This window comes from Drosophila novamexicana, unplaced genomic scaffold (assembly GCF_003285875.2).
Source record: "Drosophila novamexicana strain 15010-1031.04,08,12 unplaced genomic scaffold, DnovRS2.1 tig00000870-arrow-arrow-pilon, whole genome shotgun sequence".
NCBI lineage: Eukaryota > Metazoa > Arthropoda > Insecta > Diptera > Drosophilidae > Drosophila > Drosophila novamexicana.
The window spans coordinates 1729764-1834820 of record NW_020824830.1 but is presented as its reverse complement, the minus strand read 5'-3'; the positions used below and the strand labels follow the sequence as shown (position 1 = coordinate 1834820).

The window sequence follows — 105057 nt, the reverse complement described above, 5'->3', positions numbered from 1 at the left end:
GCTCTTGTCTTTTGCTTTGATCTGCGATGCTTCTGGCAGGGCCCCGAGGCGGTCGCTGCAATGTGAAGCAAATTGAAAATTGATTTCGCCTTGCCTGGGTAGCACCCAGCAGTCAGCAAGCGGCAGGCGGCAGGCGAAATCCAACGTAAGACAAAGTAAGCACGCCAAGTTCGTTGCCTAAGTCTTTCGTTTCGATGACTCAAAATGCGCGCCATGAAATTCCCACATAAATAGCGCGCATTGTCAAATTAAAAATGTCTAATGAGCTGTTGCTCGCCGGGCCAGGGCCGGGGCCGGCAGCCAAGCAGACAGCAATGCAAAGGAGCAGAAAAATGCATTAGACGCAGGCAGCCAAGAGCTCCGTTCTCGGTTTATAGTAGTATTTTACGTATCCCCCTTGGCCGGCACACAAGCAGCGTCCAAGTCAACGGCGGCGGCAAAACGTATCGTGTTACAAATCACGGCGGGATGTGCGGGCGGGCGGGCGATCGGTCGGTCGGTCGTGCGGTCTGGCAGTCGGACGGGCGAAACAGCGAACAGCGAAACGGCGGCGGCAGCCAACACACAACAAAACAAGTTTCGAGTGGAAATGCGTGTAGCGTGCAGCGTGCGAAACACGGCAGAACATGAACATGGAAGCCTGATGCTGATGCTGATGCTCTTGTCGCAAATGTTGCGTCTAAAAATAGTCTGTCGAGAGGATTGAGAGGAGCGACACGGCTGCGGCCGTTTAGCCCAACATGAAAAATGGCAACACTTTTGCGCTCATAAAAACTATTTATACGCCAGTCCAGAACTACGCAACCGATCATGGCCCAAATGCATCAGCCAACTAATATGCCCGAGCACATGCACAACGCCAGCGTCAGGGCAAGGCGCATGCGCGTGAGATCTCCACGCAAGATCATCAGTCGACAGGCAACAGGCAGCAGGCAGCAGCCAGCAGGACCCGAACGAAGTCCACACACAGAGCCCAGTTTCGAGCACAGGCACAGGCACAGTCCAGTTTGAGGCCGGGACCACACAAACACAGGCACGCGTTCGCTGACAGAATAAAAATTGTTGCGCTTGTGTTTAACGCGCGAACGCGGCGATATCGCGCAGCAGCAGCAGCAGCAGCGGCAGCCGCAGCGTACCTTGTTTCCAAACTGGCTCCCTGGACCTCATCGTCTGCGGCTCAGAGAGAGGGCTCAGGTTAAAGTGGCAGCCAGGCACCGTTGTCAGTTGGCAGTTGGTGGTGGCGGTGTCGGTGGCGGGGGTATCGGCGCGATGGTATGGGGCATTGTCGGCTTGCTTAGCTATCACTGAACGATTATCGTGCATTTTAAAATTCTTACGAGTTTCTGCTGTTGTTGCTCAGCCTTTGCCTTTTTATATTGCCCTTTTCACTTGGCTTGTGTATGTGTGTGTGGTTGCTCTTTGTGTGTGCAGTTTGCTGTTGTTGTTGTTGTTGTTGCTATTGGTGTTGCTGTTGTTGGGCAGATTGGAATCACGCATGGGAACCACAAGCGCCTTGGCTTTTGTCTGCTCGTCGTCGATGCTTTCGTTTTAAGTCTGCAAACAGAGGACTCTGCACAATAAAACACACACACAGCCTTTAAACACACTTTTATTAATCAGTATTACATGCACATATACATATATATATGTGTGTGTGTGTGTGTATATTTCTATATACTTAAATATTGTATTCATCAATTTGTTAATTGCATAGCATATACATAAATAGTACTCATATCAACAGACTCGTTTTTCTGTCATATTAATTTGCTTTCCTTTGCGGCCTTTAAACAGTTTCTCATTCGATATTTGCAAATAGTTGTTAACTAAATTACTACACAAATTTGTTAATATTGCTATTTTCATAATTAATATGTTAATACTCGTACAATCGTTATCAAGTTTAGTTAGTTCTTATTATATGCAATTGATTTGGTTTGCCTCGAAATTCAGTCGAGTCTATTGCTTGCGATAGCTGCTGTCGAAATACATTTACACACAAATATTGATTCTGTCTCTCTATATATCTATATATTAGTATATTCTTTAGTTAATAACTCTGCTTAACTACAACATGTGCCTGAGTGGGCAAATTATTGCGCGGTATGTATTGGCCTCTAAGCTAAGTACAATATAAAACTGTTGCCCCAATAAAATTGATTTTTTAATGCCTAGACCAGAACATAAATTTGATCGGAAGTAGCGTTAAGTGCGTTTTGACGGCATTGTTGCTCGCAAAATGGTATCAAGTTTTAATTTGAGCGATCTATGACCATGACCTCGGGGCGTTAGATAACTACAGGTGGTTATTGCGACCGGCGCAATCGGAAATCAATGTACGGAGATTTGATATTTTCACAACTTTGCTTAGCCGGGACACAAACCACAACAATGCCTTGTGCTTAAGTTTTCGTAGTATCACGAGCCGAAACATTGTAATCAAGAATTGGGTAAAAATTAAAAACCAAATGTTTTTAAATATTGTAAGTGTGTATTTGTGTTTGTTTGTGGAGAGAGTTATGCATCTGCAACATAGGTATTTTCATAGATATTCTATATATTTCTTATATAAATTAGAGCCTATGTAAAAGTTCGCTTCTGTAGAGCTGTCTAAATTGTTTCAATAGTTCAGCATTTTGTATAAAAATTGCTAGTAAATGTTTGTTTAGTTGCCATTTTTTTTTTTTTTTTGCTTTTAACTTTAGTTTCACACATTATTATAAAAAAAAATCATTTGCTTGTTTCCATTTGTTGCTTTGTATTGTGGGCTGGTTTGCATAAAATTGCTTTACATACATAAGTTTTATATATTTAGTTGAGTTTGCTTTAATTACTGTTAACGGGATTTCCACATTTAAAAATTCCTAATCGGTGTTCAACGTTTGGTTTGGTGTGTTAGGACTCTGCCTCTCTACCTCTCTCTGTAGAGCATAAACCGTTAGTTACAGTTTCATTAGCATATTTATATAATTTGTTAAACGTATTAACTATGAAACAACTAGTAGCAAACACTTCATTATTGTACTAATTCTACGTAATTGCCATTCCAAATTTTGACCTTTCCACATTGTCGGTGTTTCTGATAGAACTCTTAAGCTAACTATAAATACATTTGATACTTTAGACAAATATATATATATATCTATTTTTTTTTATTCATTTCTTAATATATTCCTTTTATTTGGCGTACATGAATATTTCATTTTTTTTCTTTCTTTTTCTTTTGTTTGCCTGGCGAACGACCAATGTATGTGTGTGTGTGTTTGTGTGTTTCATTTGTTGCTTTTGTTTCTAAATGGAGCTGGAGCATTTTTTGTTGTTGTTGTTGTTGTTTATTATTATTGTTGTACATCAAGTTTTAGTTTAGTTGGTAATCATTCATTAACTGCTGATTCTGGCGAGAGCTTGCATAAATGTATATTTATATATTTTTGTTCATTATTAAGTTTTTTTTGTTTTGTTTTCTTTATTTTTTTTGTTTTTATATATTTTTGGATCACATATTCAAGTAGTTTCAAAATCACATAAAGATCACTCTTACAGTAGCGTATACAAAATACATACGTTTTCCATACATTGTGTGTATATATGTCTCAGTTAATTAGTTATCTGATTTGTATTGAGTTGTCATGAAATGGTTTCGTTTGTCGTAGCTGAGATGTGTGTTTTAAATTGCTTTGCTAGTAATACGATGTTTGTGCTTGTAGATAAGATTAATGTTTATTGCTATAAATACGTTGTGCCCAATTATTCAGAGTTAGAGGGTATATCGCAAGAGCTTCAGTATAAGCATTCAAATTTAGCACTCAACAGCTCCATTATAAAACCATTTTTTTTTTGTATTTTTTTTTATTCATGTGTGTTTAATGTTCTTTCAATTGCTTTAACTTGTCTTTCCATTTTGTATTGTTATTGTTTCTATTTTGGTTTTGTGTAGAACAGTAATAATATTAAAGCATTTAATCGCAACACACATTAACATGCACATTTAATCATTGTATAGTTGATACATTAATTTTTGGCTACTACATACACACAAAAGCCTTTGCGCTGCTTAGCTAGTTAGCTATCAAATATATTTTCATATCCTTTAATATAAGTATACCTATATGTTATGATTTCATTTTGGGTTTCTATCTGTTTTATTTTCAATAAATGCCTAAGTTTCTGCATGTGAATTTCATATTTAAATAGTTTACTTTTATGCCCTAAGTGATCAACATGTTTGCCATTAGTTTTATAACTAATAATACGTTAGAGTTCATTATATTTTATATAGATGCTCAACTTTGTTATAAGCTACAATACATACAATACAATACATTAACTTTTTGCTTTTGTGAAAAATATTTTGAAGACGGTTTTATATTAGCTTCGGTTAACATTCATCATAGACTGTATTCGCTGTCTTGAGTTACGTTTATTGTTTAATCTTTTACATCACACGCTTCAATTTTTTGTTGTAAATATTGTGTATTTAATAATCTTGTACCATCTTAACATTGGCCATTAATATACATTTTTGACTTCGATATATCGTTTATCTGACCTTTGACCGCATTTTCATTGGAAGCTTTATATTAAATTTAAAAGTTTAAAAAAAAATTAGAAAAAACGTACTTAAAGCACTAAAGAAATCACATAGTAACCTAGTAGCGTATAAAAGTGAAATACATCAAATACAAATTATTTAAAAAGTTTTTAGTCGGTTCTCTTAGTGTGTAAGTGAAATCATTTATGTAACTATAGTTAAATAGATGCAAAATTGGTTTATAATTATCTGGCTAATATGCAGACATACGAAAATTAAAAGTATAGTATAGGCTGAGAAATTGTACAAACTGACCAATGTCGCAGCACTACGAATAGATATTGCAGTTTCTACAATTTTCAATATTTTGTACGCCCATGAAAAATTTGCATTCAATTGGGTCTTTCCTTCATCAAAGACGCTAAAACGTGAACCTTGCCTAGAAATCTCTTAATTACAAAATCTTGATTTCTTTATATTTCATTTAAACATACCTAAAAAATACATATATTTGTAGTTAGACAATTGGTTTATAAAAATCACTGGTGGTTTTCATTTGTTGTTAGTCAATTTGATTTTTTCTTTAAATGTTTTATAGAAGCGGCAAAAATGATCGTCATAAAATATATGAACGTGTACAGGTATTTCATATAAATGTAAATGATTTTATTTGTTTAATTAATACTAGTGAATAGTGACTGCAAGTGTAGCAAATTATGAATACAGAAATAATAAAAAAAATAAAGACAATAATATTGCAAATTCGTTTCATACAAAATAAAATGTCATGGACATACGAGAAACTTTGAAACTGTTATGTATACGAATTGTATATATAAACTAAAATTAACACAAAATTAAAAAAATGAAATGAAAATAAACCAAAAAATAAATATATATAAAGAAAATTTCCTGTAGCGTAATTTAGACGAGTAATAAATTTCAAATGCATAGCTGCTTGCTAAACGAATTACATATTTTGTGCCTAGTAATTGCTAATATCCAAGATAATTAATTTGCATATAGAGTAATATAAATAATATAAGTATATATGTAAGCTCTGTCATATGCCAGGCGTGGCATATTTGCTAGACGTTTAACATTTTGCTTACAATTAAAGTTGAGTTTCTATCGCCCATTGTCACTGTGAACACGCTCTGTACCAATTAGGCACAGGGGGGGCTCATCCAAAGTTCTGGAGCGCTTAAAACATATTCTATGTGTGTGTTGTGATTACCGGCACCTGACAATAGGGGCACTCGGTAACCGAACCGGCGCATGTATTGCAAATGGACAGATGATTGCAGGGCTCCAAAGTAACGGTTCGATTGTTCTCTTCGCATTTCATGCACTTCTTGGCGTTTTCCAAGTATAATACTTTGTCTACTTCCTCCAAATCGGTGCGCAGTTTAGACTAAAAATTTGTTTGTTTTACGAAAATCTTAATATGTATTTAATATACAATGGAGAATACCTACTTGTAATTGCTTTAGTTTTTGTATGGATAAATCGCGCAACTCTCCTGGTAAATTGAGTTGTATTTGCACTAGATCGTGACGGTCCTTCCATTCCAAGGCTTCCTGTTTGGCCTTATCGCGATGCAGTTCGGCTATTTTTATCTTGCACATAAGCTCCTCAAGTCGTACGGACAGTTTTTGAATCTGCGCATTCTTCGTGAGCAACTCATTGGTCATACGACCCAAATCGGTGTTGTTTTGCGATTGCAGCGATTGTAAGCTGAACGCATTCTTAGCCGTATTCAAAGTGTTCTCAAATAGATTGTTACCCACGGAGCTGCTGTTGATGTCATCACGTATGGTGTTCAGTTCGGATATTCTAACTGATGGGCTTATCGACAAACCATCGCCGAAGCCAGGCGATATAATGCGTGACGGAAAGAACATGCTATTACTATCGTTTTGCGTAGCAGCCGATAGGGAATTGCTCAGCTTATTGGAGGCGCCATACACATTGAATAGATTGGCATGATTTGTCGGGCTATATGTGAGCGAGCTGCTGGGAATGTTGACGGCAAAGCCACCTGAATTGAAGTCTATATGGGAGAAGAGTTGATAATTGAAATTAGCATGGATCCGTTGTTTAACGTTTATACAATGACTCACCGTTAATAGAGTTACTTAGTGTCGTATTAGGAATGTTAATTGGCGCCGAGGAACGTGTTAATAAACTAGTGTTAACCAGACTTGCCGATAGCGAGTTCTCGCGTGGATCTTCCAATGTACAGGCTGCTTGAAATAATTTTAAGAACAAATTCGTTAGTTTCGTTTCAGTTAGGTTAGATGGGATTTTGCTTTTGTTTTTGTATTCTGTTTTTTTCTTTTTGCGCTATCATTTTGTCCACAACCATCGTTGAAAACAATGAAAAGATCTGTGTAAATATATTACTCACGATGGCTGTCCAGTGGTAGTGAGATATTTAAGATTTTGCTGGAATTAGTTGTATTTTCCAAAGCATCTACAAACATTTTGTTGGTTGTATTATTACCATCAATATTTAATAACTACGAAAAAGAGAGACGAAGAAACAAATGAGAGCGGCACAAACTTCTCAATGACTTGCATATTGATGCGGTTAGCTGGATTAGCTCGTGATCGAGTGGGGTTAGAGATTGTTAGCGAAGTGCTGGGCGCGCATACACACACACCAACACACACACAGAATATTTAGAAGTGATTTGGTGTTGCATTTGATAATACGTACATTATTGCTCAGCTGGAGCAGTCCTGTAGACAGTTTGCCATTGGCGACCTCATCCTGCATCTTCATACCGGACAAACCATTCGAAATGATTTCGCTTAAGGCAATTTCTTGATCGCGCTTTTTCTGCTCGTTGACAAGATAAGCTTGAGGAGGGAACAATGGACAAGCAGCAAAGCGGATTTTGATTGATGCATTGATTTCATATCATTTCAAGGAGTTTACACAAATTCGATTATTGTGTGAGAGTGAGTAAAAGACAAACAAACAATTAAACGATATCAACCAAAGTATGTACTTAACATATGAACCTAATCTAAACTATAAATATCTGATACAACCGCCCCGCTATGGTTGTGGAGAACAGCGCTTGGGTCCCAAGGACTATATATGTAGATACTTGTGGGCCATGCCAGGACTACTTACGTTCCACATGCGCAAAGGCGCAGAAGACGCTGCGAGGGCAGTAGCCAGCCTGTTGCACATCGTTGCATTTTGTGGACTTGTAGATTTCCGGATGAAACTGTTGCTCGGTCCGTGTGTGACAATACTGGCAATTGTCACCGGCCTCACAGTTACCCGGTTCGCCCCACTCCTCGCCGTGCTTGACATTGGGACATGGTGTGGACCTACAAAGGCAATAATTAATGTTAACATATATGTGTAACTAGAAATAGTGAGCGCAACTTGCCTGTATTTGTACTTTCTGGGCGAGCGACGTTTATCCTTGCTGTTATGGTACTGTGGACAGGCATAGCCCTGGCGACACAAACGGGGCGGACGCTTGCATGGCTCGGTTTTGTAGTTGGCCAGCACATAGTTGGTGTCCTGCCACTTGGGATCCTCGTTCATTAGGTTTCGCTCCTTATCGAGCGCATTTTGTGCATTGGTTCCGTCCAACGATATATCCGAATTCTGCAGTGTCTCCAGCTCTTTGATATCATACACCGGTGGCCGCTGGTCCTGCATGCCGTGCGCAAAGGCGCAGTGAAGTCCATTCTTCACACAATATCCCCGGCTGTCCGTATCGTGCACACACATGCATGTCTTGTAGTAGCGTAAATGATACCGACGCTCGGTGTCGCCGGCTGTTCGGTGTAGGAAGGGGCATCTGTGCGAGAGTGAAAGTGGGTGAAAAAAAAAAATGGAAAGAGCAATGTCAAGTGACGCAGAAAAGGACCTAAACGCGTGCTAAAAATAGCAAGGCAGCAGCTCATTCCCAACCTACAGTTAAAGCAGCAGTAAAACCTGGGGCAAACCACATACATACATGCATGCACAGTAACACATACACACACACACACACACGCGCGTACACACATTTCAAGTCTAGGTCAGAATTGTTGTTGTTTGTTATTGCAGAAAATGGAATTGCGTATTATTTTGTTGTCGCTCTCCTTCATGCACAGCCGTTCGTTGCTCAAAGCTTTGAGGGAAAGCTTTGCTCAATAACTGTACATTTTCAAAGTGCCACTGCTGCTGCTGTTGTTACTACGACGACGACGCCGGGGGAAAACCAAAATAAACTGAAGGAAATACGCGCAAAAGCGAAACGCAATAAAAACAATGACGCACACACTTGTAGCAGTTATAAATGCTGCTGCGCATTTGAGAGTGTGTGCGAGAGCAACAACCCTCAGTTAGGCAAACGCCGATTAGAATTTCCGAGCTCGAACAGCTTTATCGCTTAAATCACTTTCACTTTTGCATTTTGTGGGTGGCTGGCGGCGGTGACCTCGTTGTAGGGTGCGCCTAGCTTACCCACACGCACACATAGGAACTTTCATATAAGCAAACGCAATCAATTTCACTTTTAGCTAGTTGACGTTATTTTGCCACTCCGCAGGCCCGCGAAAAGTTTTTGTTTGTAAACACGAAGCCAAGAGATACACACACATTGCAAAGAAAATTGAGCGCAAAGAGGAAACGAAAAAATACTACGTCGTTGTTTGTTCGCGTTGGCGTCTTGACATCACACACAGCGACACGACACAATTTGCCTAGGATGGATACTCACTCATCGCCTTCGGGACAGATTCCAGTTGTTTCATCATATTTGGTGCAATAATTATCAGCGCTGTAATTAAATGTGCCATCGCGTTTACGTACTGGCCGTCGACGACGCTGATTTTGAAAATGCCAATTGAAGCAAACGAAGGGGCGATGCTGGTTGCATTTGTGCTGCAGGAACGACTGGCACTGCTCCACGCGGAACTCCTTCAGGTAGCTGATCAAGCAAAGAGTTTCAGTTAGCCAAAAACATACTAATTGCACTTTAAACTCTGTTTATTTACGTATAATGACTGGTTTTTTCTTGGTGTGAAGACAGTAGTAGTTTGCTCGCATCGTTCGCCATCTTGAACTGAAGCACCAAATCAGTGAGACCGCATACCAATAAGCGCGTAAATGCTCGTTTTGAAGAAGAGCATTTATCGCTGTTATCGATAGTCAACGATTAGTCTGCACGTGTGGTCGATATGTATAAGACTTTCATAAAACCTATTTGTTTCGTTACAACCACCGTGTTAGCCAGGGGGGTCCTGTTTAACAATGGCTGCAGCGCTGCCAGTGCGCGAGACTCCGCCTAATAAACACAGCGACTGTCTTTCCTATCTGCAGGTAAGCTCGCCGGCTGCTTTAATTACTTATTTTTGCCTAATTACTGTCTGCAATCAACTATTCACAGTCGTTGGGGGATGCGTTGCCCAAGGAGGTGGCCGACCAGCTAGCTGCCCAAATTATTGAGGAGGCAAACAAGCCGGACACGGGCAGCATCAATCAGGCCGCTCTGAATGTCACCTTTCGCGTCTACTATCACATCGTGCACAAATACGAACTGCCGGATGAACACTTTGCAGATCTGCCCCAGCGGCTGTGCTGTGAGCAGCCGCAGGCTTTTCTAATGCTGCAGGCTGTGCTGCTGACCGACCACTGGTCGCGACTGGATGCACAGCTAATTGAGGCCAAGTGCATGGATGCCCTCATTGCTGCACTGCAGCATAACAGCAGCAGCAGCCTGGTTCATCAATTGAAGGCTACCAATCTGCTGGTGAAGAAGTTTCCCAAGCTGGAATTGCTCACGCTGCAGCTGGAGCACTTCTACCACTGCCTGCAGCGCCAGAGCCAGGTGGGCTCGCGGGAGGAGACACTCACGCTCTTCAATCACTGCTGCAAACAGCAACAACGCGCCTTCTGCTACTTCCGCCTCATTGTTGGGTTCTGGCCATGGACGAATCGCAACAAGTACTATCTGCTGAGCGGCATACTCAACTCCCATGGTCTGCCAGAGCTGCTGGCTGCGAGCGGTCAAAGCGAGGCAGAGTTTTTTGCTGGGCTGCGTTTGAGCCTGAGCTACAAGGGTCTGCGTGCGGCCAGTCAGTATCCGGTGAAGAGCCTGAGCAGCCAGCGCTCACCCGCTCTGCTCGCGCTAGCTGTGGAGCTGCTGGTGAATGGCAGCGTAGCTGAAATCCAAAACTTCCACTCGCAGTGGTTCCTGCGCATACAGCAACGCGATGCGCTGTTCCAGCTGCTGCAGGCTAAGCCGGAGATTGTCGAGTTCTTGGCCAGCTCGGAGGCGGCACGTTCGGCCAGTGAGCAGCAGCGTCTAATACTCATATTCAGCATGTTCGCCAAGGAGATCTATGTGGCATCCAAGCTGCACTTCTTTAAGATTAGCACAGAACTGTTGACCAACTGCAGCGCCTTTGAAACGGATTCCCAGCTGTTGATCTTTAAGTTTCTGGTCGACAATCTGTCCAATTTTGCTGTAGAGGATTGCCTAGAGTTCTTCTACAGCTTCATGCAGCGTCATCGCGGCGTTGAAAGCTCCGAGTTTCGCAACACAATGCTGGGCAAAATGCCCAATATTATCAACCACACGGCCAAGCACTTTAATAAGGTTCTAAAAGTGGATGGCGGCGCGGGCAGCGATGCACTGGCTCACGATATTAAGCGATTCTTCCGCCAGCTACAGGAGCTGCTCGAGCAAGACATGCTCTGCGATGTTTATCAGCCCAAAATATTCGCGCTGAAAATGCTCGAGATTTTGCACAAGTCTCTATACAGCGCTCAGGTCACCAAGAATGCAAAAATGTGCAGTATCCAACAAAACCAGCAGCTGGGCTCCTTTCTCCTGGACCATGGTGTCTTTCAGCCCAGCACCGTGTCACAGTTGTTGTTCAAGTCTCTCAACGATCCCCAAGGCTTCGACGATGCGCTGGAGCTGACGGTTTCACTGCTCCTCCAACTGGGCCATGTTGACACCCAGCAATGCAACGAGCGCTGCTTAACGCTCTGCACCAGCTCCGATGTGGATGAGTGTGCTCTGGTCTCGCTCTACGCGCAGCTGATGGTGCGCAGCTGTCCCGATCCACAGCTGACCAAAGCACTCTACGATCAATGCCTGCAGCAATTGACGAGCAAATTCGACGCATTCCAGCACGATCCACTGCAGACCACAAAGTGTGCTGGCGGTCATCTATTTGGCCACATTCGCGTCCTGGACGAGCTGATCAGCGGCGGTAGTCGTAGACCCGAAGCAGCTGTCGTTGAACTATTGCCGCTGCTCGAACGTATACTCAATGTAATTCTGAAGTTTCTTAATCTGGCCAATGCCCGGCGCGAGGGAGCGGACGCAACAGCCGCCAGTTTTCAGGATATGGACGAGAGCTTGCAGCTGTTGGTCAGTGAGAGCGTCTACGAGGCGCTTGAGGATGCCGAAGCCTGTCGCAAGTATTTGCTCATGAGTTTCTGGCTGACATTAAAGGTACCTAAATTTAACAAGCCGTGCGCCGCCTTGACTAATCCTCTGATTTTTTTTTTTAGGCTAGTTGTGACCTGGCCACCAGCTTGGGATCAGCGCTGCTCCGCTCAACCAAAAGCGCGCCTGACTACGCAGCTCTGCAGCGCTGCTTGGACATTAATATGGCTGTGCTGACTCGCTGCCGGCACAAGGGCGCCATAGAGGCCGCTGGGCTGAGCATTGGCAAGCTAACGCGCGCTATTACCAGCACCCTAGCTGGCGAGGATCAGGGCTTTCAGTTGCTGCACGATTGCCTGGAGCGGCAGCTGCTTTCCGAGTGCCGCCAGGTGAGCACCACGCGGCGCGGTGCGGGTTTCGCTATCATGTTTCTGCATGTGCTCAAAAATGACGATCCGCGCCAGCGTTTGCTGCTGCATCGCGCCGTGCAGCGCATACTGCAGCGCCTAAATGGAGCCACCAACAGCGACGCATCCAACAGCAGCAGCAACCACGATCGCTGGGAGGCCTTGGCGCTGCATTACCTGTGCGTGCTGGTGCGCGACACGGAGCTGCGACCGGCCATGTGCAAGTACTACGACGAGATCATGCTGGTGGCCATAGCGCACATCGACAACACCGAGTGGACCATTTCGAATGCCGCGCTGCAGTTGTTCGGTGCCACGCTCGGCAAGCTGGTCGGCCAGCGGCAGGCGACGGAGTTTGAAACCAAGCTCGCCTGGGAGCCGAGTGAAATGAACTACGAGGAACTGGCATGTCTGCTGCCGAAGGCCTGTGAGCACATGCTACGCTGCTGCAATACCGACAAGGTCACCTCTTCGATTATACTGTTTCTGGGCTTCCTCTCCAAGGTGGAGCATCTGTGCACCACCGGCCAGCCGCAGCAGTCGACTCGGCTGCTGCAACGCTTCCGTCGTCTCAGCTGGCGTTTGCTGCGGCACAAATGCGAGCAGGTGCGTCTGCTGGCTGCCACCTGCTTTGTGCGCGCCCACGATTTCCGGCGCGATCTGCCGGCGGTGCTGCTGGCCAGCGCCAAAATGGCTGCGCAGCTGCAAGAGGACAACTTCTACGAAGGTCTGCTGTACACCCTGCAAGCGGGCGTGCTCAAGCTGCAGCACGAGGCGCGACACGTGTGGACAGTGGCCAGGCTGCAGCAATATCAGCAGCAGCTGCTGACAGCTCTGGGTGCTAGCGAGCAAATGGCTCGCTTCAAGACTTACACGCTGAATGTACTGCTGCAGTTGCTGCAGCTCTTGGGCGCCGCAGAGCAGGCAGACGTAGTGCGTCAGCTGCTGGACGGGCGCGGCAGACACGCACTAAGCTAAATTTATGTATTTGGGTTGTGCTTATCTAGCTGTAGCATTTATCTAATCTTTAAGCATAAGCCAAAAAGTCAATGTTAGTCTAGAATTCTCGTAACGCTCGCTTTTACAACTAAATGACGCATTTACTAATTGAAAGCATTTTACCAAAAGAAAGAGAGAAAAACAAAAACAGGATTCAGAAATCTTAACAAAATGGCTTTCAACTGAAGCCCTCGCCCGTTTCCTGCTCCATGGCCTGCTGCTGTTGCTGCTGTTTCTCCTGCGTCTCCTGGGCCATTTGCTGCAGCGTACGGCTGAGAATGTTGCGCAAAATGTGCGGCTTGCAATGCTCCTCCAGCCACGGTATGACGCCGGCGGTCAGCTGCTTGAAGTTGTCCATGGGTATGTTCTGGAATGTCTCAAACATTTCGTCCAGTATTGCCTGAAACTGTGAAACGAGAGTCAATTGGCATCAATACAACATATGTCGATTCTGGGGAGTGCTGACCACTTGAAATTTGGCCTCGTCTGTGAGGCGCGCCTCCTCGGGCCCCGGATTGGCCTGCTGATGTTGCAGCATAGTCTCGTAGCCGTTCTGTATGATACGCAGCGCCGTCACCTCTTTCTGCAGTGCCGCACTCTCGTCCTCCTGCCTGATTTTCTGCTGATTCAGATAGCCAATGTACTCGATAGACTTTTGCAGTATCAGCGCTTTGCTCAGTTTGTAACCGGACGAGTCGTTCGGCTGACAGCGCGGCACCAGCTCCTGCAGACTGTCGTAGCCCTTCTTGATCGCATCCCGACGCTTCTGCTCTGCCTGCGTGTGCGCCGAGCGCCTGCGCTCCTTGTAGCTCAGCGTCGAGCTCGCGTTTATGGCGCCAGAGTGTCGCGCATCGCCGCTATCGTCGTCATCATCTGTTCGGGGGTAAACAGACAGAGACAGGTCGGGTGGTGTAATAAAACGCTGCTCGCTGATAATGGATACCAGGAACAGCAACAGCAACAGCGACAGCAACAATAACAATGGCAAGGGAAACTCAATGCCAGCATTATCAGCTGTTCGTCACGCTGCGAACGCGAAAACAAACAAACAAATTTGCAACCGCGAGCAATTTACCAGAATTGTGTGCCGACGAGTTGGGTGTGTGGGTGCTGCCTGCGCTGCTGCAGCGGGAATAGTGTTTGCCGCCCTGTTCTTGATCTTGCTCCATATTGTAGGCCTCCTCTTTGCTGATCTGGTTGTCACTCATTATCAACTGCGTTGTCACAAAAACAAGAGCATTTCAGTTGGCTGGTTCCGCAATTAGAACTAGTTCACAGTGTGGCGGCCGGTCGATAGGCATTATTTTGGTATTTCTGACGGAGCGTATAGCAAATATACTGCAAGTAGTGACAAGTGGCCTCAATTTATGTTTTGAGCTGAATTGATGTTAGATTTAAATGATTTTAGTTTGTAAGAAATGCAAATTTACAAGTTGTTTGGCATTTGATGTGCTTAAGAGTTTGTTAAGCGACGGTGACTGCATAGCAGCATACATCGCGCATATCTGATACCCGGTTTAGATATTTGTTTGTTTTGCAGCCCTGGTTTACTGCACCGGTGCGATGACTTTTAGATTTTCGTGTTGAACTTTGCCGTCGTGTCGCTTTTAGTTTTTCTTGGCCCGTGCTGCCATTTACTATAGATTATATTGTTTAATTAGTGGAAAGGGCGGGTCCAACACATACGTACGTAGCCATGGGTCTGCTGAAGGCGTTGCGTGTGAGGATCATGAATTTCATGATTTTCTTTCTAATTATCATTTTGCTGCCGGGTCTGCCCCCACGCACCACTTTCCCCTATAAAGATTTCACGTAAGTTAAATGCAACGATTGAATTGCTTCCAATAACCAATTCTATATAGCGTTGCCCCGCCCAAAGAACTTAAGGGCGCCCTTGAGTCCAACTTTCACCTGGAGGGCGCCGAGCGTTTGCTGGAGAACCGCGTCTACGGCCCAGAGTGCCTGATTGCGCGCAACAATGAGATCTACACTGGCCTACATGGCGGTGAGGTCATCAAGTTAACCTCGAACCACGTCACGCATGTGGCCAAGTTCGGCCAGCCCTGCGGTAAGTCTTATGCCTTGCATTGGCAGAACTTCTTAAAAACTATAGCTTCTTGCAGCGGAAGTCTATGAGGAGGCGCAGTGTGGTCGTCCGCTGGGCATGGCATTCGACACACAGGGAAATAATCTGATCGTTGCCGACGCCTACTATGGACTGTGGCAAGTTGACCTGACCACGAACCAAAAGAAACTATTGGTGTCGCCGGCTCAAGAGTTGCCTGGCAAGAGCATTAACCGCCGTGCCAAGACTTTCAATTCTGTGGCCGTCAGCAAAGAGGGCGAGATCTACTGGACCGACTCCTCTTCAGACTTTACCATACAAGATTTGGTCTTTGCCTCGTTCGCTAATCCGTCTGGACGGTGAGTTCATTTGACTATTTCAACGGATGGCTGCCGTCGAAACCGGTTTCTGACCTAACGGCTCTCTATCAAATGTTTTCTCTTTTTTGTAGTCTATTCAAATACAATCGGGCCAAGAATGTGAGCGTGGTTCTGCTGGACGAGCTGTTCTTTGCCAACGGCGTTGCGTTGAGCCCAAACGAAGACTTCATCGTGGTCGCCGAGACGGGCGCTATGCGTCTGACAAAGTATCACTTGAAGGGCGCCAAGGCTGGCGAGAGCGAGGTCTTTGTAGAGGGCTTGCCCGGCTTGCCCGATAATTTGACGCCCGACGCCGAGGGTATATGGGTGCCTATAGTGTCTAGTGCCGATAGCGAGCATCCCAACAGCTTCTCGCTCTTCTCACGCTTCCCCAGCATACGTCTGTTCCTGGCCCGTATGCTAGCGCTCTTTGAGCTGCCTTTCCGCTACATTAATAGCGTGTATCCCAACAAATTCTCGCAGCGCTTTGTTCACTTTGTGGGACATGGTGAGATGGCCATGCTGCTGGCGCCCAAGCGCACCACTGTGGTTCGCGTGGACTGGAATGGCAATATTGTCGGCTCGCTGCATGGCTTCGATAAGTCCGTTGTGGGCGTTTCACATGTGCTGGAATTCCAAGATTACTTGTATCTAGGCTCGCCCTTCAATCAATATTTGGCACGCGTCAAGTCTCCAAAGGCGGCCAAGCAGCCCACCGTTAAAGTGCGCAATGTGCGCGTCGAGGGTGAGGGTCTGGAGGCCTCCGTTGGTGCACCGCCACCTGCAACCACTGCCAAGCCCAAGGCAGCACCAAAACCCAGCACCACCACCACGACTACGACCACCACACAGAAGCCACAGACTACCACTACCAAGAAACCAACGACGACAACTACAACAACTACGACAACTGCCAAGCCAAAGACCACCGCGGCTAAGCCAACCACAACAACAACAACAACTACAACAACAACGACGCCCAAGCCGGCAACAAAGAAACCAACCACCACAACAAAAACAACAACAACAACAACCACCACTGCAAAGCCGGAAACAACAAACACAAAGCGCAAAGTGCCAAAGCAGCCGGCGCCTATTAAGGAAGAGATTCCCGGGGACACCAAGCTACCGCAAACGGAAAAGCTTAAGGTGATCAATAAGCAGGGCGCCCACGTGGAGCTCTAAGAGCGGCTGCACTGTCTTGAGTTCTCCTTTTTGCGGCAGTTAGTTCTCTTGCCTTTCTCGCAAATCGCCGAAAAAAAAATCGAAAGTCTCATGCCCAAACACTCAGGCCAAGGCCAGTTAATAATTTAGTTTGAAACTAGTTAGTTAAATTTTAACTAGCTGCAAGCGTTAACTGAAAAATCTGTTTGTTTAATGCAGCTATTTATATGTCGCACAACCTGCATATAATTGAGTTTTGCTATAATCAATCGTTTTCAATTACGAAACATTCCCAATTGTTAAAAACATTTGCATTCCAGTTAAATTCACATTACTTGACGACAACAAGTACGCTCACTATTTAAAGAATACCCGAAATTGTTAAGCAATTAATAGACACTTAATTCTAATATGAAAATACTTTTCTTTTTGTACTGATCTTTTCTGTATTTTTTCACTTAAAGAGTAAAGTGTTTTCTAAAAACGACTTAAATATTAATTATGTATATGTATATTATTAAATTAAGCATAAATAGTGAGTAGTGAGAGTGTGTGCGGGCTGCTGAGCTCTGAACGGTGTCTAGCACTTTGGCCGACTTGGAGGTTCCTTGGGTTCCGTCCAGCTCCAGTCCGTGTAGTGCACACAACGTCCGAGCTCCTCGGAATACAGTTGGGATTTCGGGCAGCGTTGCAGGCGGGCGCGCGTGCCCTGCTTATCGCACATCCAGTAAGCCGTGGGATCCCAGAAATTGCGGAACATGCGATTCACTTCCTCCAGACCCTGGCAGCCGGGCTCGCCATTGTGCTCATGGTATTTGTACTTTTGTATGGGTAAGTGTGCAGTGGCCATATTATATATATATATATTAAGTTTTTTCTAAGATTAAAAATCGAAGTTTACATTAGTAGAAAATAATTTTAATATTGAAATGTAAAAATATTTCACTGCCTGGGTGCCACATTTTCGCGTGCATTAAATTTAGAAAGTCTCTGTGCTTACCTCTAAATAGGATTTGTTGCCTCGGAAAATATATTGCTTTCTATTTGAATGCTTGTGCCGAGTGAGACGTTTGCCGCTTCACAATTAGTGCGATTCTGACTATTCATACCGAATTATTTCCCATTTAAATACTTTTCGTATGAGCGACAAGCGTTGAGCGGGGCGACGCGAGGCCGGTTTGCATTTGTAATAATGTCTGTCTGATGGGGCCGATCGACGCGCTGCAATCATCGTCTCGTCGGGGGCCAAAACGACTTACTTTTATCTACAAAACTAACAAAATGCCTACGTTCGCTCGTTGCGTACGTCCGCCCCCTCCCCCCTCCCCACTCCCCACGAACGATCGGCGTGTCGGTCGAGCGGACGGATTGGTCATACGTTCGCTGGGACTGTGTCACGCTATGTTCCCGTGTTCGGGGAATACGCCAAAGCGAGAGTTTGCATGCTGACATAATAGGCACAGACATTGGTGAAAAAGCAGCGTATTATTAAGCGTATTCGACGCCGTGATACCCTGTATAAAGTAGAATCTCATGTGCTGCGCACCCAACAAATATTTACGGTGGTTCGATTCTTTGTTCGAATCAGCGCCTCGTCTCAGGGTTCGAATTTCAATAGATCTTCGGTTTATTCCATTTATTATAAATTTATTATGCTATATTTTAATTGATTCGGATTATTTTTTTTATTTTTTTGCTCTTTGTACAACGAACCCGGTTTAAAGTTCGGTTCATTGCAAATAAAATATATAAGTTCCGGGTTCAAATCCAGAGTTTTGCGAGTATGTGGACCGAAGATATGCCCAAGGCGAACTGCGCAAAATGTCGGAACAACTTGTTGATTCGAGGGTATGCAGAGTGGAAAATACCTATCGTGTGTAGGCGAGCTGTTCGAGCTGTTGAATATCATCATATATTCTATATATCATTGCTATTGCAGTTGATAATCCAGACGTGATCTATTTTATCCAATATCGGATACAGGGTATAAGAAATCGCCGCTTGGCAACGAGCTGTGCCGAAGAAAAGTGAGCGCAAAGGTCGTTGGCAGCGTGCGATTTCAATTTGTAAATTCAACTTTGAGTTGCGTAATTAAACAGCAGACGCAAACCATTTGAGTCCAGCGCGTCATATTTATAAAATGTAACCGGGCGACTAATTAATTCAACTGAGATCACGCTTGAAAATTAAAGCGTCGGGCCCCTCTTTTTTTTGTCAGTACTTTTCCCCCCCGACCAGCTTTGACGCATACAAAACTGACTTATCAGCGCAAAGGTCTCGGCATGTACTTGAAATTTCTGAGACTTTCATTGATTGAACGCCGGCAAACAAATCTCCGCACGTGATCGGCAAGTGGGAGGCGGAATAAGTCGGCCGATTGCGTGCATACTATATGATAATTATATACGGATCGCACACGCGGGCAGCAGCTGGCTGTGGCCCGGGCTCACGTGGCCTACGTGAAAGACTCATTGACTCTGATAATATGGTGTGTTATAATCTAGGCATGAAGTTAGCTGATTAGCGAAATAAGCTCGTGTTGTTTATCTCAAGCAATGCGAGACTTTTGGTTTGTTAAGAAAACAATAAACAAACTACAAAAGGTTGAAATTTATTTTTACGAATTTATTTTTACGTACTTTTCTTTAAGCAGAGCTAGGCATTTTCTCTTATTTCAGATTTTGTGTAATTCCAATTATTACGAGCATGCTGAGTATTTGGTAGAATGAATATTTTGTTAGACTTCCTGCCTTTTCAATAAATCAAACAAATTGGCCAAGCTGCCTGAACTTTGCATACGTTTCCAACTGATAACAGCTAGCACGCTTTTTATACCCTGAACCCATTCAAAATGGGTATAAGGGTATATTGTATTTGTGCGAAAGCCAAATGTATGTAACAGGCAGAAGGAAGCATCTCCGACCCCATAAAGTATATATGTATATTCTTGATCAGCGCCAATAGCCGAATCGATCTAGCCATGTCCGTCTGTCTGTCCGTCCGTCCGTCCGTCCGTATGTATGAACGCATGGATCTCATCACCTATAAGAGCTAGAGACTTGAAATTTTAAATGTAGGTGCTCCTAGTTCCCGCGCAGATCGAGTTTGTTTCCGATAATCGATAACTTACTCCGTTTCCAAGCAATCGATAACAATCGATGTCGATATCCTGTAAATAATAAGAGCGAGAGTCACCAAACTTGACATATAGCTTTTAAAATAGAATATATATATGCATTTGATGTTGGAAGAAGAGGGTTCAGGGTATCCCCTAGTCGGGAGCTCCCGACTAGAAGCTCTTACTTGTTTTTAAATATATTTATACATACTTAATGGAAAAATATTGTAATTTAAAAGACCCACTTGAAAACGGGCCACACTTTATAGGGTATGCCGGGTTAGCTTTACGTTTAACCTGTATAATGCTTACTTATAAATCTTGAAGCGTAATAACGCAAAAATTACGTCAGTTGCGATGTGTGGGATTCCACGAAGGCGTTAAAAGAGTGTATTGATGAATTTCTTCAGTAGAAATCGACGCTTGCAATGATGACGAGGCGAACAATGAATTGCTCCGTTGCGTGCTGGGTATTAATTATGCTTTAGGGCTGCAACAAAAGAGCGACTCCTGCCAATATCCACTTGGCTGGGCGGTCGCGTGTTTTCAGATTGAGGGTCCAGACGTAGGTGTTGCCACGCGACCTGCAAGTGTAAGAGAGCTCAAGTAACAAGTAAATGGCAGGGGTAAATCTAGCTGGGAGCAGTTCAATTGTCACCCACCTGGTCTTGTACAGTGGACACTCATAGACGCGCTGTAGCTCCTGTTTCTCCTGCACAATGGACTTGATATAGATCACTGGCATGGCGCAGAGCAGCTCCTTGGGATGCAGCGCCACAATGGAGTTTAGCTGACAGTCCCAGCTGGCGCCGTCCAGATAAAGCTCGTGCACATAAGCGCCTTCAACAGGTGGCAAGCTAAAAGCAGGAGAGTGTGGATAAATATGAACGGTTGGGTTCAACCGATCTAGTTACGTGACATCATCCTTTTGCTTTTTGGTCACGTCACAGCTGATCAGCATGCGATCCAAGGGTAGATCATGCTTTCGGGCGCTCTCCTGCATGATGGCCGTGAGAAAGCTTTGCGGATTGAACAGGCCACCCAGCCAGATGGCGCAGGGCAGCTTGAAGTCATTTAGCCAACCGGCCAGCTCCTTGATGCGATGCAGCAGATCAGCGAACCAGCCCTGCAGGCCCAGCATGCTGGGGTACGCCAGCTGGGCCCAGGCCGTCGGCACATGATCATAGAAAATGGCATAGTCCAGACGCTCCATTTCCTGTGTGATGGTCAGCTCGCCCTTCAGGCCGAGCATAAGTTCGCGCAGGGAGCGTTTGATCTCGCGAATAAGCGCATTCATACGCTCGCATTCCTGCAGCGCAACGACCACAAAGGGCGTCTTGCGCTCCACGCGATTGAGCAGCGCCTGTAGATTGAACTCGTCCTGCAGCTTGTCGAGGAAATCGTCAATCATGATTTTGACCAGCTCTTCGCGCGGTGCACCGCAGTGTGTGCTCAGCTCCGATTCGCGCGGCTGCAGCTCAAAAATGGTGCGCAACAGCTGCTCCGAGGCGCTTGTAAGGAACCCGATTTCAGCATTCGGATGCAGTCCATAGAGCAGAGGCGACTCTTCGGGCAGCATCTCAGTGATGTAGTCATGATAGCCCTCAAATTCTAGATTGGGCGGTGCTGGAAAGCCGGGGCATAGCTCGAAGTCACCATCGATGAGATCCTGCTGCAGCAGCTCCTCCAAAAACGTCTGGCACAGCCGTCTGTCCCAGTCATCGGTTATGTGGCCACCGTACATAATTTCGCCAAAGAGATAGCGCAGATCCTCCCACGGTATGCGATTGCTGCCCTCCAGATAGTTGTGCAGCACGCTGGCCGAGATGGTCAGGTCGCCAATGTTAAACGGATACACCTTGTTCCAGCCCTGAGGTCCAAACTTGCGGCGCTCGCCGGCCACTGCATGAAAGTAGCAGAGGGCAAAGAGTATGGACTTAAACTCGGCTTCTTGAGTGCACGTTTCCAGCGTATCCTGCGAGAAATTATCCCAGGCCTTGTGCAGATTGGCGGCCATGCCCGCGGGCGGTTCATTAACCACCTTCAGTGAGGACTCCAAAATGCCCTGTGGTATGACATGGTACTGCGGATCAGGAGCAGGCTCGGCGCTAATAAACAGACGGAAATCGGAATCACCTTGAGACTCCGACTGCAGCACTATACGCTCGATAAGCTTTTCCAGCGTGGGCAACCAATTCACCACCAGATGAATATTTTGGAGTATGACCCACTGCTGGCCCGAGGCCAAGGCCTGCTCGATGGCTTCTTCGGCCAGCAGCTCCTGTCCCTGCCCCAGTGAGATATTGATCAGAGTTCCGGCATCCGCATGGAAACCTTGTTGCTGCCCATGTCGCTCCACATCGCGTATGGGGTCCACGCCAGGTGAGAGTATAAAGAAGGCGGGCGTGGCCGCGTTTAGCTCCTTGAAGATAGCCACAAAGGGCGGGGTCTGCACTTCGGCATAGGCGCGACCCATTGTCTGCTCCACAAATTGAGCCATGGCATAGGTCATGCGATCGGGCCGCAGAGCTCTCACAATGCAAAGCTTCTGCAGTGGAGAGCGATGCTTCCATTCGCCTGGGAACTGCTCCCGCTCAGGCGCATCGCTGGCCATGAACTTGCGCCAGCGTTTCGTGTAGTTCTCCATGTCCTTGTCGATGCCATAAAAATGCTCTACGAGCGCCAGCGACTTGATGCCGCCCCAGGCGCTGCGCCCCACAAAGTCCAATGGGGACAGCGTGTTGGGATCGTGCGGATAGCGCAGCAGAAAATCGGTCTCATCCTTGGCCACCTGCTCGGCGGCAATCATGATGCGCAGCGTCAGGTGCGAGGTGAATGTCAGCTTGTCCGCCTCAAAGAGACCGCGCAGGGTATAGCGATAGGTTTGCAGGGTTATCGAGTCCACCAAATGGAGCACGCGCTTCTCGTAGCTCTTTGAGTCGGGCGCCACGGCAATGGCCTGGCGAAAGACATTCATAAAGGACTTCAAGGAGAACTTGTATATGGGATTGATGCGATTGAGATCCGTGAGTACAAAGTATAAAATCGCAGCCCGCTTGGCCGCGGCACGATATATGTTTCTCGTTTCGTCAATTTGCAACGTGGTTAGGTGAGCCTCCCGTACCTTGGATTCAATTTCATCGACAGTGCGCTTGGTGTTCTCCAAATTGAGGACCAGCGCATGATCATCGAGCACATTCTCGCTGGCCGAGGCCAGTCTGGCCAGCAGTTCATCCTCGAGTGCCTTTAGCGAGATTTTGAACATGTTCTGCTGGATGGTGACATCGGTTTTCATTTGCTCCAAGTCCGGCCGCTCAATTTTCACCACTTCCGCCAGCAGCTGCTCCTCGAGGCCGTCCGGTGTCACCGTGAAGTTAATTAGCGTCGTCTGCGCCTGCATTTCCGGCTTGTAGTGCGGATTGGCCAGCTTGGTGTGCAGTATGAGACGGAAATTCGGATTGAACTCCATTTCCTTTTCGCCAATTCGCAGATAACGGCCCTTTTTGATCAGCGCGCGACTCAGCAGCGGCTCCAGCACGGTGTCCATGGTCTCTTCGATTTGCTCAATGAGCACCGTGTCGCCACGTGAGATGGACTTCTCCAGTGCCTCTAGAAAGCCGCGCTGCGTGAGACGCAACACCACCAGAGCGGCTCCAAAGCGGCTCTTGATCCACTTAATGCCCTGACTGGATTGTAATTATTAGCTACTCATTAAATGCCACTGCTGAGCTTATATAGCCCATGTTTTTATGTTTAAATCAGTATCACATTAATAGATTTCTTTTGTTTTTCTTATTCTAGTAAGCAACTAACTCCTTCAAATAGCCTTTAATTTCATTGCCATCCATTTATGTCAACATGTTATTATGTTATTTTTATATGTACATTTGCATCAAAGCCCCAACAATTTCATTGACATCTACATAAATATGGCTTGGTATTGGTAAAGGGCTAACAACAGTTTTTTTTTGAATTCTTGCTTGCGAATTTGCTTCTGACAGCTTATGAAAAATATTCTTTTTAAAGAAAGGATGGGGACACTTCCAGTTATTGGAGCGTCCGGTTATGAGAATGTTTTTTGTATAGAAATAATGTTGGAAACGGGCATCTACATACGTCTACATAGACATATCTTTGAGACAAACAAAGCTTTTTAGTTATATAGCCCATAAATAACAATGGCATCCTGGCCTAAAGTCTAGATTTATGTTTCTTTTTTCTATGCATACCTATAAAAACTTATTATAAAAGGAAATATTACAATATTGCGAACCAGACTATAGGGCATCTAAAAGTCGGTCGTCTGCGACTCGCAACTTTCGCTCTCTGTGCTACATTACTTTTAATCCCAAAATTATGGTACTCACAGCTGTGGATCAATCATCAGAGGCCAGCGCGTTGAGTGCTGCAGTATTGTTGCATTCTCTGTGGACATGCCGTCCATGGGCAGACCCTCGTTATTCCAGGTGGCAATTTGTGCATCGTCCGAGAGCAGCGCCAGCGGGTCGACTCCCTGAGTGTACGGTATCTGGGGCTGTCGTGGCACAGACAAAGTGAGCACAGTTAAGCCAAGCACTTAGACACCAGCAAGCACTTACGTCCATTTTGCAAAAGCTCGGCAGCCACATCTTGTGCTGCAGCTCCTCGCGATAGCGGCGCGTAAAGCAGCCCACGTACGACAGGAACGAGGAAATTAACAGTATATCTCCGGGTAGGGTGCCAATCTTTGCCTGTAAACTTTTGAATGGAATAGTAGAATACGAATAACGTGAAAGTTGACCTGCTAAACGGTGGGGCATTAATCCATCCCTTAGCGACTTTAAATTGTGCTTCAAGTATAAATTACAAGTGCAGCAGGAAACTGAAGGCTGCTCGTCGAGCATCCATTGCATTTGAATAGACGGGAAATTGGAAAAATAATAACATTGAAGAGGGTTTAATGCGAGGGCGGATCAATAAGTCTACCCATTGATAGACTATGATAGGTTCGAAAAGTTACCTAGATATTGGATACAGCATAACACGAATAAACTCGTTTTCCCTCAGGGATTACAGCATAAAAAAAGGTGGGAAATAAATATTTTCGTGTTTACCTTTTAAAAGTCAAATAAAAAGAAATATTTGCTGAAAATTTAATGCGTTTTCCAGTGACCTAAATACTTCATTTATTATTTCATTTTCATTTTATTTCATTATTTAAAACAAATATTAATTGTAAATAAACATAAGAAGTTGGAGCTTAAGCAAAGTTTAACAGACTATAAAACGGCTAAACTATTTTTTGTGCCAATAAAGTAATATACATGTTAAAGACTTTTTAATCAACCCTCGTAAGTCCTTGCCATGACTTGGATGTAACTTTAGCGACTTAAGCAGAACAAGAGAACAAGAACAATATCGGCATTAGGAGCATCATCATCTGCATCCCTATCAATTTCTGCGCTGTCCTTAAAAATTGATTCGTGTTCTCGTGTACAAGTGGCCCTACAAATTCCTATTAGAAATTGCTGCATGCCAGCTATTATTAAAATACTTAAACTGCACCATAATTGATGCAGGGAAAGAGTGGCCCGACTGCAAGTAGGGCATCGTACTTAATGCGCTCATTCTATGTTGTACAAGTAATCGTAACATTTTGCATAAGATTATTGCCCTAAAGTTTAAATGATTTATGTTTAGTTCTTATACAAACATAATGGTTCAAATGTGAGTTTCTAATAGTCCTTGGTAGTCATTTATATATATATATATATATATATATAACTGCAACTGTGTGTCGACCTGCATTTGTGTACTATATGTGCGAATTGTGAAATTAAAATAATTGTTTTTAAGGAAATATTCCATTCAGAATTTGATAAAATACCTGTCAAGTGCCATAAGAGCATTCTCATTCAAAACAGAAAATATATTTCAAAAGCAGCTTTGCAATGCCAGCAACAACTATTGCCAACACCAATACACAGACACATGCGCGTTTGTGTGTGTGTGTGTGTGTGTGTACATGCATATGTATGCACATGCATTGGAGAATATTTAATGCTATAGTCAAATAGAAATTTATATGCAAGTCATAACGGTTTACGCACTGACACATAGACACGCACACACACACACACACACACACAAACACACACAGACACGCACACACAAATACAGCTGCAACCGCACAATTTGTAGTTTTTACTACAGCTCTGCCCTTACTGTTGTTGTTGTTGTTGTTGCTGCGCAAATTATATTTTCATAAATATTTGAATGTGCTCAGAGCAATAAGGTTTTCAATTTTGACATTTGGGCATGGAATCCTCTGCCAGTATTTGACTGAGGCGGTTGCTCCTTTGCCAGTGCATTGTACGCATACTCTGTATGGATCACAGCTAGTTTGAATAGCAGCCTCACAAGTACACAGACACGCACACACACACACACACACACACACACACACACACTTGGGAACAAGTTCATTCAGACAGCTGTACGAAACACACCTGCCTGTTAGATTCGAGCGGCAACAACATTTTTCATAATTCAATACCCTTTGCACATATGTACATATGTATTCATGAATGTGCCCTCTGGCGAGTCAGGTGCTGACGTTGTCGAATTGTGCGGCCGATTAAATACCCATGTGTGCACGTGTGTGAATTTTGCAGTTATTTAGATGCAAAAAAAGCCCCCGCTACCATATTTCACTAGACAGGCTTGGCCTTTGTGGATATTCTTTTGCCTTGCATGCGCAATCAATTGAATTTCATGGCAAATCTGCAAATAGTCATTGCCAATGGCCAGCTAAAGGTGTCGAGAGCACATTTTGTGCACTGCCCGAATATTGCAGTTGACATTTATGTGAATTTGATTAAGTTTTACAATTGCACATAAATATATGTATGTGGGCTACGAACAACTACACGAATGTATAAGCATTTTCACATAAAGCTTTACCCTAAAAAATCATTCAAGTTTCTCCTATTTCTATAATCATCAAAACCCATATGATTTATAAGCCATACGATTTTACCGAAGGCGAACAAAAAACTTGGCTTACTATTATTATAATTGGAGTAATAAATAAGGGATTTAATTAAAGTGCAAGGACTTTATTTGATCAAATATTGTTCGCACACAATATTTATTAAACTATTTTAGTTAGTTTCATGTTATTGATATCGAATTTAGGCAAACGGTAAAAATATGTTTTGCAGCGAATTAATATTTTAATTCGTCTTATTTGGCGCTGGAATCAATCAGTATCTTCTGATCTCTACCAAGCGAATGAACCTATAAGATATAGGAATTAACATAGAGGGATATTGGGATATGGGATATTTACAATGAAGGGAAAGAAGGACATAGCCAAATACTGTGAAGTATTTAAATGATAAAATTACAATATGGTTTATTAGTCGTATATCTGAAAAGTTCATACATCTTTGGCATTCCGAACAAAACTGTGCTTTCTCTCATAGAGTATCTAAAGTATATAGTTGTTGTTTTATATTCCATATAAAATTGCTTTATACGATATCAGGCTACAGCAGGAGTAAATATTTCGTATCTCGACTGTAATAGTCCATTTCTTATGTTTTTTTGTTTATTCTCTTTTTAATATATTTTATCTATAAGCTATATTTGTTGATATTAATCCCATTTTCTTTTAAAGAGTAATCGAATGATTTTAATGTCTGTAGCAGAGCGAGTTCTGGCCAATTTAACGTACGCCGTGCTTTAAGTGTCTTTTTGGGGTGTATCCCATTACCGGGGGTAAGTGTTGAAAGTGCCCAGCTCAGAGGAGTCGCCTCTTATTTACTGTCGACAGAATAAACGGCGGGCAGTTCATTGCCTGCGACAGTGTGCAATTTGTACAATTGGTGGCCTTTGGAGGCGGGTGATGGTAGTTGGGGGTGGGGAGTGGGGTTGTGACGACTTGCAGTGGGCCAAATGAGCGCAAGTAAATACAATGTACGGGCTTTTGTTGCTGCGGTGGGCCGCAAGTGTGCGAAATGCCGGTGGAGTTCGTTCAACTGAGGTCCAGAGCGAATGGTTGGAGGGGTGCGGAAAAGCAATTAAAGCGATTGCGGACACACACAAAATGTAAATTAAATTTAATAATTGATGGCGCATAAACGCGAGGCTACCGCTCTCTTACTCACCTTTGCACCGACTCTCGCCAGCGGACATTCTCGTTGGCCAGTCCGTTGACTAGCCTATGCGCCAGATCGATGGTAAAGGACGTCTTGTCCGCCTCCCGTTGGCACTTTTGCTTTTCGGCCACCGCATGCTCAAACTCAGCCTGGATCTCGGCCAGCTTGTCCTCCAAATTGTTTATTTTCGACTTGAGATACTGTAGTCGTTCACGTGCCTCGAACAATTCCTGCTGGGCATCCTGCACGGCTTGCTGCTTGGGGCCAACAATGAGGAAGACCTGATGATACCGATGCAGATTGATGACCCAGGCGCAAAGGCCTGCAGCTGCCACCGACTTTTGGACGACTTTGTCTGGATTGAACTCGGGATCCTATAAAAATGAGATGTGTTTTTTAAAACTGTTGGACCTCACTTGTAATCAACGCACGGCCAATACTTTTTGCGAACTCCACCCCTCCTTGTTAAAGGTGGGAGTCATAGATAGGCAAAGTTTAAGATGCAAATTTATATCCAAGAATCTTTTTAAAAATTAATTTGAAGGCGTGCTTCCTTCTTTTCCCAAAGTTAAACTCTCTTAAATGGAATGTGTGAATATTTAAGGACTAGAAAAGGGCTTTCCCAGGAGGTTGGAAAGTGTTTGGCTTGGGAGATAAGTAAGATTTTGGGAGATAAGTAAAGTTCTTTGGTCAATAAGCCGTCTGCTGTCATCAATACCATACATTTTTTTTTTAGGTTTTGCCAATTATGAAATTATCTATTTCTTTCTCCAACGACCGCAAAAGTAGAGCTAGACAGACTGCGTAAGACATATGCACTCACCTTGAGATATTCCTGCAGCGTCTCAATAATGTTTGGATGAATGTTGTCCTTGTTATAGTTGAGCAAATCGTTGAGAAACTGATCCACACGCACCATCATCAGCTTTGCTGTCTTCCAGCTGCGATCGCGCGGTATCTTACCATTCGTGGCCAGTAGAACCATCACAGCAGCGCATACGTTGACCACGGCCTTGGGCGGCGATCCAAAGGACTTTAGCTCGGTTAGGTTATTTTTGTTAAGGGTGTTGAGCGCTGCCTGGGCAGCAACCAGAGCTGGTTCGGCCTGTCGCAAATCCTGCTCGCAGAGCTTGGTCTTGATCGAAACATCCTCCTCTATGATGCGTACACGTTTCTCCTCCTCGGAGGCTGTAAAGCGTTCACGCTTCACCTTCTCGCTCTCGGCACTTACAATGACGATCAGCTTGTCGGCAGCCGCATTTTTTGCTGCCAGTTGGACTTCTTGTATTGCCAGTTGATGCTGTGTACCGCATAAAAGAAAAGTTCTTTCTAACTCAAACTGAAACTTTAAAACTTTGTTGGCCAACGAAATTAATTAAAGCTCTGGCACGCTGGCCCAATATTGACACGGTGCAACTTTATCGCAGAAATTGTGGCAGCTCCAACATAAACACATGTGCACACACTCTACACAGCCACGCCTTATTATGTAATGAGTGTTCTGAACACGCACATGAAAACTGAGGCTGACGTCTGTGCTTCAATACAAACGAGTTCCATTAAATTCAATTAGTTTAAATAGCATTACGCGTCCTTTTTTTTGTTCGACTGTTTCAGAACTTTTTGTTTAGCGCTCAAAAGTATGCTACAAAGTAAATTCGATTGCCGCGGCGCCATTTCCAGCATTGCGTATACGCTGCGTAACCGGAAACGGCTTCTGCAATTCAAAGAGTGCCATCATCGACACTCTTGCCATCACCGTCATTGGGGTCTACTCTACCTGGCTACCACCACCAGCACTTTGCACTCTGCGGCGAATGGGCAGCAGATTTGCTGTAACAACAATTCAATTAAGCGCACTAATTGAATGCCAGGCGCGACGCGACGCGACGGTTCGAATATCGCAGCGCCAATGAAAAAAATCGGACCTGCAACTGAATGGAAGCCGTCCACTGTCACATACACTTCTTATACATATGTATGTTGGTATGCATGATGCAGTGCCAGGGCGAAAAAAAAGAGTACGAGAGCATAAAACGAGTTTGTCAACTTGTTTTCATTACTGCATTATTTCCTTTTAAGCCATAATTTATTGAATTGAATTAGTTTACTTTTAAAGCATTTGGTTAAGCTTTTTGGCTGTTTTAAAACTTTGCCTTGAGGTTCGATGGGACAATTTCATATTTATTTGCAGCACTTTTCGACATTTTTTAATGCATATAAGTATCAAACAAGTTTGAAAAAAAATAACAGCAAAATCAGAAAACTTTGGTGTCACTAACCTAGTGTTGCACAAGGCATAGAATTTAATAAAAACTTATAAGATGTAAAAAATAACTAGTATTTTATGCCTAAGCTAAAAGAGATCGAACCTTCAAATATTACAAACATATTAAAAGGCCTAAAGAATTGCGTTGGTTAATTTCACAGCATAAACAAAAGGAAATCATTTATTTTTCTATCTGAATTGTTTTCAGATTTGAATATCTCCTTAGAGTTTGCTCACCTAGTCTTAAATATTATAACGTTTAATTTTTTTAAAGTTTTTTTTGTATTAACTACTCACTTTTAGGGTGTCCACTTGACGCGCGCATTCGGCCAACTTGGCCATGCCGCTCTGTAGCCGGGCAATGCGCTGGGCGAACTCCCCGTTTTTGTCAACCAAAAGCTTGCGGTACAAAAAAATGTATTCCAGAAATGTTTTTGGTGTCGTGTAGTTGTAGCGTTTTTCATTCTGTAGATAAATTTTCGATATCTGATTCACCGTACCATGTACGTAGGCCATAAAGTAGCCAATGGGCGGTATGAGTTCGGGCTGTAAATGAACGCCGGTCACCATTTCACAAAGTAAAGAGTTGTAAATTGTATATTGCGTAAAACACAGCCGTATATAAATAAAGTGGGCGCATCGTACAAACCTCTAATATGTCACTGATTTCGGTGAGAAACTTTTGGGATACCGATTCCAATGCGCTCCTGGGCCACTCGTGAAACCAGTTAATGGCAGTGCGGCTAATAATAGCCGGGAATTTTCTGGCACGTATACGTAGCGTTTGTCCAACAGGGGAGAAACAGAGCACGATTTTGAGAAGACGTCGCACCTTCTCTACAAAATAGCGCCAGCAATTCTCTTTAGTATCCAGTGCGCCGCTCTGCTTCACCTCATTGCGTATGCCATTTATGATTGTATCCAGTTGATCATCACTAAAGAGCTCGGGTATCTCGCCAGAGGCGAGCATATCATTGATCAGCATCAGTATGGACTCATCGGGCAGCTGAGCATCGGATATGAGAAACACAGAAGCCACATTCTTGAGTCCCACCTTCATGTACAAACTTGCGATCTCATCTCTCATATCGAGCAGCCCAAAGCCGCGTTTGATTTGAATTTGCGACACACTCAGTGAAGAAATGAACGCGGCCAAGCGTGCCAGGGTCTGTTTGCCGGAGCCGCCGACTCCAATGAGCAAAGCATTTCCACGTGGACTCTCCAGGATACGATTAATCCTGCGAATGAGACGTAGAAATAATATAAAACTGGAAATGAGATTCTTTTGTGCTTAATTTGAATCCAATGGATACATCATCATTATCATAATGTGCTCTTAAAGTGAATTGTTTTATTTACCGACATATGTGTATCATGGCATCCTCGAACAATACCAGATTCATGTATCCCACAATATCGTTATAGCTGGCCTGCGCCTCCAGCAGCAGTTGGTAGAGTGAATCCCAGCTCTTGAGTGGCATGTACTTCTGGTCTACCAGAGATTGCGCGAAATGGCTGTATATCAATGGCTCGGCAAAGACAAAGTCCTCGTCAAAGTCTTCGAAATCCTTTTTGAATATATCCCGTATGGAGGACTTAAACGATTTAATGTCATACTGATCGACCAGTCGGTCGTGGTACACTCGATATGCCTCATGTACATAGAGTCTCATCAGCTCGGCTGGTTTGCTGCAAACTGTGCCGCTGTAGCTGCTGGCAGCTCCGCCCGCTGAGACTGGAGCACCGACACTGTTCATCACGCCCTGGTAGATGTTGGTCAGGTCACGCAAATTGAATATGTAGTGAAACTTAATGGCCGTCGGCAGGAAGGCATATTCGACGCGACGATGCAGAGCGATTCCCACCTGCACCAGGAGATTGCCAATGGAACGGATCTCCTTGCTGAAGCCCTGCGCCGGCTGTTCCAGGTGGTTGTTCAAGATCGTACTGTATATATAGTGGAGAGTATCCTCGCTGGGTGGTGCCACTGAGAACACACAAAAGTGACGTTGCAGGCGCGGATCGATGGTGAACGAGCCGGCGGTTGGATTCATGCAAGCCGCGAATTGACAATGACGAATGTCCTTCAGCTGAAGCTTCTGACGATCGTACCTAAATGTAAATGTAACAATGGTGCATTAATCCTGGTGAATTGCCACTCACCATTGCTTATAGTCCATAAACTGGCGCATGATGGTGTGCGGTTGCACTGTGCCATAGGAATCTACTTCGGGCATGTTCAGGTCATTCACAAAGTAGATGAGACGTCGCTTCGGTCCGCTGGGCGCAAAGCAGCGGCCAGATTTTTTCTCCAATGGTCGGTCGAGCATTTTCTGAAATATCTCTGATGTCGTATAGAAGTTGAAGTGTGTCGCCTGCACAGTGGTTAGCAACGGTGTTGAGCTGGATGATTTCCGACGCACGCTGACGTTGCCAACTCCACCACCACCGCCACCGACACCACCACCGGCACCACCACCGCCGCCACCAGCGGCACCACCATTTACTACCGTCTGTTGCTGGCTGCCGCTGACAGCTGTCACTGCAATTTCAAGCAGCTCCTGTGCGCTGGCATATTTGCTGAAGAGCTCACGGAAGATGGCACCCTTGCCGCAGCCAGAGCTGCCGACCAGCATGCAGGCGAGATTGCGGTCGATAAGCAGCTTGAGGAAGTAGCCGAGACGTGTGGTCTCTGCAGTTGAAATGAGCACGTTCTGTGTGTAACCAAAGGCTTTGTTCGGATGATTAGTTCACTTCCAACTAGGTCAAGCACGCACCTGCAGCGGCTGCTCTGCATCGATTTGACAGTCGAGTTGCTCCTGAGCGGCCAGCTCAGACCAGCGTTGGAATTTCAATGTTTGCACATTAAGCTGATAGTCAAATACGGTGCCCTGACTGGGCAGTTTCACGTCCTTGAACTCGCTCGTCCACCACTTGTGAAACTCGCGATGCCAGTCTATAATTGAGTCCTGATACAGGGCCGAACCGAAGCTCCACATGGTAACATACACAAAGATCGTCTCTAAGGCCAGCTCAGCGGACTCATGTGAGAGTTCGCCATGGTGTAGGCTGTGCGAATTGATGCCGAGATGCTTACCGGTGCTGCGTGCCGTCTCATCCTCGACTTGGTCGCTGTCCAACAGACATTCGAGCAGGTGACACGTCATTTGTATCATGGCCATGTTGGCGATGGGCGTGATGCGACGGAAATTGTGCTGTCGTTGCATCAGACTGGGAAAATACTTCTCAAAGAGCGTGGTGAGTATGCCCCGCTCGATCATGTTGACACGCGTTTCCAACCAGGAGGAGACGAAGCTAATATCCAAGCGTGAAATATTAATAGAAAGTAGCAGAAAATTGGCTCGCATAAGACTTACGGCGACCAGCCCAGATCCTGTGGGTTTATGTACAAGATGCCCGCCCTGGATACCGTGGCGGGTGTGGCCGCCCTAAGATGGCCCACCTCGAAGAGCAGACGCATCTCACGCTTTAAAGAAATGCGCTCGTTGCTGGCCAGCGTTAAGATCTTATTATCGTCCATCAGAGTGTTGAGACTCTCAATCCACATGGGATCGATGTCTCCATCGAGAACAATCCACTTGGGATTGCCCGGCGGCATATTGGCTTGCTCTCGCATTATGGACGAAAAGAGGCCGTCCTTCCACTCTCGCGTCGTTGGATTTACAATGCCGAACAACTCATCGTTGGACAGCGCTTTGGGATTCAGAACATGACAGACTGGTTTCAGCTTCTGTATGCGATACGTTTCGCGCAGAGTTTGCCAAATCTTCGTTTTGCCCGTTCCTGCATCGCCCACAATGAAAACCGAGTGGCGGACATCCAGCAGCTCCTGCAGCTGCACCACCTTCATGAGAAAGCCCTCCTCGGGCTGCAGCTTAATTTCGTTAACCGCACGTCTGATGGTCTTCTCAAACTCGAAGACACGCTTGCGCGGCACATCGAGGGCGGGAAAGAGGTCTCCTATCAGGCCCATAAATATGGGCACATCCTCGGTTACTATCTTGGGTATGTTGAAATCACGCAGAGCACGCATTAACACCTGATCCTCTGGACGGCTGTGGTCATCGCGTTTTAATGTGCCGGCAACAACCAGCACCGATTTGATGGCACGCAGGCCCCAGTCGTAGTGATCCTGCTTGGACAGCAGCTCCTTGCACAGCGTGTACAGTGTGATAAATTTGCGTGCCAGCAGACGTGCATCCTGGAAGCCCTCGGCCATTAACATAATCTCACAAATCAAAGCAAAGTCCGGCACAATCATGGCGCATGGGCGAAACAATGTTTTCAGGTTTTCCGGCAGTTCGGTTCGACCGGCGTAGCCCGGATTCATGGTGATAAAAATGCCAACCGACGGCTCCAGCGAGATGCGCTCGCCCATAAAGATAAATTGGGTTTTATGCATCTGTAAACAGCAGCAGCACCAACCAGAAGCAGCAACAGCAGCAGCACGACAAACCAACAGCAACAATCCGAACCATGGGTAGTAGGTACACCCATCGTCGTCCAGAGGCAGCAACCACGGCACCGAGAAGAGAAATGTAATCAATGTGCAGCATTGCAAAGAAGTGGAAGGTAAAATCAATTTGCGAACGCTTCACGTCTCGCCGACATTGCGGTCGCACCTTTATCGCCTCCTGTATGGTCTTCACCTGAACGGCCACCACGGAGAGCACCTCCACGCAGATGCGATTGAACTCGTCAAAGCAGCCCCATGCACCGGTCTGGGCCAGACCTTTGTAAATGTTGCCGCAAGATTTGTAGTCCATTTGCTCCGAACAGTTGAAGACATAAACCATTACACCCAACGCGCGTCCCAAGTCCTTCGTTGTTTCCGTTTTGCCGGTGCCCGCCGGTCCAGCAGGCGCGCCTCCCATCACCAGATGCAGCGACTGACGGAGTGTATATGTGTGCGTGTGCGTGTGCATGTTTATGCAAAGGTATGCAAATTGTAAACGGCATTTATTTTCCACTAACGAGTTGTTTAATTTAAATACAGGCCAAATTGGCATAAAATCAACACAAAATGGAAACAAATTATTCTCGGGCCAAGCAACAATTACTAATTGGAATTCTACTTACTTTCCTTCAACATGATATACCTATGTACGTGTGCTTGCTTATTTAACTCACATATCTACGAAAATTTTTTCTATAATTTCAAGTAATACAATCGATTCTGTCGTTGTATATGAAGCACCTGTACAGGTATAATTAGACTGTTTCTACTTTATAGACATTCAGAAATAGTCTTTATGTTAGCGTACATTAAAGGACATTAGCAAAACTGATTCTATTTCTACTTTATTATACAAATATTTCTGCCAGACAAGCAGATAAAGAAAAACCATTTGCTTCGTTGGAAGTCTATAAATAGTTGTTTTAATAAAGGCCAATTAATTTCAAGGACTTACTAATTAGAAGTCGCCTTCATATAAACGTGTTAGTATGAACAAATGGGTAGTAGGTCAATTAGATTGCAAGCAACTTTTAACAGTTAAATGCTATTATTTGTGCATTTGAGTAAATTCTTAATTAGATACCAAAATCTACCACTAAGTAACTTCTTATTATTAAACTATCACATCAGCTTGAAGCTGGTTTAATTTGCTTGAAAGCTTTTAAAAGTAAATGAAAAAAATTCCATAATAATGTAAATTGCCCTTGGGTGTAAGGTTGAACTGTCAAGGTTCTGCTGTCAGACCCTTTTGCCATATTTTTTTGGTGAGATACAAAAAATGTAATAACGGAAAATATCTCTTAATATTGTAGTAACATGTTCTACAAATTTATGAGTGCGGCTGGCGAAAGTATTTAAATTCAAACATATATGAAGTTAAAGCTGATTCAAGATAATTAAAAGAGTGTCATCATTCGCTCGGTCAATTCGCTCAGATTTTATACTCTAGAAAATGGTATTTAATGCCTGCCGGAAAATGACTAGGGCATGGAACTTAAATCTAGTCTATAGCACCCATAAGAACCTTTTGTGTTCCTTAGAGCAAAGATATAATAACACATATTTGCCATGTGTGTGTGTGTGTCAAGGGTATTTAACTGTCGTTACTCTAACCAAAGCTGCAACAGGCTTTATGGGAAGTTTTTAATTAATAAAACCAAAAAAAGTGCTTAAATTACATGCATAAATAAATAACATGTATTGTATTATATTTCCGTTTACTAAACCAATTCACTAAAATTTGCATATATTCTCGCACACTCAAGTCTGTGAGTTTCACATAATTGTTATTTTATTAAAATTGCGTGGGCATGACTTCTTGTTTATTCAAACATTGATTCTAGTGATTGACTGAAGAAATTTATATTTTCGAGATAATTCCAGACGAATTTATTAAATTGCTTGAAAGTATTACTTAACGCAATGCAGTTGTATGGGAATGGGATTATTCTATACGGTTCTGGGAATTGTCTCCCGACCGCGAAAATGTCTGCTCTCAGCGTATTAATAGCTTCAAAAAGGGCATTCTTGACTGTCATGTGGTGAGCATGGCTTTTATATTTTTGGTTACATCTTCCTGGAATTCATAAATAATTCGAAATATTTGGTTGCTGGAAATAGGTGACGGAAAAACTCAACGGATTTTGACTCTTGCAGCAGGGTTAACAGTGTGGTTGGCCTTAAAATTAAGATAGTCAGTTATCTTGAATATATAAAAATTTTATGAGTTTTGTACTCAAAATTATATAATTATTATGCTCAAAAAGTATAGCTGAAAACGCTTTGTTATTGTTACAAGAACCTTTGATTTAAAGAATGCCTAGATTACAAATTCAAAATAAGTACTTAATCTCATTTCCATTGTCAACAATTTTTTTTTTATATTTTGAACACTTTGTAATCACGGATGATTCCTAATCAAACGAAGATTATATATGAGCGAAATGCACTGGAAAGCTAGAGTCAAATTTGCGAGCAAACATTCTTGTGGTTTTCATATAATAAAATAATCAGTTCCGAATGGAAGCTGGACCGACATATTATATTTTGTATAAGCTTCTAGGAGCGATTTAAACAGTCTACGTTCTAAGTACTTTTAAACAGTTGTTGTTAACTCACCTGGGTCAGGGTGATGTAGCATCGATCGGTTAGTGGTGTGATTACCAGCCTTGAAGTATTGCCCAAGTACTCATAGGCATAGCGGAACTCGGCATCGCAGATATTGGCAAAGCAATCCTCATCGGCGCTGCCTGCGCTGATTGTTGCCGTGGCGCAGCCACTGGAGCTGCCCGACTGTTCATCGTCCCAGCGATGCCTCAGTTGGCTCTGCCACTGAAAGGCCAGAGAGTTGTCTACCTTGGTGGCAATGATTTTGCCAATCACGTCACGCGAATGGACGTCAATGGTGCAGATGGTCATGATTTTCTGTCGATCGCCTGAGGACAGTTCGCCCAACAGCAGATTGATCAAAGCGTTCAGCTGCGCTATCTGGCGCTTGTGCAGCTCCTTCATGGCTCCCTCATAGCCCTCTTCCATGCTTGCGAATGAGCGATTCACATCCGCCGTCCAGCTAATCTGACTGCAGCAGAGCGCGACCTGTGCTGGCCAATCATAGAGCCATAGATCACGGGACTTTTCACCGAAAGCCACGAGAGCGCGACGAAAGAGCTCATGGAGCGTGCTGCGCATCTGTTGGATGACGGCGCGCAGCCAAAGCTCAACGCGACCACAGCAGTCGATGTAGGCTGTTTGTTCTCGATCCTGGCTGACCACAAAGGCCACATACTCATCGTTCTCCTTGGAGTGCATGCCCAGGGCATGCGCGGTATTGGTTTCGTATTGCAAGCGCAATATGGAGTCGAACAGCTTAATGAGATGGCGATCAATGACCTGGGGATTATTGCCATTAGAGAGTATGTCCAAGAGATCCGCGGACGAGATGAAATAGAAGCGCGGAAAGGCCAACCGCTTTGTCTCCAGGTAGTCGTTCAGTGCCTTCTCGCAAACGGACAGGCGCTGCTGCAGTTCCAGCAACTGCTTGAGCACATCCTCATGCTGCAGCACCACCTCCATGACAACGCGCACACTGGTAACCCGTGCTAGCAAATTGGTGAAGTCCTCATCAATGCGCTCAAAGTTTGCCGCGTCTTGTGGCAGCTGGGAACGTATGTCTGTTGAGCCGATGAAAATGCACTCGAGATAAATCCATTTACGCTGCACCTCAAACCAATTGACAATAAGCGTATCAATGCCACTCAGCACACGCTGCCAATAGCTCAGCTTATCCAGCAGATATTCGATATGTTTTGATGTTGAGATATTTTGTAGCTGCATTTGATTGTCGTCAAGCGTTTCAATCAGCTCCTCCGATACTTTGAGCAGTCGCACAGTTGGACGCGTCTGATGCAGCTCCAACTCGAATTCCAATTGTGTCCAGGTGGCCTTTATATCGTCCAAAACTTTTGTCACCGTCATCTCTTTGATAGCGCGATCCACAGTGTTCTTGATGTCCTCTTCGTGCTGCTGCAGTTGCAGGCTTAGTAACTGTGCCAGAGTTGTCGATGTGTTGCACTTGTACGAAATCTGAGTGTCATAATTAAAATAATTTTAATCAGCGTTTGACTACTTTTAATTAGTTTCCCTGAAATTGATCATCGACGAAATGTCCTACGCTTCGACAATCGCCAATATATATTTTATGTGGTTGTAATTCTAGTATGACAATTCGGTCAGACAGCATGTAACTCAATATTGTCTGGTTGTCTATATTGCATTTCAGTTTAGGTATTTACTTTCAGCAATTATGTCAAATTTAATTACAAGCACGACAGCCCGTGTACAGTACCTGACGCAGGTAATTATTAGTAATGCAATTCTCTTCTGAGCCGAATGGCTAAGCTTCCTCAGCTTCCCCCTTTCAAGTTATCATATTAATGCATTCGTCTCGCCAAGTCAACCCTTAAAGCGTCCTGCAGTCACAACCATGGCAACGTTGGCAGCCATTCCATACAGTTGCTTATGCGTCATTTATAAGCGCATATTATCCGGGATTTGTAATTTCAAGAAGCTGAAGTTATGAAATAATGCACATCCCTTCGCAAACTATTTTGACACTTCTTAATTTACTAGAAATTTATATTTCACTTACTAGTTCTTCCACTTTATACTGTCCAATTAGCTGTAATAGACGAGGATTTCGATTTCACTTATTTCTTTCTATTTATTTGTATCCAATTATAACTCGAGTAGTTAAAGTGCTCGGTGATTATGTGTAATTATAAATGAGGGAAATAATGAATGCAATAAATGGATAAATATAATAATAAATAAATTCTAAACCATTTCTAGTTATTCAAGAGTATTAAATAGTTTAATTTCATAAAATAACCAGTGGCTAGCTCGGCTAGATGCTGTACCTTCTATTACCAGCAAATTCGAAACAGGTTTAGATTTTTATTTTTCACAATGGTTGAATAAATTTTATATTTTCTTATTTAATCAAACTCGTAAATATCATTATAATATAGTTTGATCTGCAAATCAATAAAAACTAAAACATAAACTTGGATTCTGCGAAAAGTGTGAAACACGTCTTAAATGATTTCTTGTATAGTTCTTTTTGAGCACGAAACGTCACCCATCAAATCTTTGACTTCCATTTTCGCCCCTTAAATGAATGTCATCAAAGATCTTTGAAAATGAGTTTAAGGCCGATCGGATGGTAAGCAAAAAAGTTTCATACAAACGTTTTTTGGGATTTTTTCACACATGCGGGTGGAATTTCTCGATATCCCGTCTCAACAGTTTTATATACAGAGATAAAATTAAATTTCTCGTATAGTTAACTCTATTAAAAACGCGTTTAAGCTATTAAAACCTACAGGCAAAAAAGTTTGAAATCAAAAGCCATTTTGATATTTATTTTTAGCAACTGATAAGGAATTGTCTTCAGCGAAAATTGTAATAAAAATATTTTATGGCGAAATCTGAGTGGTTCTCTTTCATTATTATTGAAAAAGTGGGAATTGAATTAATAACCGATTGGAGATAAAATAAAGTCACCAGTTGTTTTCAAATTAGATTATAGCATGAATTAAAATAAAACAAAAAAAGGAAGTACACATAATTTTTTTATGAAAAATATGTTATTTATTATAAAAACGTGCTATCATTAAATTAATTAAACAAATTAGCACGACCAAACTTTATTTTTTGATGCAAAAAAATCCATTAAACATTTGAAATAAGTTGTATGCAAACAATTTGGAAACTTTACTGATTTTTACTCCAATAACCGAATAATATTAAAGTATTTAATCGAAACCAAAATTTTTTACTATGCGGGAGAGTCGAAAGCAATTACGTACTTCCATATGTGGGATGCTTGGTGGATTATAGCTCCTGTAATGCGTGCTCAAACATCGCCCGGTAATGCGATTGCCAAATCCATGCGCCAAACCACACCAAGATACAATGAGCAGACACATTGTAAAGCGGTGCCGTGTGGATCAATCAGTTGTAATTGCATCGATGAGCTATGATGATGATGCTGATATAGCTGGGAGTGTGCGTGTGTGAATGCGGATGCGGGAGCAGGTGCGGTTGATGGCATTACCTTTATTGACTGCAAACAGTACTAGCTGCGATTTCTTGTCCTACTTACCTTTGACAACTGCATAAGCTCCAGCCAATGGCGTTCGGTAATTGCTGGATTTTGAAGCTCGGTAACTGCTCGCAGCGAGGCAACCAGCTCACGCAATACGCCCACAATGTAAACATAGGGGGCCCAGTCTCTGATGCACTTGTCAAGTGTGCGCAAATCGCGCGTGAACTTCTTACACTCGTGTTCCATGTCATCCGTATCGATTTGGAGCCAAGGTGTTGCATGCCAGTCAACAATGCAGGATTCGATGACGCGCACAAAGTCCCACAATTGCTGCGGGCGATACAAAAGCTGTCTTATCTGCTACACATCCACACAAACTCACGAGCACGGACTGACGGGCCCAAATTTGGTCGACATTCTGCTCACCTTTACACGTCTAAGTTCAGCCTTGCACTGCTGGAGTGTGCTCGTATCGGGTTCGGGAATGTTCAGCAGCCGGGCCCAGCACGCGTAGCGCCGCTGCTGGCAGCCAAAGCGATGGAGCCGCACGTAGACCTGGTCGCAGGCATCGTAAATTTGTGGACAGGGAACACGAAAGAACTGGGCGGTAGAAGAGGTAACGCTGGGCTTAATTCTGGGCAAACAGACCGGGAAGCTGAATAGGGGCCGCACTCACCGGCATGCGCTGGAACTGTTTCGCATAATGTTGCACGTGGCACGTATGCAGACCAATGAGCGCCGTTACGCGCTGCTGTTGATAGTAGCGCGTGTCCTGGAGTGCCTCGTGTTTGGCCAGCGCTTGCTGCTTCAATTGCTGCCACTGCAGCGGCAGCTGGTCTATGTTGCGCACCAGCTGTGCCTCGAACTCCACATTGTAGGTCTTTAAAAGCGCAATGATGTCCTTGAGCGGCTTAAATACATTGTCCGCGTACGGTTCCCTCTGCCGTATCTCCGCCATGATAGACAGCACGCGCAGCAGTGCCTTGAACTCCTGGCGTGCGATGTGCAGCTGCAAAGTCTCATGGCTGCGCGCGATGAATGCGTTTAGCTCCTGTTAAAACATATTAGCTTTTTGATAGCATACTTTTCGGGGCTGCCTTCACCTGAAGCGTCTTCTGCACATAGCGCAGCAGCCACTGCTTGTAGAGGTGCGACCATTTACAGGTCAGATTGAGCAGACCATGCTTAAGCGGCTTCACGTCCAGGGCCAGCCAGCCGTTCAGGCAGTGGCGATTCTCGCACTGGTCGATATCATCGTGCAGCTCGTTGTAGCGCTCGATCTGCGTAAGAGATTGGGCAAGATGTTTGGGGCGTTGACAACTTCATTTGCCTGGGCTAACCCAAATTTATTTAAGCTAATTTAGCGCATATGTGTGTGCGTGGTCGGAAGCCCAATTCATGTGCCATTTACTTGTATATGCGTACTGTGTCCAAGCGAAGCATTTATTAAGCGCACCAGCTGCGCCAGAGGCGACTCTCAATGGCCGCTCATAAATAAAATGCCGGTCAGTGATTTTAGTTGCCCTTTGCTTGTCCGGGTAATATACTGATAACGTAACTCTGCGCATTAACTTAACGGACAGACTGTACTTGTCTTCATATGAACTACGACTTCAAAAACTATCGAAGCTTACATTTCCTATTCTAGTTGTGTAAGTTAGTGCCCTCCGAAAGGGCGAATATAATTCTTGGGCCATTTTAATGACAGTCTTGTTATTAGTTTTTATTGTTTTGGAATTTTTGAAGCCATTTAAAGGTGGGTTCACATACTTATTAAATTTACTAATCCTCTTTTTTGCACAATTTTTTTACATTTTCGACTAAAACGACTCAGGAAATTAGGAAAAAAATATTGTGTTTTTGATAATAATGTGATTCATTAAAATATATTAAATAGATGTCAATAAAGGAATTGTTTGATAAAGTCTGTGGATAAAGGACTAAGTTATAAGCTTTTAAGCTAACCTGCCAAAAATTGATTTTTCCAGGTCTGACTGTCAATATTTTGCAGGCAACAATCAACATTTTGTCTTTTCAGATGAAAGGAGAATTGTACTTGACACCCAATGAATTGAATAAGTTATAAAATAATATTCTATTCTCATGAAAGTTTAAATAATGTATACGACAAGTGAATAAAATTTGTTTGAATTTGGCAAACTTTTACAAAAATTACAACTAACATGCATTTTGACAGGTGCAAAAGGGGCAGTTGTTGTCACCGACAAAGGTAACATGTATGTTGGGTGTCTGACACTGTAAAAATACATTAAAAATTATATTTTCAACTATTTTTCACAAGCAACTTAGTAAAAGAGTTATTTAAAAAGAGAATTTTAAAGGTAGTGATTGTTGTTAGGTTATGCATTTGTTTCTTCTTTCCTGTTAATTTCGAGTAGAAGGGTAAACAGGATTCGTTGTAAGCTTTCCGTGAGTCTCTCACATTTTATTGTGGCAGTCAATTCACAGCCTCACGTTGAATGTTCATGCATTCCGACCATGATTTGTTGTTGCTGGTTTGCTTTGCATTTTATTTGTGTGCGTGTGTGGTGTGTGTGCTGCGGAGTCTTTATGTAATTTATTGCATACTTTTCGGGGCGTTTGATAATTGTTTAAAGAAAATATTACGCATACGCAAGCGATTTGCCTGCTGTAGTCACTGTACTGAATTGTTCTGTGTGTGTTGGCATAAGTCAGAGGCGCCATGTGGTTAAGCATTTTTGGCTATATCCAGATTTGGGCAAAGCCGGCGAGATGGCCCGACAGCCGATTCGGCCACACATTTGACCCTAAATGGTCGACATTTATCAAGCGTTATTGGTCTCAGGGGTTACACAACGTAAATTGTGTGGTTGCCAATTGAGTGACCCGGCGAGCCACTCGGTCACTAGTACCTCCATCTGTCTGACCCCCCGCCAATCCCGGCCCGAGGGCTGTTCAACGGGTGTGCGCCAGTGTGGCTGTCTGTGTGCGTGGGCGCATCGGTGCGGCATTTGGCGAGCTGCTGCCTCGTGCTTTGGGGCACACAGATGTTTGTTGTAATTTTTTTTTTCTCTTTTTCTTACCTCCTTTTTGAAAGTCTCCATGATGGCATAGCCACTGTCACTGATGTGGGTCGTTTGCTCACGCGCCGTCTGCATGCAGGACGCCAGAACGGCGCCGCTCTGCTGTGTCCAAAGGAACGCATAGGCGTGGAATTTGGCAGCATAATTCAACGCCGCCTGAACCGTCTGCGCCAAGGCGTTGCGTATGCTGGCGCACAGTATTTCCAAGTCATCAGCTGCAACTGAGAGTGTGTTAGGTGGTATAAGCAAATGCAAAGAATGCGACGCGCCTGCCACGGAGAAGTACTCCGCAGTACCTTCAGCGATGGCAGCGCCAATGCGACGACTGGTGCATACCGTGCTTGCCACGGCCAGAATATTGTGTGGGAAGGGCTGCTGCTCCTTTTGCAGTAACTGCTTGAACTTACCATCGTGCTCGTCGTCGCCGTCGTCGTCAGACAGCGCATTGTCAGACACAATTCTTGGCATGCAGTCGCATGTCTGTTTTATATCCAGCAACAGCTGCTCGACAATTTGTTGAAAATTATTTTCCACACTTGCATCAAAGGCAGGCGAAAAACGTATTTCCGTTTCCGTCAGCTCCAATTTCACTTCGAAAAGCGGTGCATCGTTTGTTGCTGTTGCCCCGGTTGTTGTTGTTGTTGTTGTTGCTGTTGTTGGTGTTATTGTCGCTGTCGCTTGTGGCGTTGTGATTTGTTGTAACACCAACCTAGCCATGCTTGGCAAGGCCATATTTGAAGTTGGGGGCGCTGTTGGAGTTGCCTCAGCGGTTGTTGCAGTCGTTGTTCCAGTTGCTGTCATTTCCTTGTGCAAATACTCTAAACTGAATTACACGGCGTATGAGTAATGCGAAAATTAAATTTAGTGCTGAGTTTGTTTTGTGCTTATTTCGTTTGCGTTGCACTGCTGCTGCCACTGCTGCTGCTGCTGCTGCTGCTTCTGCCTCTGCTTCTGAGGACTCTGCATGCAATCACGAAGTGCCGTTAAGTGAAACATGCAATTGACGCATGAATGCTCTGCCATCAGCAACTTGCTGTTGTTGTTGTTGTTGCAGTTGTAAGTTGTTGTTGGCTGTTGTCGCTGTTGTGTGTGTGTGTTTGTGTGTGCTTACTGCGGTCGGTGTTGGTGTAGATGTAGGTGTAGGTGTCTGTCGCCTTGCGGTTACCGTGCGCGAATGCGGGTGAGCTATAAATTTGTGTTCATTTACTTGATTAGTTTTGATGAGACATGAAAGGCGCTGGCAGCCTGCCAAAGTGTAATGAATTTATTTGTTGCTCGCTGATGTGGGTGGCTTGTATAATTGTATGACTGGTTGTGGCATGGCTGAGTGAGTCGTTTTTATTACTTTGGTATTAAAAACAGGTGCTACCTGAAAACTTACTAAAATGGGTATGAATAAAAATATAAGAAATTTAAAGTGCCCGACTGAACAAGCTGTTGATACAAAATGTAATTTTCAACCGATTATTCCTATGGCTGCAGTACGACATAGTTGTACGCTGCATGAATGCTTGAGACACATTGAACAATATTTTCACCGATTTTTACTCTTTGCAGTACTTTATTAAATTAATTTAATATATGGTTAATATTTTTAATACGTTTAAATAACAAAAGCATATAAAAAAATGTATATATGCTTAGGCTTAGGCACTTACAGTGCAAAATGAAATTGTTTTGTGCTATGCCGAATATTTTTCTATTTAATAAATTGAAAGCCAAACCTGATCCTCATGGCCTGACGCATTTCACGGCAAATCAACTCATCAACTGTGGCCAAATATTTGTTAAACTGTCGGCGTTGCTCATCCGGAAATTCGCGCACAAACTTTCGATGACAAAATAAACAATAGGGACACTAATAACAACCTATTTGGATCAACAGGGACTGCTCACCTCCTGCACGCTCAGGTCACGTGAATACAATTGAAACTGCTGCGACTCGTAGTTGAAGAACAAACAAAAGTTGGCAATCAGCAAGCGATTTAGCAGCATTTTCGTCTCATCGCACTGCAGCAGACGCAGACGTACCCGCTCCTGCTGATGCCGCAGATCGAGCAGATTGCGACCATAGAGACTGCGCTGATGCAGTGGGTCGCGGCTCCAGCGACGCATGCTGGTTAATATGGCGTCCAGATTGCCATGCGATAGCTGCAGACGTGCATGCAGATCGCGTGACTTCTCGAATATGCACTCGATGAGCGTTTCATCTGTTGGAGCAGCTCAAAAATGTTGCCTACTTTAACTTTACCTCACTTACCGTAATTGCGCCAGGTTAGTTGACCACAGGCAGTTGCCACTTGAGCATCGATGGCCGCCAGCTCAGTGGCAATTAGTTGCAGCTCAGCTGCAGCGCACTGGCCAGTTCGGATGCCATTGTAGAACTCGTCAATCTTGATGAGCCGTATGCGTCGCCGCCAGTAGGCATCCCGCTGCTCGTAAAGTGACAGCAGCGCCTCGGGCATTGGAAAGAGTTTGCTTGAAAGGCTGCCAGAACCCTGCAGAGCTAGCAGATATTTAGTTTCCTTGAGCAGCGTAAAGAGCGCCTGAGCAAAATTCAGCTGCAGCTGCTGCCCGGCTGCCAATTGAATCAGCACGGGCTCGTCGAGACCCTCTGCTATGAGCTTGTCTATGTCCTGCTGCCAGGCGTGCCAGATCTTCAGCTGAAGATTGCACAATTTTGTGGTCAGAATGTTGCGACGTGAAAGCAATGCATCCCATTGAAAAGGCAGCGTTATAAGCTCCGATTTTAGTGCTAACCTATAAAGTATAGCAGATTTTGGATTTTGAATAAATTACTTATTTTAAGTGAGTTTTGAGATATTTCACGAAAATATTATAAACTGACTTATGAATGCGTGGATTTTTCTTCAAAATTAAATCAATATTGTTAGCAGAATGTAAAAGTAGTTTTCGGTTAAGCTTATTGCTTCCATATGAATTAATTTCATAACAAATGAAGAAAATAAAAGTGTCTAATATTTCCCAGACTATTTATGTGTAAAAAAATGTATTGAAATTGCAATAATAAGAAGAAGTTTATGCGATAGGTCGAAATTATAAATCCCTTTTCCCAAATCAATTTTAATGTATAAAAATAAAGCGATACTAGAAAAGTATTTCTAAGTCACATGTCCACAAGAGTATTTAACCTTCGGCGTGCCGAAAAGAGTCGATATTAAAATGCTGTTGATTGGACCTACAATGTCTGGACGAGCTCAGTTAGATCCCTAGCGCCCAGTTCATCGCAGCGATGCAAGTGTTGCTCAAGCCACATGATGGCGCCAGCAATTGGGGGAAAGTTTCCAGCTACGGGCAGAGCTTCGAGTCCATGGAATTGATAGTCCAGCAGCACGACTGCCACGCTCTGTTCCAGCTGCTGCAGCTCTGCATTGTAAACGTTGAGCATGTGTGGAAGCAGACGCACGAGCTCCAATTGCACCGTGCGGCGCTTCAATAGGCAGCCAAACATAATCGTCAGCTTGAGCAGGTGGATCCAGCTGTGGCACTGCTCGAAGGCCTGTAGCAGTACAGTGGCCAGCTTCTGTTCCAGCTGCTGCATGCGCTTATAGAAAAGGCATTGCTCGCGCTTGAAACATTTCCATTTGTGGGCAGCGGGCGCTGCGAGATCTATGTCTACATTGGTCCACTGCTCGAACAGCACCTTGAACTCGTTAAAGATCTGTGTAAGACAGTGAAAAGGAAATTTGCACTATCCTGGAAGGTGGAAATTTAACCTTTAGATTTACCTCTCTGATGCGGTCCGTGAGCAATTTACCACGCAGACCGCCTATTTCAAGCTTCTCCAGTTGCTGAAATTGAACAGCCGCCTCGAACACATGACGGAGCTCCGATAGCTGCAACAGAAATCCGTCGAGTGTTTGGCCAAACACTTGCTCGTTGGAGAAGCGCCACAGCTGCTGCTGGTCGTCGGGCGTTGGGGAAGTTTCTGCTGCGGCTGCAGCTGCAGCAGAAGAGCTCGGCAAGGCTGGCAGCAGCACTTGGCTGCTTGCATAGCGTTCCTTGTAATCGAGCATGCGCTGCCTAGGCAGCCATAAATGGCCAAGAGTGTTGCTAAACTTGAGTATCTACAAAATTCCTATTTTGCTTACCTGAAAAACTCCAACACCTCGCCAGTTTTCTTGATCTTCTGCAGGCCCTCATCGGCGTCGCCCTGAAAGAGCAGCGGAAACTCCAAGTCCTCGGCGGCGCGGTGAACCAACATGTTGCACATGCAACGTAGCAGCACACTCATCCTTTGTGTGCTGCGGTAAAAGCGGGCATTGCTCCAGAGCAAGTGCAGCACATGCACCAGCGGTGCAATCAGCTCCTGTGCATTGCTGAACTGCACCGAGTTGAAGGCGGCGGTTTGACGCTGCAGTGGCTGCAGCCAGAGTGAGACATCCTGTGCCTCCAGCCAGGCGGTCAGAAGCTGCCGGAAAGCCTTTGCATAGGGCTCATAATAGACAGACTGAATGCGCTCAAGTATGTGCGCCAGGGCCTTGTGCATGGATTCGCGCAGCTGCTCGTAAATGTTCTGCAAATTGAGTTTTCGATTTGTCCAGAAGGTAATTTCCTGAGCGGGCAGCGTAACCACATGGATATGCTTGGTGGGTGCAGTGGTGCACGCGGTCAGGCCAATGGACTCCGAGCGTTCCATTACAATGTCGTGCATTTGTGTTGTCCAATTGATAAACATCTCTTCCAGTAGAGTACGAAACTTGGGATCCAAGGCTGGTCTTAGATTGCTATTGGCATGCAACGATAATTAAAATTGCCTTTTTTAAATCCTTTCAATTCCGACTCAACTTTGGGTAGCAATTGAACGCAACTTTTTTAATGGGTGGGGAAAACAATTGTTGACCTAATTCTTAAATAGTTGCGCTTGGAAATTCTGCGTAGTTGCCCTCTCTATCCCGCTCATTTACACATTTTCTCCATTTAATTTTGTTGGATTTGTTTTTGCGCTTCTGTCTACAATGCTGCATATAAAATTGACCTACATTTTTTTGATTTAATGGCTGATTTCCATGATAACATCTGCAGCTTTCGCATTATTTATACCCATTGAAGAAGTGGAAAGCAAGTAAGAGCGCCTGACTTGGAGATACCCCGTTACAAACATGCAAGCAAAGGTACACAAAAAGACACAAAATAAACACTCAGGAGCCTCCCCTCTACAAGCTGTAGTTGTGCTTCTTCTTCTCTTAGTCCCACATTATGCTAACTGAAATATCTTCGGTGCTTGTAGTCCGATCCTAATGATATTTTCTCAGCTTTAATATAGCACCCAGCTGCAGATATATAATTTATAAATAATAAATATATTAATGCAGAAGCTTTATATAAGAGAGCCCAAATACCAAGTTTAGTGTATTCAGCTCTTTTGTATTTAAAGGTAAGCTTAAATGCCCGTGTTTAAAAATCGATATTAGGTTCTTGTATATCATGTGCAGCATTCAGTTCATTTAACTTAATGGATTATCTCTCCTATTAGCTCAAAAGCCACGCATTTTTTAAGAGAACATTTTGTTGGTAATTTTAAGCCAGTCGCCAGCTTAGGCGCTTCATACCTGTTCACAGGGTATCTGCTAATCGTGTATGGCTGATTATAATTTTTAGACTTTAACATTTTGTGGTTTACTTTGATAGCTTGTATGCAATTTGAAGCTGATTAATTAAAATGGGTTTCTAGTTGGGAATTCTTTTATATTGGCTTTAAGACAGTTCGTCGACTCGATACATTCATTTGCAATTAGTCGTATTGGTTTTCAGTTTAAAAATTTGGCAAAAAGCAATCAAGATTCTGTAACTCTTCGAGTTGTTGGCCAAATTGAAAATTGAAATTAAACTTTGGGCATTTAACAAGTTATTGAAAATACATAACAAATTTACGCAAAATCATGCGATAAAGTTGTTTGCTCACAAGTTCGATTTATACGATTGCCGCCCTCCTGCCCTCCTGCCCCTCCCTCTTTCAATATAAACAAAGACTTGTAGCCAGCAGCGATGACGCAGCAGCTGCAGATGGTAAAGGACGCAATACATAGCCCTTGAGACAATGGCCATTGAGTGTGACTAAAGTTGGGGCCCGGCTTCTACTTACCCCCGGTTCACGTGAGCAGACACTTCCTCGACGATTGTTGGCGAAACTAATAACGATAAAATTGTGCGATTGTTGGTTTTGCCCTTAATCTGTGGGGGATAACAATAAAGTATAAATAGCGCTTATAGACACATGAAAACTTTGCCCAATTAAGCCAAATACATTGGAACAATGGTAAGCTCTCTCGCCTGGCGGCGTCCCTGCTCGCCTCGCTGCACTCAATTAGATTAATATGCCGAGATAACAGACTTGGACCCACCTCGGTCAGCGTGTTGCGCACTTCCTTGACGCGCGCCTGCAGATCCTTGCGCACGGGCGACGGCCACACGCCCTGAGCCTTGTCCAGCAGCGGTTGCAGCACCTCGTCGAAGAGCAGAGACATGGTCTCCATTTTGCTGTGCACTGGAAAGTCACCATAGAGCACAGAGCTATGAAAATTGCTAGCTGTCAGCGGCACGTCCACATTGTGGCGTATGAAGTAGGCGCACTTGCCGCGCGGTACTCCATCCAATGTCGTGAAGCTGGACGAAGCGGGCGGCAGTGGAACTAGCAGTGCTCCTGTGGTTGTTGCTGCCGCCACCACTGCAGCCGTGGCGGTGGCATCATTTGCTGCGCTCACTCGTGAGCCACAGCTCTGCAGGGTATAGTTTCGGTATAAGTCGCTCACACATCCCCTAGGCACCAGCTCGCCGCCTGGACTGAGCGTCATCACCAAAACTCGTGTCCGTCCGTGCAGCCAGTCCAGGACGATATGCTGCATTGACAGCCAGTTTTGTTAGTCGGCAATGTGCAAAAGTAAAGAAAACATACCCGGAACTCATCGTGCGCCATCATTTTGGCCCACTTCTCCGGTTTCAGGCGCATTGTGGTCGTGGTGTAGGCGGCCACGCGCTCCAAACGCGCGTCACTGTAGTCCGGCTGAGCGCTCGGATGGCTGCCAGCAGGCGTGAGCTCTTCATCGCTGCTGGCCAGAGCCGCAGCATTGGATGCGGACATGGCCATAAATGGACGGCTAACAGAAAACAGTAGCAAAACTGTGACCACAAAGCAAACGAATCAATTGATGGCACAAATCAACAGCTCGACGCGGCGTTTGCCGTTGAAATGATTCTGACCCGCAGGCATTCGTATGACCTCTAATGCCAGGCCTGTCGGTGCAGCTGGGCGCTTATGCGCACCGCAGCGCAGACCCAGGCCGCGCCGCGTATCGATCAAACTTCAAACTCAAATTAAAAAAATGATTTTAAAGTGTGTGTATTGTTTTAATGCGCCACCCAGCGAAGCTCCACTTTCTAATGCAATGGGCAAAGTTTGATGCCAGGCTGTCGGGTGCACCGCCCAACGCCCAACGGCCGCCCGTTCAATCGCCTCGCTTTAATTGCTCGCCTGCACTTGCGAACTAAGCGAAATGTAATTTCCGCTTGCCAGCAGGTTTTTGTTAGCCAAGCGCTCATAACTCAACATCAACATCAACAGTAACATCAAAATCCACACCAAAATTAGACCATCGCCGCGATTGACAAGGTGGCAGGCGGCTAGCAATATGTTCAAGTCCATAAATCTGCGGTGCCGCAGCGCTACGGCTATGTATGCAAATTATGAGCTGGCAATGAAAATTGCTTTTGCTGTTGGCGCTGTCATACGGGCGTATGCGTAATATTTGGCATTTAAACTGAAATGCCACAAGAAATGTGCTTGTAATGCTTCAAACGCCAGCAATGACCACTCTATAATGCCGACTCACACAAACACACTCACATACATTTGGCACATTAAGTGCTGCATTATTGCTGTTGTCAGCACCAACAGCCTACAACAACAACAACAAGAAGAACTCTTGGGCAAAGCAAGTCAAGTGCATTTTATGTTTCGCGTACACAAAGTCAAATCCACACCAGCTAGCTTCCAGCCCCGTCTTGCTGGCACTGCTGAGCCTTCCGCTTGGCTACGCTCAAAAGCTAAGCGCACGGAATGAGTGACTGACTGACATGTGTCAAGTAACAGCAGCAGCAGCAGCAACAGCAGCAGTTGCAGCAGCAGTGAGTGCTGCCAGTATGCTTAAAATGCTACGCAATTACCGCAAGTACACAGCTAAAGGATGCCCTACAGTGCTCCCACATAGTATACAATTTTGCGAATGCTTCCAAAATCCATGGCTTTTCTCTATACTAATATAAGAGCTACTTAAATCTGATTTATGCAAGCAGGCATAGTGAAACTGCATAGGGTTTTCAGTTTGAGTCATATCCTGAAACTCTAAGAATCGCATTCTTAAAGAATGCACCAAATATTCGCATTGTATTGAATTAATCAGATCAAAATATAACAATATTTTTATTTAATTTTTTTGCCCACCTTTTCGAGCAATTGTAATATTAAATTCTTTCATTAATGAATATTAACTTTTACCGTAAATTAAAATATCAAATTTTTGCGTCCACGCTGACCGATACCTTTAAAAATGGTTCTTGCAAAAAATGTATTTATTAACAAATAAAACAAGACTATAAATACCCTGGAGCTCTCTGTATACGGGCATCTTACTATCATTTAGTTTTTCCTTTAGAAAATTGCACATTTTCTATATAATAACCCCACACGAAAAGTAACTTTAAAAAATACATCGTAACCCACAATAAAATTGCGTCGACCTATTTACCTCGTCTCTTAATAAACTCACTATGGCAAGTGCTTCGAGAACTAATATTGATAAAATCAAAGAGTTGGGCATTAGTATGTGATTAAAGGGCAAAACAAAATAGCCCAATTTTCAACCAGTTCTGTCAACAATATAAAAATATATTTAATTTTCTTCTGGGCTTCACCTAATAAATGTATTCAAGGCTTTCCCTTGCTATGGGCATTCAAAAGATGGCTACAGGGTATCATCTGCTTATGTATGATTATGTATGATAACGGCCCGGCTTGCTATATAAATGTATATAATTAGTATATATAAATATATTATATATATATATTCTATATGTATATTATATGTGTATATATATACAGAATTCAAACTTCACTTTTAAATATCAGCGTCATATCAAAAACAAGCACATGGCAACCCGCTGCTTTGCTGAATCCATTCCTCAACTGCGAGGCACCCTCGGGATAAATGCATTGCCCTCATTTTTAGTGGCAGGCGCAACTGTTGCGGTCTTTGTGGTGTTACTGGTAACTGGCAAGAGTGAATAGCGTGGGGAGCAGCAAGTTTTCTGCTAATGAATTTGCTGAAATGGTTTGCATCTGGCTTGAATTTAACTTAACCGCTGACTGACTGCTGATGGGTTGAAGGTAAATTAAATTCTTTTCATTCGGTTGGTTGCGTCAATAAGGACTTTCTATATGTATTTATTTTTATATACTTTTACATTGAAATAGATTATGTTACATAAGTAGTTGGGCAGCTTTTCATTCATCAGCTGGCGGCGACAAAGGCCAGTCATTGCTCCATTTGTCCGCTTCAGATTAAATTTCAAAATGAAAGTGGTTCCATGTTGACTGCAAATTATGTGCATAAATAGTGCCGTGGACAAAGTCAGACCTTAAAAGAAAAGCTGTGCAGGCAGCAAAAGGCAAGCCGGCAAAAAAAAAAAAAACCACAAGTCCCAAGAAAAATATACGCCAAATTGATTTTAAAAGCAGTTTCTTGATGGTCGAGGCTCACTTCAAATTAAGTAAATCGCAGAAAAGGCGCACGTTGGACAGCGGCCGGCAGTGAGCCATGAATAATGAAACTGGAAAATGCTTTTACTACATTTTCTTTCTGCAAAACTGTCGCACTGGTTACATATTCGTAACACCCTGTAATCAAGTCAGCTGACCAAATGTGCTTCACATACAGAAACCAACTTTATCACAATGGAAAATATTATTTCGCTATCTCGCTTAGTAGTTAGCCGAACTATTTAGTATCCGCCTGATCAATCGATCCTCCGACCAGTCGAATGAATGGTGCCAGGCACAAAGTACAAAATTTCCAAAAAATAACCAAATACAGCATTACTGATCATACTGTTGAGAAATAAATGTTGTCTTATCGCCAAGGAAGTTAAATCTGCGATATGATTTAGTTATAATTCTGTATTTTGTCAAACTATCAGACAATCTTAATTCTAATATATAGTCAGTTTATCTTCCTGGTGATAGGAAGGGAGAGTGTATAAGAATAGTGGAAACTCATAAATCTGCACAAATATATAGCTTAAATGAAGATTACTTTTATAGAGCATTTCCCAGACGTGCATTTTCAACCAACTTATTTTTATTCGCTCTTCTCTTTTTGAATTTATGCCAAGCCAATTCACGCCACGACGCGAAACCCATTGCCATCCCCACATTCGACCCTCGACCTTCTGACCCCATCCTGAACGCCTGCCTGGCTGTTGTAGTTGCTGATGAGTTTCATTATGTGCGAACAAATCATCACATGCCAACGGCAGCGCCAGCTGAACGAAACGGTGATGCAGGGCCGCGACGTTGCCAGCCAGACTGCACGGCGTCGGGCTCGTTTAAAAGCCATTTCGTGCATTTGTTAAGGACGCTCGACTTTGTGCATGTGTGCGTGTGTGTGTGTGTGTGCGTGTGTGCGTGTGTGCGCGGAGAAAGTCAACACTATTTCATTCCAACAAAAGCCATTTGGGCAAGATTATGAGAGCACTGGGAGCATCTATTTAAAGCGACCACAGTGCGTATTAGTAATGTGACAGGCCATTCAATAGGATGAATTAAAGCTCGTAGCGACATGCCGCACATAAAATACGCTTACAACAAGCTGCACATAAATCTAATAAATAAAAGTTCCATTTAAATATAACTTTATTTGGTTAACTCGCTTTCAAATCCGAATTCATATTTACCTGATGCTTATCAACAAAAAATGGTAGAATGCGAGGTGGCCACATCTTTGCTGACTATCAGTTGTAATGGCATAGTTAGAGTACCCCGCGAAAGGGTAAAAAACAGACAAAAAGTTGGAAACGTCAACAAATCGATCAATGCACAGTTTTCCATTAAAACGCCTCACAAAAAAAGAAAAGCGTTGCCAGTGCCAGTGTAAACAAAACTGGCAACAGGACCAATTGGTCCTAGTTCTGGCCAGCTTCTATCGAATGTTGGAACAAAACCAGTTAGTCGTCCCAGTGGCAGCGGCGGCAGCGGCAGCAATAACAACAAATACAATTCTTGGTGGCTGTGTGCTGTGTGCAGCCTAACGACAACATTCAATAAACAATTCACAATTGATTGACAAACGGACAGGCGGCCTTGTCATTTGGATGCACTGCTGGCGATAGACCAGAGGCAGAAATTGTTGGTCCTGACGATGACAAGTCAGCGGAAGGATGTTAGTTCAAGTGGATGAGGAAGTCGAAAGGGAATGCTGACAACAAACTCGACAAGAATGCAGCACGACAAAAAAATTATATGAAAAAAAAAATCACTGACAAAAAGTCCGAAATCCCAAAATGGGCGCAAGCGCCTGGCACAAGTGAAAACAATAAAAGCAAATTTCTGACCGGACATCCGCCAGCGATTAGGCAACGCCTTTGGTATATGAACAGTGGTAACAATTCGATTTTTATAAACCTGTCAATCGTCAAAATGCCGTTTTCTATTTGTTGACTGTAAAGTCTTTACTGTTTAACAGTAGCTGTCAACAGTCTCTTGTTAAATGCGGCTGCAGGCTACGTTAACCAAGGGATTATATTTTATCCAATTGTCTATCAGTCTGCAATGAAATTTTTGGTATATGGAACATAACTCTGACGATTGTCTTGTAAAAAGAAAACGGATCTAAGGAGCAAAAGGACTGCACAATATTGTTGGGTGTTCCCACAGTAGGGCGTTTGGCAGCGGTCCATGCTAAAAAGCTAGTCCACGTTAAGGATACTAACTATAGTGAATTAAGCCAGAAGTTCCATGATTTATTAGTCTCCAAATAAAATCCAAGCATAATTTTTTAAAAATGTGAGAAAGTTCTTTACAAAATATGTGAAATTCCAATCGGGGGTTTCTTTAGGTTCATGTGGTGTTTGCCAGCTCAGTCTTAAATAAATCTTAAAAATCACGACGTTCACGATCGAAATGAATCGCTTGATTCTTGTAGGACCCATGGTGAGGCACGAATTAGATTTACCACCTAGATCATCGCACCGAATCGAGAGGCAGCCTCTTAATTAAAAGGCCTTCTCCTTAATTGCGCACGTGACGCTAGCCGCTCATTAACTTGTGCGGGGGAGAGTTTAGTGTAAGGCAATGGCTGGGCAAACTTTTTGGCGGCCAATAAAAAAAAGGAATGGGGTCAGCGCAACATTATGTAAGGCAAATCCTTTTGGCAATTAGACACTTGCAACCAATAAGAGAGCAAAGTGGCCCAGTCGAAGATTTCGATGGCGACACCCACAAATATAGCGCCAGTAAGTATCATGGTATCGTCGTGGTCGACATCGCATTTCGTAGTGCAAATATCCCATTACTCGGATGAAACTTTTAATTAAAAAGTTGCCAATGACAAACGCAAAGATACGAGGGAGCGGGGACAGAGGACGAACTGCGGCGAACTGAAACTGAACTTTGGTACGCCCTGAGAAATGCTCCACTTTAGTCGCAGTCTTAATATTTAGTCGGGGCCAGTGGAGCGAGCTGTCTCAGTCTGGCACGCACGTAATTGAGACAAACTTTGAGACAGTAAAACATTCGTGCAATGCCTCAGGTCGGGGGCTGCTGCCGCTGCTGCTGCTGGATGCCAATGAGAAAATTACGACATTTAAACCCGGAGGTTAAATGCACGTGAAATATTAAGTTTAGTTGCATGAGAGCACACTAAATCTTCTGCTTGTGGGCCATTTGTTTGCCGCTGTCCCTCGCCCTCACTCTCTGTCTCACTCCTAGTGCGAGGATGTCTGCGATGAGCAGCTAATTATGGCTTGCTAGTGGCCAGATGGAGCTCCCAACTTGTTCTTATTGCACCAGGCTTGTGGCACGCAAAGCTTCAGTTGGAGGGCAGCTCCTTGCACAACATCTTGAGCGTGATAAATTTGCGTGCCAGAAAACGTGCCTCTCTGTTAGCTCTGACCCCAACATTAATCCAGCTAGGGCCAAGCTAAGAGTTGTTCCGGTTGTTTAGTAGTGTTAAATGTTATTTCACAGGAGCTTCTAGGCTTTAAGCCAAGAGCTAGCTGCCCTAAACCAATGTAAACCCTTTCAATCAGATCTCTTACAGCGTATTGGTCACAATCAGCTTTAACGGACATTGTCACAGCAAAATGCAACGATTGAAAAAGCAGTCGAGTGCACGAGCTGGGAAATTGCACAACGAAAAAGCACTTCGCTTGCCTGCGACAGCTGAGTATTGTGGGCGTGGCGGTGGCTAATTATGTTGCCAATGACAATGGCAACGGTATATGTTACGATTTTGCAAAATAATCAGAAAATGCTCTCAACATTTTACGTAAAACGAAAATGTACGAAATTGCACGGAAAGTACACTGCACATCAGCTGCTGCGAGTCCAGGGACTGCTTGCCGGAGTCTGGTCAAGCGGTTCGACCGAGACGATTGGGACGCCCCGGAAGCGGAAATGCTGTGGTTGCCATGTTGCTGCTTTGTTGCGTTATCTAATTACAAAGGAATTATGCGGCAGCGTCACACAGTTTTTGGTCTGCCAACATTGTTTTGGGCCGTTTCCCCAGTATCAGCAAAATATTATTTTGCTCCCGCAGTTCATTCCATTCGTCCAAGCAGGCTCGTTCAAGCAATACCCTATAGCTAGCTGGAAAAGCTATCATAGATACACAACAAGTGTCGTTAGTTACGAATAATTAAATTTAAGCAAAATATGAAAATTTAGAAAAGGGTGAAACTTTAATTTAAATGACATTATTTATGAATATCCCAAGACTTCTTGAAGAATTTCATTCAAATTTCGGGCAAGGCAAAGCTTTTTAGCCAGTAAAATATTCACAAATGCACTATAAAAAAAAAATGTTAAAAAAGTTCTCAAAAGAGACTAAGTGCGTTTTCTTGATATTTGAATCAATACAACTGAAATGGATTTGTTTACCAATTAACTCAAAAAGGTATGTTCCTAAAATGTATTAGCCTTGTTGAATAAAATATAAAATAGTGCGTGTCATAACACATTTTGGAGTTACATTTTTCCATAATAATAATCACACAATATGCTTTATTTAATTATTGTTTCACAGTTTTTAATACAAAGACTATAGAAGTCATACAATTAATGTTTACTGATAAATTTGTTTGTATTACATTTTTTTAATTAACTCGCATTGATATGCGTAAATACTATGAGTACAAGTGGGCTCCCTTTCATAACCAACAAATAAAGAATGTTCTTAAAACTGTAAGCTGTTGTAGTCAATGCATATTCCCATGTTGACTCATTGACATAGGTGGAAATATTCAGCGGGCATCCAATTTTTATATATGTGTTTAACTTATAGGTCTGTGTCCCAGCGGGCCATGCCGCCGCAGACAGTTATGTATAAACAGGCACATATGCGCTAAATACACTCGTGTCTAATAAGTTTTAGCCAAATGTCCAGCGAAGCGGGCATGGACACTGGCAAAACACAAACACACACGAATACATATAGTAGTATGCCTGGCCGGCGGCGGGATAAACAAATGAAGGGTCGTCCATTGGGGTTCACAGCTGCGTAAGCGGCCCATTTGTGGGTGTATGGCGTAAAATTGTCCAACTGCCGGTTGCGACCCGAAAGTCAGTTGGTATAGAAATATATTTGGCTGCTTTCCGGCTACCCATTGGACCTGGCCTCCGGCCCGATGGACGTTTACTGACCGCTCGATTTTAAATTGACAAAATATTTGGCTCTGCCACTCGCGGCTGGTTGCTAACTCGAAAAACTGAAGTCGCCTGTGTGGCTCTTGTGCAGGGTAGGAGCACCTAAAAAAACAAAAAAATGAAAAATATTTAATAACCGATGACCGCTTTGTAGTGGACACTCAACACTAATTGCACGTTTGCCTACACTTGCAATAATAAAATATTTGCAACAATTAAGCGAAACTCGTTTGTGCCAACAAAGTGCACAGCAAATTTTCTGTTGTTTTGGAAGTTCAAAATTGTGTGGCCTGTTCTATAAAGGTTTCACAGTAAATGGCCGCGTAAGAGGAGTGTCCGCCTTATAGGAGTGTACGTTAGATACGTTTTAACTACAGCATGCAATTTATTTTAACGTGGAAGATAAGAAGTTTTATTGATTCTTTTAGAAGGAATCTTGTTCTTTTCATACTCTATTGAATAGAATCATTTGGGTAGGTAATATCCCATAGGATCGGTCGGATATAAAGCTTTCGCATAAGCAGATTTTTTATTTAAATTAAATTATAAATGGAAGTATTAATGGAATGCATGCAGGGTATGCAATTGTCGTGTGACTGAGAATCAATCTGCCCTATGGTTTTAGTTCAGCCATGCCATGATTGTATGTTCTGCCTGAAACGAGACACTGCCTGAAACAGGGTATAAAAATAGGGCTACAGCCAGAAGTGTTGCTGGCCTATGGTAATTTTGTTAGAAACTTGACAAAAATTATAAAAGGACAGGCCAATTAACACATCTTTGGCCGTGCAAACTATGTAAACTTGCAACGCGTCAATACAACATGTATAAATATACGGTTACGTGAGAAACTGTATTCAAAGCTGCCAGCGGCAATTGCGAGGTGGCCAGGATTGTTTGGTCAACTTTTTAAAAAAGTATGCAGCGCAGTGTCCACATTCCCAGGGAAATGCCCGCATTAGGGCATACCTGCGGAAGAGGTGATTCTAAAAAATGTAATGATAATAAAATAATTTGAAAATGTTTTCTTAATTTTAAACCTTGTATTTTATAACCTAAATGCGTGTGCTTTACAGTATATTTACGGAAAATTTTGACGAAGCTAAGAGTTCGATATTTGTCAGGCGTTCAAAATAAGTCAAGTCTGTTTATGCCACTCGGTTTAAGTATTTCAAAGCGATCTAATATACAAGAATTGGCTTGGTACGTTTGGGCATGTTGCGTTTAAGCAGGCTCCAGTTGATGCTTGTGGGTACTGGGTTGGTACGCTGCTTCTTTGGCTTCTTTGCCTTGTTGGCCAGCTTGGAGCGCATGGCACGCAAGTTTTGATATTGGCTGGCGCTGCGGACAACCTTGCTGAGCTGCTTTGCCAATTTGGATGACTTGGGCGGTTTTGGCTTGAATTTACTTTTGAGTACCATCTTGCCATGACTAATGCGGCTCTTTGTGCTAGTGGTAGCTCTGCTCTTTGCCTTGGCCAGGGTCTTGCCCGACTTGGAGGGTTTGATCGACTTCTTTGATTTCTGCGACTTGATGGCCTTGAGAGACTTAGCAGATTTCTGTACGTTCATTAGGGCACCGCCCTCAGAACGAATTGACTTGACTTCTTTCGGCTGTGGTTTCTTCACTGAGTACTTCGGGGATGGAGGCACTTGTGTGGAAAAGACGCGTGCAGCCTGCACAATCGAGTCAAAGTTTCCAAAGACTTGCATTATGTTTCTATTCACATACTGTAGATACTTCAGGGACGATTGGCACAGGCTGCACTTTGGATTTTTATCGCAATTGTTACGTATCAGGCTTTCTAAGTACAAAAAGTTCTTGGCCATATTCTCGCAATGTGGGCACTTATTCATGGCGCTGCGATCGTAATTGTTTTCCTTAAGATTGGCAATGTGTTCCTTGAAACCAGGTTTTTGCTCCAAATTTATTTTCGAATTCTGTGGCACTATGTACGAATTTTCGGGTTTTTTTTTACCCAAACCAAACATTTTTCGTAAAACAGAAATTTTGTTACCCTTAAGGGATCGAATGTAAATGTGTTCATATAGTTATTATTAAACCATAAATTATTTTTCACAGCCTACCTGAGCCATTTTATGATCCAACTCTATCAGTGTATAATGTTTATGTGTATGATGTTTTTTTGTAGTCATTGTCAGCATACCCAATGCTGACAAGGACTTCAGGGCCTCCTTCATCTAAAAGTTTAAGCTCGTTTCGTTTTGCTACAGACTCTTTAAAATCGAAAATAAATAACACTTTTTGTTCTGAGTAATTAACTGACGAACTGATTGGCACAGTACGGGCCATAAGAATTAGGCATCTTAACTCTAAGCAAAATACAGACAAAGTTTACTTCAATTTCCCTAGTAACTCCTCTCCTATTTTGAAACCTTGCCCTACTTTGTAATTCTCATGAGTTCTGGTTATTCCTTTAGTATTTGTTTTCCAGCTATTGTTCTTATTCACATACAAAATAACAAAAAGAATTTAATAAAGCCAGTTGATTTTGATTTTGAAGTAGTTATATATACGAGATTTCTTTTCTACTTCTTTTATTATTAGTTTCTTAAACTCGTTTATTTTATGGAAGTAGAATTTATTCCAATTAAGCTCAACCGCATTACGACAATATAAATATATATCATTTATTTTGGTTTTGACTCTGTCTCTGGCTCGTTTTACTCCAATTACCTTGGGCACAATTAGCGGTAATCAGCTTGTAGTGGCAAGATCTGTACTTGTTGTTGTTGACATTTTAATTCTGATTTTCATGATTCCCATGTATTTCGCATTGTGATTTGGGTCAGCTTGTTGCGCTAATTTATTTCATTTTAAGATGTAATCGAGCAAAGGTTTTTTTTTTTGGTATTTTATTTTGTTTCCTTGGCTAACACATTTTTAACTGACTACTCCGCCCCCGATTTGGTGGCCAAAATGTTGACCTTGAGCTGGGAATTGCCAAAATTATGTAAATTCGGGTCACATACTTTTGCGGCTGTGGCGCAAACTGGCAATCAAGCCTATTACTAAAATAGCTTTATTAAATAGCAATCAGCATTATTATTAGGCATTGTTGTGCTTCCGGGTAAATAAATCTGTCCAGTGCAATGCCAACAGTTACGTCAACAATCCAAGGCGGACGACGGCTTGTATTATTTATTTAGAATGTAATATCCAGTTCAAGGGCAAGTTAAACGCGACTTAATGAAAATACAGAATGCAGAGCGCACCACGTTTGCCCATTTGAAAATTCTTAAATTATAATTTAGTGTCATCTTAAGAATTGGTTGAATACTGTTGCTTTATAATCAATCAACAAGAAGTATCCTTAGCAGACTTCTGGTGCTTATCCTTTTTGATTTCATTACAGTTCTGGCGAGGTTGACATGGTTTGACTTACTAAGTAACGTCTGTCAACACTATATTGCTTAGTTAATTAAATTAAATTATTAAAAATAATTTTTTTTCTAGGAAGTGTGCTGCTCCCTACTCTTCGCTTTCTTCTCCATAGATACGCCTGAATAAGATGGCCACTCTCTTGATGTGATGGCGTTATATGCAGGTGCTGGGTGATTGGCATATCTGGCTAATTCCGATCAAAAATAAAAAGGGTTTAAAAATTAAATGAATTAATTGCAATAAACACGTTCCTAGTTTCTTTAAAGTCTGAAGTAATAATTGGAATTATATTCCAAGACATTTTATTAAAGAACTATATTTATTTTATGAAGTGTCTGGACTCGGCCAGCGGCAATTAAATACGCAACTTTTTATTTAGATCGCATGCTTAGCACATCTGTGCTTAAGGTTTCCCAAACATTACGTATACATATAAAAGACAGAATAATAAGCATGAGACAATGTTATTTATCTGTCTCTTTTAATTTTCCTTTTCATCCCCTTTGGGTGGCTAGACCTGTGTGAAAGTCCCCATGGCAATCTCTATAATCTTTTTGGCATACAGTAAATATGTACAGTAAATGCTGTTGTCTATTGATAATTTGATGCAAATGCTCAGACAAATGTGTGTCTTTATTTGCAATCTTAGATTTTAAATATTTAAATTGAATTTGTTCTTAATATTATAAATGTAAATAATATAATTGAGTTTAAATTTCAGTGAGGTTAAAAAGTTGTATCTTTTGGTATCTTTGAGCTTAAGGCAAATATATAAGTTGGAAATGCGATAAGCTTTTAAACGAATTGAATTTTTTGCTTAGATATTTATTATAACATGGCATTCTTTTTTTTTTTTTTTTTTTTTTTTTTTTATTTATTTATTTATTAATGGTCGACAAAACGAGTGTCTTCCTCATTATTCAATAGAATATACAATAGAATTTTATGCTAAAAGCCTAGTTAAAGGATACAATTTTCTAAATAGCATCACCGACCGATGGAGGTGTTTTATTTGCCAGTCCGGCCAGCTGTGCCCCTTTTCACAGCTAATTTTGTCAGTGACGCTATTAGAGCCTACATCTAAGCAGAAGGTTGTAAGTAGGAAAAAAGTGTTTTCAAGTAGCATTAAAATAATCTTAATTTGCTATATTAATAAAGAAAATACAATAAATAGGAAAAATGAAAGTAAGAAGAATTGTTAATAAAGTAAAGCAATGTAAGTTAGATAAAGAGTGTTAAGTAGATAGGACAGAAAGAAAAGTAATGGGAAATCACCGACCCGGTGGGGGAAAAATTTTTCAGCCTGTCCGGCAAGCTATGCCCCTGCTCATAGCTGGGAATGGTCAGCGACTTCCCGAAGGTATCCTGAAAGCAACGATTTTATTAGGGGTAGAGACAGTTCGGTAGAGAAAGCGTGATGCAAACTATTATAATTTTTACATAGCACGCGAAAAGGATTGTGCATAGCGTAGTCTGTTGTGCACGTAGATAGTAAAAAGGGGCGATAATTTCTGGTTGGTCTAGCCGGAACAGAGAATTGAAGACGCCCTAGCAGAAAAGGAGAATCTATGTCGCCAATAATCAACTTATGTAGAAGGACAACACCGAGAATTGTCCTACGGTTGGTTAACGACGGAAGGTTGAGAAGAAGCAGTCTGCTGGAGTAGGATGGCAACCGAAGATTAGGGTCCCAATTTAAACCTCGTAAGGCAAAAAGCAGAAATTGCTTCTGAACAGATTCAATACGATCCTGGCTGTTGTTATACTGTGGAGACCAAATGCAAGAGCAGTATTCAAGGATAGGGCGAACAAGAGAGATGTACAGAAGTTTTGTTATAAAAGGATCGTTAAACTCTTCATTCATTCATGGCCACAAATCGATGTTTACACAACCATTTAAACAGTTATTCCAGGTTATTGGCATAAAAGGTTTGACATTTGCTTGCATTAACATTTGGTTTATTCTAACCTTCAAATGCTGTTAGTGCTTCCCTCTTAGATCTAAATGCAGCACATCAATAAGACAAGGCTTTATAGCGCACTTCCAGCAACGGCGCCACCCAACTACAATTCCCTGTGACACACACAAGTTCGATTTGAAAATATCTTGGAAAAGTCAAGTAGAAGTGCAAAGTGACGATAAACAGAGCAGCTCTCGGAATTTGTACATACAAACATACTCGTACGACCATAAACTTGATTGTCCATAAATGTAGGGGCGTAAACGTAATGTCAGGCATTGCATTAAAGCAGTGCAGCGCTCTGTGCAGCTCTACGCCTTGCTGTGCTCTAGGCGTGGCAGGGCCATAAAGTGCCAATGTAATGAATTTATTAAAAGTTCGTTTTGTTAACATGAACAACGTGCCGTGCGGCAGCAGGCGGTAACTCAGCTCAGCTGTTGTCTTGGGCGTGCGCGCCTGGGATTGGCTTACTTGCATGTTGGCCAAGTTTATCCAAAAAGACTTCAATTATTTGTGCCTAGCATGCGACAACTGAAATGTGAGTGTTAATGGATTTGTGCCAAGTTCTCGTCGTTAGCCACGACGCTCACTGATTTATTCGTGGTCAAAATTAGGGCGTCGCAACATTGTTGTTGCTTGCTCAATGCGTTTGACTTTGGCAAATGCCGCGCGGTGGCACAGTTATTCCGAGCCGTTTTTTACCACGATTTGACCCACAAAGGTTGCCGTCCCAGCGGACACTTTTGCTGTAACGACTTCCTGCGACTTTCTGACGTTGACGTCGGCAGCGCAAACAGCTGCACTACAAATACACATAAGCATATAAGTGTAGGCAGCTTCTTACCTAGTTTAATTTGCATGTTGTTGTTGTAGCCGTCGTCGTCGTTGGCGTTGGCGTCAACGTTGACGTTGACGTTGACGTTGCCTTCGCGTCGTATAGCTTTGTGTATTTATTTTGTTTGCTTTTCGTGCCTTACGTGTTTATGGTCTGCAAACTGGCGCTCCTAGACGAAAGTTAAACTTGCTTTGCCGCTGGCTCCACTTCATTTCACTTTCGAGTGGGCGGCACAGAGTTTAACCTGCTCGGCATTTCAATATCAACAGCCGCATGCATAATTTCTTTGCCCGAGCCTATGTAAATTTGCTCGGAAGTGTATTGTTGCGTGTGTGTGTGTGTGAGTTTTGTTCCAGTTTAAGACTTTGGGCACAGCTGTAAGCAGGTCAACTTCATTTTTCGCGCTGACCGGACCGAGCCATAGCTGCTACACAGCTGCTACAACAGCTGCCAGTTGCCTGCCCCTTGATATGCGAATGCCGCAAACACAAATTAGCACAACAGCAACAGCAACAACAGCAACGAGACACAACGCGGCCATAATTTCTTTTGCAACAATGCCAAGCCCTTGGGCTAAGAGCCGTACACACATACACACACATATACATGCACACACTCACACCAATTTACTTTGCCTGGTTGCTTTGGATTTGTGTTTTTTGGTTTTTACTGCCTTTGATTTTTTATTATTATTTTGGAGTTGCCGTCGCTGCCAGCGTCGACAGCGTCAGCCCGCAATCGCTATCGCCTTTTGCGGCATAAAGTTCAAACTGCAAATGTTTTGCGGTCAGTTTGGACTTGATGTTGGCAGGCAACGCGACGTCGTGATGCCTCATCGCACCTGAGAGCTGATGTTGCAGTCGTTCAATCGTTGGCAAACAAATGCAATCCCAGTCAAATTCAGTTTCAACATTTTTGCCTAGCTTTCAACTTTAAGCTGCGCATCGGTTATCAAATAATCCAGTGGACACGTCGCGTTCAGTTGCACCCAGTAATTTGTGCGCTCATGTGTTTTGGCAATACGATGTTTTTGAATTTCTAGCTGTTGTCCAAAACCAACAAAAAAAGTAGTACGAAAGTTTAATTCGCGAGACAGGTAAGCTTAACTATCACATTGTTACACTCTTATCAAGGGTATTATAATTTTGTCATTTTACGTGTTAAGTAAGCCGATAATGTCACTTCCATCCATTTAAACAAACTTTAATAAACATCATGCATTGTTTTAAGATTTAGGATATATTGGAATAATTTTTAAATGTACTGTTTAGCTAATTTGTATGTCAAGGCACCTTTGTTTCGATTTAAACATATTATCTGCATTGCATAAGTTTTCATAAATATTTTGATATGCAAACATTTTTTTTAAAGATATCTTCACCAAGTTCAGCAATTACGAGCTTCAAAATATAACTGATATATTTGCAAACCTGTAAGCTACATGTCTACAAGGGTATTTAATCTTCGGCGCGCACATGATAGTCTTTCCTTCTTGTTTTTCTTTTAAACTAAGCCAAGAGATGACTCAGGAAAATTGCCAATAAAGTTGGTATTTCTTTAAGAAATTCAATAAGAGAGTGAGTTAAGCGCCATCAGCACGCAATCGAAGTGTATTTTAAATGTAGGGCATAACGTTTTGACCTATGCATGCATGCTTTTTGATCTTTTTTAACTGAGTGATGGGCCGGGTATATGACTGAATATTGGGTTGTAATATAAATACATTGTTAGTTAGTTTATTTGTAAGTGTGGAATGTCAATGTTACGTTTAGATAAGCTATTGGGGTTGTCTTTGTGCATGCGATTGCATAATAAACATGCAATGTGCCATACACAAAAATCAATTAAAATGAAAACCCTAACAATATAGAAATATAATTAAAGCTATAAAAATTATAATAATAATAATAATAGCATTAACACTTAGGGTGTAAGATATCTGAAAGTAACCTCGAAATTTTTGTGTTGTTACCATTTAAATTATCTGTCTTTTTCTTATTTAAAACCACTTTGATTTGACGAATTTGGCTGTGGGTATAGTTTCTTTTTCAAATGATAATGACGAATTTCAGGTTTAAGATATGTAAAGGCATACATACAATATTTACACAGTGTTAGTAGCCAGAAGGCAATTGCTGTGCTGCAGCATTTGTGCTGGGTGGAAAAAGTACAGGGGGAGCAATCTTCAAACTTTCTTTAATTGCGCATTAAAGTATGCAATACCTACATAACTGGCCGGCGGCCGAAGGCCTTCGAAAAGCGCTTTATGAATTTTATGCTAATAAAATGTACTGCGCGCAAAACTTTTACTAACATATACTTATACAGCATATTTATTGTGGATGCTGCAATTTTTTCTGCTCATTGCGAAGGGCAGTCAACAATAAAAAGCAAACGGTAAACAATTTGGAATTTCTCTCTGGCTGCAGCCCCCATAAGTATGCTACATTTTTTTTGTAAATTCCCATCAGCATTAAAGCAGGCAGCTTTTTGGCCAGAATATGTGCGTGGTGTATGTGTATATGTTAACTCAATTATACGCGTTTCAGTAAGCGCTGATGGGCCGCATAAAATCTAAAATAATATTATTTGCCACGCATTAATGCAGCCTCCTGTGCACATAAAGGTGTTCATGTCTCTGTGGCTGTGTATGTGTGCGTATGTTTATGTGTAAATGTGTGATTTTGCTAGGACAGGCACTTTATACGTATAGCCGCACGGAAACGGCTAGCCGCGCATTTTCGCTAAAAGCCTTTTAATGTTCTTAACTATTTTTGATAGCGTTACGCACTATAAACTCGGTACAGATTGAGTTGAGCTTGAGCCTCTGTGGTGTGTGTGCGTGTGTGTGTCTGCATTGAAATTCTCAAAGCGCTTTCGAGCACCCACTTTGCGAGTGCACCTTAAAGTTAATGACACAAAGCCGACGAGCCCTGCAGCCATCGACTGTGGCTTCTTTCAGTGAAACTCTTGCGAGAAGTTTAATCAAATTTATATTAATCTGCAGTATCTGCGCATTCGGCGGTTGCCTTTAGCGAATGCGCTAATTAATTATGCAGTCAGTCAATGACAAGGGCGGCACGGTTAAATTGAAAAGCAAGGATAAAGAGCAAAAGGGCGCCGTGTTGAGCATTCAGCTTGCCCCTACCGCTTAGGTCAGCTGGTTCAATTGTCTCATTAAAGCAATTAAGTGAAGTCAACACTTGCTCTGCAATTGATTTGGGAATTGCAACAGCGCAACGTAATCGGCACCCCCAACTGGATGTATATGCGCTCGAACACATGCATATATGTGAGGTATATGCATGTGTATATTCATTTGTGTGCGCGCAAGAGGACGATAATTAATCTTTAAGCTGCGCTGCGTCTCATTTTGGACGCTGAGCTGTTTCAATTAATTTGAGGCATCCTTCTGGGTGACAGAAACTTACCAAGTGAGAGCGAAAGGGATGCTGAGAGCTTATATCGCAGCGAATGAAAATGTTTGAAACTATCAATTCGGCATCAACAGGCAACAGCGACTGTTCGGCTAATGAGCTTTATAATTACTGCACTTGTCCCAATTTAAGTTTGTGTGGAGGAAGGGTTACCATGCGAACGCCTTTATTCTGAATTAAGTGAAAAGCATACCTGCGAATAAATTTCTTAATTTGCTCCGTCTCTTGTAGCGAAGTGTACAAAGTAGCGACCCGTCAAATGTAATAAGACGTGCCACAAACTTTAACCGCATGCGTCAGACTTTTACAGCAACTTACCCGGGCCAGAAAATTGCTATAAAATTAGCAACTAGTTGAAGCATTTATGAGGCATATCCAACGATCTGATGGCCTGCTAAGTAGCTAATGGCGAGCTACAAACGGAGAGTGACTGAGGGAGAGAGAGAGACGGACAGCTGTCTACGTAGAGCTGGCGCAACAAAGTGAAGACGCATGCACCTGTCAGGTTGCTTTTAAGTGCCGCTGCCCATGCCGCTCTGTCATCGCCCTGTTTATGAGCCAACAACAGACAAGTTGACAGCCACAACTGCCGGGGGAGAGAGATAGAGCGTAAGCGAGTGGCAAGCCAGCAAAGAAACGAGGCACATGAGGTTATCCCGTTTACCTCTGCCTCAGCAACTGGCTCTGCAATATGGCTATGCGGGTAGGTTGTGGCATGTAAATAGAGCAACTGCAACCGTGCGCACAGCAGCAGCAAAACAATTGCAACAAGTACGAGTGCCTACTGCAAAACAACTGCTGCCAAGTTCAGTCGCATAAATGCATAAGCCGGTGCACGCATATGCTGCATAGTCGAGACGCCTACAAAGGAAGGGCGGGCTGGCAGGCAGCAGGCAATCAGGCATAGGCCACATGGCAAACACGTGACTCTTCTGCTTTGAAGGCAGTCAACCCTCAAAAGCCATTTTAATTAAAAGAACTGCAATCTGTGGCGCTCTGCCATGCCCAACTTAAATTTTGCTCGTTTCTGGTTCGATTCGTGCGGCAAATGCAGCTGCTGCCAAAGTTGTGTCAGCGGCACACAATGTGTGCAGTTTATTTTTGGTGCACTTAACCGACTGGACGCCTTAGCCAGACTTAGGACTTAGGTTGTTGCTGCTGCTGTTTCTGCTGCTGCTTTAACTGCTGCTGCTGCTGTTGATGTGCCGCAGCGAGAAACTTTTCGGCACTCTGTGGAAGCAAAATGTCGGCCCAGCAAACACATCCTGACACAAGTCAAGGAATTTATGAGCTGTAACAGTTACAAATGTGTACAAGTGCTTGTGGGTGTGTGTGTGTGTGTGTGTGTGCGACTGGCTTTTGGCTTAATTGAAATTTAAACGCTTAGTTCCAGTGTCAGCTGTTAAGTCTTTTCCTTTGGCATTTTGAGCATGCAGCTCTTCATGAACTTGACAGTTGGCGAATTTCAATTCTTGCCCAGCAATGCAAGCGGCCGCACTGCGAATATACGAGCGTATATGCATGTACTCTGGTCATGATTACCCCAGCTAAAACCAATAAAAGGCACAATATTTAACCCAATTAAGCCGCCAAACAAAGTTAACTTTATGCTCGGTAACAGTGATGTGGGCTGACAAGCACGCAAAGGGCCAACAAAGTGCCAAGCCACCCAAACGCGTATGTGTGGGTATGTGTGGGTTTTGGGCTGTGGCTTGGAATAGCCACAAGGCTCAGTGGTCGCCTCATTGCCATGACAACTTGGGTGGCCAACACAATAACACGGAGCATGCACCAAACGCACACCCCCGTTTACACACTCACACACATAGCTGCAACATCAGCCAGTTGTGCGATAGATTCCAACAGTGCTTGGCCAGCTCAAAGGCAACGCCAAGTACGCAATAGTGAAAACAAATTCATTATTTTTTCTCTATTCTATTAATGATTTTGTGAAAATGTGAACTGAAAATACTCACACAAAGTGCGTTGGGCAGTGGCAAAAACTAAAAGTCTGCACTTGAGGGCGACGAGCTACGCAAGCTGTGGACTGGACAGCAACAAAAACTTTGACTGAAACTCAAACGCACCGCAGGAAAAATGTTTGAGCTTAAAAAACAAACGCGACGCAAAAATGTCAACAATTTGTGTTATAAATGCAGTCAAAGGTAAACACCGGACAGCCAGGATGCTCTCGCTGAAGCCAAAACTCTGGAATGCCTTGAGCAGTCTTAATTAGCCTGCTGACATTTTGATGCGCCCAGTATGCCTTTGACGAAGCAGTTCGAGATTCATACAATTTTCATTAGTTGCAGCGAGAGCAGCAGCCACATTGGCAGAGCTTTTCCCGCATAATCAGTCAGGCATTTGATGGCCAAAGTCAAAGTGAAAGTCAAAGGCTTTGCTGAGAAAAATTTCATAAATCTGATGCAGGAGCAGAGACAAACGGTGCGAACAAAAAACAAACAAACTGGCCAGACAAAACAATTTACTTACAGCTACACCTGCACTTGTGTGTGTGAGTGTTTATCTGTCTGTGTGTGTGTGGGTGTGTGTGTGTGTCTATGCCGCATGCCCCCTTCGGGTTTTGCGCTTGTTGCGAAAGTGGCTTTTTGAGTGGTGTTTCAATGAAGTGTTAAGTGGGGAAAGCTGGCTGGCTGCTCAGTCGCCCTCTGCCCGTAGGTGCTGCCAATAGGTGTATGTGTGTGTGTGTGTGTTTGTTCCAGTCACTTGAGTTGCCCGCATGCGAGTGTGTGTGTGTGTGTGTTTGAGTGTATTTGGTTGTCGCTGCCTATGTATTTGCCTCTTTCCGGCGCCCTCTGTAAATAGGTCTGCGGTCCATGCACACCTTTGGCTAGCGTCCATGCTCTGCTGTTGGTTATTGGTGTTTTTGTGGTTGTTGCTCATGCTGTTCTTCTTCTTGCTGCCGTTGTTTGATGGTGGTTATAAAGCTGACAGCTGTCAGTTGGCGGTAAATTTGCTAAAATGTTTATTTGCCAAGCGGATGAGTTTGCGTTTGACAGCATGCAGAGTCCTTTAAACACACACACACACGTGCTCACAGGCACATTTAAACGCCCATAAACGTACTCTTGAACTAGTTTGGGCGCTCGCCACACAATCACTGACATGTGTAAGGCGCACACACACACACACACACACATAAACAATATATACACATTTAACGGACAGAGAACCAACTCCTGAGGCACAATTCAGTTTGCCAACGTAGGCTACGTTTAATCACTTATAAACAGCCGCAGCCGCAGCCGCAGCAGAAGCAACAGCAACAGTAACAGCATTATGTACAACAACAACAACAACAACAACAATAATAATAGGGCCAACATTGCGTGCATGACAAATGTTTTAGTACTTAATAATAGAATAATTATGGCAACACCATAAAACGGCTTAGCACACACATGACACACAGTTACACAGCTAGAGGGAGTGAGAGGATAAAATAGACGGAGAGAGAGCCGGAGAGAGGGAGAGAGAGAGAGAGAGAGAGAGAGAGAGAGAGAGTGGGTGTGTGAGACATAGAGAGAGAGAGAGAGGTTGAGTAGGAGATATAAATTAAATTATCTTTGGCAAATGCATCGAATGCTGTATGCGAATCTATGCGTAGCCTAACATATGAGTATAAAATACCCCAAAGCACCAAGAAATACATAGTCATATTAAACAAATACTCGTGAATAAGCATAAAAACACCTCTCTGACCTACTTTCCTATTAAACTTCGTCCAGACTGATTCGAGGTTTGCTTAGTTTCAAACTAGCTTTAGCATTTATTTACAATGGCGCACAAAGTTTAATTATACTCTTTAGTGGATGACCCATTGATGGGTCCCCAAGTTAATTTGTAAGTGATCTTGAAAGTATAAAATAAATCGATTTTGGGATTGCTTTTCGCAAGTGTTTCAGATATTTATAACAATTAATTGGGATGACAATGCCGTCAGTCTGAAATTTTGGTCAAAGGTCAACGTCAGGAGCAATCAGTTTATCCGTATATCCGCACGTTAAGCTCATCTTTGAAAAACTTGGTTGTTTCCAATCTTGATTATGATATTTGCAGTGGCAGGAATTCTGCATTATTCTCATTTTCGATGAGTCAGCGCTATTTGCATATTCAATAAAATCATACTGTCAGTTAATGAGCCTCAAACTGTTTTTTAGTCTCCATTCGATCCGCCAGTCAGTGACTGTTAAGCTGTTTTCCCTACTTGCCGGCAACAATTTTATTTCTTTATGCTGCGGCGCGAGTCGCGCTCCTTTTTTATTAATTTATTAAAAACCAACGGCTGGCGAAGACGCCAGCGATGCGAACGATGGCAACGATGAGCAGCGCCTCGTAAACCTCGCCAAAATAATCATCGAGTGGCGCTGCTGCAGCGATTGCTGTCATCGTCGTTTCCTACAAATGAAATGTAAATCTGCTGCGGGCCGCACAGAAAGCGACCGCAAAGCAACAAACAAACCAGGGCAGCAGCTGCAGCACAGACCGACAGAGGCCGCAGCCGAGTCAAAGGCAGCGACAGCGACAGCGACATCAATAAAAAGCCGCAGTCGCAGCGCCGCGTTCTGATACTTACGTGCTCTCAAAATTTAATGCGGTGCGTGGCAATCGCCACAATGCGATGCCATCAACGCAGCTATCTGCATGAGCGTACTCGTATTTATTTAATTCCATTTCGGTTTTCAATCAACCGATAGGTTTGCGCAGCTTTCGCCATTTATCGCTTTATAAACGGCAAAAGCAGCAGCTGCTTTTGCTGCTGCTGCTGCTGCTGTCATCAAAATAATCGTCATCACCAACATAATCATCATCATGAGCACTAACCATCATCAGGCAGCATCTTGTGTTAAGCAGCGCCCATCCTGCCTTTCCGCATTGTCATAATTTAAACATGATGATTGCCAAAAATAAACAAAATTCAACAAATTTTCTACTCTGGTTAGTCATTATTTCAAAAACTATTTGCCACGCGATTAAACAGCGAATTTCACTTTGATATCAAGCTAAAAAAGCAGCGAGCGTGTGTCTGTGTGAACGGGAGAGAGAAGGAAATTTAAATCAAATGTAAGCACATTGAATTTTTCATAGCATACTTTTGTGCGCTTCGCCGTGGACTTGATCAACGGGTGCGGAATTGGCGGCAGGTTGGTCGCTGTCGTTGTCTATTTGCCAGTTGCCAAAGCATCGCCCTATTCCCCAGTCAGCCAGCCAAGCTGAGCCTTCATATGGAAGTTAGTCAGTGAGTGTGTTTTCGTGCACGTGTGTGTGTGTCTATGTGTAAGTGCTTTGACAAAAACTGAAATTAATTATTGAAAAGGCTGCTGATGGGCGCCGCGTTGCGTCGCGTCGGTTCGCGCTCGTTTCACCGCATGTCGCAGGCTGTTCAAAATTTAAAAGGCGTTCGACTGAAAGCAGTTGGCGCATTAGAGCACACACACACACACACACACACACACACACACACACACACACACACACACACACACACACACACACACACACACACACACACACACATCACACACATGGCGAAGGCAACTTCCGTTTACGCTTGAAAGCTCAAAACGTATTTACTTTGTGCGAGCAAAACTGTCGCCATTAACCGCAACCAGCAACTGTGAAGAGAGCCCGCATGTGGTAAGGATTTGCGAGCAAATAAATTAGCGTTTAATTATACATAGGCAGTAAGCCCAAAGGCTAGGAAGAGCAAGAGCGAACAAAAATTGTAATCAGAAATTTGTGCGTTCCATTAACTTTTGAAAATGCAACAAACAGTTTTAAAATGAGTGCAACAAATCGCATTGGAAAGTACAAATGCAAAAAGCGCAACAAATACAAACAGCAGCAGTTGCTCGGTTACAACAAATAGCTAAAGTACTATGCAGCCGCGTTCACAATTGGAGGAAAAACATGTGGCGGCACCGGCCAAGCCGCCGCGTTTAAGGGCCACAAAAGTCAAATTGCCTGTAAAAAAACAGTTGCAATTCGAGAGTCCGTTGCCCGGGCGGTCACGTGCAACACCAGCAGCAGCAGCAGCAGCGGCGGCGGCGACAATGACAGTGAAGACAACAACGCAAAAAACAGCAAGAAAAACCACAAAATCGAAGACGACAAAGAAAACGCAATTGGAGACGCTACCAGACAGCAGCGTGCGGAATGCGAATGCGGAGGCGAATGCGGATGTGGCAATAAGAAGTCGTCTGGCCGAGGGCTGCACCAGTCTAATGTATGCGTGTCAGCAGGGCGACATTGTTCAAGTGCTCGCCCAGATGCGCCTCAAGGTAGGTGCAACAACTTCAGCTAACCAACAATGCCTGCACCCAATGCCAAAAGTTTTGCGCTTAGCAACATGTGTTAGGAAAAAAAATAAACGAGAGAAATGGACGAAATGGCTTGGACCGCACACTAATAAGAACAAGAAAGACCAAACAACAACATGACAAGCTGAATTTTTGCCAAGCAAAATGAAGTACAAATGAAAAGCTATCCTCGGCATGCCGAAGACTTAATACCCTTACCGACATTTGTTTAAGTGGGGTGTTTTAGCAATAATTTTATGTGCGACCCATTTTTCCTAAAGTATCATAAGAACAACTCGATGGCTGATTGTCATTAAGTATAAGTATATCTAATTAAAGTCGACGAGTCTCAATCGGAGTGTTACGCATTTGCTCTTAAAATTAAAAACTATCTTCGCCGAGGGTATTAAAAGCCCAGCCAAGAGTTAAGCAAAAGCCAACATCATGATATTGCCGCTTGGCATTGTCTCAACTAAAGCCCAAATCAGGCGAAGGCGTAACAAGATTTTAATCTTTTTGTTGTCACGATGAGCTGGCGCAAAAGTTAAGGCCAGAATGGCTATACCCTTTCGGCTCGCTGGCTGAAGGTGTTTGGCAGCATGACAAGAGTCTTTAAAATTTCCATTGCAGCCATTTGCTCGCATTGTTCCCAGCTCAGAGCCTAATTGCTTCATAAACATTTCTACAACAAGCCGAACATAACAAAGGGCCCCAACTCCGGGCATCGCTGTCCGTGCCCAGCCCAGCCCAGCCCAGCCGGTCCGAATTAAAATGCTGTAAATGGCAGGACATTCGAAATTGACAAAATAATCCCGAGGCTTAGTTATGGCTGCGCAATTTGGCAGCCGTGTTGCCTCGGTTAGAAAATGTTAAATGGTCGCTTGGTTCGTTTGTCATGCGCCTAAATATGCCAATTTCCCCATTTAATTGAAATTTGAAAAGTTTTTAATTGAACGCAGATAAATTTTCAAGGCTTCCTAATGGCCATCGCACCCTCGTTCTCATTGGCCCACCAAAAATGGTCATGTCGCTAGTTTTGCAATTATTATTGGCCAGCGGTCTTCACGCTGACAGAATGTTTTCATTTCCGGACAGCTCAAGACTTGTGCCTTCGGCCTCGTAATTGATATTGACGCCAAATTTGATATGAATTGGCCTCGCTCTGGCCACTGCCCCTATCAGATACTTTTATACTTTGGCGCGAACGCCAATGTTCAGGCTTCAGCCTTCAGACTTCAGAGTCTGACGTCAGTTCACTCAGTTATGTAATTGTTAAATGGCATAATGGGCGCTCAACCTTGGTGAACCGAATTACTCAACTGGTTTATTTGCCTGTGAAATACAACAAATGCTGGCAATTATGACTTACTTTTGCCCAGCAACACGCACTTTATATGCGTCATAAACAACAAAGCCACATTTCGCCAGATTTCTAATTACTATCAAAAAACATTGACCGAGTCGCGTTAAAATGTTGCTCAAATTGCTTACCATGCGCATTTCATAATTAAAATAAAACATACAATTTCTATTTTATTTATAAAAAGTATTTTTATATACTTTTGAATTATTTTGATAATTATAATTGATCTTAAATAATATATATAATAAGCTTGTTGATGTTTCACAGCCTTCTTCGGTCTATGTTTTTTACCTCATATTTTAGACAACAATTTTCCACCCATTTTCCGCCCATAGAAAATTGAAATCTTCTCGTACTATCTTGAACTGCACGTGAATGAAATTATAGTTTGAATCAAGTCTCAAACGAACAATAAACGTTTGAGTATACAATCTTTGATCCGTATTTGGACTCAAGACCTACTTCCGAAAGTCTGAAGTCTCGGTCTTAAGTTTTGGCCCGTCAGACAGTCAGGAAAAAAAGGACTGGATTATAATCTGCTTTGCCAATTTGAAAGTGAATTCTCTCGTGTTTTTTATAGTATGCTATATATATTAAATATATATATATATTAAAGCTATATATATTAAAGCTCAAGTCTTATTTTAGGCTCTCTTAAAAGTACGCTCATGCCTAAGGCAACTCATTAAAATCCGGTCAATTGCGAAAACAGCGACGAAAACCAAGTTAAATCAAGCCTCTTTTAAAAGATGCCTTTTCCACACATTAAAATACAAGTATATGAATCTTTATTTAGAATAATAATTTCATTCTATTCAATTTATTTAAAGAAATATATTTATATTGCTGCACATAAGCTTAACACAGATTAAGGATTCGTGTGTTATATTTACCAAGGAATTGTGTGTACCGAGTGTTGCGTTCAGCTTGGGCGTACTGTAATATGTCTGATTGTATTATGACTATATGAATATTATTGCTATGGCTGCTAATCTGGTGCCTGTAGGGCACGCTTTAATTCGTCTTCACTCGATAAGGTCCCGTAAGCTATTAAAACTTTTCGAGCCTGTTGAAGCTGCGTTCTGCTCGTGCTTGCTGGCAAGTTTCTAAAGCGTCCTATTGTCCTCATTGTAGTCGTGTTTTTTGCATAATTTAAATAATTCTTATTTATTTTTGTCGCATGGCATTGTTTGTTTCACGACTTTCTTGTATTTTAATTAAGATTATGTCTAATGCCCCAATTGGATGACTTTCTGTCTGTCTGATTAAATAAATGACAGTCTTTAAGTTGTCAACTCAGTCGTCTTTATGGCATTGATCCTTGTACCCATTTGAAAAGCATAAAGAATGGGTATATAACTCATTCTGCCAGTGCTTGTGAGACGCAAAAGAAGATATTATTTGAATTAAAAACTATCCAGATATTGTGTATTTGTATACCACACCTTATCCTGCTTCCCAAATTTATTTCATATATGAGGAAGTCTTTAAGATGTGCGTCGCATACAGGGTATTGCCAAGTAAGCTCTTTATACGAAAGCATTCCATTTGGCTTATTTGATTTTTTTTTTTATTTCGGCAGTGTGGGTTATCAATATTGCTGTTTAACATGGCGTATGGGCAATAAAACCAAGTGTCTGGTTCGAACCAAGGCACATTCAGATCCTTACATGTATTTGGCCAGGGCCTTGGCGCCCATCGTTGCTGTCTTTTCAGCTACTTGAGAGAGCTCCGCAACATTCATAGGCATTGTTTACTTGCCTGCCATTGTTTTGCTTAAACTTTTCATTGATGTTGGTTTTTCCAACCCACCATACGGCTAACGGCTGTTGTCCTCATTGTCGTTTTTATTGAGTTTTTGTCGTTGTTGTTGTTGTTGTTCCTCTTGCTGTTGAAGTTGTTGATGTTGTTGCTGCTTTTACCAATTAAGTCTTAATTTCTTAGAAAATAAAACTTTTTGGCTTTGGGCATTGTTTGGCGCTCTGCTAGCATTTCCTCGTGCCTTCCTCCTCGATGCCTCTACTGTGCCACCTCTGTGTCCAGGTCAGAATTTGCTATTCCTCTCGGTGTTGCCTTAAAGTTTAAACCGCAATTTTTCGAAACATTTTAAACTGAAACTTTTCAACTCCGCTTTGTAGTTCTATGCGTGTGTCCATCATTGTGCTGTGGTGTGGGAAGGGGCGGCTGATTCGCGAGGCCCACAGAAGCAGATGTCTGCCGCTTCTTAGATAGCTGCAGGTGTAAATTATTTATTTTCACTTAAGATTTGTACCGGCTGTTCAGCAGCCAGTTTACCTCCACTTGTCCAGTCGCCTTTCATCTAACCGGCGCTCGACCACGCTCAAGCTCTAAGCAAAACTTTTTGTTCAAAAAGTCAGCTGCAGCAGTTGATTTCTGCTCAGCGAGAGCCGCTACCAAAGCACCACCAGGCAGCTTTTGTTTGCTGCAAATAATGTTAACAGTGCTTGTCAGAATACTCAGTATATTCGCAAGAGACACAGCTGGGTATGCTTGACTAGATGGATATCAGGTACATAAATGCACAATTTTTAGACAAGTCAGTAGTGCTACTGATTTAGTTGTTAGTTCTGTAGTTCTTACTGTTGTTACTGTTACTGATTCGATTGCTGCAACTGTTAGCTGTACTGTTTGTTTTGATGTTACTTTTACATATATATTTGCTGCTATTGTTACAGTCACAGCAATCATTACTGATATTCCTTATTTTACTATTAATAAATGAGAACTGATAATGTTATAAAACAATCTAACTAACATCATTACTGTAACTAGTCCTGTTGTTATTTAAACTTAAGCTGTTTTTTTACTATTTATGTTGCTTATTTTTTTACTGTACTTTTATTCACTGTACTGTGACTATAACAGCTGTTAGTGGTAATGTTCTTATTACTGTTATTATTTCCGTTACTCTCGCTCTTCAAGCTTATGTTAGTTACTGATATTATTTCTGTTATGTCACTGTTAATTTGATGTTACTGTTTTTGTCATAACATAATCGCTGGGAACTTAGAAACTGACTTCGTTCAGTCAGATAAAATTAGTTTTTCGGAAACAATTGTAAAGGGTAATCAGCTTGACCATCGTGGCCGAGTGGCTTTGTGTTGTATATTGATTACAGGGTATGCGTACATTGTCCCAGCTCTGGCGCTGACAGCGGTGCCTCGTGCACAAAGCACCCGTTGGCAGCCACTGTGCGTTCTTGTAATGAAATCTGAAGGAATGGGGAGCTTTGGCTGCCTGGGATGCTGAAAGTTACCGTTCGAAATGAATTTTGTATTTGTATTTCAGCGCACTTGTTTAGCGCTTGTGTAATGCTTAATATTTAATATATGAAGCTGCAAGTGCAAATGCTGTTGATTTACCAAATGCCGTTGATGTTGTTTGAATTATAGATTGGAAATCAAGAGAAATCAAGAGAAATCAGAATTGCTCTGTTTTTCGTTGGCTTCACAAGTGCACACAAATTTTCCTCAATGCCTTAAATTCATATAATGCTCAATTCGTGTTCAAATTGTGTGCTGCAGCATTTCCAGCTTTTCATTAGCGTCGCCTGACCTTGGGCCAGATATCGGCCATTTGCCATTTTTTAATTACACTTAACTTCCCTCTCGCACTCTTACTCTTACTCTGTCCAGAGCACTTTGTTTCAGGCATTCGTTTTGTTTTTGTTGGCGCTTCATCAATGCTCAAATTATTATTAATTTGAAGACGCTCTGTCTGCACCTTTGCCAGGCTACCACGCCCCTCTCTAGCCAGCCTGTCCAGATGTGTTGGCCTTCGCCTGGTAATTTTAATTGCAATTCTTGCTTTTCGCTCAGCTAGTCCAGCTTTCTCTCCTTCTCACTCTCCTTCTCTCTCTTAGCCACTTCTTTTAGTCGCGTTTGTAACATTTTGCTGAAATTTCATTAAAAACGACGTCGAAAAGTTTGCTTTTACCCATTTTCCACTCGCATTTTCCTAGACGAAATAGCGTTCTGCTGCGACTGCATTCGCTTGTGCCACTCATTCATTTATTCAATTGATTGTGGACCTGCGCTTGTTCAATGAATCGTTCGTTTGATTTGCCTGTGACTCGCACATTCAAATTATTTTACAATATCTATTTAACTTTAGTTGCAGTCACTTGAATTCTTAATTAATCGCCTCTACCCGTTGCCTATGTGCCTGCCATAGGTAACGCCAAATTGGCGCAATGTTGACAGACAACGTTGTTCAAATACTTGAACGCCATTCACGTCTAGTTGGGGCGCCCAGCCTGCTGTACGCTATTTTTCTACGCCAAAATATTTAATGTTCGATTTGATTGCAATTCTTGTAATTACAGACAGACCGCATCCAGCGAAAGGCCTGCGTAATGAGAGATGACTTCATAAACGGACGATTTAGCAGCAGCTTTTATTGAAATTAGATCAAGCCACGCAGCTCTGCGGCTGACATTTAAGCATTTAAGTGGCAGCAACGAATTCATCTAAATTCTAAATTTATAGCCACGTTTTGACAGTTTTGCATGTCGGAATGTAATTAATTACATCCACTTTATGGTGGCCAGCAAACGTCCAAATAAAAGTCAGCACCAATGAGCTTAATGAATGGCTCTGGCACTGCGTGTATGTGTCGGTATAGGGTTTTCAAATACAATCAAAAAAAAAAAAAAAAAAAACACAGGCAAACAAAAGTTGGCCCAAATGAGCAGCGGCTAATTGTGCAAAAAGCGCCACAAACTTTGCCTCAATGCCAAATTTTATACGTATGTGATGACCATATGCGGTGGCTTAGCTGAGCTCCGGCTGGCCAATTAATTAGAAACCAGCAGAAACAGTAGACCAGATCATGATGGGCAGCCGTAACCAAAGGGTATCTGTCGCTGTTACTGGCTAACTTTGAAATGGCAAATTAATTACTGAAATCGTAGAAATTTGTCTTGCTTTGGCCGGCGGTTGGCCGCACCCTACCCTGGTTTTGTTGTCACTGTTGTTTGGCTTTAGAAATGACTTCCGAAGCGGTCTCCGAGTTTCCAACTGCCAGTTGCGAAGTTGCCAGCTGAACTTAAAGTTGTTGTTATTGTTGCAACTATTGTAACTGGAGTCGGACCGGTTGCTGCTCTCTGGCTGGTTGCCTAGCTGGCTCGTATATGTAGGATATCCGTATATGAATTTGCCTGCTGCAACATTTCTGCTCAAGGAAATGCTCGGCAGGCTAATAACATGTGAGCGGACCAAAACTTTAGCCACAGTCCAACAATATTTGTTCAAAGTGCATAATGACATGAAAAGTTGACACAAATGAGCAGTGCTTGTTACTAATTTTAATGCGCTTTGGCGCACAGTTTGTGCCAGGCCAAGGGGCCAGTTGGACCCCTTAATACGGATGGCTTCGTCCTCAGTTTGTTGCCCAACAAGTTTCTGTTGCGGAAATTACTTCGGATCCGGGGGCTGGGACAGGGGATGCATCATTTTTAATTGAGCTCAGCTAGTGCAAAGTTTGTAAAATATTTTGTTAACTTAATTTGATTTGGAGAAAACTTGAGCCATGACTTACAACTTGCCCAATGAATTATGCAGACGACACTTGGCAACCTTAATCCAAATCGGTCCAACTCTGGCTGCAGCCAGCGTCAGCTGTGGCCTTCTTAAATTATTCGTAAGACACGTCTTACAAAATGAGCCTGGTATATTCATTGTGTGCTAAAATACGCATAAATTAAAGTTGATTTTAGCTTCATTTTTTAGGAATATAAGTCACATAGTTAATAATAAAATTATTGCCATTATTACCCAGATTATATTTATATTTATAGAATGACAATATCTGTACTTAGGATCTGCTCCATATGGCTTATAAATATGTCATACCATTTCAATTTTTGGATACCTTCCTTCATGATTTCGAATACAATTTTTTTAAAGATACTTGCGATTTTTATTTTTATGAAAAAGTAAGCTTTAAGAACTGTAGAACCTCGGTTGTTTGAGATAAGACACAATTTGATTAAATAGTCTTGCTCTTGATTGGTAATTTAAAAGTAATTAAAGCATCGAAGGCAACACAAATTTGCTGTTCATATTTAGCAAACAGTTTACCACCTGAGATTGAACGAACGAACCGGGCGACGGCCGAGAAAAGTTTGTAGATCAAAATAAAAGTTTGCCGTTGTGGTTAATCCGTTGCATGGCATAAAAACCATGCAAAAGTTGAACTACACTGAACGCGGCACACAGCGCCGCATAATAATAATAATCCGTGCGGCAAACCTTAAGTCTAGGGGTCGGAGCTGCTGCGCGCAAAGTAGCTGTAAATAATTGCCAAAACTACTTAAGAATGCGGCACAGCGAATAGCTTCCTGCTGGCTGCTCTAGAGATGGGATACAGAGGAGACTCAGGATGGTGTGAGTGTGTGTGTGAGGCTGATGGGGGAGCAAAGTCTAGCACTAAGACTCAGACAGAGCCACAACAAAGGCGGCTATTCAAGCAATGTTAACTGCAATGCATGCAACCCATTGTTGTTGCAGCTACCAGCGTGGTACTAATTAGAAGTATAAAAGGTGCTACAACAACATTTAAAGAGCTGTCTACTCACAACACAGCTCCTCCTCCCATTGGCATTGTCTGCTAAACATGTAAATTATTGTTGTTGCTTTTGTTGGCAAGAGTCTGGCTGCTTAAGACGAGACTTCTCCTGCATGCCTTCAGCGTTGCTTTCGCATCAAAACAGCAATATTAAATACCATGCCATGTGTATGTATGTGTGTCTTTGTGCGTGTGTCTGTGTTTGTGTACTTAGTTTCAGTTGGAGCTACCTGCGCATTTTGTCGCTTGCATTAATTAAAACCCAGCCCAAAAGGTAGCTGGCAGTCTGAATTGTTAGCAAGTTGGATGGCTTGGGCTGCCTGAATGCGATTAACATATGAATTACGCATTGTGCGCATAAATTTGGAATTGAGTGGACCCCGCTGCGGTCACTTGACATCTTAAGCAGGACACACGGGCCAAATGGCGACCTTAAGGCGCTTGCAAAGTACTTCCGGCATGTCTGTGTCTGTGTCTCTGCCTGTGGCTGGAATTTGTTTTGGTTTGCTTTCCCATTTCCTACAGGAAAATACGATGTGGTCTTCCTGAGTTGTGCTCAAGCGAACTGAACTGGCCGACAACGTTAGTGAGACTGACCCTGTCCTGGCCTTTTAATGCGCCATTCTGCTGTTGCGTCACACATAATTATGGCGGATGTGATGCCCAACGAAGCGTTAAGTCGAATTCTCGGTTCGTATTCCCTTGGATACAGCCTCATGACACCGCCTAGGCAGGCGCCCGCATGTCATTTGTGCCCTTTCGTGGTATTCAGCCCATGCATGTATTTTATTTTTTATGCATTATCATATCACTGTTTGCCCCTCGTCTCACTTTTTGTTGTTTTTGTCTTCTTTGCTGTGGCTGCTGTCTCTTCTTTTATTATTATTTATGCTTTATTTATATGTGTGTATGTCTGTATGTGTGTGTACGCACTTCCTGCGTGTAAACAATAAAATGTATGGGTACACCATGTCGTATGCGTCATATCCAAATATAAATTCTAAGGCCTAGGCCGTCTGTGGCACTTTTGTTACTCCTTCTGGACAACTACATTCCATTGTTATGCTAATGGATTACGATATATGAATAATAAGAGTTGCCAAGCTTTGATGCAGTCCCCTAACCTACGAGAAGTTGCCACGGAAGTGCCAACGCTAGAGTTATGCAAATTCCACAGCCCCAAAATTAAATGCAACATAGCAAGTTTTAAGTTTAGTTGGCACGAAACGCTCAAAATCCGTCCTATCTTTCATTCTGAATCTTGGACTCAGCTTCTAGGCTAAGCGTCTGATATGAAGAGCAACAAAATATGTGACATTTTATGGCTGTCATCACCCAATTCTATATTTGTTACAGCTGTGGGTCATAAATTGTGCTCCGGTTTTTTATTGCTCCTCTTAGCGAACTCTCAGCTAATCAGGTGAGCTGCGATACCCTGCCGAGTTGACTGACAGGACACATTCCAGTGTTAACTCAGACGCAACAAATATATTTAAAGCTAACAAGTTTACTCCGCATGCAATTAGGGATAAGTTCCAGAAAAGTCCAAGATAATTAAATTTGAGGTGGGTTACAAACTGAATTTACTCACGATTTTCCACATATCGATATTCTCCCAGAATTGGTTCAATTATTTATACTTCACTCTGGGCCGATCAGAATAACGTTAAATAGCTTAAGGAAAGTTTAGCGCAGTTCGCCGAACTTACAAGTTATATTATTGTTGCTTCAGTGGGTGCTGTTGTTGTGTGGCTAGGGCGTGTTTTATTTGTTTTTCAAAACTATTAAAATGGCATAAACAGCAACAAGGCAACAGGGCCAGTGGGCTGACCAGGCCCGCTTATGAATGGTCAGAAGCCAATGCCGAAGTTTTATCTTAACTTGGCTCAGCCAAACAACAACAGTGGGGAAAATTGGGGGCGGGAGGCACCAGCTGCTGTTGCTGCTGCTGCTGCCATTGGATCGCATTGTTGTTGGACGTATTTGATTATCGCATTTCATTTTGTGTTGGGCAAACGTAGAAAGTTAAATGCAAATTTGCATGACACCAACAGCAGCAGCAGCAGCAGCAGCAGCAGCAGCTGTGGCGGGTATGAGGCGATGGCAGCGGCAACAATCACACCAGCCATCATCGTAATAATAACAAAGGCAGCAGCAGCAACAATCACAACAACAACAGCAACAACAACAACAGCAGTGGCAGTAACAAACACGAGAACTTTATTTGATGCTGCGTTAAGCCACACCTCCCTCCCCCGCCCGATTCAACTGTGACCCTAGGTTCCTCTTTTGTACCAACTGCGAGCGAGCTCGCTGTCAAAGTTTTTAGGTATCATTTCAGTTTATTTGAATTATTCATAATCCGGATGGCAGCGGAGGTTCGCTATAAGAAACAGTGAAAGAGCCCGGATATGGCCAAGACACACAGTAAAAGGGACACCAAGATAACGGAAGTAGCGGCAAATAAAACTCACTCTAAATACTTTTTGTGCCAATCGCAATGTAAATTTCCACTTTTCATTCTTTTTCCCAACAAAAAAAAAAAAAAAAAAAACAGCTCAAAATGAGTCTAAACAAAAGAAACGCAACAAAACCATCAAAACAATTTTGATTCAATCAACAAAAATATTAACAAAAAAGCAAATACCAAAAAAAAAAAACCGCAGCAAAGATTGTTAACCTAAACTGTGATGAGGTGTTTAGCATTTTTTCGGAGTCAAAAAAAAGCGTTGAGATTTAAATCAATATTGTGATCTCATAGACCATATGATAAATAAAATACATTGAAAGGACGAAGAGCTTAGTCTCACTCATTTATATAAATCGTAACTAATCAGTTCGCTTAACGCTGCATTTAAAATAAAATAGGAAAAATTTAAGGCAAATTTATAATAGTACATTCAAAGGACACTTGTCTTCGTATTTGACTTCGATTAAACTTAATATATAACAAATATCTAAAAGATATCCGTTCCTTATAAAACCTTTCTATCTGACACAGAATCTCACGCTAAAATCAATTTTATCGTTTATCTAAAACCTATATTCGCATAATATTAAATTCATAGCTTCAACATGACTTCTGACTCCTAATATTATGTCCTTGTCCGCCATTGGAAGCACGCAAATTCCTAATGTCTTTACTTTCGTTGAGCTTGTTTTGCTTTTCTTTTGACCCAGGTTCTTATCTTTGTTTTTCGGCTGCTATCGAACTATTTGTTGACTCAGTTAAATGCGCTATAAATTGAACTACAACGACTTTGGCATTTTCTGCCCAAAAACCTGGTGCACATTTCAGTGCCACTCGCCTCCCTCCAAAGGTCTCTTGTTCCGCTAACAAACACGCGATGGGTTTGCGCCTGATAAAAATAGAGAGGGGCGTGCTTAAAATGTATTTGCAAAAATTGAACGTTGGTTAGAAAAGCGACACATTCAATCATTCTGCCTGACTGCCAAGATAAACGCAAGCCGAAACTTTTTGACAATGGAGAAATAAGCGCAACGAATTGCTTAAAAAAAATAAGTTTGAGCAGCATAGCGAACATTTGATATACTCTATTACAAGCATTATAAACACAAATTTGCAGCAAAATATACATATATATTTTAATAATTCTTTTAGTAATGTTTGAAAAAAAATGACTATGTTATTACCAGAATAATAAATTTAACCCACATTTGACATCTTTTTGCTCTTTGCTTAAAATTTAGCTTATACTAAATAGATCACTAAAAGTATGCGTGTTAGTCGAACTAATTTATCATATTGTATATATTATCATATTTTTTTTAAACAATTTTCCTTGATGACTTTTTGAGTTTGAGCCTATTTCTTAAAATCTAAGTCAATATACGCACAACTAGACTTGCAGAATTGTGATCTTGTATTGTAGCATTCGCAGTATTAAATTTGACTTAATTTTATGCTGGTAAAAATCCGTTAAATATTCCCTCATGTTCTGCAAATATGAATTTTTACCGAATTATTATGCACCTGGAACAGATTTTTCGTATTTTAAATAATTTATTATTAATATCTAATCTTATTAATCTTGCAACGATTTAGCTGTGAGGAATGGACAAGAATTTTGTATATTATAAAACATTTTCTATATATCAAATTTATTTATAGGATTACTTTAGAAGGATGACGATCAATTTTAGATACTTATAAGTTTATTTGCTTCTTGTTTACGTTTAGAGTGTTAAAAGGACTATTAAGTTTGACTCTATAGCTTGGCCCACTAGTCTCTCCGTTGTCGTGTAAATTGGCGCTAAGCCGATGATTTAGCCTTTTTTCACTTGAGCATTTTTCGGCTTGCGTGCTGCTGCTGCTGAAGTTGTTCGCATTGCGACGGCGGCGAGTAAAGTTTTCGCATAGTGCTCGACGGCGGCGACAGTATTTTTTGTGCACTTGACATGTTTTGACACGCGGAACAGGCGACGCGCCGCTTGAAAGTACTCGTTAAAATGTTCTCCAGCCCATTGGAGTTCGATATCGTGCTGCGCGCCAAAATGGCCAATGTGAATTTGGTAATTGCACTTGGTGGCACTCGGGGATCGTCGAAATACACCTCGTGCATGTAGGCAGCAGGTGTCAGGCGGCAGGTGTGAGGCGTGAGGTGGCAGGTGCAACTCACCACGTTGCCAGGCGCAACCGTAGTGGCCACTTGCACTTTCAAAGGGACGCCAACTGCCAACTGCGAAACCTGTATTTGTTTGTTTATTTTTGTTGCCGTTGGTTGTGGCCATTGTTGCTTTAGTTACTAACAAGCGACGGCCGCAAGCGGGCCGCAGATGAAAAGTAATTTTTAATTATTGATAGTCGCGCACAATTTGCACGTGATTAACGCGAAAATATGTTTAATTATCAATTTTAAAGTCGAGCGCAGCAGCTCGACAATTTGGTGTAAAATAAAATATTGAATTACATGCGGCCCATAATAACAAGGGACGATCGCATATTTGAATAAATATTAACATAAATAAATTACAGCAAACAAACAAAAAAAGAAAACAAATAAAAAATAATAATAATTGGGGGAAAAGCGAGTAAAACATTTGACTGCAATTATAGTTTGCGCTCGTTTGACGCCTGAGCTGCCAATAAGCGTGATGCTATTCATAATTGCACAATTTATTATTCCGCAGTATGCGCCGTGAGATACTCTGCCTGTGGCAAATATTTTTGCAGAATGCAAATGACATTTTAATTAGTTTATTAATCGCTTCCCGGCTGCAGCTGCAACGGCTTCTGCAGCTGTAGCTGGCGGCTGTATTGCGATTCTCGCGCGCAACTGAATTGATAAGCTTTAATTTATTTTAAAGAGTTTGCCTTTTTGAAGGTAGCTACAAAAAGCTGCATGTTTGAATGAATGAATAAATAATGTATTCAAAACACAAGCTGGCACAAGTGAATAACTCAAATTCTTTTCTTGCAGCCCCAACTGCTACGGCAGCGTGACCGTAGCAACCGCAACGCGCTGCATTATTGTGCCGCGCAGGATTTGGAGCAGACGCGCGACCTCGTGGCGGCCGCAAGCATTGCGATTGCAGCTCCAGAGCTGCTGGAGTCTGCCGATGAGGATGGCTTCACGCCGCTTCACTTGGCTGTTATTCAGGGCAATTTGGCGATGGTCAATTTGCTGCTAGCGAACAAAGCCGATGTGAACGCGGTGGACAATGAAGGCCACTCGGTGGTGCACTGGGCCACGGGTAAGCATACACTACCCACTCCCCAACCACCCACCCACCGCAATTATGTACTATATTTGCCTTCAGCACATTGAATAACAAACTGACTTTGCTTTTGCAGTATGTGGCGAAATTGAGGCATTGCGGGCAGTTCTGGCAGCCGGTGCAAGTGTGGCCCAGCCCGATGTTAACGGCGGCACGCCCCTGCACTATGCGGCACAAATGTGCGGCGCCAGTTACGACAACAAGCTGAAGTCCAATTCGAGCAAGTTGGCCCTTGAGATTCTTGGCATACTGCTGGCCCATCCGCAGAGCAGCGTCGATGTTCAGGACAAGGATGGACGGCAGCCGTTGCTATGGGCCGCCTCGGCGGGCTCGGCCAAAGCGGTTATAGCCCTGGTGAAGGCGGGCGCACGTGTAGAGAGTGCCGATAAGTGGGTTGAGCCACCATTTGCTTTGATCTTCTGTTGGGACATTGTAACATTCTTTGCTTTCCTTGCAGGGATGGTCTCACCGCGCTCCACTGCGCTGGCTCGCGTGGCCACACCGAGTGCATCGACACGCTGATAAGCCTGTGTGGCGCGCCCACAGATCTCATAGACACCAACGGCTGCACGGCGTTGCATTACGCCGTGACGCTTGGCCATGCGGATGCCACGGCACGTCTGCTCGACTTGGAAGCAGATCCCAATCGGCAGGACCGCAAGGGTCGCACGCCCGCACACTGCGGCTGCTCCAAGGGCCAGTTCGAAACGTTGAAGCTGCTGAAGGAGCGCGGCGCTAATCTCTGGCTGCGCAATGCCAAAGGTGATCTGCCAATGCACGAGGCGGCCGCCTCCGGCCGACGTGAGCTACTCGAATGGCTCCTGTCCCAACGACCCAAGCAGGTGAACACCACCAGCAACGACGGGCGCAGCCTGCTGCACATTGCAGCTGCAAACGACTATACGGACATGTGCAAGCTGTTGCTGGACCATGGGGGCGATGTTAATGCGCTCTATCGCAATTCCCGGGGCCTTGTGCTGACCCCGCTGGACTGTGCACTGCAGCGTGGTCATCGCTCCACGGCCAAGTTCCTGCAGTCGCAAGGTGGGCAGCCATCCAACAAGCTTCGGCTGGCTGCTCGTCGCGGCAATCCCTTTCACGAGAGTAACGCAGCGGATCTGGTGCGACCTCTGAAGTATATGGAAAAAGAGGAGTTGCACGATCTACGTAGCTCCAAGAAATACGTAGTGTATCTCAGGCGCAGCGATTCTGATGGTGGCCTTGCTGTTGGTGCTGGGGAGGAGCAGGAGAAAGATGAGTGCAGCTGCACGGAGCAGTCATATCGAAAGGAGCAGCGTCTGGTGCATACATGCCAAGGGCATAAGCGCCGCCAGCTACGCCGGCGCACCAACAGCTGCGGCGAGGGCCAACATAAGAAGTGTAGCGACATTTGCCGCTCCAAGAGCAACATTGAAATCAGTCGGCGCTATCAGTCCAGGGAGCGCTATGCCAGCACCAGTGATGGCGAGAACGACGAGGATGATGAGGACTCCTGCGAGAATTGCTGCTATCACAAGCGCCAGAAACAGCGTGTCGTGCCGCGCAAGCGCTCTACACCCTCGCACAGGCGCAAGGAGCTGCCTGGCAGCGAGGAGGATGGCAGCGAGCAGGGAAACAGTACGCCGAAAAAGGGCGAGCACAAAGTGTCCCCATTGCAGGATAAACCCGACAGTCCACAGCCACCTCAAGCTGCAGGCAAGGATCAGACACAGCCGGCCACGCCAACGGCTACCAAGGAGGGCACCTTTATCAAATCGCCGCCGCAGAGTGCCAAAGGCGACAAGGTAGCGGCTGTGGAGCCGGACAACTTGGAGGTGACAGAAGGCCATGGCTTGGAGCTAACGGATGAGGAGCAGGAATCAGCCAAGTCGGTGGTTACCCAAGTGGATGTGCATCATGATGCAGAGTTGCAATCCTCAAAGTCCTTCGATGTGGTACCAGGAGGCGAAACGGCGACTGTAACTGCGACTACGCCTGCAGAGGCCGAGAGAGCTGCAAAGCACGAGCTAAGCGAGGAGGACACCAAATTGGTCACCACTGAGGTCGAACATATGATCACAATAGCTGCCACGGCATTGAGCAGCGAGTCAAAGAGTTCTACTGAAGAAGCATCTGTCGAGAATACATCGGAAGCTGTACAGCAAATGCTGCCATTGAATGGGGTTAAGAATAATCATAGTGGAGATCCCGTAGCGCCTGCCGAACCACCCACTGCCAGCACGTCCTTACCGCATCCATCTGCTGACGCGCCAGTTGCGAAGCCACCGACAGCCGAGCAACCAAAGTTAGAGGCGCTGCCACAGCCGCAACCCTTAGCAACCGCAGCAGAGGCTGGCAAAAAATTGGAGCATATAGCGATAGAGCCTGAATGTGAGACAAAGGCGTTGCCTCCGTCAACTCCCCCCAAACCCCAAGCTGAGCCCTATAATCCACAGCAAAAGCCGCAGTCCCAACAGCAACAACAACAGCAACAGGTGCAGCAGCAGCAGCAGCAACAGAAGCAGGAACAGCACGAGGAACAGCCACCACAACGGGAACAGGAGTCAAGACGCTCCTTTACACTGCTGCCCTCCGACTCGGCTGATGATGAGCCTGCGGCTGCTGTTGTGCCAGTCTCCGATGAACCCGAACGTAAATCGAGCTTCCAAGTGCTTAAGAGCGACGACTCCATTGCCGATTTGGAGGATTCGCCGCGTCCACACGATGTTAAGTACAGTGGCAGCAATCAAGTCTTTCAAGTGGTGCACGATGGCACCGCCAGCTCCAAGCTGCCCAGTGCATCCGAGCTGGACAAGCCTGACGAATACGAAGAATTTGATGATGCCGCAGACGATGACGATGCAGACGACATTGATCCGGAGCACGACAGTGCCCTTCGCCGCTTTCTGAGCAGTGGAGCTCGCCATGGTGTTGGCGGCGAGCAAGGCGCCACCAGCGACGCCACTGCAGCTGCTGGTGTCTATGATGGGCTGGCCAACGGGCGCAAGCGTCGCCTGAAAAAGCGCGTGCGCAGCGGTGCCAAGACGCGCAGCAATTGGAAGAGCGCACAGGAGTCGCGAGAGAGCAATGTCGCCTTGGCCACCACCAGCAAAGATCAGGACTCCGGCTTCGAGCCCAGTCCACGTGCGGAGCGCACCAAAATACCTACACCGCGCACAGCCCATACGGCCATGCCGCGCCGACCCATCTATGCGACCCTGGACGGACGCTCCTGTAGCAGTCGCCTGGAGAATCGAAAGCCGGGAGACAAGGGCGCCTGTGACATGGGCGCCGTGACACGCTCCATCCAGCGGAATATTCGCAGGTGAGTCCACAGACCAGATTTCGGGTAACTGATTCGTCACAATTTTAATGGCCAGTGGCCAAGATTCATTCATTTAAATTAATCACCACGCAGTTGATGTGGCGGCAGCCTGGACCGCCTGGATGCCTTTTCGGCGGTAGATTTATTTACTTGATGCTTGATTTTAATCAACTTGAACGTCCAACTGTCGAGCATTGAGGCTCGTGGGTTCGCATTATATCACGCACGCGTCTGTGAGCGGCCGCAGCCGCCGTCCATTTAATGTAATCAAAGGGGCGGGCGCCAGAGTCTCAGTCTCTGTCCCAGTGTCAGCCGGGCCGCCTTAAAGTTAATTTAGTTGGGCACTTAGTAGCCTTGGGAACATTTCTCATTTTTTAACGTGGTCAGAGAGGCGGCGCCATTGTTGTCCAGGCCAACAAATAAATTGCCCAGCTTCCGGTTGCCATAAAAATGCGCGCTTTAAAGTTATCATAATGCGGTTAAAGGCAATAAACGCGGCATTAATGTCCATCCTCCATGTACTTGGGCATTAACGATGACCGCGTGCCCACAATAGATTAAAACGTAATTTTAACAAGTGCTGCTCATTATCATGCTGCATACATATGTACGGAGTACTGACTAATCTAGGGCATTTTACTCTTAAAGACTGACAATAATTAATTCATAGTAACTTATTTATGATTGAGCCGATTTTCGTTTTCACTATTGAAAATTGATTAGTTACATAATAGATTCTAAATTGATATATATCAATGATATATTCAGACGAGATATTTTAGCATCCTGATCAACATTATAAATAAATTTAATTATTTAATTAAATGTTTAAATAAGGACTTTTATAGTACGAGAATTCCTTGTAGTCCCATTACAAGCCCATGCTTACAACCAACAACTTGATTGAGAAAAACTTGTCTATGAAACTTTTTTACTTATCAACAAATCGACCTTAATATTATTTTTAAAGATGATGAGAGATGTTTCACAACTTTCGGAAAATATATTCCTACCTTGTCAAAGATGAGGTCAAACATTTGGTTGATGACGTTTCGGGTTTCAGCTTGCGGATCTTAATTCGGAATATTTAAAAAAAGAATCGGGCAAAATTTGTGGCTTTTGCCAAAAAAGTGCAGCATATTTTTTTGGTTTTGTGCCTTTTTGGGCATTTTTTCAAGGGGTGCTAGAATATGAGGCCCGCTCCAAGCTAAACTTTGTAGTATGTAAACATGTTATTTATTTAATTAAAAGTAACTTTTTGTTAACTTTAAATAACTAAGACCCTTTAAAGTCCCAAAGAGAAAGTTGATTCCTCGCTCTATACTCTATGCGCAAAGAGAAAGAGAGTATATTGATTGGATGTAAACTCCGCTGCGATAGGCTTGGCAAGGGCTACACATGTTGGAATTATATATGAAATAAACGTCAGTGAAATATGTAGGAAAAGATTCGCTTAATCCACTTTTAGCCCGCAAGCTAAATTTGTGTATCTCACAAACTTAAAGCTAATGTAAATTGTATTTATAATAATTCTGCTGCTCCAGTTATTGTTATTGCACTGGAAGCAAAGTTTCCGACTGTAACTATTTTACATGTGTTTAGATATAAATCAAAATTCAAATTAAACTTTCGGCCTTTTCTCGTTGAACTGTTACGATAACGACATGGCTATGTTATATTCCATATACGTGAGTTTGCAGAGTATTAAATTAGTTTGTACATTACGGCGCCGCACTTGTTTCTTATAGCTAATTTATTTTAATTTATACGAACGGCTGGAAATCTCGGAGGCCCCAGGCTCTTGTCATTAGTTGAAATGCTCATTTCCGGCAAAGAGTTGCGCATTTTAATTAAGTGGCAACGCCCACGACCCGCTCACCTCTGAGCCAACGGCCAACGCCCACCTGCGGTGAGAGCTTTGTTTATACAAAAACTGGTTCAAAACATTAAAATGGGACGCAGCTTGCAGTCGGTGGCAAAGTCGGCGTCTTCATTTACAAGGCGCTAATGCTAATTGTAAGTGGAATTAACGCAGATTAGCGGCGAATTTTTAAGGCGCAAACATGCAAAACGCAGCATTAGTTCAACGGCTGTTAGAGACCTTGTAGCGGATATCCTGGCGACGAAAGGATTAAAATGTCGATGCTTACTTGACTACATCAAATTAGTTTTAAAGCTGGAAACGTGTGGGCTGTGTACTATTGTATTTATCTGCTGTTGACTTTCATTTAGGCAATTAAATTGTTTTGAGCCACGGCGGATTCAAGAGCAGCAAAAGTCAATTGTAATTGTATTTTTGGGATTTGCAAAGGGCATAAGCATAGACTTGGCAAAAACTTAATTAAATTTGAGTAATCACAATTTTATTAATTTCCGTAATCTGCCCCCGATGCCTATGAATAAATTTGCAAGCATTCGGCACAAGTGGGTAAGAAAACGCATTTCATAAATACATAATATTTTCCACTTGACTAATGAAAATATTTACGCGGCCCGCTCGTTCGGTTTGCATAAGCCAAACTGAAAGCAACTTTTTCCGCCGAGTATGAATATCAGATGAGCGAACGGGAGACCAATGCAAATAGTATGCGGCTTATACGCAATGTTCGCCAAGTTAAACAAGCGTCTTACTCACCACGAATAACAAAATTTTTAACAAGTCGGCAGTGTGAGTCAATTAATTCTTGTAAAATACATAAAAATCCAACAAAATCCACAAGGGGGCGGCGGCAGTCAGTTGTGCTGGTTGGCAAAAAAAAAAAAAAAAAAAAACAAAAAAAAGAAGTAAATCTAAAGCACCCGGTAGAATAATCTGGGCTAGGTACAGGTTGGCTCTGGACTGGCGGACAGCTGTGCTGCCAGCGATGCTAAACACCATGAAAAGTGTGTAAATAGAGAATTTTATTTATATCAGTCGCATGTTGGTTGTTGTTTTATATTTTATTTTATTTTGCAAACTTTTTTTTTTTGGTACGTAGCCACCTTTATTTTGTTTTTCGCTTTGGCTCCGAAGAGATTAAAATTTTATCTGGCGCATAAATTAAACAAATAACTTGCCAGCAGTGCGTGTGTATCTCTGTGTGTGCTCTGCCTGTGTGCGTGTCCCAACAGCACAGGTGAGATTTGGGATTTATAATGTGCGCTCACGTAATTGACATTGTTAAATATTTGGATTTCGTTTTGCCAAGGCTCAGCCGACCTCAGCAAGGCTCAATTATCCTATTTTATTTATTTTTCCTTTCACTTACTAATGTGCTAGCTTTTGATCAAATTTGTTTATTTAAAACACTGTAACAGATGGTATATTATAACTCTTCAGGTTAGATGCAAGTAAAAACTTGGAAGTACAAGCATTTTACCTGGAATTAAATTACCACTGCAAGCAAAGCGTTTCAATTTCGCCTCTGGAATGAAAAGCTTCCATTTCTACCACCTCTCCCAGGGGAGATCCTCTTTGCAGATGCAGAGCTTTCAAAGCAGCGCTCTTCAAACTTTTGAGCTCCTGCCAAAAACAACTTAGGCTTCGATGAAAAATGAGGCGAGAAAGTTTTCCGTTTTTCCCTTTTTCAAAAACCAAATCCACAGATGAAGAGCTTTTGTCGAGCTCCGTTTCGCTGGTTGAGGAACTTCCTTGTTTAGGCATGGTCTGCATGGATTTTCACAGTCTTTCGTTTTTGGCAAAAGGGCGCAAATACATTGTACAAAAGGCTGCCCAAGTGTCCACACGCAATTGGAAAGTGAAGTCTTCTTAAATGCTGTGCACTTCGGTTTGCTTTTGTTTTATTTGTTTTTTTTTTTTTGCATTTAAATTGCCGGTGGGCACAGATTTCTTTTTGTTGTTGCTGTTGTTGTTGTTGTTGTTGTTGTTGTTGCTAGTTCAGCTCGTGACGCACTTAATTTCTTTGCATTTCGTTGTCACTGCCGCTGTCAACAGCCGCCTGCGCCACATGCCGCACGCTCGTGCCACGCCCCCTTGGGCCGTGTTCCACTCCATCCACTTTGGTGCTGAGCGCACTTTTTGCTTGTCAAATTTGTGTCACAAACAGGATGCCGCCGGCGTTGGGGTGGCAGGGATGGTAGGGCTTGCAGGGTTGCACGGCGGCTGGGTGTCATGGAGGTAGTGGGCGTGACAGTGAGTCGGTCACTGAAAAATGTAGCACACGAAATCAACGCGCACAAGAAAATGCAATGAAAGTTCTGCTAAGCGAACGTAAAACGGAAACGGAAATCAGCAGCAGCAGTAGCAACAGCGGCGGCAACACTGAAACCAGCGGCAAAAAAAAGAAGAAAAATAAATAAAAATACAAAAAATGTGCCAAGGACACTGGTGGAAAAACTATTTGCACTTGCGAAAAAAAAAATATTAAAAAAAAAGGCAATCGTTGGGCAAGGCAAAAAAGTGCGAGGCACAAATAGTTTTGCAAAGGAAAGTCGAGCAAAGAATTAAGGCACAGCTGAACGAAGCCAAAGCGAGGCGTAAAATTGAAAAGCGCTGCGGCAAACAAGCAGCATTGAAGCTCCACTCGGAGACAGAGCTGAAGATGGAGATGACGGGGCGAGAATGGCCGGAGCAGCCAAATGGATGCAAGAGCAATGGCCAAGGAGCTGTGGTTTGCCGGATCTGTTGGCTGTGGCGCAAAATCCCGCTGGCAGCTTAGCAGCCTGAGATTTCATCAACATCGTCGCCCGGTGCGGCTTTTCAGGCCAGTTTAAGGGGCAATTTGCCACGCAGTTTTTGCTAGCCAATGACCACTTTTAGGTTGAAGCGCAGACGAAGGCAGAAGAAGCAGCACTTTTACCTGCTGCCAGCTCTGTTAGTTGTCCAATCGTTGGTTGGTTCGAGGTTTTGCGCACCGTATTTGTTTCAAAGTCGAAATTGTTTCGCATAATTTCGCAGTGCACCCAAGTGGCGAACAGTGTCAAGCGGCAACTGTATAAATTGCCAGCCAATTCGCGACACTTTCCCACCCGCAGTCGCAGTACCACCCCAACCCAGCCCGTTCGACTCAATGCATAAACAAGTTTGGAACGCCGCTCAGCGCTGCGCTGTGCTGAGTGCACTCGACAAATTTGCTCAGTTTTTGGGAAAATACATTGCCCGGGGCGCTGTCAAAAGTCTCAGAGCCGGCGGTTGATTTGCAAAGTTTCAAGTGTGCAGCCGGAGCCAGTGAGATCTTTAAGCTCAGCCAGGCGGCTGCCTGGCTAAGCAGCCGGGCCACCGCCTAACTACTTCATTATTTGAACAATTTTTAGGTTTTTGGTGAAATTTGTCGATTGCTTGTTATGCCAGGGCCTCTGGTGGCTTTAATTTCGACATGCTCCGCTTTATGTGCTCTCTCAATTATTAATACAATTTTTGTTTTGCGCGAACGCACTTTAGTATTTTTGAAATTTTAATAACATGATGCCTTTTATTGCGTTCGCGTATTGTGCGCATTGTGTTTCCTGCTAGGGGTTCGGGCGCCGCGTTGGGCTCCTTTTGGGCCTCGAGCTATGTCAGGCACAGGCAGACGGCACAGCAGGCGCGGCCTTTGTTTGCCTCGCAAAATATCAAAATGACAATTTACGTACATTTGCAAACATTTATTTTATGCGCTAGCTGGCAAAGCTTCTGATGATGATGAGATGCCAGAAATGGGGAGGAATGAGGACAATGCTGCGCTTTTCTGGCGCTGGTTGCCATGACGCCCTATCCATATTTGCATGCTCTTATGCTCTTTGCAGATACTACATGGAGCGCAAGATCTTCCAGCATCTGCTGGAGCTCAAGTCGCTACAAATACGCTCAAACAAGCTGAACGAGGCGGTGCTAGTAAAGCGCGCCGTTGACGACTATCACAAATCGTGCGTGCTGCTGGGCGGCGAAACTGGCACAAGGCTCCGGCGTTACAATTTCAGCGAATATACGTTTAAGAATTTTGAGCTGTTTCTCTACGAGACGCTCAAGGGACTGCAAAAGCCGGGCACCAACAACTTTCAGAACATCAACGAGGTTTACGAGGAGGTAAGTAGCCCAGATTATACTTATATTTCTACATGGCTCAAGCGACACATTCAATTGCAGGCGGAGCGTAGGCTAAGCCCCGACTACAATGCGTACGAAAAGGCGCTGCAGTGCACCACCAAGACACATCGTTGCCTCCATGCGGCCCACGCCTATACGGGCATACCATGCGCCGCCTACAGTAAGTCAATGCCTAAGTCCCTTAAGCATTTCTTTAAAAGCGTGAAAAATGGCACCAGCCATGCAGACAAAGAGCCAGATGGTCAGACGGTCAGCCGGTCAGCCATTCAGTTGGTCAGACGCTCGGGCGAATCACTTGGCCATGAGCTGTTACAGTTTTGTTGCCGCTTTCTGAGTGGGTCAAGCGGATGGGCAACATTCAAAGACAAAGATGAAAGTGGCGCGCGTGGGCGCCAAATGCGCCGACAGCATTAAAATAAATCCTAATTACGAGCAGTTTATTCATTTGGCCAAGCAGCCAAGCGCCGAGCGTATTAAAAATATTCTTTGCTTTGCCCCTTTTTGCTGGCCACATTCCGGCTTTTCAACTTTTATTATAGCTTCTATGCGGCGCGAACACGGACGGGGACGTAGACGGGGACGGGGACTCGGGCCAAAGGATGCGTCCGGCTTATGCCAAATTAAAAACGCATTTTTTTTCTGCCCGAATACTGTGTACGCTCTTTATGTGTATTCGCCCAGTTAGAGCGCCCAAGACAACATTAATACCGGATCACAACCCGCTTAATCCGTCCAAATGCGCTTTGAGCGACGGCTGGCAGCTGCATGCAACAACAACAGGGTAGTGAATGCATGGAACATCTTCATGGCAATTGCCCTTTCAGCATTCTAGTTGAAATGTCTGCGCGTTTGGCTTCATTTTCTTGTTACGCTTTTTCCATTAAATGCAATTTCACAGAGTGTCCTCGCACTGCGCTGACACCTGACACATGTCTCCCCCGAGCCACCATGCTCTAGTGGCCAAACAGGAATGCAACTGGCTGTCAACTAGATGCTGGCAGCTGAAATTCATTTCGAGTGCGCTCATAAAAATGGCATTCAATTAATTAGGCCGATCGCAGCAGATCATTAATCTTAGGTTTCACTCGGATAACTCATTCTCTCGCTATCTCTCTCTCTCTCTCTCTCTCATTCTATTTTACGCTATCTGCCAGTTCCCATGATGAATCACCACACGATGCCCAAGTTTGGATTTGGACCGTACAAAAAGGCCGGCAGCGTTAGCAGTTTTTATCTGCCAAAAATACTGACCACTGGTCGCGCCTCCAGCGGGCGGGTCGGTGTTGGCGTTGGAGTCGATGTCGGCTTTGGCGGCAGCGGCAAGTGCAGCCACAAAGTTGCTCTGGAGCTGTCACACGGAAAGAGCAAACAACTAATTTCACTGCCAGCGGACAAGTTGGACAGCAATAAACGCTACTATGTGACGTTCACAGTTAAGGATTCTCCGGGGCAGTTCGCTACCAAAGAGGCGCATAAGCAAACCCAACCACAACAACACCAACAACACCAGCAACAACAACAACAACATCCACAGTAATCAGGCTTTGCTGCCAGTGATCCGAATGGCAAGTAGCACGCGGCGTATACGTAATGCGAGATAGCCTCAGTCGCGGGCCTTCTCTGCTGTGGCTTGGCGTGACTTTTACCAAACGCAGCGTGCTTGTACGCTGCTTCTGCATCAGCCACAGAGCAACACGCATCAGCCATCACCATCTGCATCAGCATCAGCATCAGCGTCGCTGCGCCAAATGCATTAAAACAATGCGACATTTTTGCTTCACTTTTTATGTCTTTTGTGCGACCGCCCGCTGTCCGACCGTTTTTGTATTTTGACTTTTTGTTCAACTCTTTTTTTGTTTGTTATTTTTATTATTGTTGTTGCTTTTGGTTTTGTTTGTGTCCTGCGCGCGCTTCCTGTGTTTTTTTTATTTGTTTTTTGCTGCTTTGCAGCACTTTAAGATGGCCAACTGCTGATAATGGATGATGGCGCGCAGCGCTATGCTCTGTGCTGCGGCTGTCAGTTGAAGTTGTCACACCAGCAGCGTCAGCGGCAACAGCAGCTTGAATTACTTATGCCGCCCCCTGCCACGCAGCCCCTGGCCCTACAGCCCCTACAGCTCCCTCTGCTATGCAGCACTGTTCAGTTCAGTTCTGTTCTGTTTTGTTTGCTGTTCGGCTATTCGGCTGTTTGTCTGTTGGCGCTGTTGTTGCGCTTTTATTTCAGTTTTTCATTATCATCCTTTTTTTCTTGTTTTATTTTTTATATTTTTTTTTTTATAAATTTTTTTGTTGCCTCTGCTATTGCTGTGTACGCTGCTAATGCTACAGATAAGCGTTGTTATTAACGCTCGGCTTACCAGCACGACGCAGCAGCAGCAAGCATGAGGAGTCGCCTCCTTGCCGCTCTCGTTGCCTTTGTCCTTGCTTAAAAGCAACAGCAACAGCAACAGGAGCGGCAGCGGCGGCGAATGAATAAATGTAAAGCATGTACCGTGCATTTCTTTGGCATTTCAACATTTTTACTTTATTTGGAATTTTATTTACTTGTCTGCTTGCGCGCCCCATTCAAGCTGTTTGTTTCTATACTCTTACCATTGGCTAAAAGGGTATGAGCATATTCCATAGTTAAATGCACAGGAGAAGACAGCTTTGAAGCTTTAGTAGACTTAGATGTAGATAGTCTAGCACTTAACTAATCATCTAATATTTAAGGCAATATCATGGTACTCATCTTGGTGGAGGTATATTCTGGCCGATCATTTGACTTTTGCAGCCGGTGCGTCTGCATTCACTTCGCATTGGGTGCATTGTAAATGGAGAATAATTGCGTTCAGCACAAAAAGTCCAGATTTGCAAATTGTGTTAAGCGACAAACAACAAGCCATAAAGAGAAAAATGTTATAAAAAAAAGAAATTCGCTTTATAAAATAAATATAAAACATATTTAAAAAATGAAAAGCTGATGAATAAAAGCCGCGAGCTATGCGTTTTAAAGAGTTTACGTCTAGATTTAAGGCAGCTGTTGCAAATAAACGTTGGAAATGTCTATATTGAAGCATGTTTTGTTTGCACTTTTACACACATATACACACACACAAACACACACGCATCCTCATAGGAAGGAAGAGGGAGAGATACATAACAATAAGCGACCGCCAAAACAATTCCGCCTGCCATGTCCTTGGTATAGATTCGCGCAGCGACTCGTCGCTTTAGCTGATTGCTCCCCTAGCAGCTGCCGATGGTCCAATGTGAGCATCTGGCAGTGCAGGACAGCCCCACGACATCCGCTGACGAGCAGCCCAACAGAAATGAAAAACATGAAAAAAAGGACAACGGACAGGATGCTCGGCATATCTGCAGGCACTGCAAGCCTCGACAGCGTTTGTGGCCTGACAAATTTAAGCTGCGACCAGGTCAGGATGTCTACCTGGCAATATTGGCCTGCAAAAGGCGGACATTGATGTGGTGGTGATTGGGATTGTGATTGTTATGGCTGCCATGAATGCCAAGCGGTGCCTAGTGTGAGTGAGCAGTTACAACTCTTTTAAGGGTTTTGTCACCAAGAGAATTCAATAATTGCTGCAGTGCACCGGGCCTGTTATAGACCTCTAACCAGTTGCAGATGGTCGCGAGACTAATTGAATTCAAAGCTGGCATTTAGAGCCGACTCTTGGATCGCCGCCCAATTGCTGCAGCATTAATATTTCAGCAGTTATGTTCTGGCTAAGCACTTCTTTGTGTATTCAGAATGGCCAAAGATTTGGCCAGCTAAACGCCGTCTCATTTGCTCATCAGCTTTAAGGTTAAGCAAGGCCTGTCACAGAAAAGAACGCAACCAACAATTCAACAATTTGTCTGCTCAACCTACCTCATACCACCCCGCCATGCCGACATTTCGATTTACGCACTTAAGTGCAAATCTGTGGATTTATCTGGCATTAGTTTTCCGTCTTTCCCTCGTTCTACCCAAGCGAAAATACAAAGAAAGTTCATGCATTTGCTGCAGAGAAGTTCCCGGAATTTCATTCCACCGCGCCCGTCTAACAAAAGAACGAGTCAATTTAATAAAATGGCAGAATGCACGAAGGAAAATCGGTACAAATTAAACCCTTTTTAACCTGGAACACTTTGGCAATTAATAAACCTGGTTTTGTCAATCAACATATTCCGAATTAATTTAATTTACTTTAGAGTTAGACCGGATTTCCATTAACTTCTGATTTATAAAAAATTAAATAAATAAATTGCGTGCCAAGCAGGTCGCGGCATGGACTCTTATGCTTTGAAATAGGAATTTGATAAAGGTATACGATTCTACGAAAATTGAAGAACTGCTTATTGATAATTCTGATCTTTATTTTATACTTAGGTAACACATATTTACCATATATCTCTATGCTACGTTCTTCAAGTTGTGCCTAACCAAATATTTCAAGGTCTCAGTCATGGACTTACGAGTTTGAGCAATCGTTCTTTTTTTATTCATGTTGGTCCTTATCGCCATTTCAGCGAGTACTTTCTCTGCGCATCGGATTAAAGGTAATCTTATTTAGTAGTGCCTAATTTCAATTATCGGGTCAATTATATATTCTACAAAATATTTCATAAGACATAGAATGAAGATAAGAAATTACAAACCCTCAAGTGATGCTGCTAACTAATTGCAGCTCAAGTATTAAAACTAATGTTCTCTATTGAGCTGGCCGAGCTAAAAAGTTGCATCTGTAGGGAAAATATGCAATGCAATTTACCAAACTAGCATTAAATTGTACTATAAACTGCAGTTGAAAAGTTTGCAGCGAGCTCGCTTCAAATTTTATTGACTCCTTTGATGGAATGAGCTGCCATCCAGAGTGCAAGTCAAGTTGCAAGCCATTCAAGAAAAGCTGTTGGCCAACTCGCCGTGTAAATTAATGAAGGCCGACTTAGCTAACGGCCTTTCTGTTGTTTCGTTTACTCGCCTCGGGCAGGGCGAGAGGTGCTGCAGTTAGAAGTGCAGCTAATGGGAGCAACTGCTTGAGTCCTTGCAGGTCCAATGTTTTGGCTCTTTGCAGGATTTAAGGCGCATTAATATCACTTAGCCCTTGGGAAAAGTTGGCTAGCAGCGCGGCAAAGTTGGCATCCATTTGGAGTTTGATGTTGCGCTGAATGCAGGTAATTGAAATTGATTTGAATGCAAAATGGATATTTTATTTTAATTCAGTTTATTTATTAAGTATTCATTAATATTATTAACACACTCAGTAGTTTCAACTTAATTGTTAAATATATTTACCATTTAATTTAAGTTTATTTCATCTGTAAAACTAACCTCACCTTAAAGATAATCAGTTTAGTTTTGTAATTTTGTTTTTCTGAGAAAGACAGAGAGATAGAGAGAAACGGAGAGAGATGCGAGAGGTTGATGCTGAAGGCGGGCAAGTACAAGAAAATTCAATTGGCTCGACTTGCTACGCCTCGTCCCGCTCTCATTTCGCTTTGCTATTGATCTATGGTATAATTGTAATTTATTTTATTACGCATACGCAGTGTATATTTTGCTAGGCTGCCATTTTGTTTTGCATATTTGATATTCACATTCACACTCACATCCATGAATATGTGTGTAATGCTATCCATAAATGCTAGAGTATTTAGATTTTATGTATTTTTAGTCGATTACTTTAGTTATTTATAACATGTACATACAATGAATTAATTTATATTATTGTAGTTGTTGCTATTTATCTGCTGTATTTGCTGTCCTTTTTGTTCTTTTTGTTGCAGTTGTAGTTAGATTTGTGGTTGCGCTGGCTGCTGAGTCTTTAATTTATTTAACATTTATTCATTATGCACTCGAAGTTTGCGCTTACTTTGTTTTGGCCAGCCTTTGTTATGGTAATAGAATATTCATGAATGAATTCATATATATATATATAGTCAGCCACAGCGCCTACCTCAATACGTCAGGTTCAGTGGGCGGGTCCTGAAATTTGCTTGTTACGAAATTTTCATGGAAATTGCACATGAAATGAAAAAATACCCATTGCCAACGGCGAAAATGGCTTCTTAAATTTCCTTAGCATTTTAATTGTTCACCAGGCTGCAGGCGCCTCATTGGGCTGCGAACTAGGACTGACGGTTCACAGTTACGATATTGTTTTGTTGCTATAAATTCTTGACCTGCCTGCCCAATTGCACAAAAATACATAATCCGATATTAATTTGTTGCTGTAAATTCTTGCAATGCCTGTCGGAGTTTATAATTTACAATGTGGGCTATTCCTGACCTCAATCGAGAACGAGTATCGCCTAGTTATGCGCTTTTCTGAGGGAATTTCCCAATTGAATATTCTCCAATATACATTTCACGTAACTTAAGCATATATCGAGCACTTAGTTTAAATATTTTGTTAATTTTGATGAATTTTGATTTAGCATTGGCTCTCGTCTGTATCTCGTGTGTTGTTATTGGTTTTCCGCTTTGCAATTTGAGTTGAGTTACAATTTAATTTACTTGAAATACACACAATCAGACTAATAACTAAACTTGGCCTAATACCTAGCTTAATAACTGAAATGTTTATTATAATTACAGTTTGTATTTAACATTTAAATGCAGTTTGATTCATGTTTGCCCCTTCTATATGTACATTTGATGGCGATGATGCTCGTTTTTGGTTTGCTCTCTTTTTTGATTTTCATCTGTGTTTGATTGCGTTTGAATGTGTGGTTGTATTAATGTATGTGTTAAGATTTACAAAATTCATGTTTTATGAAGTGGCAAAGCCGCTTAGTTATTTTGTATTTTTTTTTTAAACTTAGTTTTTGTTTTTGCATTGCATTTTATATGACACTTATACACAAAAGGGTTTCTCCCCTGTATCTGATACACACACATCAATAGAAATATGCATGCGTGTTTTACCTTTGACATTCATATAATTAAATTTAGGCTAAAAATTTACAGCTATGTAAAATAAAATTGTCATGAACTATGTTGCCCAATGTGCGACTCAAGGCGCCATGGCTATCATAGAGCTT

General features: G+C 43.2%; 8 protein-coding genes across 9 annotated transcripts; 3 read left to right on the top strand and 5 right to left on the bottom strand.

Moving 5' to 3' along the window:
- Positions 1-3284: 3284 nt before the first annotated feature.
- On the bottom strand, positions 3285-9621 carry LOC115764752 (RING finger protein unkempt). Of its 2 annotated transcripts, XM_030707976.1 has the most exons (9): positions 9545-9621; positions 9268-9477; positions 7942-8361; positions 7677-7879; positions 7254-7396; positions 6942-7053; positions 6655-6777; positions 6010-6584; positions 3285-5945 (listed from the first exon to the last, which is right to left on the bottom strand). In XM_030707976.1, exons 1-9 carry the CDS (start codon positions 9604-9606, stop codon positions 5748-5750), a joined length of 2046 nt encoding a protein of 681 aa, XP_030563836.1. In that variant the 5' UTR covers positions 9607-9621; the 3' UTR covers positions 3285-5747. The 2 variants fall into 2 exon arrangements, with proteins under 2 accessions (XP_030563836.1, XP_030563837.1); XM_030707977.1 differs by lacking the exons at positions 6942-7053; positions 7254-7396.
- Positions 9622-9761: 140 nt separating this feature from the next.
- On the top strand, positions 9762-13355 carry LOC115764811. The gene is made up of 3 exons (XM_030708057.1): positions 9762-9869; positions 9937-12015; positions 12075-13355. Exons 1-3 carry the CDS (start codon positions 9801-9803, stop codon positions 13332-13334), a joined length of 3408 nt encoding a protein of 1135 aa, XP_030563917.1. The 5' UTR covers positions 9762-9800; the 3' UTR covers positions 13335-13355.
- Positions 13356-13438: 83 nt separating this feature from the next.
- On the bottom strand, positions 13439-14602 carry LOC115764813 (max-like protein X). The gene is made up of 3 exons (XM_030708059.1): positions 14431-14602; positions 13822-14228; positions 13439-13761 (listed from the first exon to the last, which is right to left on the bottom strand). The coding sequence occupies exons 1-3, from the start codon at positions 14561-14563 to the stop codon at positions 13534-13536; spliced, it is 768 nt and encodes a 255-aa protein (XP_030563919.1). The 5' UTR covers positions 14564-14602; the 3' UTR covers positions 13439-13533.
- A 195-nt stretch (positions 14603-14797) lies between these two features.
- Positions 14798-16987, top strand: LOC115764812 (adipocyte plasma membrane-associated protein). Its single transcript, XM_030708058.1, has 4 exons — positions 14798-15167; positions 15218-15423; positions 15479-15779; positions 15872-16987. Exons 1-4 carry the CDS (start codon positions 15052-15054, stop codon positions 16962-16964), a joined length of 1716 nt encoding a protein of 571 aa, XP_030563918.1. The 5' UTR covers positions 14798-15051; the 3' UTR covers positions 16965-16987.
- Positions 16988-17507: 520 nt separating this feature from the next.
- On the bottom strand, positions 17508-18042 carry LOC115764814. The gene is made up of 2 exons (XM_030708061.1): positions 17944-18042; positions 17508-17820 (listed from the first exon to the last, which is right to left on the bottom strand). Exon 2 carries the CDS (start codon positions 17791-17793, stop codon positions 17524-17526), a length of 270 nt encoding a protein of 89 aa, XP_030563921.1. The 5' UTR covers positions 17794-17820; positions 17944-18042; the 3' UTR covers positions 17508-17523.
- Positions 18043-20545: 2503 nt separating this feature from the next.
- On the bottom strand, positions 20546-51221 carry LOC115764843 (dynein heavy chain 9, axonemal). The gene is made up of 31 exons (XM_030708091.1): positions 51036-51221; positions 50485-50979; positions 50226-50314; positions 48232-48867; positions 47869-48163; positions 47323-47801; positions 46380-46879; positions 46016-46329; positions 45844-45947; positions 44527-44942; positions 44120-44334; positions 42158-42334; positions 41731-42105; positions 41481-41654; positions 41112-41384; positions 37568-39031; positions 35115-35381; positions 33849-34894; positions 33249-33786; positions 32969-33185; positions 32635-32908; positions 31831-32583; positions 31121-31709; positions 30769-31017; positions 29026-29502; positions 28212-28576; positions 24660-24798; positions 24429-24595; positions 20976-23747; positions 20724-20918; positions 20546-20645 (listed from the first exon to the last, which is right to left on the bottom strand). The coding sequence occupies exons 1-31, from the start codon at positions 51219-51221 to the stop codon at positions 20546-20548; spliced, it is 14340 nt and encodes a 4779-aa protein (XP_030563951.1).
- Positions 51222-60082: 8861 nt separating this feature from the next.
- Positions 60083-61224, bottom strand: LOC115764767. The gene is made up of 2 exons (XM_030708004.1): positions 61142-61224; positions 60083-61072 (listed from the first exon to the last, which is right to left on the bottom strand). The coding sequence occupies exons 1-2, from the start codon at positions 61217-61219 to the stop codon at positions 60236-60238; spliced, it is 915 nt and encodes a 304-aa protein (XP_030563864.1). The 5' UTR covers positions 61220-61224; the 3' UTR covers positions 60083-60235.
- A 26209-nt stretch (positions 61225-87433) lies between these two features.
- On the top strand, positions 87434-99578 carry LOC115764743 (protein phosphatase 1 regulatory subunit 12B). The gene is made up of 8 exons (XM_030707959.1): positions 87434-87496; positions 88405-88678; positions 88779-89091; positions 89160-91176; positions 91219-92006; positions 97731-98010; positions 98071-98191; positions 99186-99578. The coding sequence occupies exons 1-8, from the start codon at positions 87434-87436 to the stop codon at positions 99566-99568; spliced, it is 4239 nt and encodes a 1412-aa protein (XP_030563819.1). The 3' UTR covers positions 99569-99578.
- Positions 99579-105057: the final 5479 nt, after the last annotated feature.

Coding starts and splice junctions, on each gene's coding strand:
- LOC115764813 (XM_030708059.1), bottom strand. CDS start 14,563: ATGAGTGACAACCAGATCAGCAAAGAGGAGGCCTACAATATGGAGCAA. Junction 14,229..14,430: donor CTCGTCGGCACACAATTCTG/GTAAATTGCTCG, acceptor ACCCCCGAACAG/ATGATGACGACGATAGCGGC. Junction 13,762..13,821: donor ACGAGGCCAAATTTCAAGTG/GTCAGCACTCCC, acceptor CTCGTTTCACAG/TTTCAGGCAATACTGGACGA.
- LOC115764812 (XM_030708058.1), top strand. CDS start 15,052: ATGGGTCTGCTGAAGGCGTTGCGTGTGAGGATCATGAATTTCATGATT. Junction 15,424..15,478: donor CAAGTTCGGCCAGCCCTGCG/GTAAGTCTTATG, acceptor AGCTTCTTGCAG/CGGAAGTCTATGAGGAGGCG. Junction 15,780..15,871: donor TTCGCTAATCCGTCTGGACG/GTGAGTTCATTT, acceptor TCTTTTTTGTAG/TCTATTCAAATACAATCGGG.
- LOC115764843 (XM_030708091.1), bottom strand. CDS start 51,221: ATGTCCGCATCCAATGCTGCGGCTCTGGCCAGCAGCGATGAAGAGCTC. Junction 46,330..46,379: donor ACTAACCTGGCGCAATTACG/GTAAGTGAGGTA, acceptor CTGCTCCAACAG/ATGAAACGCTCATCGAGTGC. Junction 42,106..42,157: donor ATGTGCAGAAGACGCTTCAG/GTGAAGGCAGCC, acceptor ATGTTTTAACAG/GAGCTAAACGCATTCATCGC.
- LOC115764767 (XM_030708004.1), bottom strand. CDS start 61,219: ATGCTGACAATGACTACAAAAAAACATCATACACATAAACATTATACA. Junction 61,073..61,141: donor TGGATCATAAAATGGCTCAG/GTAGGCTGTGAA, acceptor CGATCCCTTAAG/GGTAACAAAATTTCTGTTTT.
- LOC115764743 (XM_030707959.1), top strand. CDS start 87,434: ATGTTCTCCAGCCCATTGGAGTTCGATATCGTGCTGCGCGCCAAAATG. Junction 88,679..88,778: donor GGTGGTGCACTGGGCCACGG/GTAAGCATACAC, acceptor TTGCTTTTGCAG/TATGTGGCGAAATTGAGGCA. Junction 98,011..98,070: donor TCAACGAGGTTTACGAGGAG/GTAAGTAGCCCA, acceptor ATTCAATTGCAG/GCGGAGCGTAGGCTAAGCCC.
- LOC115764752 (XM_030707976.1), bottom strand. CDS start 9,606: ATGGCGAACGATGCGAGCAAACTACTACTGTCTTCACACCAAGAAAAA. Junction 8,362..9,267: donor ATCTGTCCCGAAGGCGATGA/GTGAGTATCCAT, acceptor ACTCTCGCACAG/ATGCCCCTTCCTACACCGAA. Junction 5,946..6,009: donor AAAAACTAAAGCAATTACAA/GTAGGTATTCTC, acceptor ACAAATTTTTAG/TCTAAACTGCGCACCGATTT.
- LOC115764811 (XM_030708057.1), top strand. CDS start 9,801: ATGGCTGCAGCGCTGCCAGTGCGCGAGACTCCGCCTAATAAACACAGC. Junction 9,870..9,936: donor ACTGTCTTTCCTATCTGCAG/GTAAGCTCGCCG, acceptor AACTATTCACAG/TCGTTGGGGGATGCGTTGCC. Junction 12,016..12,074: donor GTTTCTGGCTGACATTAAAG/GTACCTAAATTT, acceptor TTTTTTTTTTAG/GCTAGTTGTGACCTGGCCAC.
- LOC115764814 (XM_030708061.1), bottom strand. CDS start 17,793: ATGGCCACTGCACACTTACCCATACAAAAGTACAAATACCATGAGCAC.